The sequence below is a fragment of the Schistocerca americana genome, chromosome 2 (genome assembly GCF_021461395.2).
Source record: "Schistocerca americana isolate TAMUIC-IGC-003095 chromosome 2, iqSchAmer2.1, whole genome shotgun sequence".
Taxonomy (NCBI): domain Eukaryota; kingdom Metazoa; phylum Arthropoda; class Insecta; order Orthoptera; family Acrididae; genus Schistocerca; species Schistocerca americana.
Genome location: NC_060120.1, coordinates 763,163,960 through 763,308,138, shown reverse-complemented (window position 1 = coordinate 763,308,138; position 144,179 = coordinate 763,163,960). Strand labels below are relative to the sequence as shown.

The 144,179-nt window shown below is 37.9% G+C and overlaps 3 protein-coding genes across 9 annotated transcripts; 2 read left to right on the top strand and 1 right to left on the bottom strand.

Moving 5' to 3' along the window:
- Positions 1 to 60,678: 60,678 nt before the first annotated feature.
- LOC124595084 (transmembrane protein 231) lies at positions 60,679 to 88,220 on the top strand. 3 transcript variants are annotated; one of them, XM_047133668.1, is made up of 5 exons: positions 60,679 to 60,821; positions 60,907 to 61,073; positions 71,511 to 71,639; positions 78,329 to 78,551; positions 85,493 to 88,187. In XM_047133668.1, exons 1-5 carry the CDS (start codon positions 60,683 to 60,685, stop codon positions 85,756 to 85,758), a joined length of 924 nt encoding a protein of 307 aa, XP_046989624.1. In that variant the 5' UTR covers positions 60,679 to 60,682; the 3' UTR covers positions 85,759 to 88,187. The 3 variants fall into 3 exon arrangements, with proteins under 3 accessions (XP_046989624.1, XP_046989623.1, XP_046989625.1); XM_047133667.1 differs by having other exon boundaries at positions 78,326 to 78,551; positions 85,493 to 88,183; XM_047133669.1 differs by lacking the exon at positions 71,511 to 71,639 and having other exon boundaries at positions 78,326 to 78,551; positions 85,493 to 88,220.
- Positions 71,647 to 73,324, top strand: LOC124595082 (prolyl 3-hydroxylase OGFOD1). Its single transcript, XM_047133666.1, has one exon. The coding sequence runs from the start codon at positions 71,778 to 71,780 to the stop codon at positions 73,230 to 73,232; it is 1,455 nt and encodes a 484-aa protein (XP_046989622.1). The 5' UTR covers positions 71,647 to 71,777; the 3' UTR covers positions 73,233 to 73,324.
- Positions 87,818 to 136,342, bottom strand: LOC124595085 (mitochondrial import inner membrane translocase subunit Tim21). 5 transcript variants are annotated; one of them, XM_047133672.1, is made up of 6 exons: positions 136,181 to 136,306; positions 126,769 to 126,860; positions 107,318 to 107,553; positions 104,950 to 105,184; positions 104,452 to 104,551; positions 87,818 to 88,343 (listed from the first exon to the last, which is right to left on the bottom strand). In XM_047133672.1, exons 3-6 carry the CDS (start codon positions 107,538 to 107,540, stop codon positions 88,206 to 88,208), a joined length of 696 nt encoding a protein of 231 aa, XP_046989628.1. In that variant the 5' UTR covers positions 107,541 to 107,553; positions 126,769 to 126,860; positions 136,181 to 136,306; the 3' UTR covers positions 87,818 to 88,205. The 5 variants fall into 5 exon arrangements, with proteins under 5 accessions (XP_046989628.1, XP_046989629.1, XP_046989626.1 ...); XM_047133673.1 differs by lacking the exon at positions 126,769 to 126,860 and having other exon boundaries at positions 136,271 to 136,342; XM_047133670.1 differs by lacking the exon at positions 126,769 to 126,860 and having other exon boundaries at positions 136,181 to 136,317.
- Between the last annotated feature and the right edge of the window lie 7,837 nt (positions 136,343 to 144,179).

The following is a 144,179-nucleotide window of genomic DNA, read 5'->3' as shown; positions in this document are numbered from 1 at the left end:
TCTCCGTCGATCCAATCTGGTAAGGATCCCATCTGTACAGCAATACTCTACCAGAGAACGTACACACCCAATGTAGGCAGTCTCTCTAGTAGACCTGTTGCATCTTTTAAGTGTTCTGCCAATAAAACGCAGTCTTTGGTTTGCATTCCCCACAACAGCATCTACTACTCTACACTAACTAGTCCAAGACTGTACTGTGTTCTAAAAATACTAGAAAAGTATTTGAAAATAATTAATGGCTTCTTATATGATATATAAAACTAGGGATGTGCAATAAGCAGTTCAAGACTTTTTTTCTGGAAGCAGCTGGTTTTATTCGGAGTTGCAATACACTATAGTATTTCGTGTTCTTTTCGCTACAAAACCCTATTTTTCAACACAATCTCCGTTCAATCCGACGCCCTTACGCCACCTTACTGGGACGGCCCGTATAGCCGAATGGGAGAGTCCGCGCAGGATAGATACGTGATGCACAGTGACGAATTTTCGCCCTTCGGAAGGCGAGACCGACATTGTTTGTCCGCTTTCGGTGTGTGGGCTACATGTCGCGATGATAGAATCGAGGCACATACTCTGCATGTTTCTCAAACGATTTTACAGAAACAATTCGGAAAAAATTTCGTTTTCGCGTTAGTTATAGATTCATATATCAGCTTCATGATGACTTGCCCGTCATTTCGTTAATGGTCATAATTATTGTGATATTTGAAAAAAACCCTGCGCGAAATTCCGAAAACTTTGCAAAGAAAAATGGGGGTCACTATGATTTTGTGTTTGGTACATATTACACTCCTGGAAATGGAAAAAAGAACACATTGACACCGGTGTGTCAGACCCACCATACTTGCTCCGGACACTGCGAGAGTGCTGTACAAGCAATGATCACACGCACGGCACAGCGGACACCAGGAACCGCGGTGTTGGCCGTCGAATGGCGCTAGCTGCGCAGCATTTTTGCACCGCCGCCTTCAGTGTCAGCCAGTTTGCCGTGGCATACGGAGCTCCATCGCAGTCTTTAACACTGGTAGCATACCGCGACAGCGTGGACGTGAACCGTATGTGCAGTTGACGGACTTTGAGCGAGGGCGTATAGTGGGCATGCGGGAGGCCGGGTGGACGTACCGCCGAATTGCTCAACACGTGGGGCGTGAGGTCTCCACAGTACATCGATGTTGTCGCCAGTGGTCGGCGGAAGGTGCACGTGCCCGTCGACCTGGAACCGGACCGCAGCGACGCGCGGATGCACGCCAAGACCGTAGGATCCTACGCAGTGCCGTAGGGGACCGCACCGCCACTTCCCAGCAAATTAGGGACACTGTTGCTCCTGGGGTATCGGCGAGGACCATTCGCAACCGTCTCCATGAAGCTGGGCTACGGTCCCGCACACCGTTAGGCCGTCTTCCGCTCACGCCCCAACATCGTGCAGCCCGCCTCCAGTGGTGTCGCGACAGGCGTGAATGGAGGGACGAATGGAGACGTGTCGTCTTCAGCGATGAGAGTCGCTTCTGCCTTGGTGCCAATGATGGTCGTATGCGTGTTTGGCGCCGTGCAGGTGAGCGCCACAATCAGAACTGCATACGACCGAGGCACACAGGGCCACCACCCGGCATCATGGTGTGGGGAGCGATCTCCTACACTGGCCGTACACCACTGGTGATCGTCGAGGGGACACTGAATAGTGCACGGTACATCCAAACCATCATCGAACCCATCGTTCTACCATTCCTAGACCGGCAAGGGAACTTGCTGTTCCAACAGGACAATGCACGTCCGCATGTATCCCGTGACACCCAACGTGCTCTAGAAGGTGTAAGTCAACTACCCTGGCCAGCAAGATCTCCGGATCTGTCCCCCATTGAGCATGTTTGGGACTGGATGAAGCGTCGTCTCACGCGGTCTGCACGTCCAGCACGAACGCTGGTCCAACTGAGGCGCCAGGTGGAAATGGCATGGCAAGCCGTTCCACAGGACTACATCCAGCATCTCTACGATCGTCTCCATGGGAGAATAGCAGCCTGCATTGCTACGAAAGGTGGGTATACACTGTACTAGTGCCGACATTGTGCATGCTCTGTTGTCTATGTGCCTGTGGTTCTGTCAGTGTGATCATGTGATGTATCTGACCCCAGGAATGTGTCAATAAAGTTTCCCCTTCCTGGGACAATGAATTCACGGTGTTCTTATTTCAATTTCCAGGAGTGTATATTACACGCTGCTGCATATGATGTTTGGCTGACATATCGAATTCTTCTTTAGACCAGGGTGCAGGTCGCCATCTGTCATCAATCTCACGAAAATTGATCTGATGTAGCAAAATTATTTGCGATTGCGCGCGCCGCCGATTAAGCCAGAATGAAACATCCACAACATGGTTCATACGAGGGGCGTTTGAAAAGTCCGTGCAAAGTCCGGTACCACCAGCGAGTATCGAGGTCATGTTTAGTTAGTAGCATCTTTGGAAAAAGCGCATACCAATTTTCAGCTATATTGGTCTATTTCTTTGTGTTCGGCATTCGTGTGAATCAAGGAAGTCGAGTGATTGTCAAAAAATGGACGAAGGATAATTTTGTGTGGTGATTAAACATTACTTTATCAAAGGCACAACGCCTCAGGAGACTAAAGAGAAGCTTTATAAACACTACAGTGACTCTGCACCTTCGATTATAACAGTTTAGAAGTGGTTTCAAAATTTTCGTAGTGGCCATATAGGCACAAATGTTGCTGAACGTTCTGGACGCCCTGTGGAGGTTACGACTCCAGAAATCATTGATAAAATCCATGATATGGCGATGGATGACAGAAGAGTTAAGGTGCATGAGATTGCTAGTGCTCTGGGCATCTCGAATGAACGGGTACATAAGATTTTGCATTAACGTTTGGATATGAAAAGCTATCCGCAAGATGGGTTCCGCGATGCTCACGCTTGACCAAAAACGGAATCGTCTGAAGTGTTGCAAGGATGGTTTGCAGCTGTTCAGGAAGAATCCGCAAGATTTTAAGCGTCATTTCGTCACTGTGGATGAAACATGGATACATTACTATACTCCTGAGACCAAAGAACAATCTAAACAATAGGTTACCAATGGAGAATCTGCACCTAAAAAGGCGAAGACCATTCCTTCGGACGGAAAGGTTATGGCGACTGTCTTTTGGGATTCGCAAGGGATAGTCCTCATGAACTATCTGGAAAAGGGTAAAACTATTACAGCTGCATATTATTCATCGTTATTGGATCGTCTGTAAACAGATTTGTAAGAGAAATCCCGGCTATTGGACCGCAAAAATGTCCTTTTCTATCACGACAATGCACCAGCACACACCTCAGCAGTTGTGATCGCGGAAATAGGATTCCAACTCGTTTCACATCCCCCCTATTCTCCAAACCAGGCTCCCTCGGACTATTGTTTGTACCCCAATTTCATGTAATGGCTGGTGGGACAAAGATTTTATTCAAACCAGGAGGTGATTGCAGCAACTAATACCTATTTTGCAGACTTGGACAATTCCTATTATTCGGAAGGGATCAACAAATTAGAACAGCGTTGGACGAAATGTGTACGTCTAAAAGGAGACCATGTCGAAAAATAAAAAAGGTTAATCCCAAACACGTAAGTGGTTGTTATTTTGGCACGGACTTTTCAAACGCCCCTCGTATAACATAAACGTTCTGAGATGCAGAAATGAGATTTTGACAAATGATAGCAAGCAAAGACAAGAGTATTTTTCCATATGGTTATCATACAAAACCATATTATCTAGCGCATTATTCCACTAACTTCAGACTTTTGTATAAAAGAATGTAATTTTTAAGAGCTAACGATAGTTGATGAAACGAGAAATGCTATGAATTTTGGGACAACATAAGTGAAGACGGTACACGTATATCTTTTTACCGAGGATACGCTTTTTCATAAGCTAGTGACCATACTCTTTCTTGGTTCCTCGTTTAATAAAATTAATAAAGCACTGTTTCAGAATTCTCTGACAGTTGCGTTTGCATAACATGCTAGTGAAGTGACATTGTGTAAACTCCGCTGAATTATGACAAAATGACCAAATTTTAACATGACAACAAGAGGAATGTACGTTTTACTCAAAATTTGCCCTTATGAGTTTCTTTGAAAGTTACAAATTGCTAATGAGCCAGACGAAAATAAATCTATGTTTTTGTTGCATTTTCAGCTGAATTCTTTCCATGTATTAACTAAAGCAGAAGGAAAGTAGATTTTTTTTTTGAGTGGTCATCATGCAAGTGTGGGTTTAGAGGGTCTCCATTTAATACATATTTACAAAAAATGTCAGTGTAGCCTTCAGTTTAGAACAGCATTTCCCTAGCAGCACCTGCCCGCAACTGCCACCTCTACCGCTCTCCTCATGCGTGCCCTGCTGACTGCGCAGCTACCGACCGACATTTTCATCAGACGAATTGTTCATGTGGATTTGTCATGAGATCTCATAACTCCATGGTGGTGACCCCACTTTGAACATATAAAACAGTATCCACTTTGACGCCATCTCTCCATCAAACATAGCAGCTAGCAATAACTCACAAAATGTGAGAGTGTTCTCAAACTTGAGCAACATCAAGCTTCCTACATTCTTCTTCTAATAATTTCCGGGTATGCAGCCGGATCCCGTCGACATTCTGCCACGATATTTCGGCCCAGAGACGTCCGGCCATCATCAGGTGAGTACACAACTACTCAGAAGTCACTTCCTACATTCTGATCCTCCAAATCAGAGCTGTGGTTCGAAAAAGCAGGGCTGTTGTCATAAGTATAAACTGACAGGGAATTCAAAATTCCAAGACAGTACATTGTCATGCTGATGCAAGTACATCACTTATTCTTTGTATAGAATTCAACCTGTGTGACCTGGATTACTGGTGCAGCTCTGTGACACCACATTGCAAGATAGGTGACCTGGAATATGAGTGCAGCCTGAATAGTTGTCGGGTTTCCTGGGTTTCCCTTCTGAGACAAAAGTGTTTGTTTCCCCTGCAGGTCCAGGACTGTCTGTTACACAAAGGATGCTAGTCTGTTGACCTACTTCACATGTTTACCCAAGCTCTAATGGTTATTTTCATAGCAGTTTCTGCATACTGCTTCTCCTACATCCACTTCCTCTAAGTTCGAATCTTACCATTTGTGCGATGTTTATATCTTTAACAACACATCAGGATAATGACCTTCAACCCCCTCCCTGTACTTCCATGATCGCATACATTACTGACAGCCACACTGAGCCTTGCTAGAGTGATATGTAGTGCTCAGATGAGGTGGCCAGTCACAACTTCTTGTTGCTACTGCTACTGATATTGCATCACATTAGGCATATGAGTCCAACACAACACCAGCCAGGGAACTCTGAGTCAAGTTGATATAGCCCTGTGAGAACTAAGTGCATAGAGGCACTGTACACATGCAACCAGTTCGATAGCCTAACACAATATGCAGAATAGTATTCCCAGTTTTCCTCTCTAGAATACTGTCTGTGATACTGTTACAGCTACAGCTCATATTTACCTAGTTAAAATGGCAGGTGAAATATGAAATGTAAGCATTACACATATTTTTTAATTCATAGCATATGTTCTGCTGGGGAAATTTAAAAATCAGCTATGATGTCACTAGTCTTGTGAACAAAAGTTGTGCAATGTAAGGTTAGGTACTATGCTTGAAGAATTCACCAAGAAAATGATTCTGTGGTCTGGGCAGTAAAACGTTTCAGAATGAAACTAACTTACACTTATTTACAAGTCAAACTGTAGCCATCAAAACTGCGGCATATACATAGGACAGGGAAGTATGATATTTTCTATGAGAGTAAAGATCAGTACGCTATTTCTATACCAAATTTCAATACGAAAAGACGGAACGGCAAATTCCCTCGCCATCTACTGTACATAATATGTAGTCAAGAGCAACTGTCGACGCCAATGGGCGTGAGTGTCCCTGCCAGCAGCAGTGGGCCACTGCAGTGCTATCCACAACCACCGCTGCACGACCATTAACTGGGTTCGACTTTTTAAACATTTTTATGACTGTAGCGATTGGTAGTGGGCGATAATCCAAACTAGTGAAGTGTGACGTCAGTTTCATGCTGAAATCAACGAATGTTGTAACTAAATAAATGAAATTCGTCCATAAAGAAGTGTGAAGTCCATCTTCAAGTGTAGTCTTATGCTTACTACAACGAGTATTATACGGACAACACTGATTCTTGCATTCTAATAAGCGAATATGCTACAAAATAATCAATTCTCCATGTAAATAAGTGAATTTCTGTGTTAAATCTACCCCATACTGTCGGACATAAACATCTAAGAATCATATGTAGTTACCACTTCAGGAAATGACACATAAGAGCAAGCATTTAAGAGAGCTAGATATCTAAGGTCCCCACCCCACCATCTGTTTCACGTTGCACACATACCATCAGATATCTCCAAACGATTTCTAAGGGAAGCCAGCTGATGTACACACAGATGATAATTGAATGTACATGAAAATTGGCCACCTTTATGCTAAAGTCGATGAATATTGTACCTAAAGAAGTCAATTTCACATCAAACTACTACAACTCCGTCAGAGATGCACATAACTGTTATGAGCCCAGCAAGATTTCTCTGATTTCATTCGAAGTATGTTGCAGTCCACTCCAGAATTGTATGTACTAGTGTCTTTACAGAATGTGTCGTTTTCCTAGTAATATTACAGCAACTCGAAGTCTCATCAGCTTTGCATGTTCTCTATGAAGCCAAAGAACGACTCATCTCTAACTGTGAGAGAACTTCATGATCATAATCGTAACAGTTTGATATGTTTCGTACAGTTTCGCATGTTCAGCTGTACTACATTTCTCAAGTACATTGTGTTTACATATTTAGCTGATGATATGCCTTTCCATTTTCTCAACGTCTCGAGAATGATAATATAGACAGTGTTCACATATTTCAAACTTTGTACATTTTAAATTTCTACTATAGCTTCGAGCTCACAGAAAACGTGGAAATTAGTAGGTGTAGCTCTAACATATGGTAGTACCATCCACTGAATTGTCACATTAAGATGCCTACATTTCTACTATAGAATCCAAATCGATACAACTTGGAAGCTGACTGTTCCATATATGTTCCTGACGAGCTTGGGTGTACAGCAGTACATTAAACTTTAGTCATCCCTCGTATAAACAGAAACTGATCTAGTACTCAGGTGAATTTAAGCCATCACTTACATAAATTATAAGTGTGGATTTCCTGTAGTACATTCTTCTGTGGTTTAACATCATGTAAAGCAACCGAACTCAATGTTATCATAAGGAAGATGAACATAGGTACTTTATGGTCAGACCTCATTGGAATACATCTGTGATATTGTCTTGCTTATCACAATGGAAGCACTGAGATGGAAGTGCGATGTTTGTAATTTATGTCACTCAGTATTTCTAAGATCAAAGCTTGACTACAAATGTCACAGTTTAATGATCAAAGATAGGTGGTACTGCCATATATCCATTCAGAAGTATGACAGAAGTAGTGTAGTGAGTTAATTGTTGGACATATACATCACATATTTCTAAATCTTGTCCGATGAATGCAGGTGTAATCCTTTCAACAATAAGTATGCATTGGAATTCTTTTGCTGGTTAAGACTGTGAAGTATACCATACGTGATAGAGAACGTTTTTTTAGTTTGATACAATGTTTCACAGTAGGGCATTCCTTGCAATTCATCTAACATAACTCCATGACCCTACAGTCAATAGCACCCAGTTAACATAGCAGAAGTACTTTCACTGTATGTGTTAAACTACTATCAAAGTGAACTACATACACCCTCAAAGGAAAGCAGTACAATTCACCCCTCCTACCACACTCATTCTGCTGGAAGACAGAATACAGTTCATCATACTGTGTAAGTAGGCTGTTTAGGTTTTTATGTTGGTAATGTCACCTAGCGCTCTGTATGAAAATCACTGGCTGTGCTGTGTGCAGTCTGTGGCTGGTTGGCATTGTTGGAATATTCGCCATTGTAGTGTTGGGCAGTTGGATGTGAACAGTGCATAGTGTTGCGAAGTTGGAGGTGAGCTGCCAGCAGTGGTGGATGTGGGGAGGGAAATGGCAGAACTTTGAGAGCAGACGATCTGGACATGTGTCCATCAGAAAGAGTAAATTTGTAATATTGGAAATCATGAACTGATATATATATATATATATATATATATATATATATATATATATATATATATATGATTACCTTGGAACATTATTAAGGTGAATACATTGTTTGTTCTCTATCAAAATCTTTCATTTGCTGACTATGCCTATCAGTAGTTAGTGCCTTCAGTAGTTAGAATCTTTTATTTAGCTGGCAGTAGTGGCACACTCTGTATTGCAGTAGTTTGAGTAACAAAGATTTTTGTGAGATAAATCATTCATGAAAGGTATAGGTTATTGCTAGTCAGGGCCATTCTTTTGTAGGGATTTTGAAAGTCAGATTGTGTTGCGCTAAAAGTATTGTGTGTCAGTTTAGTGTTGATCAGAATAAGTAAAGATAGTAATATCTGAGTGTGTTCAGTTTTGCTCAGCTTTTTGAAAATCAAATAATGTAAGGGGTTTATCAGCACAATCATTCACAAATTTTCTAAGGGGACGTTTCAACTGGACTGTGAATGTCGATATTTCAATACACATTGTATGACAGTCAGTTGTTCCAAGGGGTTTCTAAACCATTTTTGATGAATGCTGGTGTTAGCTGCCTTGGTCTGCAGTAACACAACTGAATCTAATATCACAGTCATTTATACAGGTGGTTGTGCAGGAAAATTTTACTGCAGGTTTCTTATGCTACAGTCTTCTGAGGTTCAACATCAGGGGGAGCCATTGTGGTCAATGCCACGAAGACCCTACATTATGTACGGTACTTCAAAACTGTAACTCCAATAGTGAGTGCAACTTGATTTTTCATTTCAGAATGAAATCAAGGAATTTGACACTGAAAAAGATTATGCCATCTACAGTAATCACAGTCTATACAGTCGCTTTTTTAAGGTCACATTTTGTAGATTAGTAACACAAGTGTGAAAGTCTTATAATTATCTGTTGCAGATGGTTACAGATGTGACAAAGACCCTTTTTCTTGATGAAATTAACACCTTGCTGCATAACAGATGAACAGAGATTAGGGTCATAGTTTTGTGATCAGAGAAGACATGCCAACTGGAGGAGCATCCACAATGAGACGTATGTGACCCTTGGAGAAACTGGAGTGAGTGGTAACAGTAGTATGTTTATGAGAGTTCTGGTGCAAAGAGCATACTATCTTAAAAATTCTCAGGTTTAAAATCAAGGTTTAGTTTTGTTGTTTCCCCTATTTAAAAATTTATCTATATCTGTTAACGAAAATTCATTTATTTAAAAAATATTTATTTAATTAAAATTTAATATTCAAAAAACTGACTTTAAAATACAAGAATACAAAAATTTATTCAAATTCAATAATAAGAATCGAATGATCTTTTGTTTTTTTACAGCAGTAAATAAAATTTAATCCAAAAGGTTTCTGTAACTTGTCTTCATCTTCTGAAAAGACTTTAGTGTAATGATCTGGAGGAGTAATTTCGTATTTATCATCCAACAATAAGAAAACCTTTTCACCATACTTAGTTATTAAAATTTCAGCTTTTGAAACACTCTAAAATTTCTGCACAACCATTACTATAACTGTTAAGTTCACTTACTAGATTTTCTGTGCTACCATTCATGTTCATTTTCTTTCTCAAAAGTTTTAAGTTATTATAATCTGAATTTGAAAATTTTAATAATTTGAGTACTAAATACTTTAAATTTAAAATTTCAAAGATTTTAAACATTTATATTTCAAAGTATTAAAAGTTGATGAAAGTTTTAATTTTAAAATATCTAAATTACTTCAGTTCTCATTTTCCCTATCTACTTTGCAAATATTTCAAAAGCAAATATAAATATGAAGTTAAATTTAGTTAAAGGTATTAAGTTAAAATTCTATATTGTGATCATAAGTTAAATTATTTCTTCCATATATAATTATATATGTGACTGTATCATCAAGTATATTTTCATTAAAAATGTATGTAATTTCATCATTGGTTTTGAGTAGATAAAACATTATTTCTTCTAGATATAATTATTGCATAGACATGATATTTTTGGATAAACCAGAATCCATTTACACTTACATTGTTACTCAATTTTGTTATTCTTTTTAAATTACTACATACATTGGAAGCTTTTTAAAACTTATTTGATGGGTTAGGATTCCATAATTCTTGAGGAATAACTTCGTTTCTTCCATTTTTACATAGATATATTGCAATTTAACATGAATGAATTAGTTTCGAAAAACAAAAATATTCATTTCAATTATAATAATTGGTAATACCTAGCTGGAAATTTCTTCATCCATTTTTACCAGCAAATTCAACTGCTTGTAGCTCAAAGAAAGAGATTGAAATCTTTTGATTTTTCTGTCTTTCTTATTCTAGTTCAAGAGAATATTCTGGTTCATATTTAACAACAGGAGCACGAATTTCCTTACTTTTTACAAGAGAATTACCTACTTTTGGAAGAGTACTATTGTCATTCTTACTAGTCCATCAAAGAATAGAACCTTCTTGATCTTATCTCGAATTTGAAGACAAAATTATTCTTAAATCTCTTTCACAGGTCATTTGTTTAAAATCCATAAAAATCTGAAAAATAATTTAAAGGATTAAGTTCTTGATTTTCTTTGCTTTTCATTTTATCATTGTTAAGAATATGTCCTTCCATAGTTGATTCATATGATAAATATGAAGTTAATCAAGTAAGCTGATGAGGAAAGAAATGAATGTTCTACTCTAGATAAAATATTCTTTCCTTCTTTACTTATAATGACTTCAACCAATTGTAACACATAATGGTCATTTAGTTAAATATTTGATTTACCATTCTATGCTGAAAAACCTATTCCATCTGTGAAAATACTGTCAAATGTCAAATAAAGCTGTAAGCAATCAGGATGAATCCATCTATCAACAATATTAATATTAGTTTCTGTTTCCTTGCTAGGAAAATTTAAATTAGTTTTTGTTTTCCCCTTAAAAGGGAAATGTGTAAAATTAGCAAATCTTAATTTTGTTATTTATAAAGGAAAAAAATGGATTAACTCCTTTTTAAAATTACTGTTGCACAAGCATCATTGAAATCAACCAAATTATCGTTTTCATAAGTGACAGCAATTATTAAAAATTTAACAGTATCAAAAATTTGGATACTTAGAGAATAATTTGGTTCATAAATTAATGTTCCTTCAAATTGACAACAAATAATATTAGAGATTAAATCTTATATTATTAATTCAAATTGGATAGTTTTAACAAAGTTGACAGCAATTATATTTTAATTAGCTTCAATAACTAAGTTGTTAAATTCTAAAATTTGTCCAATACAATCTTCTTTATCCATAAATAACTTAATATCATGTGCAATAGCAACTATTTTAAAATTTTATTTTAATTAATGCATATATTGGTTCTTCCAAATGATTACATTTTTCTAAATTTTTCTATGTTGGCCCTCAGGATTTTGTGTGATATCTTCCTTATTGTATAATTTAATATTTTTCTGTAATATTGGGAGTTAACATAGCTGAATAAAAAACTAGTGAGACATTTTTATATGTATCTCTCATTGGAATAACAAATATTTTTTAAGAATAGATGAATTACCGATCTATTGAAATAATCCATGCTCTTACATTAAAAAATTATGTAATTAATCGACAGATTGAGAACCAAAAATAAGAATTCCTGAAAAATTTTAAAATAAAATTTTACAAATTCAATTTGGTATTCAGTAATAGAACCAAATAGTTGTTTAAAAACAGTACTAAAGATTGATAATCATATTTTAGCACCTGGATAGCTGAATTCAATAAATTCATGCATTTTCATGTTTATTCTAAAAGTTTAGCTCAACAAAATATCAAGAATTTATTAAAAAAGTGTAAAAACTAAAGATACAATTAATGAAAAAATTACTGTTTTTCTCAAAAATAATGGTGAAATTATTCTGTTAGATAAAGGAAAAACTAATTCAGTTGAAGTTTTGAAGATTTCAGTCCTGCAAATCAAGAGATAATTTTTAGAGATACACATAAGGAATTAGAATCTTTTTACTTACCTGATATCTCTTCAAAAATACTAAAATAATTAGTCAAAGGTAATCTAAATCTTTTAAAACTTCTTAGACAAGATGACACAAATTTAAATATATTTACTATGAATTAGTTGATAGTAATTTAAAGTGTGACGATTATATGGGATTTTGTAGTAAATATTGGAATAAATATGAATTTTGTTTTATTATAATGCATATGACAAAAAAATTAATAATCGTAAATACAAGGAAAATATTGAGAATTCTTAATGATAAAAATAAATGTATTAAATAAACATTGAACATCAAAATGGAAAACATAAAATGTTGAACATAAAACTGCTGAACATAAATGATGAACATAAATGTTGAATGCAAAATAAAAATGATTATTGTATTTTTACCCTTAAGAGATGTTTTCAAAATATGTCCCAAAGGTTGTTAAAGGAAGATAGATGAAATAGAAAGATAAAAGAAGTATTAAAAGTACAGTTTCAAACTAGTACAACAATGAAGAACAGAATACAAAAAATTAAAAAATCTAGCAGTTATCGATGCAGTTTAATAATTTAAACAAGGAATCCAAGGATTAGGCTTGAATCCAAGGGTTAGGCTATAATATGTTAAAAGCAATTGATAAAATAGAAAATTGAAAAGCAATTGGCTTCCTATAATCAACATTATTTAGAACAATTTAACCATATTCCAACAATTAAACATTATGACAATAAAAAGAGACTATCCATTAAGTGAATCAGAAATAAATAGTTGATTCAGTGAATATGAAGAGAAATGAAAGATGAAAAATTAAAACATTAAGATGTTAACAAAACAAATATAAGTGAAGGAATGTAGAATTTTCAATCATAGCGAGGATATAACTTTCAGATTAACGCCTGTCAGTTTAAATATGTTGGTAATATATCAATTAAATTTAATTATCATTAAATAACTAATGGCAATAATGAATATGAAACTACAGATGGAGTAATGAATCTTTTAAGCACAAAAATTACTATAGATGATTTAGCTCACAAACTTAAATCTGTGGATTTATAAATTAGTCTATAGTTTTACACAACTCAAATGCTGGATATTCAGATAATAATTGAAATAAAATGATTTGAAGTAAAGGATATAATAATTTGATAAAAACAAGTGTTGAAGATTGCTTTTATACTTTTTCAGAATGCACTCTTAATGAATCAATTGAAAATGTTGATGTAGATTTAGTAAAAAATATTAAGAAAAACGGATTGAATATATTTCAATGAATGAGAGTTGTCAATTAAGGTACTGATGGTGAAGAATTAGCCACAAATCAAAATTATTACTATAAAAACGTTGAAATGAAACAAATGTTAATGAGTAAATTTAGTGATTTTATTATTAATTATCAACATTATTAATTATGCAAGTTTTTATTCCAGATTTAAAACTAGAAGCTTTTCTATTCATTGGTTTAGGCGATTTTAAAAAGGATCGTCATCTACAAATTTGGACCTGATAAATTTTTCACATAGTTTTTTGTTTAATACCTTGATATTTCTCCACTAGAATATCTGATTATCCTTATTATTAATACCCAGAGATGTACTGATAAGATCTATTAATTTTTCTTTATTAAACTTAGAACAATTTTTTAAATTTCTTGATGTACAGATTTTTTGAAGATGTTTAAAAATTTTTTTGTCTGATTCCATTATCATTATTATTAATATGTCGTCAGATCTTTTGACAAGAGTGATTAATGTTGTTTATGAAGTATAGAATGATTCCTTAACTTTTCTGTTTTCCAGATGTGATGGAGTTCTTTTAAAGATTTTTATTCAATTTCTTATAATTATTATTAATATTGTTAGCAGCATTTAGTAATAACATCCATTTTTTCTTTACAACAATTTTCTAACTTTTGATATATTTCTACTTTGGAGTACATTTTGTTTTGCTTTTATTCATATAGAAAGAAATTTAGATATTTTAAAAATAAAACTTTTATTGTTGAAAAATGCTTCTGGTTTTTAAATGAAAATTTTAAACATTTGTATAGATAGACGATGTTTGAAAGAACTTATTTATAAAGAAACAAATTTATTAGAGATTATCTTTTTAAATAAAACGAAAATACTACAGATAGACATGGTTTGGTGGAACTCAGTTATAAAGAAAAACTGTTGGATTACTTATTTTTTAAATAAAATGAAAATATCGTTTGCTGTCATACATAAACAAGATCTCAAAGGACTTTTTAATAAAGAAAAAATTTATTAGATTTTTAATTTTCAAATAAACGGAAATTTGGTTCATGGATATAGATAAAGTCTTCGAGAACTTATTTATTAAAAAATTTATTTGATTTCTATTTTTTTAAATAAATGAAAATTTCGTTTGTAGACACAGACAGATTTTTAAATGGGAGAAACATCACAATTGAAATATTGGATTTCTTAAAAAAAATATGCCTTTGAGCTGTACTTTCATAGTGATGCATCATGTCAATAGGCAAAGTCATCTTATACATGTGAAAGTGATATGGATGACTTCTGTGTCTGAGAAGACATACCCACATTACAGAAGCGAGAACCATTGGCATACAGGTCAATGGAATTGAGTCTTAAACGGGTATATCTTACATAAACATGAAAGAAATCTTTGAGTGAGTGTGATCTGGAACATCTTAATGCATTGTGTACAACACACAGGAATAGTCTAAGACATTCTGAAGCATTCTATTCGAATCTTTCTACCTTTTTACCCAAGGAACATTTAACTTATAGAATACAGCGTGTTATAGTAGTGAGTACCAATTGACCTCTTCTCTAGAGTGTAATTTCAGATCACCAGTTAGGCACATACTTGATCCTGCACTGTTTACATGTCCTTTGCTTTTAATAATTCGTAATATCAGAACTAACAGACCTGAATGAGGGGAAAGTAGTAGCCAAATGTCATAAATCTACTAGGAGCATATAGACATACCATATCTGGTCTTAGGTCAACATATATAGTTTCTGAGGCTTGTAATACATGAAGAAATCTAAAAAGCTGAAATCAGTACATCAGATGTAGTGTCCAATATACTGGAGCAGCACACACAGTTGGTTGGAGATAAGCACCTTGATAATGATAGAGTGGAGCACAATGTACAGAATAGTTTCCAGATTTTGCTTTGCTGAAGAATACTGTTTCTATTCTTCATTCCCCTATAACATAACCCTAAAGGTAAAAGCCAACATGAACGTATCTAAACAAATCATTCCATCGGCTGTTTATAGCTGTCCTACTTCCACATCAATACTATTATAAGTCTAAAACCATGTTTTCCACTTCCCTGAAATGTAAGACAATAAATCACATTGCAGAGTTATTTCTGTGGCGTCACCCTATAGGTACTAACCTGCAACGACATGTTTCATTGAAATAGCTTACAGTTTTCACTATAATGACAGCAGAAATCAGTCACAGTGGTGTACACTTTATCATGTAACTTAGATCACTACTACTGCTATGTGTTACTTGTAATGTTACAGAACAAATCTTTAAGCAGTTTGATAAACAATACCTGAAATCTTCGCAGTATATGTATTGTCTCAGGTCTAAAAGTTAAATTTCTCAAGGAGCTTCTTGTACTTTCTTCCAACATATGACCATTACTGGACATACTCCTATCATGTTCCTGCAGTTGTGGGAAGAGTCTCATAATATTGTTCAAGGGTCCCTTTCCCTGCTCATCATCTCAAATACTGCTAAGCATCTTGTCATGCTTATGCACAAAAAACTTCTAACTCTCTGTTCTACACTTACAAATTAGAAATGACACTCTCTCTTTCTTAATAAATTATTATTAACTTGAAAAAAACATGGCCTAGTTTCACTAAATTCTTGTGTTTTTCATCTCTACTGTCCAAGCAATGGTTTTTTAACCCTTTCTTTCAGAACAACTTTTGGAACGTTGTCTGTGTGACAACTGTTCTCCTCCTGACTTATAAGAAAATATACGCCCAAAACTATTTTACTAGAAAGACATGTACACCACTACCATTCACAACACTTTGACAAGTTGTCCCACCTATTCCTCCCAATGTAGCACTCATTACAGACTGAACTCCTCTCAAAATTCTTGGTCTTCTGGTACTCATGCTCACCCAAAACAACTTCCTGGTGCCTGGTGACACAATATTATGCGAACTGCGCCTTAAGGTATTTGTACACGGTTTGATTGGTTTGTCTTATACAACATATGCTCCTCGCAACAACTCTACACTGGTAACAGTTTTCTCTCACAGAAGGTTAACTTGAGCATGATACTCAGTTAGAATGCACCCTTCACCCATTTCATACTCGTCGCGTACATCAGACTATGGCTGTGCCATAGACAGCTCGCTGCAAGTTTCAGCTGCTTGCCCTGCCACCCTGTAGCCCAGTACTTGCCCACATGCTACTTTCTGAACCCCTGCCTACAAACTCCAACAGATTCACCCCTACTGACTTTTTTATTATATTGTTTCCTCTTCCTTTTCCTCTCTTAACCCTGTTTCTGAGGAAAAATGTGTGTCTGTACCATTCCTACCACAAAAACTACAATATAACTATCAACAACTTCTTGTGCACTCCCTGTGTACCCAACACAATAACAGATCCACTCTGCACTACTCAAAAAACATTGTCAAGTCCATTTCCCTGGCCATCTGGCCCAGATTCTCTGGCCTCAACACAACGCCTAGTATTACTCAGTGGGGCAGATACTACTGCACTCAAATCACTCATGTTGCTATCCCCTGCACATGATCACTTTGATACAATCCACACTTATTCCTCCCATCTCAGACTCCACAATTCCACTGGAATCATATCTGGAATATCAGCGTTACTCCCCTTCCTGTCAGCAACGCCATTATTCTGTACCTTACATCAGTTCTCAGGAACTCATATCACGACACCGTCTACCATTACCCTAACCTTCCAACTCCAACTATTGTCCACCCATCTGTGATGTTCCTCCCTACTCATCACAGGATCGACAGTCTTAACTACATTATCAGTAGTTAGACATCCTGCAGCAACAGATAAAATATCCACATGCTTGCTAGTCTCCCTTTCAGTTTTTTTCCTTCTCCCTCCTCTCTGCTTCCTATCTTTCCCTTATTTTCTTTCTCCTCATAATCAACATACCCCTCACATCCGCTTTCGATCAACCAAACATCATGCTCTCTCCGCTACTTCACTCTATACTCCGCAGATTTGAGATAAGCTACTTCATTCTCCTCAAAATCAAGGATTTGTATTCTCTTAGACCATTTTCTATTGTCCACTCGCACCTTATCTACTATGTCTCTTAAAATTCTTGGTATGTCCTCTGTGCTCACCCCTTACTGTATTGAAAGCCCTGCTCCTGTGCTAACGACCACAACATAATTACATCTTTCCAAATGCACAACATAAATTTAAAAAAAATCTTACACATACCACTAAGATAATATTTCTCACTACATTACATGCCTAAATACTGAGCTATATTCCTTGCCCATATCAATCATGTGAAAACTGACACATATATTTACGCCTCCACAGAATACTGTCTGCATTCACATGTCACATACAGACAAATTCAACCACTGGCAAAACATACACACTTCCGTAACACTCGCTTTCGAAAAAAAAAACCAGCTGTATTTAACTCACAATGTCGACAAAAATGCACCCCTGTAATAGTCGAGTCATCCATTGACGACAGTTATAGACGTTGTCATTCCCTGTAGTGCCACGAAAAAGTAAATACATATCACACCATTACCATGTGAGGCAGACACACCTCACTCCAGCAACCCTGGCCTTCAGCTCACAGGCAGCTGGCTTCTGCACCAACAAATAGATGCTTGTGTAGACCCCCTGCATTGCTTATGTGGAGCTGAGAAATGGGCGATGGGCTGGCAGTAGCCCACAGCGATGACATGAGCAATGCTCTCCTACATCTGTTGCGAAGACATTCTCTTGCCAAGCGGCCGCACTTGGCGACTCAGGCTTAGTCGCATTCACAAGGGAGGCAGGTGAAGACCGCCATACACAGGACATGAGCCACTGCCAGTGCGGCAATGGCACACATCGGCGAGAGGCCAATGGAGCTCTACCACCAAGTCGACAAACAGACTCAGTGCAGAATGGCTGGCGTGAACTAGTCTCGAACCCATAGCTGCAGCTGGTGCTACCCAGTCAGCTTGTTGTATGTCATGGACCTGGTGGCTTGGTGGTGCTGCTGGTCTCTGAATGAATTTGCCTCAAAATTCACATCTGTTTATATGGTTGTGAGGCGCATTTTTGCAGTCATACCTAGCCCATGGTCAAGTAGCTCACAACATGTGTGTGGTGACACTGTCCAGCCTGCTTTGGCTATTAACAATGCATAATGCAGATTTTACCAAGCATGGCTGGCCCATCTCCAAATCCTTTTACGTGTCTGTTATTCTAAAGCATATGTCACCATACTAAGCATACCAGCCCACCATTCTTCTGTAACACTTTATGGTTGCTTTCTTAAAATTACAACAAGTTCCACTAAAAACTAGGTAGTGACACTACATATTAGTTACATGTTCCTCAAGTATAGAGTCTTTTGAACAGGACAGTTCAGAACACCTCAAACTCCCGTGTGATGCACGCAAAGCATCTGAGTGTTTCAGATCACACTCCAAGAGATCTTCCAGCCTTACGTAAGATTTATCTGCTTAAGATTCAATTCTATTGACGTGTATGAAAACCATTCTAAAATGGCTCTAAGAACTATGCGACTTAACATCTGAGGTCATCAGTACCCCACACTTAGAGCTACTTAAACCTAACTAACCAAACGACGTCACACACATCTATGCCTGAGGCGGAATTCGAACCTGCGACCGTAGCAGCAGCGTGGTTCCGGACTGAAGCGCCTAGAACCGCTCGGCCACAACGGCCAGCAAAACCATTCTTTCATCGATAATATTGCTACAGCCTTTCAGAGACGGAAGACTTCTCCATCAGCTGCTTTCACCTGTTGGAATGGCTTTGCCTTCTGACATTCACCCAGTGTTGCATTCGCATTTGCGACCATAGCGGTTCAAACCCTCGTTCAGCCATCCTGATTTAGGTTTTCTGTGATTTTCCTAAACTGCTTCAGGAAAATACTGGGGCGGTACCTTTGTAAGGTCACAGAAGACTTCCTTCCCCATCCTTCCCTAACCCGACAGGACCAATGACCTCTCTGTTTGGTCCACTTACCCAAATCAACCAACCAACCAACCTTCTGACATTATGCATCACCGCTCGCTATGGCATCTCCAAGAGATACATACATCACAATGGTTGTGTACCTCTGATCTGCATGTTTTCTCCGATGGCAAAGCTATGACCCTTATCTCTGCTCATCTAATATGCAGCAAGACATGGATTTCATCAACAAAAAGGCTGCTTTGTCACGTCTATAAGTATCTGCAAAACAAAAGTACGAGAGTATGGGCACACAAACATGGAGTGCTAGTTAGAGCTAGAGACATGGGATATTCCATTCCGGAAATTAGGAATTCAGTACTCCGAGATCCACAGTGGGCAACGTGTGCCAGGAATACTAGATTTCAGGCATTACCTCTCAGCATGGACAACTCAGTGCCCAACGTCATTCACTTAACGACCGAGGGCAGTGGCTAACAGACAAGAAACTTCTCGTGCAATAACCGCAGAAATTAATGTGGGACGTACGACAAACGCTTCTGTTAGGATAGTGCTCTAAAATTTGGCGTTAATGGGCCATGTCAGCAAACGAGCGACGCGAGTGCCTTTGCTAACAACACAGCATCGCCAGCAGCACCTTCCCTGAGCTCATGACTGTATCGGTTGGATCTTAGACAACAGTAAAACCCTAACCTGGTTAGGTGAGTTCCAATTACAGTTGGTAAGAGCTGACAGTTAAGTTAGAGTGTGGCGCAGACCCCACGAAGCCATGCACCCAAGTTGTCAACAAGGCATTGCGCCAGCTGTTTGTGGCTCCATAATGGTGTGGGCTGTGTTAACATAGAACGGATTTGGTCATCTGGTCCAATAGATACCATCATTAACTGTAAATGGCTATGTTCTGGATGCTTGGAGATCATTTACAGTCATTCATGGACTACATATTCCCAAACAACTATGAAGTTTTTATGGGTAACAATATGCCATGTCACCAGGCCACAATTGTTCGTTGTTTGTTTGACGAACTTTCTGGACAGTTCAGGTGAACGATTTGAATTATTTGACCACCCAGATCGCCCAACATGAATCGCATGGAACATTTATGGGACATAATAGAGAGATCAATTAGCATACAAACTCCTGCATGGGAACACTTCCGCAATTATGAGCGGCTACAGAGGCAGCATGGCTCAATATTTCTTCAGGGCAGTTCCAAGGACTTGTTAAGTTCATGCCGCGTCGGGTTGCTGCACCACACTGGCAAAAGGATATCCAACACGATTTTCGGAGGTATCCCATGACTTTTGTCGCCTCAATGTATTTCCACAACGTTGAGGAATGCCTCCAAGTCTACATGCGGGATCATTTCAGATCGCATCTCCTGAGGCTCACTACCGTGACCAGCAAAATTGGCGGCCTGCACAAGCGTCCTTGTTGAAGGAATCATATTGACATTCGTCAGAAAATGATCTAGAAATCCTATAGAACTGTGTAAAGTTGCTAACAGAAGTCCCTCTATCCCTCCAGTCGATTACAAACATGTTTCAAATACAAACCATGTCTTGAGATTCCTCAGCTGTCATTATTTAGAAATATGCTAGAAATGCTAGATGTCTTACGTATAACATAAAAGCGATTAAAATTTATGTGAGGAATCACAACAAAACATTTAAAATGCAGTGTTAGTGCTTAGCATGTAATGGCAAATAACGCTCCAGATCTCGACTATAACCATCTATTGGATGAAAGTATGGGAAGCTGTACCATAAAATATATCTCCTACACCTTTCGTTCCATGAGTGTGCCTATACATATCAATAAAAGTTTTGAGAGTCCTCTAATTAAATGTGACACTGTGATGACATTGACCTCCATGGCTCATAGGTCCACCTGATGTTAACCCCCATAAGACACTACCATAAGAAATCCGCTGGAGAATATAAGTGACTCTGCTATAAGACTCAATTGTCTATTGGAGACCAATGCAACTGACACAGATGTTCATCGCCTGTCTGCAGATCTAACCTAACAATTAAAATGTAAACTGCAATTACAGCCACATTAGGTTGAAATTTCATGACTGACTCCGCTGTTTCCTTTATTGTGGGGAAGTATCTCCATAAATGGTCAGCATCTTTCCTCAAATTTTACAGTCGATATGTATATAAAACTGCTTTGTATGAGTTGACTTTCACTTCCAACTAGCTTCAAACGGATCATGAATAGTTTATAGCACTGCTATGAGTAAATGATGTCAAAGAAACAAATAATAAGTTGTCATAATGCATAGTGGATCACTTTAGAGAATTAGTATATTGTGTTAAGTCTTCACTAGCTATTTCATTTACCCCCTTAATCTCAAGGACAGACATGAAAACTTTTTTTGTGGACAACTAAACTATTGTGTACTAAGTTTTTCCCTCTAGGTGCAAAGTTCCCTTCGGTTTATTTATTCCCCATTAAGAAAATGATTTACAGAGATGCAGTCAAATATTTATAAGAGTTTTATACACACCCATCCACCCACACACACACACACACACACACACACACACACACACACACACACACACATATATATATATATATATATATATATATATATATATATATATATATTGCAAACCTAGTCACAGAAAAGCTTCATATATCTAGGTTATTAACAAGCTTACACATAAATACATTCATTTTCCTGAGCTGTACATAAATAATATCCCATTTAAAATTTCAGATATATATTATAAATACTATGTGTCATTAAGAATTATTTCAATTCTGGGTTGAATTTATGAAATACTTTAATTTTCTTTATCGCTATAGTCAATGCACTAAAAGTATTTTGCGCAGATGAAGAACACTTTTTTATAAATGGCTTTTGTGCATGTCTCTACGAAAATTATTTCTGTTTCATGTTTCATAGATATGATTCAGGCTGTACAATGTTAAAAATTCTTGATGAGATTTCAAAAAACAACTTTATTAATGAATAAGCCAGGGCATGTCATTATTTCAAACTCTTTAACTCTTTCCCTGCACAATACTCTACTAGAAACTCCATTTTTGAAGTATGAAAGAAAATTTTGCTATACCTGTGTCTACTCAGATACTCACACCACATCCAAGCAAGCTGTTCATGTATGCATAAAAGACACACAATAACGATTCAGTGCTGCAACACTCCAGAAATATTTTTCTTCTTCTTCGTTTCACCCAACTTTGGGGTACGTTGAATCAATCACTTCTGTGTGTTCTGTGCCTTTCTTTTCGCCCAGTACTGCTTCATTCTTTCTGATCTTGCTTTTCTTTCCTCATCAGAGATGACAATCGTTCTTTTCTTTCTATTTTGGAGCTGGAATCCCTCTTTTCTGTCTTTGCTTATCATTTTTGCGGTCCTGTCTGTGAGCATTTTTTCTGTGATGTGTAGTTCTCTTAAGTCTTTCTCTGTTTGGATAAACCAATTTGGTTTGGATTTTTTATTCCTGAAGTAGTCAAACATTCTTTTTGTAAGTCTATTTGGGTTCATTCTGAGAATGTGCCCATAAAACTCAATTCTTCTTTTCCTCATTGTATCCGAAAGTTTTTCTGTGGTTTTGTAGAGTGTTTCATTTTTGGTATGAATTAGTTTGTCGTTATGAAATTTGGGGCCTAAAATTTTTCTCAATATTTTTCTTTCTTTGATCTCTAGCCTTTCAATTGGGCCATGGTTAGTGATAGATAATGTCTCAGCTGCATATAGTGCTTCTGGTTTAATGACACTGTTGTAATGTTTTATTTTTGAATTCCATGAGAGGGACTTTTTATTATAAGTATTTTTAGTAAGCTGAAAGGCTAGTTCAACTTTGTTTCTTCTTAATTCTATTGCTTTTTTCTCAAGGGCGTTCCAGCTAATCCATTCACCAAGATATTTGAATTCTTTAACAATTTCGATCTTTTGGTCTCTTACTTTAAGATATTTCATTGGCTTTTTTATATTTGTGATTATTTTGGTTTTTTCAAAAGAAATTTTAAGGCCTATTTTCTCTGCTTGTTTCTGTAATTCGAGGATCTGTTCTTTGGCTTCTTCCCATATTTCAGCTAGTAGGGCCATATCATCTGCAAATGCTAGGCAATTAACCTTGATGCCTTTGTTTTTTGTTCCTAGTCGGATTCCACTATTGATTTTCTTGTTCCATTCTCTTACTATTTTTTCTAGGGCACAGTTAAATAACAATGGAGAGAGTCCATCACCTTGTCCTACTCCAGTTTTTATCTCAAATAGGTCTGAGAGTTCTCCCATAAATTTAATTTTGGAGTATGTGTTGGTGATGGTTTCTCTAATTAGGTTTGTAGTTTTATTGTCTAGGTTCAATTCTTTTAATATGGAGATTAGAGATTCCCTGTCTATGGAGTTGTACGCCTTTTGAAAGTCAATGAATGTGATGACATACGCTTTTGCTCTCGATTTTTGGTAGGCCATAAGATTTTTGAGGTTTAGAATTTGTTCTGGGCAGGATCTTCCCTTTCTGAAGCCTGCCTGGTATTCTCCAAGTTGACAATCTAGCTGGGGTTCTGCTCTGTTCAAAAGGACTTTAGACAGTATTTTGTATGTTACGTCAAGGAGCGAAATCCCTCTGTAATTGTTGTGGTCTGTTCTGGATCCCCTCTTATGAATTGGGTGAATGAGGGCCATCTTCCATTCATCCGGAATTCTTTCTGTTTTCCATATTTCTTCAAATATGTTTTGGAGAGATTCTATGGCATTTCTATTGACATTTTTCCACAGTTCAGCTGTAATTTGGTTCTCTCCCGAAGCCTTATAGTTTTTGAGATTCAAAATGATTGATTGTAGTTCCTTGACGGTGGGTGGTTCTGAGTTAGGACTTGTTGAAGTTGAGTTGCTGAAATCCATTTTTTCAATTGGTTCTTTACAGTTGAGAAGGTTTCTGAAATATTCCCTCAAAATTTTGCAATTATCCCTGTTGTTGTGTGCAATATTACCATTTTTATCTTGTAATTGGAGTGTCGGTGGGCTGTACTTGGTTATTTTTTGTTTAAAAGTTCTGTAAAAGCTCCTAGTCTTGTTTTTGTTGAAGTCTTCGTTGATCTGCAAAAGGAGTTGATCTTCTTGTGCTTTTTTAATTCTTTTGAGGTTTTTACTCACTAGTTTTCTTACACTCAGGAAATTTTGCCTATTATATTCATTTTTCTGAGATTGCATCTGTTGCCATGCTTTCTTTCTTTGCTCAATAAGTTTGTCACATTCCTCTGTCCACCATGCATGTTTTTTGATTTTGGTTATAGGTGCTATTTGTTCAGCTTTGGTTAGTAGGCTTTCCTTCATTTGATCCCAATTTTGGTTCCTTATATCTTGAGTCGCGAGGGGAAACTCCTTCGAATTCATTATCTTTTCTGGATCGTATCTTCTGCTTTTGGGTTTACTGTTTCTATCTTTCCTTTTGGGGATAATTTTGAGTTTTATTTTAGAAAGATAGTGATCAGAATCCAAGTTTGCTCCTCTGAGTACTTTGACATTTTGTATTTCTGTATGGTGTTTCCATTTTATCGCCACATGATCAAGTTGAAATTCACCCAAGTGTGGGTTTGGTGAGGTCCATGTCTTCTGTTTTCTGGGTAGTCCCTTAAAGGCTGTGGATTTCAGGATCAAGCCATGTGCTTGGCAGAGTTCTACTAATCTGACTCCATTTTGGTTAGTTCTATTGTGCGCTGGGTAGTTTCCAACAATATTTTTGTATTTCTTCTCTTTTCCTACTTGAGCATTGAAGTCCCCCGTAAGTATGATGTTGTGTTAGTCTGGGATCTTTTGCACCGCGTCATCTAGTTGTTCCCAAAAACGTTCCACCTTTTCCTTATTTTTCCTATTGTCTTCATTTATGGGGGCATGTGCATTCACAATTGTGTATACTCTATTAGCAGATTTAAAAGTGAGTGTGGAGAGTCTTTCCGATTGTGATTGAAAGCTGATAATGGAGTCTAAAATACTTTTATCTATTATAAAGCCCGTTCCGAGGTGGGGTGTGTTTTTCATTATTCTTTTGCCTACCTTTCCTTTGTATATTCTGAAACCTCCGGAATCAAAATTGTTTTCATCTATGTATCGAGTTTCTTGTAGTGATGTTATGAGTATTCTATAATGTTTGAGGGTATCTGTAAGATGTTTTAATTTTCCTGTTTTTAAAAGAGAGTTTACATTGAAAGTAGCTATGTAACTTGTTTTTTTACATTTCAATTTGCTTGATGTCTTATGCCCCGATTCATCTCTGTGCAATGCTGCAGACTCCCCAGAATCCGATAGTCTGCTTGCGCACCTTGGTGCGGTGGATTGTCCACCTGGGGTAATTTGTTTCACATTACACTCTTCCATGATTGATAGTATTATGTAAGGGGTGACTCTTCGAGCCACAAATTTACAACCACGGTTGTTAGCCCTGGAGGTTTTTCCCAGCCGCCCCTAACCTGGGGAACAGACGCTGACCAAAGACCGCCCAATGTGGGACAGTCGCCTTTGGATTTCTGGTCCTGTGTTGGTCCACGGGTGGTATTTTATTTCCCACCTACCCTACATATCTGTAGAGCTTTCCCCTATCCGCCACCTGGGGATGCGCCCGGTAGGGGAACAGGTTCCCCCTCGGGGAACATTTTCTTAATTTTCTAATTCTATATGATTATCATATCTCAATAGTTCATTCATCCATGTGCCTAGGCTTTTCTGCAACAGTGCAGTCCACTAATTCAGCTGTCATACTGCTTCAAACTTTACTAATAGTATTACTGAAACCATTCATACCAGTTTTCTCCTTATTTATGACCAAAGTGTTAGCCTTAAACTATTTTCCTTACCTATTTATAACCACAGATAACTTCTGTTGTACATTATCGATACACGGGTCATTGCATCTGCCTTTATCAAGTGATTTGACAAATCATTTACATATACCAGAAATAACAGAAAACCTAACACAAAACCCTAAGACACTCCATACCTATTTTTTCAAAGTATTCCTAGCCTTCTCACATATTATCATTCTCTATTGCCTCTCAGAGAGATAGGGCTAGAACCTGAGATAGACCAGACATTGTTAAAAGTCAATTTTCATATCTAGTAAATTATGGCTGATTAGATAAAATGTTCTGGATCTTAATTCATTCTTATCTAAAGCATTTTAAGGTCATTTTAACAAATGAAAGACTGCTGTTCATGTAGATCCGTTACTCCTAAATCCATTCTGAGCGTTTTTAATGTTTTATTTTTATTCAGGTAATCAGCTATTCTTTCATATAGTACTCCTTTAGTTATTTTTAAAAAGAACCTGTCAGTAGTGACATCAGTCTATAATTATTTATGCCAAATGTACTGCTCCTTCTATAGTGGGGCATTATGAGGGACAGTTTTAGGTTTGACAAAAACGGCTCTGTTCTGAAAAAAGTATGATAAGATTTTAAACTGGCAGACCTTTGTTTGATTACCTTGCCATGGTACTGCCATGTCATAACAATGTCTATGATCAGTAAAAAAAATTTCATTTATCTTTCCTACATCACATTTTGGTCTCTGTCCCAGTGCAGGCGTTTCAGTGTACTATTGAAAATCCTTATTTCGTTATTATATATATTTCTCAATAACTTTAAATTTCTTATTGTTCCCCTTCTTTATTAACATTGTAATGCCATAATGTCAGAAAAACTAGTATTGGTTACTTCTATGTAACACTGACAGTCCTCTTGGTTGTTAAATATCTGCTCATGTCCATTTTGGCAGACCAGTCCTTTGCAATATAGTGTTGGTATCTATCAAAACTGTATTTATGTAACTTAAGCAGTCTCCAAAAAAGGATGAAAATAAAATTTCCAATCTACATGTTATCAATTATCTATTATCTATCAACGATCACTGTATTTTTGTTTCATGAGAATGAAAACTAAGGTCACATAGTATTCTTTCAGATACAAAGAACGCCCTATAGGTATTAATGCCTACTAGTTCCCATTATAGAGAAGCACTGGCTTCAGACCTGTTTTCAACAATTCAGTCTTCACTTCTTCACACCATACCGCAAATTCTCTATCAGAATGAATTTACAGTAACTAGGTAACATTCTGTAAAAACAAGGGAATGACTCTTTTTCTCTCCCTCTGTACTACATCAAAAGATACTAAAGCCAGTACTTTTTCGCACTTTATATGGAGATCAGGAGCGATTTTGGTCACCAAGTTTCATAAAAAAAAATTATATATAAAATATGTTATTCAAAAGCTCTGCATTGTTTCTTTGATATTTCTTGATTACGCAGTTCCCTCAGATGAATGAAGGTAACCTTTGAAGGTATATTTGGATGCACAAATAAATGGGTCACTTATAAACACATACTACAATGAAAGTAAAAATATTGAGTAAATCACAAGTTGAGAGTGCATAAAATTTATTCACCCATCAAACACAAATATCTAGCCTTAACTGATTCCAGATGCATCAATGGACAAATTTATGGTATGTAACTCTTATGAAAAATTGAAGTAATTACACTTTATAGTGTCATGAACAATGTACAACTTTCTATACATTCTACATAAAAAGTTATTTTGTGACATTGCTAGTTCACGAAGTTTTTCTTCAAAACACCCTATGATTCTTTTGACATGTATTGAAAACAATTGTTTAATTGAAATAGTGAAATGACAAAACAGCATCTTATTAGTGACAGTCCTTTCCTGCCGTATGAGTGGGAATTTTTTCAGGCAATGGTTTTTTGGTACCATGTAATCTGTTATGTGATACCATGACAGTGACATGTAGCCAGCATAAATCAAGAGGTACTTTTAACTGTAAGGCAGCATTTCCCTTAGACTGCACTGGTGTTCCATACTGAGTCGAGTTTTGTTAAGGCAAAATTTACGCTGGCGATGATTTTCAATAAAAAGAAATCTATTCAAGTAATTAATTCATGATTTTAGCAATAATTAACTCATGCATCATTCCAGCATATTAAATAAAAGTGTGTGTAAAGGAGGAAATACTGTACACAGAAAACTCATAAGATTTCGAATCAGTGTTTCATTACTGGAAATCTTAATAACATTGTTATAATTATGCAAGTACCTTTCCAACTAGTATACCCCCTTGTAGCAAGAAGGGTCTGGCTTCAACTATAGAGTCTCAAACCATATTTAAAATACAACAATCCATGAGAACATAAATTTTGTCCCTGGTCTAGCAATGTATGTCTGCTGCACCAGAGACACCAATAAGCTTAAATTTGATAGGGTGGCTATACATTTGCCATGTCTGAAGCAAACTGAATTTCCATCCACTATTTTATCTGTAGCCTAGGGCATCGTGTGCTATGTCACACCCACTTGACACTGCAATGACTAATATAAAATAGCTCATGCTAGATTTTTTTCAAAAAGTGAATGGGGGTGATTCCTGTGTACATTGGAAGTAACAAGGAAAGCTTTAGTCGAACTTTTCGATTTAGATAAAATTGCAAGACAACTGAAAACATGCTCGTACACTCACAATAACTTCTTGTTACTCACAAACTGAAAGCATATCAGTGCAATTTGAGCAGGTCCTACCTGAAGCTTATCGATTAGAATTTGAATTGGGTTGTGGTTACCTAATAGAAATGATGACTGGCACAGAAATTCTGTATTTTTGTTTGTATTTTAAGCATGGTCACAGCCTCAAACACTAGTCCTCTATAGGTAGGAATATTGTTTAAAAATTATGAATTACAACTAACTAACAAAAATAACCCAGTAATAATAATAACCTACATTCCTCAGTGAGATAATTTAACCTAAATTCTTCAGTGAGATAATTTCACAAAAATTCATAAGTAGTTATATGCCCTAACAGAATAAAAACTTAGGGTCACAGTCAGTTTCCTCTTTTGCTAAGAATATTGTAATACTTTTCCACTAGCTTGAAATCCAAAAGCTCCTTCAACAGATCCATCAAATTTTCATTATTTAACAAATCAGAAACTTAATACATAGCCCTTTTTTACTTTTTCAAATCAGCAACTGAAGTTTCTGATGTCACTATTGTTCTTTTCCATCATACACTAAGTTGCTTTATATGCTTCTTCAGTAGCCCTTTTTTCAGACTTGGAATACACTAAGTGTAAACATCATAAACAATTGTATAGGTATTAAAGAATGAAATGACACCAGAAGATGACAATAATAATTTTATTACATAAAAATAGAAATTATTAAGATTCGTCAGTGTATCCAGACTTCATCAAAATCAAGAACTGGCGAGACAAAATGTAGGCATCAGCTCCATTCAGTTACTGTTAAGAGCAAATCAATTTTCCTTTTCAGGTTTCTGGCCTCGCTTGTGGTAGAACACTCAGTGTAAAAAATATACAAGTTGTCATGGAACATTTGCAATGTACCATGAAAATAATACAATACAATACAATATCGAAGAAGCAACAGCACACACTATCATTGAGTGAACACTGCGAAAATATGTTAACTTAGCTGGTGATGACCCAGGTCCCTTCATGAGAAACCTTGGTTTTATGTCCTGTTCCATTCTGTTAACGGACTGTGTTTATGTAGACATTTGAAAATCAATGTGAAATTTTTGAAGTTTCCGTCTATCCCACCTAATAAATACCTTAAGGGATGTGCAAGTAAAAGAGACACACCTTTCTCATTAACAGACAGTAATTACAAATTGTAAATCATTAATATATTTATTTATTCATAGCAGGCTAAAATTCACAGAAACGAACTGGAATTCATTAATGTACAGTTATCCCAATGCACCCACTTATATCAAAGAGGAAGATGTAATTTTAGTCTCTTCTGCAGTACCAATAATGTATTACAGTTATGTCTCTCATCCTTTTTGTAGAAATGGTTCCAAGTAAATATAACAGTAACACTGAAACACTAATCTGTCACTGAATGAGGCGATTTTACTGTGTCATTATACATCCTCATTTCATTACAATGATTGCTAACCTTTGTGATAAGCTGTTCGGTAACCCACACCCACTTCATGACAGAATATTACGGCGAGTTTCCACGTGCAACAAAAATGACGCCACAGTAAGTGCCATGACAGCCCACATGGCAGTGGCACTATGGCTGTCGCTTCTACACTCTTCTGTCAAAATTCAGTGACACTGTTTTCAGTATGATGTCAGCTGGGATTTTTCTTACTGTCATTGGTGTGGTCATTCAGGTTATGGCATTAGAACTGAAGCAAGAATCCAACAAGAACAAGAGACAAATGTAGGATTTATTCATGGGGAAAGTGCACTCTGACTGAGCTGTAATATACATGTTTATGCAAGTTTTACTATTTGTAGCCTTTTCTGTTGTACTTTCAGTTCTCTTTGCATACGTTTTAATGTCGTATTTTTTACACTCTTGTCCACATATCACATCTCTAGACTCATCAGTCAATCCATGGAATTTCCTTTTGGTATATATTTTATGATGAAACCTATGTATTGCAAGTCTTGTTGTTGCATGTCTCTGGTTCTTACATTCTCTGGTTCGTTTGTCATCAAAAGTGGTTGATTCGTTGTAGAACTCTAAACCTATCGCCTTTTCCTTCCACTCCATGATGTTATGGTCCTGTTGCAGATTGCAAGTATTCTAATCTGATATCTTCTATGACATTCTGTCATGGGCCCAAATGTATGTCAGAATGGCCTTTTTTCCCACCCCTAGTATCTGTTACATGAACATCATCTTGGTTTTTTCCGATTTGTTTCATATCGCCAATCTTTAACCTGTCATGCTTGAATTATTAACAAGTGAGAAAATTTTTTTGAAATGGCGTTTATATAGTAAAGAACTAAGCATAGTATCACAAAATACAAAGTTTTATTCAAATCTGCTATATACTATGCACTTAAGAGCTGCCGAGTCTTCATCTCTTAATCATTTCTTTTTGTACAGAAACTCTGAAAGCAATGTGGATGGAGAGGTTCCTTACATTTGGTGCAAACGTACTTAGTTTTCCTTTTGCACAATTGATCATGGCATCTGTTTGCATTTTTTATATCCAAAAGTTTCGGCAGATGATTCCTTTAATGAAATCTCACCTCATCTATTGCTTTACAAACTGGTCTCTTTTTCTGGGATATTGGAGTAGAAACAGGTCCTCCTCTCCTTCCTGGTGACTGTTCGTGTTTTCCCATGTTTATGAGGGACCGTGCCACTGAACGCCTTGAAATCCAGGGGACAGATGTCATTTCCTGCCTGCTTACATAGCAACCACAAGTTCACAATAGCCACATCAATAAAATGCAGAAAGACAAACAGGTACCACCTCCTCTTTAGTCGACGATGTGGACATGTTAGACACTGATCCATAATGTTTACACCTCCCATACAACGATTGTAACATGTGACGCTGAATGGTTGAGGTACACTAATGGTCTTGATCTCTTTCTTGCTGCAGTGCTGAATTTGTGATATGGGCTGTGCAGCAACACAGGTACAAGAAATATGCACACACTTATTGTCAAACCATTTTGTAATGGTTATGCACTCTTTAGATATGACAGAGGCACAGTCCCCTAGTGCATCCATTCTCCTGCCTTTGTTTGAAGGACACACTGACTGAGCACCTCCAAGCTGGTTTACTCGGCACGTCCCAGCGCCCCAAATGCCATTTTTTGAGCTCCTGGAGTAGAGGGGTACTTGTAAATAAGTTGTCAAAAAATGCTTTGTGGTTCTTTTCAAACAATGGAAAATCCAGGAGGAAATGTAACAATATTATGAGAAGGAATGTTGCTACTCATCATGTAGTGGAGGTGCTGAGTCGCAGATAGGCACAACAAAAAGACTCTCACAATTAAAGCTTTTGACCACTGGCCTTCGTCAACAATAGACACACATGTGTACACAAACACACACCAACACTCAAGCAAACGCATCTCACACACAACTGCAGTCTTAGGCAACTGAAACCACACTCAGTTGCCTGGGACTGCAGTCGTGTGTGTGAGCTGCATTTGCATGAGTGTGTGTGTGCGTATGTGAGTTTATTGTTAAAGAAAGCCGATGGCCGAAAGCTTTAATTGTGAGAGTCTTTTTGTTGTGCCTATCTGCGACTCAGCATCTCTGCTTTGTGGTTCTTGTGCTTGATATCAGCACAAAGTCGTAGAACCACATCACTACAAGCTCCAAATTCACTAACTGGCTGCCTCCCACGAGATTCACATCGGTATACTTCAAAACGGTAGACATAACAAGAACAACCAGCTCTCACCCAGACTTTCAGTCCCCATTTCTTCGGTTTGTTAGCAACATACTGTATGATGTTGCTATGACCCTTGAAATGTATGATCTGCTCATCAGTACACTGATGCTCCTCAGTTTCTGCAACATGAAGAAAGTTTTTTTGCAGACACTCCAGAAATGGACAGATTTTGTACAGCCGATCTGTGTTGCTTTGATCCACTGCACTGTTATCCACAAAATGAAGAAAACGCAGTATGTTATAATACCGATTGATTGGTAAAGAGTTGGCTATTAAATCCTTCCTTAGTCCTTCATCTGGTGACCAGTATGATTGGGTACGAGAGTACTTGATGCATGTCATCACTATGTTCACACCTAGAAATGTTTTCAGTTCAGGAACTGTCAATCTAAGATTTAATTTACCATTCTGAAGAGCATACACATTAGTCTGCAACACTTATCATCAGAAATTATTCCTGTGAAGAAATTAATAGGCCTCTTTCCAGTTACTTTTATTTTTTCCACACCTGTAAATTTTGGTAGTGGTACAGATTTTCTGTCGATCTGGTGCCACTGATTTTTCATTGGTTGGGAACTTGTAGCATCACACAGAATTTCAGTCTAATTATCATCAGAATCAGAAGCATTGTCGTCAGAGCTGGAACTTGTTTCCACAATTACATTTCTCGATGACTGTGTTTCCTTGACTTCAGTGCCAGTGAGCACTCTGAATCAGATGGCAACTCTTCGATTACTTCCTGAAATTCGAAATTTCGGCACTAATTATAGGATTTCGTATACCATAAATGATAAGATCTTTCCTAAACTAAGAAACTATACTAAAAACTGTAAAATAAGAAACAAACTAAATATTTCAGTGTGCTGAGGTAGTATGTCTCGTTGTAAGACAGCTCATGACCAATGCCATTACTGCATGATGTTTACTGCAATGGACAGATACTTTTTGCTTCATTGTAATCTTAAAAATATGTTTTGGAGAGCTTTGATTATTTCGAAATGGAGCAGTATCTATTTAGATTCATTAAGAATTAGCTTACCCTACGACTTGAACGCCCATACAAGTCTTCCGCTGAAATAGTACAAGATGGTGCATGGCCACGCTTCGAAGACACCATCTTGATCACTTGTGACGTTTGTAGGCAAACAGAGACTCTAATAGTTCTGCTACCATCCTACAGATGACAGCACCATGTTTTGAGTGTCCACTGGAGTGGATTGAAGGCTTAAAAACGTGGTCACAGTGAAAGTAAAAGTGACCAATAAAAGCCATCCACTATTGTGAACACCATGTACTACAGGGTTAAGTTTTTCCATATGATCTCTATTCCATATGTCGTTACTGTCACCACTGCCACTTTGAATAGTGTCATTGCTGTGATTTTTGATAGACTGGTTATGTTTGGGATGTATGAGACCTAAATGGTTGCTGCTACTCTTTTCTGAACATACATAGGACTACAGGAGTATAATGGTGTTGTCTGTAATGTAATTTCCAGATATTTATAGTTCTCCTCCATTTGTAGTGATTAATTGTATAGAGTTATACTGTGTTTGGATGATATTTTTTCTCCTTTCCTTAATGTCATTTGAAATAGTTTTTGTATTTACAGTGCATTCTTTACTTCGATCTTTTTTATTTAATTAAATACATTTTCTATGGAAATCTTTAAGCATAATGCATTTATATGATGAGCATAATGCACTACTGACCTATAAAGATGCAATACTAAACTAACTTAAGAAGTAAAACTGAAAACAAAGAGGAAGAACTTCAACAGTCAAAATGACCAGTACCAGTCCTAGGTAGTTCACTAATGCCAGTCCTCCTAGTGTTAAAGTAGCATTCATAAATTAAGACCCATTCGGGAATCACTTTCTAATAAGAACATCCAATGTCGAGTGCTTACAGCACTGTGGCTCAACCTCTGTTAAGGAATTCGATACGAACATTAGATGTGCAGTTTTGGCTAAAATGAAACTAGAAGTGACAACTCAATATTTGACATCTGGTGATTATCTGTCATCCTTCCAATAACTATACCACATTCTCAAACATTTGATTTCAAAATTCTTGTGCATTATGATGCATACTATTAACAATACCCTGAAGACTTAATTAAATGTAATATTTTCACTCTTCAATACACATTAGATAAATAGAAAGCAATATTAAAGTTATTCATAACCGAATTTAGGAGATATGCTTTGTGCAGGTGCACTAAAAGGCACTGTAATATGGCTGGTAGTTTCAAACTAAAATTATACTGCCAGTGGATACCTTGTTACTTTCTTTTCCTCAAATCTAATGGGTAAGTGTTTAAGAACATTGAAGTTACCAGTACTAGAATCTGAACATACTGCCAATATTGCATTAACTTTTACCATTTTTCAATTAAGTGGGCTGTTCTGAAACTACAAATCGACTTTCACTAATTACTCAATAATACTAGCTTACACACACACAGATCTTATCTATGCATCATGTAATAAAACTATCGAATACTTTTGTCACATAAGATAATGATTATGTGGAGACAACTGCAATGGCAAAACCTTTAACTACCAGCAACTTTGAATGTAGAAAGTTAATATTATGCTCATGTTAAAAGAAACAATATTTTGTCATGATGCAGGCCACTTGCCATTTAGAATAAAAACATTCATATAGTGTTGTCAGAGTTGGTTGTGTACTCACCGTACATGATGGAATCATACTCCCCATCACGTTGTTGTAGTGATAGATGAGCACCTACCATGCACCATACAACACTGTGTTCTCGTATGTACAGAAATTATTTTATCCTACTTTCATAACTGTGTCATTTGTAGTTTAAAAATTCTGGAATTTTTTCTAAGTTTGCATGAAAAAGTAAACTGTAACTTATTTTATTAACAAATATAGTGTTGCTACATATTTTCAAAAATCAATATTTTTGGCTGCCAGATGCACCTGTAACTGTACCTCTCTTCTAAGATTTCAACACACTGTTGTTTTCATTGATGTAGGCATTGAAAATGCTTCTTTTTTTAGCTTTTCGAATATGTAAATCACGACTGAGATTTTTTCCCACATACCACGCACAGTTTCATGTAGTGCTTGATATCCTAAACTTCTGCCTCTGCAGCGCTCTTTTTTGTGTTTCAACAAACAATGTGTTAAGTTCTGTGTTCATGTGAACTGGGCTTTGGATAAGGGAGAAATTAAAGTGTATGTAAGAACTAATTCTGAAATTTAATGAAAGAATTGTTGCTAAGTGTATTTCCCAATATGTCTTCATAAAACCAAAAAGCGACTAGCTGTGTTGATTTGTAAGTAAGACATAAGTGGAAGCCAGCCAGCATTGAATCCTGTATCACAGGATATCAGCAGGGTTCATGAAGGTGTACCAAGCACCAAGTTTATTTTTAGAAACTCTGAAAATTGGTTTCAGGAGTGGATAGCCATTCTAGCAGACTAATTAAAGCAGCAGCTAATTTAACATATGTCCTGTGAATAAATGGTGTTTCTAAACACTAGCACACTGAGGTTCTCTTAAAATCGCATCTGTGTTGGGATTAGGTTACCTTTAAATTCTTTGATAAATGTGTCTGTCTGTTCTGTGCTTTTTATTCTGAGTGGTAGTTTGTTTTACCAGATGATCAATATGTTTTGAGTATTTACTGACATTTGTGTGCTTTTCACATCTAAGAGAGAGAGAAAGGGAGGAGGGAAAGAACTCTTATATGTACATAACATCAAATATTAACCTATTTTAAATTAAATACAAAGCTGAATAAAAAATTTGGAAATAGTAGGATGAGAACCAGCTATTTTATACTTTGTAGCTCCATATTTTTAACCACTACAACACTCTTGAAATGTTGATGTCATTATTTGATGTATAATTATAATAAACGTACTAAAAATGACGTGTTTTTGATAAATCTTCAATGTTTCATTGGTTTGAAACAGCATACTTTCATAACACATGAGTCATAATGCAGAAACAAGCAAATACAAAAATTCTTTAGACCCTGTATGACTTTGTGGCTGTGATATTTTACATGTCTGGTCCAAAGCGATATCAAAAGCGCGTGAGAGCTTTTTCTGGTCATGTGTTGCTTTTTTATCTTTGACATAAGACTATAGAGTCTCCTAGTTTTTGTTACTTCTCTGTTGTTTTTTTAGTTTCTTCTCATCGTGAGTTTTTGCGAATAAATATTTTTTCGTTAACACATTATACCGGATGGCTATGCAATTATTTGTTGTAGGCAAGTCGCCTACATAATTGGTGACCTCCGATTAAGGAACTTTAAACCTTTCGTTAGCTACGTCGAACATTAACTGCAAACGCAATTAACGACGGCGGCAAACGATACAGTTCGATAACGGAAGAAATTCATAGGCTTCAGAATGAGATAGAAACTTTACAGTTGCATATTTCGAAAGATATGAACTTCAAGCATATACCAGACCAAAGGAATGACGTTGGTTCAACAATCATGGCACACACCAGCAAGGCAACATCATCAGAAACTGGGACTACTGCAGCACAATCACAACAAGTAACAGCAATGGAACTACCCGCTGGTTTCAACGCTTCACCAACTCAACTGTTGCAATTACGAGCACCCCCATGCCTTCTCAGCCACACACATGATTTGCGGTAATGGAAAATATATTCTACAACAAAGAATAGTCAGTGATCACGAGAAGTTCACCTTGGTGATAAGTAATTTGGGCCATCAGACCTCGGCTTTGATATCTGACACTATAGTGAACCCACCTACAGAAGGAGCATACTGTAGACTGAAAGAAAAATTAATTTCTCGGTGAGTGAAGTCAGTCGACATCATAATCAAACAAGTACTGTACCAAAAGAAACGGGGAAATAGGACACTGTCAGAATACTGGCGTCATTTATGCAGCCTGGTAGATAGTTCGACAGTCTCCGATAGACTGTTACTCCATGTATGGCAACAACAGCTACCAACGCAAGTAAGAACTACACTAGCTATATACGACGAAAGATCAGTTGACAAACTGCTGCTCGCTGCAGACAGAATCTACGAGACGCACGAGCCTACTGCAACAGTCGCAATGACGTCGACAGATGCCACGTACGATAACTACCGTTACCAGCAAGACCAAATTGACGATATAACAGTAAACTGTGCTGCGGTCGCAACGCGACAAACAACAAAAAGTTCAAACGAAATTAGAGATTTAAAAACTGCAAATAGAGGCTAGACCAGTGACTGTGTTTACAGACCACAAATCCATAACATCGGCTTTTAAAAACACCGGTGATAAGTGCTCACCAAGACAGTTCCGTTATATTTTCATAAGTCAGTTCACGACAGAAATACGCCACTTAAGAGGCGCAGAAAACTTAGTGGCTGACTATTTTTCACGTATTTGCGGGATTTCAGAAATTATAGACTATGATGAACTTGCAGTGGAACAGACCAAGGATGCAGAGCTACGACAGCTGTTAAACGACCCGTCTACAGGTCTGAAGTTCGAGCAAGTTCTGGTGCCTAACTCCAAGCAGAAGCTGTGGTGCGACTTTTCTCAAGGCAGACCGAGACCATTCATTTCAGAAATATTGCGCAAGACGGCATTCGACAGTGTCCACACACTATCGTACCCAGGAGCCAACGCTACAATCAAGCTGCTGACAGACCGCTATGTGTGGCCTTCTATGAAAAGAGACGCGCACCTTTGAGTACGTTCCTGCATTCCTTGTCAACAAAGTAAAGTAGGACGACATGTGCAGGCTGATATTGGAGATTTTCAAAGTACCTCGGCCAGATTCGCACGCGTTCACGTGGACCTGGTTGGACCTTTCCCACAGTGGGAGGGTTACAGATACTTGTTTACATCCATAGATAGGTGCACAAGATGGGCAGAAGCAACTCCAATAGTCGATATTTCAGCCGAAACCACTGCAAAGACGTTTCTGTGTACGTGGGTTGCCCGTTTTGGATACCCCTTCATGTCACAACTGACCAAGGACGCCAGTTCGAATCTACATTGTTCCTCGAGCTATCCAAAATGTGCGGTTTCCAACGCCACCACACGACTACCTATCACCCTGACGGTAATGGTATAGTCGAACGGTGGCACAGAACACTCAAAGCAGCATTGATGGACGGAAGCATTACAATTAGTGTTCTTAGGCCTGCGGACAGCTCACAAACCCGATATTAGTGCATCAGTTGCCGAGATGGTTTACAGCGAGCCGCTACGGATTCCTGCAGATTATTTAGTACCAACCTCACTACCTGGATCAGAGGGCCTCACACACTGGGTGCAGCAGCTAAAATGTCACTGCACAAATATACGTTGCCCGCCACTTTCTCGCCATGGCAACCGTAAAGTGTTTGTACACAAAGACTTATAACATTGCTCTCACGTAATGTTGCGAACAGGCTCAGTCAAATCGCCTTTACAACCACCACATACGGGCCCATTTCAGGTGCTTAGTATAAATAAGCATACCGTGGACATAATGTACAATGGTGTTTCGACAAAGGTATCGATTGAAATGTCAAGCCAGCATGGGTTTTACCCTCTCCGACCTCTGACACCACGCCTGTGCATCAACACATGATGGACGCAGAGCATACCGAAACACCGCTCAATACATCGTCCGAGACAGTTGAATCACCACCACAAACAACAATATCACCGCCCCCGAGACACCCGACGCACACAAGAGCTGGACGTCGCATAAAATTCAAGTATCAAGATATCCCTGGGGCTCCGCACTTTAAGGGGGGCTGTGTAGCAGTGATATTTTTAATGACTGGTTCAAAGTGATATCAAAAGCGTGCGAGAGTTTTTTTCTGGTCATGTGTTGTTTTTTTTATCTTTGCCGTGAGACTGTAGTCTCCTAGTTTTTGTTACTTCTCTGTTGTTTCTTTAGTTTCTTCTCATTGTGAGTTTTTGCCAATAAATATTTTTTCGTTAACACATTATACTGGACGGCTATGCAATTATTTGTTGTAGGCAAGTTGCCTACAACTTTTTCATTATTTTATTACAGGAAATTCTAATAATACTGACACATTTTCCAGGGATTGTGAACGTGCTGCCGTTTTGGAATAGCATTTATCCATAGGTCAAAGTTAGATAAAACTCACCAAATACAAGCTTCAACTAAGTTGAATCCAATTTGGCTGTTCTCAAGCTCCAGACAATCATGAAAGTCGACAGACAGCACCTGCTGTCTTCGATACAGTATGCCATGTCATTTGATGTAAATGACATCACGTTTGCTTCAGGTGCATGGAAGTGTTTCTGTGTGTGTGTGTGTGTGTGTGTGTGTGTGTGTGTGTGTGTGTGTGTGTGTGTGTGTGTGTCTGTGTTAGTACATGGCAGTCAAGGAGATTAGACACTGTGGAAATGCCCTAATGCTGTAAATGTGAAGCATTCCAATATATATTGAGGCCAAACTATTGTGAGTCGTGTGTGTGTATTGTAGTGCTTGTCATGAAAATGTATACATGAATTTGTGTAAGAATGGTTACTCATGTTACCTGTGGATGCACAAACAGAAGTGGAAAATCTGCTGTTACTTTCTACATGTAAAAGCTTTAGCTAAAATAATACTTTTGGTTTAAATATGGAATATGCGTTTTGATATTTCCACTCACTGACTAGTATGTTTAAAGTATGTGGGTACAAGATGAACAATGCAAAGAAAAGATTGTGGATCAAGGTTTTGCAACAAAATATGGCCCACCACAAAAATATAGCACAATATGTTCTGAGCCATTCTCTAGTGCTCAGTTTGATCGAACTTCAACATCATGTGTTAGCATCAGAGCATTGCATTTTTTCCATTGTTTCTCTCATACGTGCAGAATATAAGTTGCATGCAATTTTTCATAAATGTTGCAATGTTTCAATATATCATACCTATTTATTTGACAGAATTTGATGTTAGACTTGATTTCCTTTGTTGCTGGTAGTTGGTGTCACAGCAGCCGTCTATGAACTGTATTTTTTTTTAAATGTTTTTGTTTGAGGTAATTCAGCAACTCAGTATTGTGACCTGGCCACAAATTATTAATTTAAAAATGTCAGCATAATAATTATTTTTGTGCACATATGATTATGTTTCTAACTGTCAAGCTGCAAGAGTTTTCTTTGTTTCGACAACTGCTGCTCCTGAAAGTAATAATAATTTATGTGTATCAAAAATTTTGATATACAGTTCTAGTTTTTCACATTTTTTGTTTTCTAGTGTTCCAAAAAGATTCCATTCACTCTAGATTCACAATCTCATGGAACTTCATTCATATTGAGAGAAAGTTGTAACCTGTGTGTGAATTAAACATGCAAAACAGGAAGGAAATCAAGCTTCTTCAGCAACCGGATTGTCATCTCAAGCAATGAAATAGTCATTTGGATCATGCAATAAAGCACTTACAGAAGAAGAACTACATAGATAAAAAGTATTTGAGTGCTTCACAGCATATCCAGTGTAAATGAAGAGTTGTCATATCAGTTTGCCAAAACAACATTTTCTGGCTGGCCGGTGTGGCTGTGCAGTTCTAGCCGCTTCAGTCTGGAACCGTGTGACCGCTACAATCGAATCCTGCCTCGGGCATGGATGTGTGTGATGTCCTTAGGTTAGCTAGGTTTAAGTTGTTCTAAGTTCTAGGGAACTGATGACCACAGATGTTAAGTCCCATAGTGCTCAGAGCCATTTGAACCATTTGAACATTTTCTGTTGTTCCAAAAAAATGTGGGTCTGTTTTGAGGTCCTTTGCATCAACACTTACCTTTTATTCTACAAGAGCACACGACTATGTCAGGGTTATATTAGGCACTGTCTTGCGAAGTCCTAGAACAATAAGTGGTAGCAAAGTGAGGCACTTGGTTTCAGAAGTGATGCAATATTTATGTCCTCAGAATTCCACTGATTTAATGGTTAGTGAAGTTATGAGTAAGTCTTTAGACCAGACTTTATTTCTGAAGTTTAGTGCTTACATGAGACATCAGCGATCACTTCATAATCACTTGGTATTACAGTCCAGTGTGGTTCAAACAGTGATCATGTTGGAACTCTTTGGCTTACAGAAGCAAAAGTGAATGCATGTACAGTAATCTAATTATCTTTGAAGGACGGTGAATTAGATTTATAATAAAGTACACTGGTTAATAAGCTGCAGATATGTTTTGTTTGTGAAAGTTAAACAACAATTGGGTTCAACAAAGCACTGAGCTGTTGTTTTGTTGTTTATAAAATGAGCCTTTATGTGTATAACCCATTTGATGTCCAAATTCCTTTTCACTAGCAGCATAATCAAAAATATGTGCAGTATTGTTTGTAATGTTAAATTAAAATCATGACTGATGTATTTATTACCGATTGTGAAAAGTTGTCATGCAAAGACAATAGAGTGTAGATTGGTCTAAATATTCTTAGAAGAGGAAAAATGCGTGAGAGAGATAAAAGTAAACTTTACTTGACATTAAATGTAAGCTTTAGATCTTAATGGTAATGTTTTATTGCACCTGAGCTCAATCAATAACTTTCGAGCAATATTGTAAATTTCCTCTAATGTCATTTCAGTGCTTACTGATTATTTTGTGACATTTTTACTACTAGCTATTGCAGCTAACAGTTTGACTTAGATTAAAACGATCAGCTGTTTAGCCATGATGTAGTCATTGCTTAATGAATGAAATTTTGTATCGACAAATACAGTTCTCAACTGTCTGATTGTAAGTATCCCTCCATTAAAGTATGTCATATGCATCTAATGTGGTGTTACAACTTGTGATTTTCTGTATTGGTACTGTGATCCACTGTTCACACAAGATGCCACAAATTCTATGTAGTTGCCCAGTTTCTAGCATGGCGTCAGCTGAAATCATATGGGTAGATCTTAATGTTATAGTGCAGGTTATGGCATTAGAGCTGTGATGAGAGTTAAATACAAGGAAGATGAAATGTTAGATTCGAAAACAGACTGTTTGCAGGAAAATTGGAAATTTTTGGTAAGATCTTATGAAGCCAAACTGCTGAGGTCGTCGGTCCCTAAGCTTACACATTACTTAATCTAACTTAAACTAAATTACGCTAAAGACAACACTCACACCCATGCCCAAGGAGAACTCGAACCTCCGACGGGAGGAGCCGCACAAACAGTGGCAGGATGTCTCAGACTACACAGCTACCCCACGTGGCCTGTTTGCAGGGATAAATTAGGTACCAAGAACTAGTTTACAAAATAAATACACTCAAAGACGAAAATGCTGTCTAATATGGCAAATTAACCAATAACTGACATGTAAATAATATCTGCAGACAAGTCTTCCTTCCGAGATCTTATAGAAACTTACTGTATTCGTTGATGTAGGCATTTTGAATGGCTAATATTTGGTTTAACAGCTGCCACGTCATACTTGGGGGTTACCTCATGCATATAATGCACAATTTACACAGTGCTCGGTCTCACAGGTCACAAAGCTTATGCGACTAGCTTTTTTGATTACATATTAAGTGTACTTATTTATTCGTACAAAAATTTTTCAAGACTGTGTCATAGGCCTGCATCATTGGGTTGCAGATATCGTGCACACACACACACACACACACACACACACACACACACACACACACACACACACACACACACACACTGCTTCAGAAAACTTACGTTATCGTTCTTATAGTTCCAGAAGCTGGAGAAGGGTACCTACCAACCACTGGTTTGACTTTCGGCAGTAGTAAAATGAGAACACACAGAAATTGAATGGAGTACAGCAGCAATTATTCCACAATAAGTGCAACAGTATGCTCGTGTCGCGAAATACAGCCACCAACGAGCAATGGTGGAAGGAAAGTGGCATAACAAACTACAACCAGGTTTAACTATTTATGACACCACTAAAATTACATCTCACAAGTTGCGTCACTGGAAACTGCGTGTTCACTCGTGCTACTACTTTGCAACTGCAGTATGCTACTACCTGTGGTGACACTTTTGTTGCATCAGTGAACCCAACTTAGTCATATATGCATGTGTGACTGTTAATTCAGTGGTTTCAAGCAGAGTGGATCATTTACACACAGGGTTTTAAGTTCAAAGCCCTTGTTTTGGAGTCAACAAAGTGGTAGACTGCCCTGCCCACTGGCTTCAGCCAGTAGGTATAGCTGAAAGAGGTATCACTCGAGTGGTGCCAGAGGAATTTGGGTGTTTCAGCACACAACTTCTGCAATATCACTCAACTGGCAGCCAAGCATTCTTTGCATGTGGAAATAAGACTTAACAATCATGTGCTATTATTCTAATCTCCTTGGTGGCATTTTGCTGTGCTCACTCTAGAGAAATTTCTCAAAGTCAGAATTTTATTGTGTTATGGTATACAGACATAAATCATTGTTTTAAAGTACTACAGACTTGTCAGTGCAGATAATGTACCAGAGGTACATACGATGTGCCAAACATAAAATTGAAAAGAATCTTAATTTACAAAGAATGTTAGAAATTTAAATTCCATGAGTGAGCAATAATTTTTTTCACTTAGATGGCATATAATTTTATCTTCAGTAACCTAAATCTGTACTGTGAAAGTTTTTCATTTTTAATTTATTATAAATGTTTGCTAAACATGAGTTACACAGCTGTATGTAATAAAATATGGGAACAGTTGGAAGAAGAAATGAAACAAATAATTCTTATGTTGCAATATGTGCTATTAAAATTAATTATAATTTGTTAATAAATAAACTGGCCAACAATGCCAGTTATTAGGAAAGTGTAATAATTGTTTGTTGGCAACACTACAAAAACACTGTTATGGACATTTTAATGCGTTTACTCAAAATATAGTATGTACATATACGCTAATGTTTGTTCTAAAGCTGCAGTTTTTGCATTATTTATTATGGGAACTACAGTAATAATACCTATAATGTTGAGGCTCCAATTTAATGATTATATCTGTGACTTATGTTAAGTAACTTCAAAGATTTAAAAACAGGTTTGTTGCCATTTTTCATTTCTCAACTGTTTCAGTCAATTTGTTAAATTTAATAAAATCAACTAATAGTTTTAACATTTTGGAAGTTCTATTTAAGTGTGAGAAACTGTGAATTTATCAGGCTATAGGCACAGGTTTGTTCACAAACACATGAACTGGATAGATATTTATAACACTTCTGACTAAAATGGAAAATGCAAAGCATTCATTAATAGAGTTACCTCCTCATTTGAAAATTGTTTTCCCCTAAAGGTAACTCAAATCACACAGAAGTCAAAAAGTAAACTGTGGATTACACAGAGAATAAAGATATCGTATGGGACAAAAGGAGACTGTATCTACTATCTAGGAACAGCTCTGATGTTAGAATTGTAATGCATTACAAAGAATACTGCAAAATATTGAAGCAAGAGATCCAGAAACCGATGCAGCTTTATTGTGACAAAAACATAATTACATCAGGCAACAAAATAAAGACTGTATGGGATATAGTGAAGACAGAGACAGATGGCTCCAAAAAGGAAGAGGGACAGATAGCTCTAAAAATAAATGAGACTTTGGTAACAAATACATGTAGTGTTACTGACAGTTTGGGGTTATCAGGTTTGTTGAACAGTGCAATGGAGCATCTGAAGCAAGTCTTTAAAAACAGCTTCAGTAAAATGGAAATGACACTCAAATCTCCCAAAGAAGTAGCATCCATCATAAAATCCTTAAAATCTATGTATATCAGTGGGTATGATAACATATCAAAGCAGTTAATCAAAGAGTGCCAATGGGAGTTGAGCTATATCTTAAGTCATTTGTGTAATCAATCTCTTATCAGCAGAACATTTCCAGACTGGTTTAGAGGAAAGGAGATAAAGAGATACCATCAAACTATCGACCAATTTCACTTTTGCCGGCTTTCTCAAAAATATTCGAAAAGGTTCTATTCAAGTGTCTCCTTAAGCATCTGACTGCATATAATATATTGTCCAAGTTACAGTTTGGATTTCTTAAGGGTTCTGATGTGGAGAAAGCTACTTACACTTACAGTGAGAATATACGTAATTCATTAGATAATAAATTAGAGACTACTGGCATTTTCTGTGACCTGTCAAGAGCCTCTGACTGTGTAAAACACAGCATTCTCTTAAGTAAATTAGAATATTATGGTGTCATCAGCAATTCTGCAAAATGGTTTGAGTCTTATCTATCTAACAGGAAACAAAGGATGACGTTGCAAAATACCTGTGCAGTAAGCAGTCAGTCTTCATCTAATTGGGAATTAATTACGTGTGGTGTTCCTCAAGGTTTCATCTTGGGTCCATTGCTTTTTCTTGTGTACATTAATGACCTCCCATCTGTTACATTGTCAGATGCGAAGTCTGTTTTGCTTGCAGATGATACAAACTTTCCAATAAGTAGCAAGTCAAGTACAGATTTAGAAATAGCTGCTAATCAAATTTTCACTGACATTAATAAATGGTTTAAAGCTAATTCACTGTCATTACGCTTTGAGAAGACCCACTATATGTAGTTCAGAACATGTAAGAGATTTCCTTCCAGCATGTGTATAGCATATGAAGACATGCAGATCGAAGAGGTTGACAGTGTTACATTTCAGGAATTACAACTTGACAATAAATTCAGTAGGGAAGGGCATACCACCGAATTGCTGCACCTAAACAAGTCTGTATTTGCAGTGTGAATGACGTCAGATGTAGGAGATATAAATATAAAAAACTTGCAGACTTTGCTTACTTTCATTCTATTATGTCATATGGAATCATATTCTATAGTAACTCATCAAACTGAGCAAAATTTTTTAGGGTGCAAAAGCGTGTGATAAGAATCATTTGTGGTGTAAATTCAAGAATATGTGGAAACCTGTTCAGGGAACTTGGTATTCTAACCACTGTTTCTCAGTACATTTGTTCTTTAATGAAATTTGTTGCGAATAATATATCGTTATTTCCATCCAATACCTCAATACATAGTGATACACCTGGTAAATCCGCAGGACGGAACAGGTAGTTGGAATTGTGGAAAGGGGCCAAAAATGAGCGGCTGTCAGTTACACTCGAACACATATAACTTTATTTAGCTGCCCAACCACTGCAGTGCAAATTTCCGTACTTAACTATCGACTGAATATGTCACACAATAGTATGGCTTGTTGGCACAACCTCTTTAATTTTTAAAACAGCTGAAGGCCCATCATTTTAAACACGACTACAATAAATTTTCGAAAGGCAGAAAGTGCAAGGTTTTATCCTTAAATAATAATTCAAATGAGGCTGAAGGCCCAAACAATCTAAGACTTGACAAGTAAGGAATTTTAATTTTAAAATGGTTGAAGGCCCATGATTTAAAAGCACAACTACAATAAATTTTCAAAAGGCAGAAAGCCCAAAGCTTTATCCTTAAATAATTCTTTTTAAATGAGGCTTAAGTCCAAACCATCTAAGATTCAACACGTAAGGAAGGCTGAAAGCCCATGATTGAAAAACACAATTACAATAAATTTTCAAACGGCAGAAAGCACAAAGTTTTATCCAGAAAAAAAATATTTTAAAGGGGGCTGAAGGCCCAAACAATGCAAGACTTGACAAGTAAGGAACTTTCAATTTTAAAATGGCTAAAGGCCCATTATTTAAAACCCAACTAAAAGCATACAAATTCAAACCATCGGCTGTTGTTGTTGTGGTCTTCAGTCCTGAGACTGGTTTGATGCAGCTCTCCGTGCTACTATATCCTGTGCAAGCTTCTTCATCTCCCAGTACCTACTGCAACCTACATCCTTTTGAATCTGCTTAGTGTATTCATCTCTTGGTCTCCCTCTACGATTTTTACCCTCCACGCTGCCCTCCAATACCAAATTGGTGATCCCTTGATGCCTCGGAACATGTCCTACCAACCGATCCCTTCTTCTAGTCAAGTTGTGCTACAAACTTCTCTTCTCCCCAATCCTATTCAATAGCTCCTCATTAGTTCGTGATCTACCCATTTAATCTTTAGCATTCTTCTGTAGCACCACATTTCGAAAGCTTCTATTCTCTTCTTGTCCAAACTATTTATCGTCCATGTTTCACTTCCATATATGGCTACACTCCATACAAATACTTTCACAAATGACTTCCTGACACTTAAATCTATATTCGATGGCTATGACCCATTAAAATACACAATCAAACACCAATAAGAAAAGGCAGTACAGCCAGTCGCGCTCAGAAGTTTCCGGAGGTTGGTCTGCACTTGAAATATTAACGTTCGCTTAGGGGAGACATGTAGTCGGCCCAACTATATCCGATCCGTCTGCATCCCAATCAAGAGACAGTCAACGGACCCAACGACAAAACGACTTACTTTCCACCCGACCAGTACACAAGGAACTCCAATGCCAAAAAGGAAAGGCGTAGCCGCTCAAAACCAAGTATGCATAGGCAGACAAAACTACACACACGTATTGGACGGCGACAACACGGTGAGGGAAGGACACTGCCTCAATTTACGTCAGCGGCCAGGGCGGGTAACTGAAACGCTAATAGCCACAAGGCAGAAAATTCCGCAGGTGGACTTGGACTTCAAATAAACAAAATATAGTTAAACTCCACCGGATGGTGGCCAAACTTTCACCAACTCGAACACTAGCTGTTGCTCACGAAAATACCGCCAACCATAAAAACCAACAGCACAATGTGAACAGACTGGCTTGAGTAATTAAATCACCACTCAACTTTGATGTCCTGGGTCAGTGAGTCACGAACCTCGTAGCAATCGGAACAGTTCCCACACACTCTGACACTGCTTGGAGACTGCCAGCAGGTCTGGCCCACTGCGCTGTGCGGAGATTTCCTGGCTGATCCACACCAACCGATGGTCTGCCGCACACTGTCTAGCTGGAAACTATAAGCACCTGACCAAAGATAGTACAAGGTGCGAATATCAATACACACTGCTGCTGCACATGTAGAAAGAGGAAGAACCATGGCATAACTGCAGAAATTAAATGCAGAGTAACATCAAAGTTTAAACCAATGCACAAGCTGGGGCCAGCATGGCTCACATAGTATCAATACTAGGAATAAGAACTACCTACATAAAAACCTTGGTCCAAAAAGGGGTCCAATATTAAGGAACACACATTTTCAATAAATTGCCAGCAACCATTAAAAGCTTGGTTTCAGATAAAGCACAGTTTAAACAGAGTGTGAAAGACTTTTTGATAGGCAACTCCTTCTCTTCGATAGATGAATATCTTAACAGAGACTTTTAAGCCAGCTTCAGTAAAAATGTCTGTTAGATTTCCGTTCTGACAGCACTTGGTCACAACAGTCAAGCTTAGATATTTTTTGTATGATAAATTTATTAATAGTGCAAAACAATGTTTCATTCTGACAGTGTGTTAATTCTGTAAATATTAGATGTTTCAGTTTACCACATTGTATTCACCTATTTCGACAATCTCCGGACAAATGTTCAGGGTAGTAAGTATTATCTAAAACAGAATTTGTAATAAAATACCTGGCCAAGAGTGGACTCCCACCTAAAAGATTTTCGAGAAGGGAACTGAAGCATTTCTTCATTCCATGGAACAAATTTCAACAAATGGAAATTCAGGATGAAAACTCTTCTCAAGGAAACAGAACTTTTACCTTTTTTGCATGTGAGTTATCTCACGAAAGTGGAATTTATCGACAGAGAGGGGGATACACAGCTTGTTGCAAAGAAAACACAACTGGCTCTAAACAATATCAGAAATGTAAGTCTGGTCTTATTCAATGCATTGCTGATAGTCACTTGCTATGTGTGAAAGAAAAGGTAACCTCTTTTGATTTATGGACATCTGTGCAATAAATTTGAGAGAAATGGAACTGCTAGTCAACTGTTGTAGAGAAAACAATTGTTCACTAACAAATTTAATGCAACAAATGATATGCTAGTTAGTCTGTTTGCGAAGTTTGATAAAGTTTGATTCGAGAATTATGTATGACTATAGTTACTGTCGAAGAAATCGTGTGCCATCTTCTTTTAATGATGCTGTGAAATACAACGTAGTGGTCACTGCAATCAAAACGCTTTCAATGAAATACTTGATGCTGAGCTTCGTGAAAAATAGGTTTCTGGATGAAGAGTCGAAGCAGAAAGAAGTTATCAGAAAAACACAAGAATTATGATGCACAGCTGTTCAGACACAGTAGTATAAAAAAAAGTTCGCCAGATGCCAGTAAAACAAGAAATCAGCAAGGAACTTAGAGGAACTCATTCAGTTTTACTCGTCATCATTGTGGAAAGACTGGTCACAAAAGGGCTAACTGTAGAGTTAAGTTACGAAACAAGAACTCATGAATCAGAAACTCGAGGATCATGACTAACATAAAAAAAAGTTTTTATTTGCAGCATCAAACGGAGATGAAACAACAAACAACATAAACAGATTCTTGGACTCTGGGGCAACGAATCACTTGACTAACACTAAGATACCTGTCACTAACTTCAAAAAACTGGAACAACCAATCAAAGTTAAAGTAGCTAAGTCAGGAAATTTTCTTTAGGCTAAAGTATAAGGAGAAATTAAGGTCACTAGCGTTGTAAGAGGAAAGGAAATTCGGGCAACGATTAAAGATGTTGTAACTTTGTCAGACCTTAACTATAATTTCCTGTCAGCTACAAAATTGGAAATGAATAATTTCAGAATCACATTCGAGGAAGCTCAAGGTTTAATTTAAAAAGAAAAAGAAACTATCGCCATTGCAAATAAGAATGAATCTCGGTTACATGTTCTGATTTTTTTACAACGTAAAGCCTTGTCAGCTTGTTCAACTGAAACTAATGTGAATCTGTGGCATAGCAGATTACGTCATTTGAGTTATGATAGCATTAAATGCCTCCAGTCACAAGATGATGGTTGAAACTGGACACTTCAACAATCCCCATGAAACGATGTTCAGATTGTATCGAAGGGAAACGATCACAGCTACCATACAATCACAGTAGGAGACCCCCCACCAGACCTCTTGAGTTGATCCACTGTAACCTTTATGGACCAGTCTCACTGGAACAGTGTGACGGAAAGAAGTATGTGATCACATTCATCGATGACTTTACACATTTCACAGTGGCCTATGCACTGGAATCAGATTTGGAGGAAACTTACTGCCTGAAGATATTACATGCCCTGGTTACAGTTCATTTCAATTTGTAAATCAGCAGATTGCGCTATGACAGAGTTCGTGAATATACGTTGAACGAGTTGAAGCAGTTTTTTGAAGAACAAGGAATACAGTTTGAGTTTGCAACGAGATATACACCTCAGTAAATTGGTGTCTCGGAGCAGATGAACAGAACTCTTATTGAGAAAGTTCGCCATTTGATACTTCAGTGTAAATTAAGTAAAATGTTCTGATCAAAAGCTGTTTGCTCAGCCATCTACCTGTTTAATAGAAGACCTTCTGTGCCTTTGGAAGGAAATGATCCTGCAGCTTTGTGGTACAACGAGAAAGCTAACTTGAGTAAGCTGAGAGTATTTGTATGTATTGCTTGTCTACTGGTACCAATGGAACTGAGAACAGGGAAGTCTGACAGCAAGTTCTTGAAGTGCTTCTTTACTGGCTACTATCCTAATGGCTACAGATTTTGGTGCTCAGAGGAATGAAAAACAGTCACAGAAATGAACATTGTTTCCTATGAAGGAAGATTTGATTTTAAGGTTTTGAGGACTGGATTCTGTAATCTGCATGGGAATCATCAGAGAAAGAATACAAAGACGATAATGAAGGAGAAATCATCGAAGAAAATATTAAATGATGGGTGTCGTGAAAGAATTCCCATACCAGAACTGGCCAGAGACGAAGAGGAAACTGAAAACCAAGTTGTTCAACTTTCTACCAGGAAGAGGAACTCTGCTAAATACCTGGATCACTACTGTTCTTGCACTGAATGTTGAACCATTTGTTGATGATGTACCAAAAAGTTACAAGATTACTTTATAAACCTAGACTGGATGAAACTGATTCTATAAAGGAAAATAAGACTTGGATCTTTGTTAAATTACCCACTGGAAGGAAGGCCATCAGCAGTAAGTGGGTGTTCAAATTGAAGGACAACAATGGAAATATCATAAGACACAAGGCTGGACTTGGGGTGTTTGCAGAAAAAGGTATTTGATTATAAGGAAACATATGCACCATTGGCTCGACTTGCAACTGTTGGAGTAAAGCTGGAACGATTTGACGTCGCCAATGCTGTTCTTCAAGGATTACTCAAGGAGGAAATACGCATCATTATTCCCAAAGGAGTGGCTATTCCTGAAGAACTGAAAGACACAACTGGTTTGGTTTACAGGTTACAGAGGTCTTTATACTACTTAAAACAAGCACCACTAGCATGGAATCATTCTGTTCACACATTTCTTATCTCTATAAGATTCACTCAGTCAGAAACAGATAAATGTCTTTACTAGACGATTTTAAAGGAATTTGTCATTTCCATATCCTCCATGTTGATGACATTCTGAGGGCAGGAAATAAGAGAGAGGAAATGGGCATAATGGAATTTAAGTTAAACCAGGAGTTTACAATAAAGGAACTGAGAGAAACACAATCATACTTGGGAATCGAGATTTCAAGGAACAAAGGAAGAATATATCTGAACCAAGCGCCATATTTGAAGAGTTTGCCACAAGGATTCAATGTGCAAGAAATAACCCCATCAAGACACTTATGGAAGTTAAATTGGAAATCAAGGTAGGAAAAGGATTGATAAGCCATGCAGAGAGTTGACTGGATATTTGACGTACACAGTGATAGCAACAAGACTTGAATCATATGCTGTGGTAACGTTTTTGAGCAGATACCAAAACTATCCATTGGACGCACTTTGCAGATGCTTCAAAAGAGTTTTAAGATAAACCAAAGAAACCTTCGATACGAAACTACATTACCCAAATCGGTATTCAAGATGTTATTCTAGTCTATGCTGATAAAAACTGGAACAAGAAGGAAGATGAAAGATCTACCTCTGGTTATCTGTTACAATTTTTTGGCAAAATATAAACAGACTAATTTTGCTTTGTCTTCTACAGAGGTGGAATATGTAGCTCTGGCAACAGCTGTTGCTGAGATACTCTTGCTTAAATACCAGCTCGACTATATTCGAATTCCACTCCAGCTTCCAGTTCGTATATTCCAGGATAATCAGTCCTTTATATGGCTACCAAGGAAGTTAACCTCCTTGACAGTTACTGAAGAAATGGAAACATCATCAGTTGAGGCACATAGACATTAAACATAACTTTGTGCATCAACTTCATGACTGCAGACTCTTCACCACTGAACATGTACATACAGAGGACCAGATTGCAGACATCTTTACCAAAGGCTTAGCGGCACCTATGTTCATCACTTTGAGAAGTTTGTTGGGTTTATCTTAATTTTTAGTAATGTTAAACGTAAAATTCATTAAATGGAGGAGGGCTCTTGAGGTTTCAATTCAATGATTATATCTGTGATTTACATGAAATACCTTCAAAGATTTAAAAGCAAGCTTGTTTCCATTTTTCGTAGCTCATTTGTTTCATTTATTTTTTCCTTTTAATTAAATCAAATCAGATTTTAATATTTTGTGAGTGTTATTTAAGTGTGAGAAACTGAAAATAGTGACATCACATTTTTATGTGGAAATGCAATATAACACCATCTCCCTTTAGGGCCAATTCACACTGTCCATCATGTCACATCACAACACATCACATCAAGTCAAAACATTCTGAAATGCATTTCAAATAGCGGCATCCACACTGACCATCCCATTCCCTCATGCCATATCATGGCACCATCCAAGTTCCATGGGAAGAAAGTTTTAACAGCTGACATCATCCATTCATTGTTGATCTTGTGACACCAAGGCTCATTTCCTCCCAATACACAGCTATGTGCACATCTCAATATTTCGTTTGGTCGTAGTTTTTGTGCTTGATTTGTATTTGTTATTTACTATAAATTGTTTTGTTTCGCTATTTCGTTTGTCAAAAGTTATAATTTTAGAATAAACGACGAAAGATAAATTAAAGCAATGAGGCAGCAGTCTGAACTGTATGAAATTAGCTACTAAATTACTTGCCCTCTACTAAATTAATAAGTTTCATTTTAATACATACCAGTACCGTATTTAATATGTTACAATGAGCTGGATTGCAATATGTGTGCAACTTGAAGTGAAAAAAACACTGTGGGTAAAACCAGATTGATTAGTAAGTGGAATATGTTTGTATGTTGTCAGGTATTTGTAATGTTTCATAAAGAAATGGACTCAAATCTTCAGTCACTGCGACAGTAGCATAGTGCTTTTTTGTGAAGTATACATCAAATAATGTATTGGAGTTGATTGTGTATACATGCTTATTTATTTTTAAGTACCTCTCTGGACTGTGTGTGAAACAGTTTTGAAAGTATCAGTGGTCAATATTTATGTGGTTTGACTAGCTAATCCCAGAACAAATAAGACACTTGAACTATTAAAAGCCAAATACAAGATGTAAAAAAACCCTGTAAATCTTGAAGGGAAAGCTATTGTAGGAGATATGACTATTGCACAAAAATTTTCACTGACTGGCCGCTGAACTGAACCTTAGACAAACCAATTTTTCGCAGGATGTGAAGGCTGCTCGTAACATTGTGTTGTTGGTAGAAACTCTGGGTGCTATTTGTCATAAAAAGAAACAACTGGTGCTTCGAGTTCCTAAATTCTTATAAAATACAGATTTTGCTTCAATCGAGTTCCTTGTAGAGTGTGTGTAATTCCACTTCTGTATCATGCAATGATAATTTTTGGGCCCACATTCTTTATGTGTTGTTTTGCACTTCTGTCTTCCTTTTCTAATACACAGGGTGTTACTTCAAGCAACACATTGCATGTAACAACAGTTAAAAATCATCTTGCGAAGATCGGAAGTCCCGCGAAAAAAAAAAAAACAGTTGAGGACAGACACCCTAGTTGAGATCATGTGACTCGAAAGAACATGTTCTGTAACGTGGCAGTCAGTGCGAATACACCTTGAAGTAATGGTGCCACGATGTGATGATGCTGTGACAGCCATTGTGTGTGTGAAATCTTATAGGACTTAAAGCCATTGCGAAATGGCCATTAGTCTAACCTCCTTGGTGGCAATATGCTATACTAACTCCAGAGACATCACTCAGAATCAGAATTTTATTGTCTTATGATGCACATACATAAACCATTGTTTCAAGGTACAGGAGCGTCCTCAATACAGATAATGTATCAGAGATAAGGACAATGTGCTAAACAAAAAACAAAAACAACCTTAGTCTACAAAGAGCATTACAGATGTGTTTCATTAAGGCCAATTCACACTGGCCATCATGCCATGTCACATCCGTCCCTTCAAAACATTCTGCAATGCATTTCAAATGGCGGCATCCACACTGGATGCCCTGTCACATCATGTCACTCATGGCTCCATCAAGGTTTCTCTGGAGGAAAGTTTTGACAGCTGATCATGTGACCCTCAAGCTCATTTCCTCCTGGTACACTGCTGTGGGCAGATCTCCATATTTCATTTCATTGTGGTGTTTGTGGTTGATCTCTGTTGTTTAATGTTCGTTATTTGCTATAAAGTGATTCGTTTCGTTATTAATTTTGTTAAACTTTATAATAAATGACGAAAGAATAGCTGAAGTAGTGAGACAGCTGTCGGAATTGTGCGGCATGAGCATACTAAATTATTTGACCTCTACGACATCTATAAAGTGGGTTTTCATAGATATTGATACCATATTCAATACTTTATAATGAAATGGATTACTACATGGCTGCAACTTGAAATGACAAAAAGTGCTGTGGGTAGAACCATATTGATTAGTAGATGGAATTTATTTGTATGTTGTGAGGCATCTTTAGTGTTATATAAGGAAATGCACTGAAACTTTCAGACACTGCCAGTTGTTTGTTTGGATGTGTATTTGTGGCAGGCCTATTTATTGTTAAAACAGCTCTCTGAAACGTGTCTGAAACAATTTTGCAAGCATCACTCATCAATATTTATATGGTTTTACTAGCTAGCCCAATACAAATAAGGGCACTTGAACTTCATAAAGTCAAATACAACTTATATATCTTTAAGGGAAAGACATTGAGGGAGATATGATGAGTTTACAAAAATTTGTACTGGACTAGCAACTAAAGTTAGCCTTAATCCAAATTTTCACAAGTTGTGATGCAGCTCATTACACTGTGTTCATTTTAGTAATTCTGGGTGTAGTTAGACGTAACAAACGAAGAAACTGATGCTTCCACCTTCCAAAATATAAAATGCAGGTTCCTCTTCCTCAAGCTCCTTGTATAATATGTGAAGCTTCCCTTCTAACCACATAATGACATTTTTTCGAACCCACGCATTTTCTTTCTTTTGCACTTTTATCTTTCTTCTCTAATATACAAGCCGTCCCTGCAATCTGCAAACCGTTTGTCCAATAAATGTCAATTTCGTACAAGTGTAGGATCTAGCATCTACCCATATAAGCTACCGCGTTGGGTATGAGCACATCGCGCATAAAAGCAGTTGAAAATCATCTTGCTAAGATCGCAATTCCCGCGGAAAGAACAGCTGTGGACAGCAATGCGAGTTGAGATTACGTGACTTGAATTGCATTGACGTGACGGACAGTGTGAATACATCTTGCCCTTGACGTGACGGACAGTGTGAATTGGCCTTTGCTCTACAAAGACATCTTCTTCATCATTTAAAAATGCCATGAGTGAATAATAAAAGTTTTGCACTAGGATAGCGCATAATTTTATCTTCAGCAAACCTAGTTCCATACAGTGAAACTTTTTCATTTTAAATTTATTATAAACATATCGTCGATGAAGAAACAAAATTGCCGATTTTTCGTTTTTCAGTCAGATGATGTCGTTCACCGTACACACATCTGCTCTTAACGCCATAATGACGATTTTTTAATTATTTACCATGAAAAAATTATGTAAAACAATACTGTGCATGTGATACAGCAGATAAACAGATGGCAATACCGCGGAACTGTAGAGAATTAAATACCGCGTATTTACAATCTATGGATACTGTAAGCAATACCGAGTAAATACAAAAGTGCGCGCAGCCACAGCACATTGTTACTGCCTTATTATGTCTCTGACAGTGCTCGAAAGTGGTTCCATGCTTGTAGCTTCATTCGTGATAATGGACAGCGATATAGATGATCTTTTTACTAAAGAAGAAATTGTTTCTCAGCTGAAATCAGCTTATGAAAGCGGAGAATCTTTCCTGATAGTGACTGATAGAGGTAAGAAAATTGTTTTATTATTCGCCCTTTGAATATTAGTAGCACCGCAAGTGTCTAATTGTGATATAAATCAGAACGCCCCCACTTCACTCGTTCTGTGCTTTATTTATTTCTGCCGAAGATTTCTAGACTGTCCACTTTCTTGTAGGATCTCCCGTAAATGCAGGTCAAACAACAGGCGAGGAAAGTCGTAATGCTGAAGTTACATTGACCGAAGAAGAATTAATTTCGTATATGGGGTTCTCGGTTACTGTTCCAGCAACATCTAATGACACAGGTATATTTTCTTGGGATTTTTGTTAATAGTATTACTGATGCCGTCGTTCTCATAAATATATGAATTTGAGCTTCATCTTTGTCTGCTTAAATTAATATATAAATATTTTTCCATCTAGAAACTTCAGTGGCTGTATCCAACAATGCTCAAAATGAAACCACAGCCACTGTTTCCACTAGAGACAACAGTACTTCACACTCATTGCTATGCGATGGTGCTCATTGTTTGCCAAACACTCTGGATAAATTATCGGAAGATTTCGGGAGCAATAATGATGCTGACAGTGAAGGCCAAGAATTTTATGATGGTGTGAGAAGTGACAGGAAATGGAAGTCTAAACCACATCCTGAAGACTGGAAGAAAAATGCCAATAAAATTCTGCGAATGCGTGGACAGGCGTATATTGGATATAAAAGAAGTTGAATTGGTAAAATTACTCATGATACTACAAGCGAGGCACGAAAATTAGGTCCAACATGTACTTCGAAGATGTGCCAGAAATACGTTCACAGAAGGTGTCATCAGTTTTCTGCTGCTGATATGCAGGCTGTATTTAACACATTTTGGGAAACGATGTCACGGGATGAGAGAAAGGTTTACGTTATCAACATTGTGGACATAATTCCAACCAAACGTCCAGGGAAGATCACTGGCGAATCCAGGAGAAAAGGGACGCTCATTTATCATTTTAAAATGAGCTGGGGAAACATAAAGCATGCAAAAAGATGTTTCTCGATACTCTTGGGAGTAAAGAATGGACAGTCCGATTTTGGCATGGAATGAGTTCTGATACAGAATCGTCACGACCTTGAATCAAACAGATGAAGAAGATGCATTACTGCAGGAAATCATCCGTGAAGTTGTACCTTGAGCCTATTCTACAATCCAAACAACAGCTGTATGGACTCTATGTGGAAAAATGTCATGCAGAGAAGGTTTCACCATTAAGTCGGGCTACCTTTAACTTGATTTTAGAAGATGGTAATATTAGCTTATTTTCCCCCAAGAAAGACCAGTGCGACTTGTGTTGTAGTTACAAGCTTGGTAACTTGAGTGAAGACGTGTAGAAGCGACACACAGAACGGAAAGAGCAGGCAAGGACGCAAAAATATGCTGACAAGAAAGAAGCCCAGCAGAAGCTCTGCTCAGTGTACATCATGGACTTACAGGCTGTGAAAGTAGCTCCATTTTTAAGTACAAGTGCAGTTTATTATAAAACAATGTTGGCTGTTCATAACTTTACAATGTATAATTTAGAAAGTCGTGATGCAGTATGTTACTGGTTCGATGAAACCAAAGGTGATTTGGTTGCATCATGTTTTGCCTCAATGCATCGTCGACATTCTATCCAGAACGATTAAGGAAAATCCCTTTCAAGTCATTCTGTATTCTGATTTCTGACGGCTGCACATATCAGAACAGAAATGTGATATTATCAAATGCTCTTTTAAGATTAGCAATTGATACTGGAGTACTGATTACACAAAAGTTTTGGAGAAAGGCCATACTCAGATGGAATGTGACTCAGTTCACAGTTCCATTGAGTGCAAGCTTAAAGGACGTGAAGTTACACTTCCTAGCCAATAACTATGATATCTAAAGAAGCACGATTTTAGCCACAGCCATACGAAGTCCGTTACCTAGATTATTCATTTTTCATCAACTACGCAGAGAAAAGTTTGTGGCTGTACGACTCAATTAGGCCTGGAAGAGCTGTAAAAAATTAGCCTACAGTTACCGATCTGAGGGCGCTACAGTACCGCCCAAATGGTATTATTTACTATAAGTGCTCTTTCAACGAGGTGTGGCAAGAATTACCGAGGCGTCCGAGGAAAATTCTTGGATATGTTTGCTTCCCGAAACTATACAAGGAAAGTCGGAAAATCAAGAAATCTGTTCTTCTTAAAGATTGTCATAGTTATTATGATAAGATTCCTTATGAATGAAAATTATCCCGGAGGTAACTGTGTGACGAGTATCAGTGCAGTTTAATTCTCTGTTGCCGCTTTGAGTGACATTTAGGATTTTTCTTTAAGAAATGTGCTGACATTATCGCAACTATGTAAACAGTATATTTATAAATGTTTCTATGAAATCTTTCAATAAAAATGATTAATGCTCCAAAACGTGTTCTTACTAGCTTTCTCAGCACTAAATACCAACGTAAATGTGTCAAGTCGTGCTGGGAGACTGACAAACAAATACCGCGTAAGTTGCAGATCATCGCATAAATACCGAGACAATTCATCGTATGTGCCGTAATTAAGCTTTCTAAAGCGTATTTTCTTTTGTTTCATATTTTTATTTGATTCATTATTTCCTTGTAGTGCTACTATGCAAATTTAGCGCGGCTGTGAAATGTATTAGACAGTTTAGACACTTTTTTGTCTCTCGTGTAAAATTCTTATTTTGCTACTTAAGCCGGGTTCACCCAGGCGACAAAAGTATCGACACTGCTAATGGCGAACTGCAGTTACTTTGTAGTTGCATGTGTGAACTCCTAGTTTTCGGTGGCGCCATTTAAGAAGCGCAACTTTTGTCACGCCACAAAAAGTTGAACTTGGTTCTACTTTGTTGCGCCATTTTGCCTTCTCCACAATCGAATAACGTCATTCGATTGCTACCTCGCGGCTGGATTCAAACCTTTCTAGTGCGTAATCGTTCGCAGATAGTGCTTTTGTTTGTGCGTTTGCTAATAATATGTCGAAAAAGTGGTCAACAGCAACAATTATGAGATTCTTGGAGGTGTATCTAGAACGAGAATGCCTTTGGAACCACAAAAACGAATCATACAAAGACAGAAATTTGAGAGATGCTGCATTAAATGAAATATTAAACAGTATGCGTGAATATGTACCTGGAATTAATGTAGCTACAACAAAATTAAAAATTCGAAGCATTCGAAATGCTTACATGGGTGAACAAAAAAAAGCACTGAAATCACTTAAGAGTGGTGCGACTACAGACGGTATTTATAAACCCAGCCTTGCTTGGTTTGAAGCTGCAGACCGGTTCTTAAAACATGTAGTCGAGACAAGAGAGACGAGAAACACTTTGGTAAGTAATATTTTACATTTATTATGTTTGCAAAACATCTTATTTAGTAATATGTACAGCCGTTTAATCAGCTGAGACAGGTGACGCCATTTTGCAAACTGCGCAATTACAAAGAATTTGTGGCGTCTGTGTGAACGGTAGCCCACAGCGCCACTCCAGAATGACTTCACTTGTGGCGAATGGCGATACTTTCGTTGCGTGCGTGAACCGGGGTTTACGCGGTATTGTTTCTTCACCAACGATATGCCATACCTGGGATGTACAACTGCACATAATAAAAATTGGAAACAGAGACAGCAAGAAATTACATAAGTAATTCCGTTATTGCAATATGTAATTTTAAAATTAATATTAATTTGTTAATAAATCAACTGGCCAACAATGTTTGTTACTAGGGAAGCGAAACAAATGTTTGTTGGCAACACTACAATAACACTGCTATGGCGGTTTACAATGTGTTTACTCAAAACGTAGTGTGTACGTATAGGGCTACTGTTTGTTCTAAAGCTACTGTTTTTGTGTTATTTATTACTGGAACTACAGTAATAATACCCTTAATTATAGCGTACCGAAGTTACGGTGATTGTCTAAATTTATAATGTGTAATAGGAGACCCTAGAAAAGGAATCTTGTGTATTAACATGCAACGTTTACATTTGTTCAGGATTCTGGATCAAGGCAGATACTTACAGGGAGCAACCAGATGTGCATTTTAAGCACAAGTTTATCGCAGTTGCAGAGTCAAATCAGTTGGACAAACCAATTATCTGCAGCAACTTCTGGAATCTGAATAGTCTTCTGAGTGACTACAGCCATTGTTCAGTCGTCAAGGTAAAAAAGTTTTTAGTAAGAAACCGTAGTATTATTAATGATATGTACATTTTTATCGATGAACATGGAACTGCTAGTTTCATGCATAGATATGTTGAATTCACCCTTTAGTTGCAAGATTCATTAATATTTCAGCAATGTAGCTTCTTCGGCACTGTTTGTCGACCTGTAGTAGCATTTCTTATCACTTTTTGAGATGTATAGGGATTATTGAGTGAACAGTCTTACATCTCCTTTAATATCAGATTAGTAAGTTTTTAGTCTGGACTGTGTACAACGTTGGAAGAAGCTGATTGCTGTGTCTTCTACAATATTGTTTGACATACAAATACAGCGTTTACTCACAATTTTGTGTGAAATGCTTTGAGTGCCACTCAGATTTGCAGAATCAGATTATGGACAGTATGGCTAACTACAGAATCAAACACAACATCATATTCTTGCGTAATTGATTGCACGTAGTAGCCTACATGTCATTGAGCTTTTATAATCGTGAAATAAATGTAGCATTTCTTCGTTTTTAGTTTGAAGGTTGAAAACTGTGTAGCCTAAAACTGTTTCTACTGTTCATGTTTTCTTGTGACTTCATCTGCAAATAACTACTGCTACATTTCTACAATTTCTACCCTCCTCAATTGCCTCTAATATGAATTTGATGATTCCTTGATGTATCGGCTGTCTTTTAGTCAAGCTATACCACAAATTTCTTTTCTCACGGATTCTGTTCAGCATCATCTCATTAGGTACATGATCTACCCATCTAATTTTCAGTATTTTTCTTTAGTACCTCATTTCAGAAGCTGCTCTTCTTGTTTCAACTGCTTATCATTCATGTTTAACGTCCATACAAGGCTGCACTCCTGACAGATGCTTTCAGGAAAGACTTCCTAAATTTCTCTTCTTGGAAATGATTTCCTTTCCATTGCCATTCTACATTTTATATCCTGGCTCTTCTTCAGCCATCATGATTATTTTCCTGATCTAATTCCCTCAGCATTGCATTATTTAATTTGACTATGTTCTGTTACTATTGTTTTACTTTGTTGTTGTTCTCTTACATCCTTTCAAGGCAATGCCCATTCTGTTGAACAGTGTCAACGGCAAACTGCAAAATTTTTATTTCTGCTCCTTGAACTTCAGTTCCCTTTCCAAATTTCTCCTTGTTTTCTACATCTACATTGATACTCAGCAATCCACTGTAAGGTTTGTGGCAGAGGGTACCCTGTACCACTACTTGTCATTTCCCCTCCTGTTCCACTCACAGATATAGCGGGGGGAAAATGACTGTCTGTATGCCTCCTATGAGCCCCAATTTCTCATAATCTCCCTTCCAGGCTGCTAAGTGTACAGATTATTAACTTTGAGGATAGGCTTCAAACCTGTCTCACTCTTGTTTCTACCACTGCTTCCCTTTCATACCCTTTGACACATGCATGTAATTTCCATCTGGCTTCTGTACAAGTTGTAAGTAACTTTTTGCTCCCTGTAGTTTACCCCTATCACCTTCAGAAATTTAAAAAGTGTACTCTAATCAACACTGCCAAAAGCTTTCTCCGAATCTGCACGTGCTGTAAATTTAGGTTTGCCATTTCTTAATCTAATTTATGAGGTAAGCAGGAGGATCAGTACTGCCTCACGTGTTCCACTATTTCTCCATAACCCAAACTGATCTTCCATGAGGTTGGCTTCTATCAGTTTTTCCATTCTTCTCTAAATAATTTGTGTCAGTATTTTGCAAACATGACTTATTAAAGTTATAGTTCAGTACTGTGCACACCTGTTAGCATTCTTCTTGAAGTCTAGTGGTATTTCCCCCATCTTATATATCTTGCACACCAGGTGGAGTAGTTAAGTTATGGCTGGCTCACCCAAGGATATCAGCCTTTTGGTCGGAGACCCCATCTGCTTCTGGAAATGCCTTAGAGTTTAAATTCTGGTTCTGAAATCTTAATCATATATATCTGTGTGTGTGTGTGTGTGTGTGTGTGTGTGTGTGTGTGTGTGTGTGTGCTTTAAGAGTCATCAGTCTTCTTACTGGTTTGATGTGGTCTACCACAAATTCCTCTCATGTGTCAACATCTTCATCTTAAAGTAACACTTGCACCCTATGTCCTCACTTATTTGTTTGACATATTCCAATCTCTGCCTTCCTCAACAGTTTTTACCCATCTACAGCTCCCTCTAATTCCATGAATGGCACACATTAGACTTTCCTCAATGGTATCGTGTTAGATTCTCCCTGATTTCTTAACGGCATAATCTGTATCACTCCAGGCAGGGCGTTTACCTTCATAGTCTCAGATGTTATTGAGTTTAGCAAAGGGCTATGTTAAAATTCAGGTGTAAGTAAGAAACATGTATTTTTTTGTTTTCTCCAAAAAATTTCTTGCCCCAAGATAACAGGCCTCCAAGGATGACACAGCGAACACCATTTTGAATATGTGAATTTCGGAAATTTTTTAAAAATATTGTATCGCTGTTACAGTTCTAGATATTTTGTTACAGTTTTTTAATTTTTATTATTATTATTATTATTTGAAAGGTAATTGCTTTATGATTACAGTGGTATCCTCTGTTTGCACATATTTGTCAAAGATCTGTCACCGTAGCCTTTCGATTTTTTTTTTTTTTTTTTTTTTTTTTTTATTTATAGAAAAAAAAATTTCCCAAAAATGCCAGTCCAGAAAAGTTTGATTTTTTTCTGTTGATTAGTACCATTTAGTACTATATTCTCTCTGAAGGAAAGCTTCCACTTTTAAGTTGGACAGGTTTTATTTTAAAAAATCATTTTTTTAACTTTAAAGGGTAATGTATGTATTCACTGTAGTTGTTTCTTACTAATTTCTTTGTACAACATTTATTTCTATTGTCTTTGTTGCAGTTATTTCGTATCACTTCCTTCGTTGCAGTTATTTCTTTTCACTTTAATTATTGCAGATATTTCTTACACTTTGTTGTAGTTTCTTGTCAGTTTCTTTGTCGTAGTTGTTCATTGCAGGTTTCTGTATTGTAGTTGTTCAGGGCGAATTTGTTTACTGAAGAGGCTTATAAGAAATCTGAGACCATCCAGAGAGTTTTGTGTTTTCGTGAGGAGTTTACCAGTTGACACAGCTGCTGTGTGTTTTGTGAAAAGAACTGTTTGAAATGACTTCTGACTGGGGCCACAGGAGAGTGAAGTGTGCTGACTATTTGCATATACATAAAAGAGTGATATATAAGACAAACCAAACAACAGACTTTGTTCAGGTTAGGAATAAGTGTTTTCATTTGAAGACTGTTTCAAAGTGAAGATGTTTCCATTGACGATTTTTTGTGTTATAAATGTTTTGACAGAGTAACAATGAAGGTATCTCAACAAGGTGAAGCCTCCCATAGTGCAGATGATTCAGATTTCGCATCAGTAGAGGAAGAATTAAATATCCTGAATCAGTCAGCTGCATAGGTAGGCATTAGTCCTGTTTAGAAACCATGGTCAGTAAGTCGAGTCATAAGCTCCATGCATCAAGAAAGTGTAAAGAAATTACTAAAGCTATAGATGAATACACTACAGTAAAACTGACCACACTCTTCAAAGTAGAAATTCCATCTTCAGCAGAAAATAAACCAAAGCACTCTTGCACCTCTTGCCAGGAATTTTTCACAAATATCAGTTCAGCTGTTGGATATTGTGCATCCTACAATGAAAAGGTGGAAGTTTTAACTATTATTCCAGAGACATTTTCACTGAAAACAATTTTTAACCAGGTTCCATCAGTTTCAGAGTATATGGTAGACAAATCAAGAAATGTGAGGTCTGTAAAAAGAGTCTTTGGTAGACCAGATCTCTATTAATAGGTCATCCTGTAGAAGCAGCTCAAGTTCAGATAGTGCAGTCATTTTATCTGGAAGATAAATGGGACTGTTGTCGCCAGAGTGCCACCAAAAAAGACACTATAACTGTAACAGTTGGAGGTCAAAAAGTTGTGAAAGTGAAGAGGTACAGGACTCACAGTATCAAAGAAACTTTTGCGGTTTATAAGAGCAACTATACAACTTCACATATTGGAAGATCGACATTTTATGTGCCACAACCTAAGTGGGTAGTTCCACACCCACCCAGAGATGTCTGTCTGTGTGTACTGTGTGAATTTTGAACTTTGTGTGGTAACTTTGAAGAAGTTACTGGAGCACGTGACATATGACACCTTGGTTGGGCGTGTGAAGTCATTAGTGGTCTGTGATGTAAAGCAAGAGACTTGTTTGTTTGAAGAATATGGTGACTGCCCTGGAATGGGAGGACTGTCTTTACAGACACTTGGCCTGGAAGACATAGTAGATAACTCTGCAGAAATTACATATGCGACATGGGAGGAAAATGAACTTACAAAGAAAACTGTTGCCTTTGACAGTTTCATTGATGAACTTGGTAAATGGCCAGTGAAAGCAGTAACACACCAGCATCTGAAGCAATTGCAGCAACAACACATTGCAGAAGTGAAAGGGTGCTTCACTGTGATTTTGCTGAGAACTGGTTTGTAATTCTCCCACAAGAAGATTAGATTAGATTAATAGAGTACAAGGGTATCATTGGAGTAATGACCTGGTTTCAGTTTGTACAGGAGTGACATATTTTTAAAACAAGACCACAAGTGTTGCAGTTATAAGTGATGACACGGGACATGACTCGGCACATGCTCTGCTAGCAATGCGCAAAATTCTTCAGCTGCAAACAGGGGCAGAGGAGATCATCATTATTTCTGATGGTGCTCTTGGTCATTTCATAAATCATTACCAGCTGTTTGAATTGATTAAGTCGCATGTGCCAACTGAGTGGGTATACAGTGCTACTGGTCACAGGAAGGGGCCTTATGATGGTGTAGGTGACTTGCTGAAGCACCATGCTACAAAACAATTTTTCCAGGCCAAATACAGCTGTGATTCAGAATTCTGGGGCTTTTACGAGAGTCGTGAAATCTTACACATCCACAGCCCTCATTCTTTTGCCCAAAGAGGAAATCGAAGAATTCCATGAGCAGAAAAAAGGAAGAATTGTCCTAACAAACTACTCCTGTGAAAGGAATTCAGAAGACATATTTTTGGACTCAAAGTGATGGGCGAACTCATATTGCATGCACTTTAAAAAGCAAGAAACAGTAAATTTCATTCGTTTGGCCAACATTTCAGCAACAACAGGATAATATTCACATTCACAACCTGAGAAGGGGGATGTTTATGGCATGTGTCTATGACTGTGATTGGTGGATTGCAGAGATTATAGACATCAGTTATGGGTTAAACGAAATTGTAATGAACTTTATGCTACCACATGGACCACCTGCCAGATATTGGTTTCCAGCCAAAGGACAGCAACAACGCCATCAGTGCTCACTTCCTGTTCACAATGTTTTGAAGATTGTAAGTGGTCCAGTTCCTATTGGTTCAACAGGAATGCATCACTCTATATCAAAGGAAGATACTGAAGCAGTGGAAAACATTTTTAGTTCATTGACTGGCTTATTTCAGTCAAATCAGAGTGCACAGAAGTTGTATAAATTGAAACCTTTAAGTTTTTGGACCTTTCACATAAATTTTGGAACCATTTAAAATGCTTGAAAAAATGAGTCTCTTACTCATCTTTCAAAACTAAAATTATGTTAAATAACCCTAGGCTTTGATTTTTATGAGTCTGTTATGTGATGATAAAACAGGTTTTATACATGGCAAAAACTTCAATTGTTTATAAAACCTGTCCAACCTAAAAGTGGAAGCTCTTCTTTTCAGGAAATGTAGAACTATATGATGCTAATCGGCAGAATTTTTCAAACATTTCCATCTTCAAAATAGTATGCACAGTGTCATCTTTGGAGGGCTGTATCTCGGAGCAGAATTTTTTTTTGGAGAAAACAAAACAAAAAATACATGTTCCCTACTTAGTCCTTCATTTTAACATATGTTAAATTCAATAACATCCGAGACCATGAAGGTAAGATTTTTTCCTAGCCTGCCTGAATTGATATGGACTATGCCTAACACATTTCCAATCTTGGGAGTACCTCTTCTTGTCATTGATTTCCATATGTTCCTTTTTCTGCTGATTCTTCGGAGAAACATATCATCAGTCCACCTAATTTTCAACATTCTTCTTAGAACCACAACCCAAAACACTTTAATTCTCTTCTGTTCAAGTCTTCCCACTGCCCATGATTCACTATTATACAATGTTGTGCTCCAAACATACATTCTCAGAAATTTCTGCCTCAAATTAAGGCCTCTGTTTTATACTAGTAGACTTTTCTTGGTCAGGAATGCCCTCTTTGCCTGTACTAGTGGTAGAGTTTGTGTCTATGTCCTGAACTCAGTATGCAGTGGACCTGTGCCCCTTCAAACCCCTCTTGGAGCAGTGGCTGTCAGGATAAGGACGACACAGGAAATGACTGTCTGCAACGTATATCTTCCTCCAGATGGTACAGTACCCCTGAACGCATTGGCTGCACTGATTGATCAGCTCCCTAAACCTTTCCTACTTTTGGGAGATTTTAACACTCATAACCCCTTGTGGGGTGGCACCATGCTTACTGGCCGAGGCAGAGATGTCGGAAATTTACTGTCACAACTCGACCTCTGCCTCTTAAATACACGTGCCCCCGCACATTTCAGTGTGACACATGGCACATATTCGGCCATAGATCTCTCGGTTTGCGGTCCTGGCCTTCTCCCATCTATCCACTGTAGAGCACATGATGACCTGTGTGGTAATGACCACTTCCCCATCTTTCTGTCACAGCCCTGGCATTAGGCCCATTGGCGCCTGCCCAGATGGGCTTTAAACGAGGCAGACTGGGACACTTTCACCTCTCCTGTCACCGTTGAATCTCCCCCACATGGTAACATCGATGTGGTAGTTGAGCGGGTAACTACAACAATCATTTCTGCGGCAGAAAACGCAATCCCTCGTTCTTTAGGGTGCCCCTAGTGAAAGACAGTCCCTTGGTGGTCACCGGAAGTTGCAGAGGCAATTAAGGAGCATCGGTGAGCTCTACAGTGGCATAAGCGGCACCCTTCCCTGGAGCATCTCAACGACTCTGTCCCCGTGTTCGCTAGCTTATCAAGAGATGGAAACAGGAGTGTTATGAGAGATACATTTTGACCATTGGGTACCATACGCCACCTTCCCAAGTCTGAGCAAAGACCAAACTAGTTTGTGAGTACCAGACCCCAATGGGTGTTCCCGGTATTAACGTAAATGGCGTGTTTTCTACCGACGCAAACGCAATTGCCCAGCACTTTGCTGAGCACTATGCTCGCACTTCTGTGTCAGAGAATTACACCACAGCCTTTGGCACACTGTCAAATGGCGGATGGAAGTTAAAGTCCTCTCGTTCACTACACATCACAGTAAACCCTATAACGCCCCATTTACAGAGTGGTAGCTCCTCAGTGCCATTGCATATTGCCCCGACACAGCTCCTGGGCCTGAGTGGATCCCCAGTCAGATGATTAATCATCTCTCGTCTGACTACAAGCAACATCTCCTCATGATCTGCAACCGGATCTGGTATGATGGCATCTTTCCACCACACTGGTGGGAGAGCACCATCATACTAGTGTTCAAACCCGGCAAAAACCCGCTTAATGTGGATAGCTACCATCATACTAGTGCTCAAACCCGGAAAAACCCAATTAATGTGTATAGATATTGGCCCATCAGCCTCACCAACATTCTTGGTAAGCTGCTGGAATGTATGGTGTGTCGGTGGTTGGGTCGGGTCCTGGAGTCACATGGCCTACTGGCTCCATGCCAGGAAGGTTTTCGCCTGGGTCGCTCTACCACTGATAATCTTGTGTCTATCGAGTCTGCCATTCAAACAGCCTTTTCCAGATGCCAACATCTTGTTGCCGTCTTTTTTTATTTACTAAAAGTGTATGACATCACCTGGCGACATCATATCCTCGCCACATTAAACAAGTGGTGTCTCCGAGGCCCGCTCCCGATTTTTATCCAGAATTTCCTTTCGCTCCATACTTTCAGTGTCCAAGTTGGTGCCTCCCATAGTTTCCCCCATATCCGGGAGAATGGGGTCCCGCAGGGCTCTGTATTGAGTGTATCTCTATTTTTAGTGGCCATTAGCGGTCTAGCAGCAGCTGTAGAGCAGTCCGTCTCACCCTCTCTGTATCCGGATGACTTCTGTATTTCGTACTGCTCCACCAATACTGGTGTTGCTGAGCGGCACCTACAGGGAGCCATCCATAAGGCACAGTCATGGTCTCTAGTCGCAGCTTCCAGTTTTTGGCTGCAAAGTCATATGTTACGCACTTCTGTTGGTGTCATACCGTTCATACGAAATGAAAACTTGACCTTACTGACGATCCCCTCACTGTAGTGGAGACATATCAGTTTTTAGGACTGGTTTTCGACACCCGATTGACTTGGCTTCCTCACCTTCGTCAGCTTAAGCGGAAGTGCTGGCAGCACCTCGTTGAATTAGGAACTGAATTATCATAGTGAACATTCTCACTTATTACCTTTAGGTGTGGCACATCAGTTTAAATATGAACTCATGGTTCATTCCTGTATGCATCTGCATGTCACATTTTCCTGGCATCCTTTTCTATAACTGCACATACTGCTCACCACTGGCATCTGTGCAGAATATTAGATCTGACAGGGCAGATGGTATGGCATAATCTTTGAGATATGGATTTAGAAATGCTGACAGTTTTAAATATTTTCTGGATCACTGGATATGTTCGTGAGTTATTGACAGTAGCACAAGGTTTTACTTTCAAAACGTGTGTAAATGCACATCTCCCATCACCAATCCATCCACTTACATCAAACTTGTATTTGCATGTGAAATGCTTAAGGTTGTAGAAACATACCAATTTCTAGGACTAGTTTCTGATGCTGAGCTATCATTCCTGAAATGGATGTGCCAGACAAAACTTAATGCTCTATGCCAATAGTTGTCAACATTTTTTGCAAGAGCCAATATTGATTTTGGGGAGTGGCATCTTGGACCCAAGTCAAAAGTCAGCACATTTAAGAATACTTTATGTCAACTGTTCTCTATTTCCGATTGCACCCATCCTCAGTAGTTGCTGTGTTTGTGTGAATGGCGGACCAATTGATTAATAACAGTAACCGTACTTACATTTAACTGCATTTTGCAATATCAGATGCGATCACAAATATTTACTATATGTTTTGAATGTCTTTTTTTCTTCTATTCATGTTGTATTACAGCACCCTTAATTTAAGTGACTGTTTCTTGCTACAAATACTTAACTATTTTTGAAGTGACCATCTCTCTAATATGTTCTGTATTTGGCTCATGGCCAAATTAAAATTAAACACACCTTAAAACATTGCTGTCTCTGTAACTATTTTTATTTGTTACTGAGCAGGAAAGGTGCACTCATAAGATCTTAATGTTAGTTGGCGGTTTGGATTTAGCTGTTAGTTGCTAGATGCATATTATTATAAAATATGGCTGAGAACCATGGTCCACATGAGTACTTGATTCACGCTGCATGTCACCCACAGGCCACAGTTTGGCAACCACTACTCTATGTTACCTCAGCAACACTTATTGAGGTGCCATTTGCTCCAATCTTTCGTGACTTTGCTTTCATGTTATCCCGCTTAGGTTAAGAAAGCCTGGCCTATGGATTAGCAGACCCATTGATGCTATGCCTTTTAGATCCAGTCCATCACCATAGGATCATACCTGTAACCATGCCTTTCAGATGAGAACCACGGATAGCCTCCTGACAGAGACAAAGATAATCCCGTGACGATTCAGTGATTCCAACTATTACTCAACTAAGCTGCCGATGTATTTTATTTGTTACTGAGCAGGAAAGATGCACTCTTATATTCAATTTCCAGTTAACAAGACTTAGCTTCCACAAAAATGTTTCCAGTCTGGTGCCCCAATATCACCCCCAGAAACGTTTGCCAGTTATGATCTCTCTGTGTGGTGACATTAATTGGTTTACTCAGTCCCGCATTTGACTTTTGTGGAGTTGAAACCACTGGTGGCTTCAATAAATTTACACCAGTAACAATTTATCCCAAATTTTTCATTGTTTGATGTAACTTCCAGCGTTTACTTTGATTAATCTTAATTGAGAATGATGCCACAAGTCAGAGATATGCATAGAGCACCATGTGACAAATGATTGTGCCCTGTATTACAGCTGTATAGTTTCCAGACAACCTTGACTTTTCGATGCAGTTTCAATTTATCTCTGGTGATGTCTCCAACAGATGGGGACAAAATGTCAGCGAATAGTTTTATCTATTGAACACTTCCTCTCAGTGCAGAAGTTTTAACTAAAGCATTATCTGTTGCTACACTTACATGTAAACCATCAAAATTGCCTTTGAGTAAGTTAATTATTTCATTATATTGTGCAAAGAAGGCATTTATTGAGACATAGCTTTGTGTTTTTCAGACAAGAGAAGAAGACAGAGATATTGATGGAAAAAATGAATTACTGTTTTTTGAAATGGAACTTCTCTTACACAGAACTGAAGCAGTTTTCTCACTGATACTCTTTCTAGTTTTTGATTATAAGCTCTATGTAAGTACAGAATATTACCCTGATGAAAAGTGAATATTTAAACTTGAGACACATCTAGTATCCTGTGTAATAGTGTCTAATAAGCTAAAAAAGGAAAGGATATATCAAGCATTAAGTCTACAATTACATCATCCCACCATGTCAGCGAAAGGCTGTGGAAATTCAGAATCAGATGTTTCAGCTGAAAATTGTGTTGAAGTTAGGTCTGATCTACTTCAAAATGAAGTAAAGGATTGGTTGTCAAGTCATTGGTCAGGCAAATCTGATTTAGGCCCTAGTGAAAAGTGGGGCATTTCTCTACTTAGTGAACCTTTTAAGATTTGCACTTTGACGAATCTTATATCTGATCATGCGTACTTGGAGAAACTGAAGGTTGAGCTACTTAGCTTAGAATTCCAAATGAAGAATAATGACTTATACCAATATCGTCAGTCTGAAGATCTTTTTGGTTTTGACTTGCCTGCTATTAATTCGTTCAGATGCCTTCTAAATAATACCATTCGACAATGGCTAGAAGATGTTACCAATATACAACTGAGGGAGAAAATATCTGCAAATTGTTCATGTTATGATGATACAGATTATCTTCTCTGTCATGATGACCAGTGTGAGGATAGATGCATAGCGTATATTTTTTATCTGAATCGTAACTGGACCGCACATGATGGTGGAGCATTGCAACTATTTAACACCATGGAAACAGAGCCAGGAAATATTGTTAAATCAATATTGCCACAATTTAATTCTTTTGTTTTCTTTGAGGTGTCAGAAATATCATTCCATCAGGTACAAGAAGTATTTACGATGGATAGAACGAGAATAACTGTGAATGGTTGGTTTTATGGTTCCAGAAAAATTAAAAGAAGGGAGCATAAGTTGGGAAATAATGACTCTGTTACAGTTCCTCTGTTGCAGGTTGAAGATTCGTTTTCCTCAAATGTGATAAACAGTGTATATTATAATGGTGATGAATTACTGAAAACACTTAATTTACATTTTGAGAAGACTAGCTCAATCATGCTGGAAGATTTTCTCTGTAAAGAATTTTATGACAGTTGTTGTAAAGCACTTTCTAGAAGTACAGTATCTTGGTTAAGAAAAAGACCTGTTAATTATTGGTTATATGATACAGCAGATGAGTCCACTCTGAGTTCTGAGGTACAAGGATTACTTACACTTATGAAATCAGAAAAGCTGTTCCAGTTACTTTCCGTGTTGACATGTCTAGATCTCACATGCATTGGTAAGATGAAGAAATCTTGTGAAAAAACTATCAAAGTTTCTGCTTGCTCATATGAAATTAGAAGGTGGAAGTCAGGATATTATTCATTGGTAAATGATACAAGCTTTTCTAAAGAAAGCTTGTTAGATGTCACACTTTACTTGAATTGTGAGAACTGTAGTGAATGTGGAGGATCAACAGTGTACATTTCTCCAGAAGAGGACGAAGAACTACTTTGTGCTTCTCCTAGACCTAATTCTCTGTCTGTTACATACAGAGAATCAAATACTGCTTGTTTTGTTAAGTACATTAATCATAACTTCAGAGGTGATTTCTACACAATTAATTTTTCTTGTGTGGAACAGGCTTGAAATTCACCAGTTTGTTACAGAATGTGTTTGAATGTAAAGACAATTAATTGCCAGCTTTGTACTTATAAGTAAATAAACTATGAAATACAAAACAGTGTTTCCATACAAACCATTCCTCAGAGGTATCTGCATGACTGGGAAGTAGTTGATGAATCCAGAATTGATAGTATTACCAGAAGTTTTAATTGTCAAATGTTGTTGTATTTTCTCTTTCAGCCATCAACAGTGGTGTTTTGTCTGTTGTGATTAGTCTAGGAAAGCTTATCAGGCTGAAATCACGATCTCTCTCTCTCTCTCTCTCTCTCTCTCTCTCTCTCTCTCTCTCTCTCTGTGTGTGTGTGTGTGTGTGTGTGTGTGTGTGTGTGTTCGCACATCTCAAGGTATTACAAAAAAATGAAAGCAGAGCTAAATAACACCAGAGGGTAGGGAAGGTGATTTGGGGATTTCATAGGGATGAACCAAGAGGTTACGAAGGTTAGGTGGACGGTGGAAAGACACTCTTGGTGGAGTGGGGAGGATTTCATGAAGGATGGATCTCATTTCAGGGCAGGATTTGAGGAAGTCATATCCCTGCTGGAGAGCCACATTCAGAGTCTGATTCAGTCCCGGAAAGTATCCTGTCACAAGTGGGGCACTTTTGTGGTTCTTAAACCACCTTCCCTACCCTCTGGCTCCTACCCTTGTAACTGCCCCCGGTGTAAAACCTGTCCCATGCACCCTCCCACCACCACCTACTCCAGTCCTGTAACCCGGAAGGTGTACACGATCAAAGGCAGAGCCACATGTGAAAGCACCCACGTGATTTACCAACTGACCTGCCTACACTGTGAAGCTTTCTATGTGGGAATGACCAGCAATAAACTGTCCATTCGCATGAAAGGACACAGGCAGACAGTGTTTGTTGGTAATGAGGATCACCCTGTGGCTAAACATGCCTTGGTGCACAGCCATCACATCTTGGCACAGTGTTACACCGTCCGGGTTATCTGAATACTTCCCACTAACACCAACCTATCAGAACTCCAGAGATGGGAACTTGCCCTTCAATATATCCTCTCTTCCCATTACCCACCAGGTTTCAACATTCGCTAATTTCAAGTTGCTGCTGCTCATACCTCACCTGTCATTCAACAACATCTTTGCCTCTGTACTTCCGCCTCGACTGACACCTCTGCCCAAACTCTTTGCCTTTACATATGTCTGCTTGTGTCTGTATATGTGCAGATGGATATATATATATATGTGTGTGTGTGTGTGTGTGTGTGTGCGCGCGCGTGTGCGTGTGTGTGCGCTTGCGCGCGCGCAAGTGTATACCTGTCCTTTTTTCCCCCTAAGGTAAGTCTTTCCGCTCCCAGGATTGGAATGACTCCTTACCCTCTCCCTTAAAACCCACATCCTTCTGTCTTTCCCTCTCCTTCCCTCTTTCCTGATGAAGCAACCGTGGGTTGCCAAAGCTTGAATTTTGTGTGTGTGTTTGTGTGTCTATCAACAAACCAATGCTTTCGTTTGGTAAGTTACATCATCTTTGTTTTTAGATATATTTTTCCCACGTGGAATGTTTCCCTCTATTATATACACAATATTGTTTGGTTGATATGTTAGTAATCAGTGCAAACACAGTGAGGAGTATTTTTGAGTGTAAAGTGTTAAAAAATTTTCAACATATTTCGCAACACTGAATTGTCTAGTGTAAAATATGCTTGTTGGCAACACCGTTTCCATCGCTCCTCTATTTATAACAAATGAGTGAGAGCTAGCACGTAAACCATTCTGCATCAAGTTTTGTGTTTGGTTTGAACTTTTTGCGAGACACAATGTCAGTGAGAAAATACAGTAGTGAAAGAATGAGGTGGGTGGACTATGAAAAAAAAAACACAAGAAGATGGTGTTTAAGAAAAGTGAAAAATGCTTCCCAGTTGTTGGAAACCTGTCAGAGGTATTGCAGAAATATCTTGGTCCTCAAGTAATTGTATTAGCATCATATCCATTGTGCAGGTGGTGGTACACTCACTACCGGAAGAAACTTGGTGACAACCTACCTGAACGATTACAGTCACTCAAATGTGAAACTGAAGAAGACAATGCAGATGTTTATATTCCTGGGTGTGAAATTGTTGATGTGTTGAATGTTAGCATTTCTGCTTACCAGGAAAGGTAAGAAGCACAAGAAGAAAACATTATGCAAAAAGAAAAGAATAAGAAATTGACATGAGTTTTACACAAGCAACATCTTCAAACCTTTGTGAAGTGTATAATGTAGATACACTTGGTGCAAAACCTGAAGATAGTGAATTGTGCATGAAATGTGATGTGTGATTTCAAAACCTAAATACTGTTCTCTCAGCAACCACTTATACTGAGAAGATACAGTTACTGACACTGATACCAGGTAGCTGCTCTAATCAGCAGATACAGAAATGCACACCCACTTCTTCACATTATTTGATTTCAAAAGCTCGTAAAATCAAGAATGAGAAAGGCAGTTGAGCATGCCCAGATTCTTACTGTGGGCATCCATTGCAAGATGATATGCTTACTGTTGCTCTGGAATATTACCTAAGTGATTACAAAGATTCCAACGGCAAAGTCCTAACCAGGCTAATGTCATCTCTGTTAGTGAAAATGGTGAAAAAGTTAAGATATATGACAAGAACAGTAAGAGAAACAAATCTCCTAATGAAAAAGAAGAACACAAATTTAAAAATTGGTGTCTCAAAATTCTACTCCTTACAACTAAAACACATAAAATGCCAGCCAGTGAAGGAAGTGTGCTTATGTATTTACTGCACTAATTTGAAACGTGTTTGTTTCACCATATGCAGTGTCACAGGAAAGATGTTCACAAAGATGGACCTGATGCTTTTGTGTATATTTCGAGAGCAGCAAGATAAATGTTGGTTGCAGGAGTATGCTATATGTCCTGGTGCTGAGGTAATGACTGTTGAAGCATTACACCTTCAGGGTTCTGACAATGACGTAACCTATGAGTTGAATTGTGGGAGGGAGAAAGTTTCGTGAAGAAGACAGTAGAGCCAGAGAAGTTTGTTAACAGACATTAGGCATTGGGTCATGAAAGAAATAACTCACCATTATATCCGGAGAATTCAGAGATAAGCCGTAGCAGAAGTAAAATCGGCCACATCTCAGAATACGGCCATATTAGTTCTTCATTACGACTTTGCTGAAAACTGATCTGTTGCCTTGCGGAACGAAATTCAAAGTTACCACCGGCACACATCACAGGTATCAATATTCACAAGTGGTGCACACTTCCTTGGAACATCGGTCTGTTTTGCTATTGTCAGTGATGATCTTTTTCATCACAGTGCACATGCATGCTACATAATTGATGACGTAGCATTTAGAGGCCATGCGTGTCCTAAACATGTGTATGATACTGATGGTGCAGCATCTCATTTTAAAAATTGCTTTCAGCTGTGTGAGCTTGGTCTACACTATAGTGCGGGCATTAAGACAAAAAAATGGGTATTTTCAGCAACAGGTCATGGAAAAAGTGCATAGGATGGGGTAGGAGGCCTCTTAAACATCTTGAAAAAAGATTTAATCTCCAGCATGAAACTGTTGATGCTATAAGAGATGTTACTGGATCTGTACACACCATATCAACATTAGTAACAAACCTGAAACTCTTAATTCTAAATGAAAGTACATTAAGGGAGTTCCGTTTAAAAAACGAGAAAAGTGGTCTGCTATTAAGCGTGTGGTAGTAATACAATCAATTCACTACTGGGTTGCATCCTGGAGTGGCACATACATTGCAAGAACAGTCCTTCACGAAATGCAGCCTGTTACTGTATGTGAAATGCAGAGATCATGGTATACATTAGAAGACTTTGTGTGAGGCACTTCATTTCTGATGTGTATGACAATCAGTGGTGGGCAGGACAGATAATAAGTGTGTCTAATGAGCTGAAAGGTATAAATGTCTCCTTTGACACCTCATGGTACTGCTAATGCTTTCCAATGGCTATCCTCATAAGACCAGTGTCCAGTTCCTATTTCCCAAGTACTGCTCTTGTTGAATCACCCTTTGTCTGTGTGCAAATTCAGCTCAGCTATACAACTTCAATGAGGAGCAGATGAAAAAAACAAATTAACTCTTTTCGACAGTGCAGTGTTGATTGTTACACTGTAGGCAATTTTAATTCGTGGAAAGTCACAAAGAAGTGAAATCATTACCGAAGACGATAACAATTTGTGAATAACATCACAAAAAGAAATTGGGTATAAATATTCTATATCTCATTTTTGTCATAAAATGCTTTCGAATAAAATTATGAATTGCTTTTCCATTTGCTCATAATGTTGTAAAGTAATTATTTTGATTCAGAAATACCAGTTTTGCATGACATTTACATAAAATTAGCGATCAATTTAAATATTTAAATGTCCATGGCTTTTGACCTTGAGGACAGAGGTAGGTCAAAGAACCAAAAAATTTCAGATTTTTTCATCTTTATGTTCAATTATTTTAACAATTTAAGAATTTCATGCATTAATGTCATAACTGACAGTTAGCAGTCCTTCTGCTATATCATTTCTCCATCCTGTGACTACACATATTTTCAGAACATATTTTTTAAATTCGCATTACAAATTTTCGTAACTTAAAAAAATAAAACCTCAGAAGTGTGTGTGTGTGTGTGTGTGTGTGTGTGTGTGTGTGTGTGTGTGTGTGTGTGTCATATCTCATAGTATTGGGAACAAAGTGTTTATTGAAAATAAATTCTGATCTCTATCAGTTTCGGTTTTTTAATCATAATTTTTCAACTTTCCCATTCGTTACAACATTTTTGCAAACACTCTCATTTAGAGAGGTCTGTAGCATTTTAACAAACCATCAGAAAATCAAAATTATTGTAGTTTTGGAGAGGTATCATGTGGAACTTCAACATTTTTATTTATTTATTTTTATTTTTTCCCAGGAAACATTGAAATAGTGATGTAACACAATCACTTTTGACCCATGTGATTTGAGATGAAATCGTCCACAGGACAGTTTTCGAAATTCATTACATTTTGTCATAAACGTGAGAAAATGTTTCAAAAGTAATTGTAAATTTTTATTGCAGAAGTACAGTGCATTTCAAATGGAGTCACTTGCCATCATTCAGCATTCATCTAGTCTGCCAGGTGCAAGATTTGACATAGTAGGTGACCTGAAACTAGTTCAAAAACAACCACTTTTTCATGATGGAAGAGATGTGAGCTTTAATTATTCTTGCATAGATGAAGAAAGCACTGATCCGCAAGTTTTTAATTTGCAGAAAATTATAAAAGAATATGTTGGCAGGAATGGTAAGTATTACAGCTTACAAAAAATTGGTGTGTTGGATTTTGTTTTTTTAAGCAGATATATTACAACATTACTACAAACTGATTTCTTCATATCAGTTTAGAGGTTATAAGTTCACAAGCTTTCATTCTTTCTTTCTTTTATCACTTAGAAACATTTGGTAGCATGGGGCTATCACTGTAGTTGCTTACTTCTTTGCTTCTTTGTGGACTCTCTAACAGTAGTTAAATTGTTTTTCAGCAAGCATAGGAATCACCACCTTCAGAGGCCAATTTGTGTGTTTGCAAAAGTCCTCTTTTTTTCCCCTCACACAGTTTTTTCTTGATGGCATCAAATGAAGTAATTGATACAAGTGTTATTGTGGTAGCACAGATTTTAGCTAAGGAGCTTGCAGAAGACTTTAATCAAGAGCAAATGGATACAAAAATAGATTTCTCATGTAAATCATTTGTGGTTGTCAAATGCACTGATAAAACAGTTGTTAGCAGGAGACACTGTATGTTTGTAAATAAGTTTTGAATAAGTAAAATTGAGCTATATTTCTTATTCTACGGAAAGGTCAGATACATGTGTGTGACATGTCATGCCAGTTCACATGAAGCTACAAGTAACAGTCACACACCAGACAACTGGAAACACTCTCACTGTTGTATGCTCACTGCATTCCCATTAGCTCAATTTCTAATTTGTGTGTCGAATGCTTGGTGCTATTTACAATACTCTTAAGATATATCTGAAAGTAAAGCTCTAATCTCACTAGTTCTGCCTTCCCCCCTCCCCTCTCTCTCGTAGTTAGTTTTCTAAAAAATCACAGGTGCTATAAATGTGCAATTGTGCATAACCATTCATCACTCAGTAATTGCACCAATAAGAACACTTGTGTTTTGTGATATTGCATCCTACATCAAGAGTAGCTTTAAATCTCTTGAGGCACTTCATTGTAAAAAATACACTTAATGACTAAAACAAATCTTTATTATTATTATTATTATGCTAAAATCAAAGTGCCCTTAACATACCTTTTTTTTTTTTTTTTTCAAATTATGTCCAAAAATGTTTCTTTTATTAGTGAAAAACATATAACGAATGGCATCACATATAGACATATAAGATAGCTTATAAAGCTCAAAATAATGAGTTACAAAATTTTGAAGGTCACCAGTAATAAAATCCCAAGTATAGTTATGTACTGGACTTTCACTAAAACGTCCTCACTATGAATTCTAACCGTGTATTTCACAAAGATTTCCTGCAAACATAAATGTTGTAGTAGCTCACTAGAGCAGAGTGAATATATGTTGTACCACTGATGAGCACTTGTCTATCAACTGACCAACTGTCATAACTTCCTCCTTCACTTTCTGAGCCGTTAGATTCAGTTTTGAACTCAGGATCACAGGACAAACCCATCCTTTTTTGAAAGCATAGGCTAAACAAAAAGACAGGAGAGACACTGAAAGTGCGCATTTTGTTGTGAAGCATCCAAAGCTGCCTACTGTAGAGATGATCTCTAGAGGCAACCACCTCAGCCAGGCTACAAATGTAGGACCATATGCTCTCTAGCAGTCGAACATTGAACTATCAGTGCTGAAATGGATATAACTGGGGTTTTACTATTTTGAAGGTCTGTTAAGTTGCCTAAGTGTACTTGGTATTTAGTTTCCGTGTCAGAATAATGAAAACATGGTAACTCGCGGTTTTATATTAAGTGGTTAACTAGTTCTGCAGTAATGTGAACCTCAGCAAGGTCACTCCCTAAGTCAAAGTACTTTAACAATGTGTTGCATTACTTCAAATGATGCTGTGTTACTGTAGTATTAATCAGTGATTAAAAGGGACTGCTGCAGGCTAGAAGGTTTAAGAACATTCTGACTTTTCAATATTGTTGTAAGCAAATAGTTAGCCCTCAACACAAGCAGACAGCTAAAGACTTGTGTTGTTGAGCAAACGAAAGAAGAATGAGAGTAGTTCCATGTAACTGTAGTTGCTGAAGCTCTTGTGCAGTGGTGGGGCAAGCTGCATTAGGACAGGAAGTCAAACCGCTTTTAGCTTTCATGGCTACTATGACAGTGGCCCAGTATTTTGAAGTTTCCACAAGCGAGGTAGTTGGCATAAGTGCTGGTAGTGGAGTAACATGCAAGTTTTCAGTGCTTCTAGAAACTTGACTTTATCCAACTATCACGCTACAGATGATGTTTCACTCGCATTCACCGCTTTTTTAATAAATTGCTTTTAAAAGGGTATAGTATACTTTAAATAATGCAGCTTACAGACCTAATTTATTTCCACAAGTAACAGAGATCATGAATTAGAACCAGGGATCACATTTTATACTCTGTAAATGACAAATTGTAATAACCCGATTGTAAGACAAGGTTTTTTCCCAAATTAGGGGGTCATCTTTCATTTGTAGATTAAACTAGTGCTGCTGCGGTCAACTTTTACACAGTGTATAATAGATTAAGATAGGGGTTGTCTTACATTTACAGAAGAAGCTTTGGCTATTGAGGTTTTGTACAGATTTATTTTCAACAATACTGAAGTGTAGGACATAGCAAACAATACTTATTTTTGAATGTGCTTGCAATAGTATTGACCTTGCTTGAACAATGACATGACATATGACTCACGGCTCTAGGGCTGTATGGCAAAGGGTATTCGACACACTATGAACTAGCTACAAAAATAATAAAATACTCTGCTTAAAAATTGACATATTTGTTAAACACAGGAGTAAATAACATTAAATACTATTAACTTACAAACTTTTGTTGTAGTTCAACAGATTTGCAATAAAAGATCTCATACATGTATTGATACCATATACATACATACATACATACATACATTCATTCATTCATTCGTTTATGCTGCTTTTTAAGTAAAGATAAATTTCATAGGCGAAAATCTTCTCCTTCAAAAACCATTACTTGATGCTGAACCAAAGTTAATATTTTATTTGGGTATGAGAAATTCAATCACTGTACAAACATTTCATATTAGAGAAAATTGTTATCAGCTATTAATCAGCTTCAGAACAAGATGATGACATTCAGATGAAATGAGAAGGAAAATTAATCCAGAATGAAATGTCTAAAGAATGAAACAAATTAAACTGACTATTATTGTCACGAGGATAAATTACAGTTGAAAGACCTGTTACGGAGATAGTACAAACAAATGTCATTATATTATGGGGCAAGTGATAGTTCAGTTATAGGACTGAATAGTGACTGTGATCTTTTATTTATGTATTAGTTGCTGCTGTTACATATGACCTGCTCCCTAGAAGATATTGCCGTACATGCTTCCCTGTTGCTTGAACACAGCACAACAGAAAGTTGGAGGGGGCACAGTGATAAAACTTGGCTTTGCTTGTATCAGTTTGCACTCAGAATCAAATTGACTTCAAAATTGGACAAATATTGAAGAATAGCATACGTGTCTACAGGAGGTGCTAAAAGTGATGGGGTCAGTACCATATTCACATATTTCATGCAGAAATGTTGTCAACATTCATTGTGAGGAGTGACTGTAATGATTGGGGGTGTGTCAGCTGCTGGTTCTACACAGTCAATGAGAGAGTGGCGGGCAGACAGTATGTTCGGAAGCAAGAGACACTGTAACAGTCTCACATCAGTATAGAAGCAATATCCACAGGGAGGTGGGAGCTGTGTTCTAAACAAACAAACAAAAAAATAAATGCAGCAGAGATAAAAATTAATGAAACAATTTTATTTATTTATTTTATTTTTCCACTTTTTAAACAGCTCCTTTACATCAATAAAAAGTTTGTAATTTTGATTAGTCAGAATGTGTTAAAAAATAAATCTTTCTGAAGGAGTCACTTGTGGTCATCTTATAATCAGGTAAATATGGTTTTAAATGAAATTATTTACAGTTACAATAAACTGTATTTTAAAAATAATTCAGTCTTGTGCTGACAAAATACTAATTTTTTTCATTATGCAGCAATATTTTAGCAGTTTGTAAGTTTGTATAAAAACAGGAATTTGAATCATCATCAGTCACTAACAAGAATTGGTTCCCAACAGTTCTTGTTTAGGGCTTTTGTAATTTCTGTGCATCACTTCTGGTAAATGCTGTGATTATTCCTTCTGTATGGAAATGGCATATTCCTTTTGCTGCATCATCGGAGCAAGCTATTGCTCATCACGAAGAGACCTTTATATCAACACAATATTAAGTTTGAACTTTCCTCTTTCTTCTTGCTGGAGACAAATAACCAGATAACTTGTCAGTGATAAGTGAGATATAGCCACTCACTGAAGACTGAATATTTGATGGAAGATTTTGTGGTGAGCGTTGAACAGTGGTTGCCCTGAATCCAGTTGCTAGTTCAGGAAATTATAGCCATTGTGGAGATTCATAATTACAAGTAATAGTAGCACTGAATTTGAAGAAATGCTCGGCATGTAAATAAGTTACATTAAGACAGACGGAGATTTGACAGATATGCCATTATATGGGCACTGGAGGTTTTACGTATTGCAAAATGTTTTGGTGCAGATATGCCTGCCAGAATTGCTGTTGTTAAATGTTTCACTGTGGAAGGTATTACAGCTCCACAACTGTTCTATCTATCAACATAATGTGAGAAGATGATGAGTCGCAGATAGGTAAAACACAAAAACTGTCACAAATATAGCTTTTGGTCAGTAACGCCTTTGTCAAAATTAAACAAAAAACACACACACGAGCGCGCGCGCAAATGCAAACCGAGGCCAGGTGGATGAACCGAGGCCAGGTGGATTAACGGATTTTCCTGATGACGATCATGAATGATGCCCTTGTACTATCGACTTGTAGGAACATTTATGTGCTTGCCAGGTATTTCTCCATCTTTTTCACATTCAAACATAACTCAACAAAGAAACATCATAAAATTATTAAGAACTTACGTGGCGACCTTGCCCAAATACTTAATATTTTAGCAGGCTTTTAATTGTGACAAACTCAACACCTGATTTATGTGGTGAGTAGCAACCTATCCATATTGTTATTATTCCGTACTGGACTTTCCAACACCTGTTTACTTGACCCTTGAAGTGATGACACTCATGTCAATCAGTAATCGGCAGTAAAAATCTAATTTTGTAAAGTGATGTTTAAGTGGTATTGCATGTAGCAGGAAAGTCAAGAACTGGACAAGTCAGTTCTAAACCACTCAAAAAAATTTTTGCACCATCCCCATTAAATTTATCTGGATACTCTTTTGAACACATGCATTTGTGTAATGGAGGTAAAATTAAACTAGCATTTTCAGTGTACTTCAGTAGAGTCTACTGTCTCTTCATTAGCAAGTGTGATACTGTAGCTTTTGTTCACTGCTTTTTGGTAGACATTGAGGGTCATTGTAGGGGTGGTTGGTTCATTCGGAGGAGGGGACTAAACAGTGAAGTCATTGGTCCCATCGGGTTAAGGAAGGATGGAGAAGGAAATCGGCATCCCTTTTAACAGGAACCATCCCAACATTTACATGAAGCAGTTTAGGGAAATCATGAAAAACCTAAATCAGGATGGCTGGACGTGGATTTGAACCGATGGAGGGTCATTATAAGCTTATGTTATGTGGTACATATATAATCATTTAACAGCAAGAGGAATCTTCCGCAGAGGAATATACTCATCAGACAGACATATGCCACAGTGACATCATTTGAACATTCAAATACCATCATTTACTAATGTCAGATGCCTCGTGTTGTTGTCAGGGTTTGCACCCACCCATCTTTGTCCAGGAGGCAGCAATTAACCAAGTGGAATGACCTGCTGTGTTTGGAACTAGTTGAAACCTCCAGTGGCTGATCTCAAGAGGGCTGCCAATGAAAAGTGGGACAGGTTTGATTGACAAGTCTCATCCTGGGGCAGCATGTCAAAGAGGATCTGATCATCTTACAGTACACAGGATGGAACAACACAGTATTAAATGTTAACCAGAAGCAGATTTTGGTCTCAGAATAGGACACTTTTAAACATAATGGTTTTATTTTGCTTATTTTTTAATTTAACAGTGAAAGTTGTTAAGTTTATTCTTTCATTCTTTGCTCCCCTTGAATTGAAGTGCATACACATTTGCAGAAGCAGATGATGAAAAATTGTTGAGCAGTTTGCATGAATTCACTGCATGGTAACATGAAGTGTGCTTTTTTACTGTCATTAAACAAAATTCAAATTTTCCTTGTAGTAGAAGCATGATGAAAAGTGCATGTTGTATTACGGTCATCACTGTTTCGCACAAGTTTTAGAACATATTCCAAAACTGATGTGTGATGTAGCTGGATGTTCTTTGCTATCAAGGATGTGAAGCTAAAAAATAATGTTCCACACAATGCATCAAAAAGTTTTAGTTCTGTACTAATTTAATTTTAGTGCTACACAACATTAGCCCCCACATTATGGAAACATGGTGGGTACCAGTGAAGTAGTTTAACACACATATAAGAAACTTCTTCAGTTTGTAATGCGAAATTTCTCTGCATATGGCATTAATGCACTAGAAAAGGCTTCAAGGCAAATGATACAACTAGTGTAGCCTAGTCTCATTAGATAATAATCTTACAACTGATGTTTTGTGTGCCCTTTATTATTTATGCTGTTAAAGAGTTTTGTCATTTCTTCAGTTAGTTGTCATTTGGCCTTCTGTCTGCAATTAGCTCACTAAACAGCACAAGTTTTAGTAGAAAATTTGTGAATATAATTATTTTACTCATTTAAAATGGAATTAATAAAAACAATTGGTTCAAGTCAGATCATGGTGCTAGGAGTGTGTCTATGTGGTGATTCATTGTAGTGCCTGCACTGTAGAACATGTGCGTTTCTTTGCTTATTCCATTTTTCTTGCTGTAAATGCATATACGTCGGTATAGTATTTCAGTTTTTTAATGTAATGAACTTAGTTTAAATGGTTCAATCATTTCAGTTTCTACTGCAGTAACAAATGCATATCCACTGTGGACTGTCGGAAGAGCCGCTGGTGCCCCATTTGTTATATCAGCCACAATTTACTATCCAGAAGATACTATTCTGTATAAGCCTGGTTTCTGGCAAGTTGTCAAGTGGGCATGGGTACAGTATTTATCAGTGCTGGTGGTAATAATGTATATTACCAACAAAATAAAAAGCTATGTATTTGGGAACTACCTCATTTCCAGCTTCAGAATTGTACCTTGGAAAAAAGATGTATGAGTGCTATTTCACATGTTGACTCAAAGTATATTTACATCTGTGATATTTCTGTGGTTAATAATGCCACTCGTAATTTTGTATGAACACTTTTTTACCTTTTTATGTAATAAAATAGATGTATAGAAACTTTGTACTATAACTTAAACCTTGGCCAGTACTGAGATGTTGCAATAAACAGCAAAACGAGTTGCCTCAAGCAAGTTAAGTAAGAGCTAAGTGTAACAGCTTTAGAAGTGTTTGAATAATCCTTTAATTAAGGAACTGAAAAAAATGGTGTTGCCATAAACCACACCAAACTTAGCACACACGTGTGTGTTGTAAGTATTAAGGGACTCAAAGATAAGGAGAAATTAATTATAAGGATAAAATATGGAACTCTAGCAGAACTGGTCACTAACTTCTGAAATTGAGACAAAGTATTGAGTACAAACAGCATTGTTTTACAAATTTGTTCCTGTAATATATAGTTGGCCTCCGGACTTCTACCCCTATTCAGATTCCAATATTTCTTGGAACACTTAGTTCATACTGTTGCCATCAATATGTAAGCCATTGAGAATGCGCACAGCACATTATCTCTCTAATGAAATCTGTTGCCAGTTATTGACAAAACTATGAAATTAATGACTATCACAAATACATCACTAAAAGAAAGTGGTCTTGACTGCCTGATACTGAATGTACTGCCAGATAATGTGTATTTGGTTTAGAAATTTCTTGACATGTAACACTGCAAAGCAATACTCCAGCAGAGGGCTGACAAGCGTGGTGTAAGCAGTCTCTTTAGTAAAACTGTTGCACTTGCCTATAAATCACTGTCTTTGCTTTGCTTTACCCACAAAATTGTGTATATAATTGTTCCAGTTTATTTGTAATTGTAATCCCCAAGTATTTAGTTGAATTTATAGCCTTTAGATTTGTGCGATAACAATGTGACCTCTTGCTGTATTCCTTCTGCCTCAGTACCAGTATATCCACATTTAAGAGACTTGAGAGTTTCTCCATCAAGGAAGGAGGTCAACATAGCATGCCTCAGAGAGTGTTGTATTAAAGACTCAGTTTATAACTGCTGCATGTATTTTAGATGATGCTGTGCTGTTGTTTGGGCTCTCAAGTTTGAACATTGTGCCTAATTATTACACATTGTGGGAAAAATGTGGCTTCATCAGTGAACATAGCTTGCAACAGACACTTGTGCGTCAGTTTCGTGAAGTATCTCTCAGGCATATTTCATACCATGCTTCGTGCCTCAGCAGAACGACTCTTCCATGTATATATGAGTTCAGCCATTGAAGTTCCCACTATGATATTGTGTACACACTGTACATATGTTTTTCGGAAGAGCAACCCATGGAGCTGGTCTCAATACAGTCATCTATTAATGACAGTGTGTGTTACCTACAGCAATTTTAAGTGAAATTTTTAAAGGATTTTAAATGCGTACTTGGCACTTATTCTGTCAGCTTATCAGAGGCAAGTTGTGGTGTAGACCTCCATGGTATATTTCCAAGACACTGCCTGTTACAAGAAATTTCTTTTGCTGTCCTCTGCTCCTTTTTTGATGAGTGCTGTTTCTTGATACATGACAGCAGTACCTTTCGGCCGTGTCACTAAACCTCTTTGCATTAACTCTATTCACAGCTGCTGCAATAAAATGGGAAGCTTCTGAAAAAAAATTCTACAAACATTCATCAATGAAAAATCAAACAGAAAAATAAAGACACATAACAATGATATGAAATCAGAAGAGATTTCATTATTTTAAAAGAGGCTATAATCTGTCATAACCAGTTATCTTAGTAACCACCATTCTCAACTAAGCTACCCTTCTGTCATCCTCCAGGGCAAACATTAATATCGCTCCAGGGATTTATGTAAACTAACATTTACTTTGAAGGTATGTGATAAGGACTGTCACCTCTCATAATGTGCAACCATTTGATCTTCACTGTGAAATCTATAATTTATAATCACTCCACTTCCAGCACCTATGGGATGGCTCAGTCTACATGACTGTTGTGAGTAAGAGTCTGAAGGCAATAAAAAAAAGACACCTAAATTGTTCTCAATTTTTATTATAAATTTTCTTTTTCAGTAAAAGGATTCTAAAGATATTAATTACTCATTGAAGCTTGACATCACAATATTGTAAAGGTACTGTGTTTGTTTTGTACATGACTTGTATATGTGCTATTTGCACAATTCAGTCTCCACAATCTTATATTGTATAGAAGAGTTAAAAATATCCAAAAAAGAAAAATATTAATTACAAAGTATTATACATGATCGACATAAGATGTTCTTTCAAAATATATCTGCTGCATCAATTGAGTTAAATTATTCCCGACAATGATTACCTTATTTGTATAAAGCATTCTACGCATTCTTGTATAAAATATACCCACACAAAAGAGATCCTGACAACACAAGGAAATCAATTAACTGCTTTACACAAGCAGATTGTCAAATGGCTTTTCAACTGGCGATGGCACATCATATCTATTGTCTTCAAGAATTATTGTTTCTCTTGGAAAATCATCCATCTGTACGAATAAATACCTGTATTCAAACTCCTTCTTATCATTCTGGAAAGAGACAAGAAGATTGGGTTGTAGTATATGACCAAGCTATATAAATCAACAAAATAATCAATTCTTGAAAATATAATGTAATTGGACAGATAAAAAAAACCTACTCCCCAAGCTGCGGCAAAAGGAGGAGCCACTGGTTCCGAAAGCTTGCACACTGTAATACCGTTTGTATGTGTGTTCTCTTACCACCATTTGGTGTGATTAGAGTTTTTACCTATCCAATTACATGAGCTATATAAATGTAGTGCAAAATATGTATCACTAAAACAACAATATTGCAGGTACAAACTATATATACTGTGTGTGTCTGAAAAGTAACATACTCCAAAGCTCTTTACTGGTACAACTGTTTGGGGAATGGTTAAGTCCTATGTCTACATCCATACTCTGAACAGCATGAGAATGGGTAATTTCCATTGTATTACTTGTTACAGTTTTTCCTATTACAATCACATGCAGAGCAAAGGATAAAAGACTGCTTAAATGCCTCTGTATGCACTGTAATTAATCTAATCATGTCTTCATGGGCCCTATCGAAGAAATATAAGTATGTACGGGTCTGTAATAGCTTATATTCCTCACTTCATACTGATACTTGGAACCTTGTAAGTACACTTTTATAGGATAATTGACATTTATCGTGAAGGAATTTGCCACTCTGCACCACTTAACAAGATTATCAACATCTGATTGAATATTGGTTAAGCTTTTTTTCAGGCAGTGCATTATAGTTAACTGTGTCATCTGTAGGTCACTATTAATTTTTATGGGTCATTTGTGGTGTCCTCCTTGTAGACAAAGTGTGATGTGGGCAAAATTTCTTACTAGAGGGATCTGTGGTATATGCTGTTAAGACAGAGGCTACTTCATTTACAAAATACTGTGCAGAACCCAACAGTAATCCCATCTGTTTCTCAATACCATTGCAACTAATATTTATAGCACACATTTTTGCATTGATGGGATAATTACACTGGGTCAGCATTCCTGGAGCTTCCTTTCTAAGGGACACTTGAAAATGATGTCCTGCTTTAGCTTTGCTACTCTCATTTTTCAATCATGTATAATGCTTAAGCATCTGGCCACTAGCTTCAGTGCCAGTAACAGATGTTACATAAACCACAAATTTCTTTTGGGTTTGTGAGAAATCTTTTGCAAGATTCTACTCCAGACCACAAATTTCTTTCAGGTTTGTGAGAAATCTTTTGCAAGATTCTACTCCAGAAGTCGCTGAATGCTGCACACATTGCTCTCAAAGCCAAATATGTTTTATTCAGCATCTGTCTATCTATAGACTCACACTTTGGTTTTGTTTGGTTTGGTTCTTTAGAAGTTTTTTTTACAGTGACTGTGTATCGCCCTCAACAGCTTGAAGGCATGTGAATGCCCAGTTGGAGATGCTCCCCAGAGTATTTACTGCAAATCTTCTACCTGATGATGAAAACACAGATCTACAGATACACACCAACCTAAAAACAGAACTAGTAATTGGCTACAAAAGTGAAACATCACGTGCCCTTTTATGCAACAGGAAGTGTCTGAGCAATTAAAGAGGAAAAAAGCCCCTGGCTCCAATGGCATAACAGATGGCAGTGCTCATTACCCCTTTCCCAATGGAGACACAAAAGAAGACCCTGCACTGGGGAGAATACCTGCTAATACTGTAATCCTCAAGAAAGCTGCGCATAAAAACCCAACCTATCCGCAATCCTACCTAGCAATCTGCTTACTGAACGCACAATCTTGAGGGTCAAAGAAAGCCTTCTGTGTGACAGACTACAGTCACACAGGCAGCTAGTGGGACTTAGCTTGAATTAATATGGATTTCAGAGAGGAGGGGGGGAGACCAAATGATGACACCATGAACCAAGCACTCTGTACATATTTCTGATCTGTTTTCTATTATGCAATCATAATGATAGACATTGCAGGCACACTTGCCAGCCTCTGATGGCCTGCAGAGTTTCACATCTTAGGGAGCTGCAGGTACCAGCCTCCAGGATTACTGTAGGGACAGGGTTGCTGAGTGCCTAGCAGGTAACCGGGGAATGGTCATAAGTCTCACTAAGGCATGCCCACAAGGATCCATGTGCGGGCCCATCTTCTGCAACCTAACAGTAGAACGTCTATTACATCTTGTGGAGAACCTTGACTGTGCTGACAGAATCACCATATATGTCAATGACCTGCTTATTTATTATTAGTTCCGTAGGACCAAATTGAGGAGCAAATCTCCAAGGTCACGGAACGTGTCAGTACGTGAAATTACAACATAAAAGTTATAACAGATAAAAATAAAATGTTTATGAACCCAAAAAAAGTCAAGCCATAAGTTTCAGTAAACGCAATCAACAATATAACACAAGAATCAGCTTAATTTTTCAAGGAACTCCGCAACAAAATAGGTGTGACCCATGAGGAACTTCTTCAGTTTCAATTTGAAAGCATGAGGATTAGTGCTTAGATTCTTTAATTCTAGTGGTAGCTTATTGAAAATGGATACAGCAGTATGCTGCACACCTTTCTGCACAAGAGTTAAGGAAGTCCGATCCAATTGCAGGTTGGATTTCTGCCGAGTATTAACTGAGTGAAAGCTGCTTATTCTTGGGAATAATCTGATATTGTTAACAAGAAATGACAGTAAAGAATATGTATATTGAGAGGCCAATGTCAAAATACCTAGACTAGTGAACAGGGGTCAACAAGAGGTTCACGAACTTACACCACTTACTGCCCGAACCACCCGTTTCTGAGCCAAACATATCCTTTTAGAAAGGGAAGAGTTACCCCAAAATATAATGCCATATGACACAAGCGAAGTAGACTAATTTTCGTGTTGAACAATGACTTACTTCAGATACCGTTCAAATAGTAAAAATGGCAGCATTAAGTCTTTGAACAAGATCCTGAACGTAGGCTTTCCATGACAGGTTACTATCTATCTGAACACTTAGAAATTTGAACTGTTCAGTTTCACTAATCATAAGCCCATTCTGCAAAATTGAAATATCGGGTTTTGTTGAACTGGGTGTTAGAAACTAAAACTTCAGTCTTACTGTGATTTATCAGTAGTTTATTTTCTGCAAGTCATGAACCTGTGTCATGAATTACACTGTTTGAAACCGAGCCAATGTTGCACACATCCTTTACTACCAATCTAGTGTCATCAGCAAACAGAAATATTACCCGTAATACTATAGGGCATATCACTTACATAAATAAGGAACAGGAGTGACCCCAACACTGATCATCGCCCCCCCCCCCCCCCCCCCCATTTGGCTCTGACCCCACACTACAGCCATTCTCAAAACTGAATAATGACCTTTTGCTGTCTGCTTTTAAAGTAAGAGGTGAACCAATGGTGAGCTACTCCCCATATTCCGTAATGTTCCAACTCCTGGAGCAATATTTTGTGATCAACACAATCAAACACCTTAGTTAAATCAAAAAATATGCATAGCATTTGAAACCTTTTGCTTAACCCATCCAGTTCCTCACAGAGAAAAGAGAATATAGTGTTTTCAGTTGTTAAATGACTTCTAAAGCTGAACTGTACATTTGACACTAAATTATGTGATATAAATTGATTTATTATCCTTACATACACAGCCTTTTCAGTAAATTTAGCAAACACTGCTGGCATAGAAACAGGTCTAAAATTGTCTACATTATCCTTTTCTCCCATTTTATAAGGGGACTTTACTACTGAGTACTTTAATTGTTCGGGAAACTGACCATTCCTAAAGGAAAAATTACAAATATGGCTAAGTACAGGGCTAACATGTACATCACAGTACTTTAATATTCTGCTAGGCACTCCATCATATCCGTGAGAGTCTTTAGTCTTCAGTGATTTAATTGTTGACTCAATCTCACCCTTATCAATATCACAGAGGAATTTTTCAGAAATATCTCAGAAAGGCATTTTCCAAGAGAGAGATATGATTCCCTGCAGAAACTAAATTTTTATTTAATTCACCAGCAATGCTCAGAAAATGATTGTTAAATACTGTACATATATCTGATTTATCAGTAATGGAAATATTTTTACTATGAACTGACTTTATACCATTGACCTTGTGCTGCTGACCAGATACTTCCTTCACAACTGACTGTATGGTTTTAATTTTATCCTGTGAATTAGCTATTCTATTTGCACACCACATACTCTGTCTTCCTAATAAAATTTTTAAGCACCTTACAATACTGTTTGTAATCGGCAACTGTAGCTTGACTGTGACTACTTCTAACATTTTGATATAATTCCCACTTTGTTCTACACGATATCCTTATCCCACTTGTCAGCCGCTCAGGCTGCCTTTTACTGCTAGTACCCTGTTTCGAAGGTTCGAATGGAAAACAACTCTCAAAGAGCATGAGAAATATGTTAAGGAAAAAATTATATTGGTCATCTATTGTATCGGCACTGTAAACATCCTGCCACTCTTGTTGCTTGACAGGTTTTTAAAAAAAACTCTCTATTGCCGTTGGATTAACTTTCCTACATAGTTTGTAATTATATGTGACATTTGTTTACCCTTTTACTAACAGAATGCGCATCTAGTAATGAAGAATGAATAAAAATATTGTCTATGAATGTGCAACTGTTCCCCTGCACCCTAGCTGGAAAAAAACACAGTCTGCATCAGATCATATGGATTTAGGAGATCTACCAACATCTTTTTTCTTGCACAATAACATACAAAAGTAATAATGAAGTCACCACATTTAACTAATGTCTGGTACTTTCTATAAAGTGAATCACAAACCCTCTGTAGCTGGAGCAGAAATGCTGTGAAGTCAAAGTTAGGGGACCTATAAACAACAAAAATTAGAAGTTTCATTAAATGCAACTGCCCCTGCACAACTTTCAAATATCTGTTCAGTGCAGTGCCATGGACTCAAATGGAATATTGTTTTTTGCGTCCATGGCCACGCTGCAAGGAACTCCTAAAAAACAGCCAGCTAATCTGTATCCTCGTAAAGAAAGCCTCTGAACTGTCATATTTTTTAAGTGGTGTCCCTATATATCAATATCTTCACAGTCAGCATCTATAAGCAGTTCACTAACTTCATCTCTTATGTTGTTGTTGTTGTCGTCTTCAGTCCTGAGACTGGCTTGATGCAGCTCTCCATGCTACTCTATCCTGCACAAGCGTCTTCATCTCCCAGTACCTACTGCAACCTATATCCTTCTGAATCTGCTTAGTGTATTCATCTCTTGGTCTCCCTCTACGATTTTTACCCTCCACGCTGCCCTCCAATACTAAATTGGTGATCCCTTGATGCCTCAGAACATGTCCTACCAAGCAATCCCTTCTTCTAGTCAAGTTGTTCCACAAACTTCTCTTCTCCCCAATCCTTTTCAACACCGCCTCATTCGTTATGTGATCTACCCATCTAATCTTCAGCATTCTTCTATAGCACCACATTTCGAAAGCTTCTATTCTCTTGTCTAAACTATTTATCATCCATGTTTCACTTCCATACATGGCTACACTCCATACAAATACTTTCAGAAACGACTTCCTCACACTTAAATCTATACTCAATGTTAAAAAATTTCTCTTCTTCAGAAACGCTTTCCTTGCCATTGCCAGTCTACATTTAATATCCTCTCTACTTCGACCGTCTTCAGTTAATTTGCTCCCCAAATAGCGAAACTCCTTTATTACTTTAAGTGTCTCATTTCCTAATCCAATTCCCTCAGCATCACCTGACTTAATTCGACTACATTCCATTATCCTCGTTTTGCTTTTGTTGATGTTCATCTTATACCCTCCTCTCAAGACACTGTCCATTCCGTTCAACTGCTCTTCCAAGTCCTTTGCTGTCTCAGACAGAATTACAATGTCATCGGCGAACCTCAAAGTTTTTATTTCTTCTTCATGGATTTTAATACCTACTCCTAATTTTTCTTTTGTTTCCTTCACTGCTTGCTCAATATACAGATTCAATAACATCGGGGAGAGGCTACAACCCTGTCTCACTCCCTTCCCAACCACTGCTTCCCTTTCATGCCCCTCAGCTCTTGTAACCGCCATTTGGTTTCTATACAAATTGTAAATAGCCTTTCGCGCCCTATATTTTACCCCTGCTACCTTCAGAATTTGAAAGAGAGTATTCCGGTCAACATTGTCAAAAGCTTTCTCTAAGTCTACAAATGCTAGAAACGTAGGTTTGCCTTTCCTTAATCTAGCTTCTAAGATAAGCCGTAGGGTCAGAATTGCCTCATGTGTTCCAATATTTCTACGGAATCCAAACTGATCTTTCCCAAGGTCGGCTTCTACTAGTTTTTCCATTCGTCTGTAAAGAATTCGCGTTAGTATTTTGCAGCCATGACTTATTAAACTGATAATTCGGTAATTTTCACATCTGTCAACACCTGCTTTCTTTGGGATTGGAATTATTATATTCTTCTTGAAGTCTGAGGGTATTTTGCCTGTCTCATACATCTTGCTCACCAGATGGTAGAGTTTTGTCAGGACTGGCTCTCCCAAGGCCGTCAGTAGTTCCAATGGAATATTGTCTACTCCCGGGGCCTTGTTTCGACTCAGGTCTTTCAGTGCTCTGTCAAACTCTTCACGCAGTATCATATCTCCCATTTCATCTTCATCTACATCCTCTTCCATTTCCATAATATTGCCCTCAAGTACATCGCCCTTGTAAAGACCCTCTATATACTCCTTCCACCTTTCTGCTTTCCCTTCTTTGCTTAGAACTCGGTTTCCATCTGAGCTCTTGATATTCATACAAGTGGTTCTCTTTTCTCCAAAGGTCTCTTTACTTTTCCTGTAGGCAGTATCTATCTTACCCCTAGTGAGATAAGCCTCTACATCCTTACATTTATCCTCTAGCCATTCCTGCTTAGCCATTTTGCTCTTCCTGTTGATCTCATTTTAAAGACGTTTGTATTCCTTTTTGCCTGCTTCATTGAGTGCATTTTTATATTTTATCCTTTCATCAATTAAATTCAATATTTCTTCTGTTACCTAAGGATTCCTACCAGCTCTCGTCTTTTTACCTACTTGATCCTCTGCTGCCTTCACTACTTCATTCCTCAAAGCTACCCATTCTTCTTCTACTGTATTTCTTTCCCCCATTCCTGCCATTTGTTCCCTTACGCTCTCTCTGAAACTCTGTACAACCTCTGGTTTAGTCAGTTTATCCAGGTCTCATCTCCTTAAATTCACATCTTTTTGCAGTTTCTTCAGTTTTAATCTACAGTTCATCTCTTATACCTCATATTTTTATGAAATATGCTAATTCCTTCTCTACTTTGAAACACAATGTCCTCTGAAGGTGATTTCTTAGTTAGAGGGACTTCCTTTAAGCAGATATACCTATCAGCTGACTTCAAGTTAAAAAAGGTGCAGCTCTAACACCAACTACGACAGGAATTTTTCCGTGAGTGATCCCCCCCGCCACTACTCCGTCACCTATAAGCTTTGTCAGCCTCCTCTTCCCATAGCTATTGAGGTGCAGGCCATGCCTAATGAAACTGATAGACACCACTGCAATGTGACCCATGCCTGCCTGCCCTCTGCCATCAGTGCCTTCTCCAGCACCATGTTAATGCGCCAAACAGCCACATTAAGATGAGGCTGACCATTATGCTGAAACAGTTGCACAAAATGCACATCAGTGCCATCAGTTTGAGTAGCTATCTTTACCAGGTCACAAACCTACATCATATTCCCCATCCCTGTCAAGACTATTCCCTACTCCACCCACTATCACTATCTGGTCGTCCTCTGTAAAATTTCTGCATAACTCCCGTATGTGCTGTCAGTCACCTGAGCCAACCCTGCACTAGTCTTCACAATGCTGGTGACCTGGTACTCACTCCCAAACACTTCCTGCACCTGCTGGCCCACACTTCTACCATGTGAACTACTTAACACAGAACTTTCTCTTTCTGTTAGACTTTGCAGCCAACTTAGGACTCCTAACTGCTGAGGACTGCAGCATGTTTCCTACAGCTACAAGAGGCTCCTCTCCACTCAACTCCGACAGTTGCATATACGCGAAGTAAAACTGCCTGAATACCTCCTCTTCCTAGCTGTCTTCTTGCTAACTACCAGTTCCCATTCTCCAACACCCTTCACCCTCCTCAACCTGTCTAGTTCCTCCTTTGCGTACTGTTACTGCACCTGAAGGGCACAAATGTGGTAGTAGTGTCAGCAAACTCCAAAGCACAAGGTGTGAGGAGAAAACCGGTGATATACTACAACACGAATAATTGGTGTATACAAAATAAACATAATTTCTCCAGAAATAGGAAGACTCATTAGAAATGAATCAGCAAAAATTCGAAACAGAAACAAAGTGCAAAAACAGAACAACAATATACCTGGGAATTAACAATTGATTAAGAACTCTCCTTCAAGATCCACACACGAGCTACAGCAGACAAAGCCGAAAATCTGCTGCAAAAACTGGCGAGAATAAATACTACGAATTACAGACTTCCACTTTCACAAATAAAAATCTACCACTCTGCAACATTTATCCATTATATGCTCTTCAGCAAGAACATGGGACACACAAACTCCGCCTGATGGCAAACAGAACTGCTGTGAGACAGGCAGAGCCGTGTGCTCGTATGGTTATCCCCACCTTTAGAACTACTTCTCCGGAAGCCCTATGTGTAGGCTTGGATGTCTTTCCAATTGACATCACCATTAGTTATAACGCTGCAACATATTAGATGAAGATGGGCTTCATGGACAAAATAATAGCAATCACAGATAAAGGCCATCTCAAAAGGTGACAGGTGAATACATGGCCAAGGGAGTTGGACACATGCGGAAAGGGACACAGAATGTCTGAGTTCTTCCCAAATAAGAGGGAAAGATTAAGAATAAAACATGCTACCCCAAGATATGAAATAATACATTTCCTAACTCTGCATGGTCCAGATCAAACACACCTTTATCAGATGAACACCCAAGAACACACATGGGAGAAAATTTGCTGCCCTAAACACGTAAAACTACAATGCACTGCACACAAAGACCAGACAACAAAGGATGACACAGAACTCCCTCAGGAATCCAGACAAATGGGCAGATCTACACAGAACAGCAGACACTAATCCAGACAAATGGGCAGATCTAGACAGAACAGCAGACACTATCTCAAGAATATGCAAGAGAGAGGCCTTGCAGACCCCATACCCAGACCAAATATAACCACAACACTGAATGACAGTAGTGATCATGTATAAAATGTAACATCATACAGTGATAAAGAGACAGATAGTGAAGAAGACACACATACTAAGTGACATTTAACAAATGTCTCTACAGAACTACATAAATAAGTAGAGTAATATTAGAAATAGAAATACGTACACTTACAACTCAAAAAAATGCTGGGTAGAAATGTATAACTCAACAACCCAGTTGTGAGATCCACCTTCATAACAAGCTCCATAAATTACTATCAGTAATGGTCTCTGAAGTGTAGTTCACAGAAGTTTATAAACAGCAAGCAACTGGATATTGTTGCCAAAGGGTCACTTAAAAACTGTAATTCTTTACAAAACTAACCCTTAACATACCACCAAATAACTCTACCATAAATGATTCATTCATTTTCAGATCTCTGCCTTTTACAAGGAATGAGTGATATATGAATAGAACCAAACTCACCAATTTTGAACTCTACGAATGTTCTATAAGAGCTGAAAATACAGTAATGGCAACATTGGTAAAATGCAGTATGTAATAAACTAAAACATACCATTGTATTACATTCCTTCAGTGCACTCCGCTGCAAATTCGAAGGACTCATGTCTATTGAGTATAGAGGGTTTTTCAAGACCTCGCAATGCCACTATTGCAATAATAGCTTCTTGATGTTTGTAACATGAACAACGTGCATTATCATGCAACATGAATTAACATGGACATTTGCGCCACACAGCTGCATGCAGATGATGTTCCACTGGTTGGCAGTAGTAATCAGTGTTGATGGTTTGTCCCTTTGGCCCAGTAGGCATAAGAACAACACCCTGGTAGTCATATGCAACAATCAGCATAAGCTTCACCCAAATGGCTTCCCATCAAAATTTCTGAGGATGTGGCGAACCTGAATGAAACCATTCATTTAATTGATGCTTTAATTCAGGCTCGTCGTTTGTGCCCACATCTCATCACTGGTGGCAATACACTACAGAAGTACATCTCTTTCGCTGTGGTATCTGTCCAGGTGGATGCCAGTCAAAGCATACCGATGCCATTTCTGTACATTGGTGAGTCGATGTGGAACCCAACAGGATGCAGTTTTCCTCATGATAAGACATTTTGCCAGCATGTGCCACACTGTATGATGACTGAAACCAACTTCTGTGGGTAATTCCCAGACAGTTCATGGATGGTCTATGTAAATGAGACTGCTCATGATGTCAATCTGATCTTGAGGAAAGTATAGCCGACCTGTCCAGTGCTATTCTGTACTCTCGTTCTAACAAACAAAATGTCTTGAACCACCCTATACAGCAATGCGTTCTCAGCATAGGCTTCACGTAAGACTATATAATGTTCTGATGCATATTTGCTACAGGCAACCTTGATTTTAAACCACAAATGTTTATCACCTTTTGAAAACAAGCTTTACATTGGTGAAATCAATACTTTTCACTTCAGCACCACACAGCAACAACACTTCCAAATCAATACTCCTCAAATGCACACTACACATCAGCTACAGTGCCACCTGACTTCTCCCATATACTATTTGTCCATGCCTGATCTCCTGCAAGTGTCTGGACTATGTTGCCACTGCATTTACAGTACGAGTGTATGTATGCAGCGCTTCATTAACTATTCTTCTGAACTTCATCCACAGTAACTCTACATCCTTCTGCCTAGAGCTGAATTTTTTGAATTCCTCATTAAGATGTGATACTAATGACTTTTATCTAGTTTCCTGAATATATAAATCTTTTTATTTTATTTTTTTACTTTTTATTAGCACATTGGTAACCATTTCTGCTACACTGCCTCTTCTCTTGTCTTGATGTCACATGTTAAATTATGTATACAAATCTTTTGTGATATAGCATTAATTGTAATAATACTATGATTGTGAGGTATTGTGAAAATTCTACATAAGGGCCAGTATTAGACAAAAGCAATTATGATATTATTTTAAAGCAGTTGTTGTGACCAGTATGCAAGTTCTTGTAAAATAGATGTTCAGTAGTGGGAATTCCAGAAGTGGAAATTGTTTATGAATGAGGAAATTACTAACTTGGATGTTGAAACTTATTTCAAAACTACAAAACATATTCCACATCATGTAAACATTTAACATATAGAAAATCAGTTGTTCCAAAAACCACTGATGCTGTGTGCAACATGATAGAAGAGTTTTCTGTACCATGTATGTAGAACACAGTTTATACTCATGCTGGCACTGACACAGGTGGTTACTGCGGTCAATGATGGCACGAAGCTAATGTTTGGACAGAAGCAAAGTCCAGAACATAGCAAAAGTCATCATAAGCATGCTCAAACAGTCCATCGAGAAATGTAAACACAAGCAAGGTCAATCACTCTACTAACATCAGAGCATTTCGAAGAATTCAGAGAATAGCGAGAACTGCCAGACAAAAGTGGACCACAGTTTTTATAGACACACTCATGTCATAGTTGGGTCTATATGACATTCCTGCTGCTGCTGCTGCTGCTGCTGCTGCAGCAGCAGTGCTCTGCATGTATGAGCAAGCTGTCACCCTGGCTGTAGTATGAAGCACAAATATCTAATCTTTTTTCCGTATAGATACTTCGGCTGGAAGGGGAATCTGAATACTAAAAAGAGGACTGGAATCTGACTTACTGGGAGATGGAGGTATCTTAAGGTGTAGAGGAGACGAATTTGGATTTGATTTAGCATGGAGACTTAGTTATGAAAGAGATTCCTTACCAATTGTGCCACACATGCTCAGAAACAGGCCCGTGTTAACTGGTGTAAGAAAATAATTAAAAAAAATTCATTTCTGGAAAATTGAAATCCACATACATCATTGTAACAGGAGGTGAAACTTACAGATTTTCATATGAGTCAGAAACTAAGCAGCAATCAGCTGTTTCAAGGTGAACCAAAACTAACTGAAGTGGTCCTTTATTGAAGCACTTCCAAGATTAAGATCAGCTGTTTCTTTGATTATACAGACATGTTGGAATCATCAAATAGCAGTTAATGCTGAATCATAACACAATTAGTATGCCACAATTTACATACGAACATCAAGAAAAATTACCAAAAATGTTAAATCCCTATTCATCATGACAACATCGGCCCATACTGTGCATAAAGCGATTGATTATTTGTCAAAGGAAAACATCAAATTAATGTCTCATCACATTACAACTTCTTTTTGTTACCTTATATCAAACCGAAAATATGTTGAGTTATTTTTATTATCGCAAGAAAAGTTGTTAAACCTTCCAAAATCTTGTTTTTGAGTTACCAACATTGGACAAGAAAAATGGTTAGAACACATGCAAAATGTTAGGGGCGAATATTCTGAGGAACAGTAGTATTATTTGTACCAAAAAATGGTTGTCCTCCACTGTTTTTGTAAAAAGGTAAAAATGGCACTTGTAAAATGGCCTGAGTTAGGAAATTGTGCTGTCAGCAAGATTAAGTATCTAGAAGTAAGAAATCACGCTGTTACCAAGGTTAAGTATCTATAAGTAATACTAAGGAGCAATACGAAACAAAATGAACGTGCAAAATGAGTGGCAGGGAAGATGAATTGAAAAGTTAGATAGGTTCACAGACAGTACAATGCATCAGCAAGAAAAACCACATACATGATGCTTGTGTGGCCACTTCTCAAGTATTGCTCCAGTGTTTGAAGTACTTATCAAGTAGACTTTACAACAGAAATAGAATAAATTCAGAAATCTGTTGCTACATCATAACAAATCAATACAACCAATTTGAAAGTGTAACAGAGGTGATGACGGAACTAAAATAGTCCTCCCTGATAGAGAAATGACTGTTCTTGTAGAATCCTGTTGAGTACATTTAGAGAACCAGTGTTCAAGGAAAATTTCAGTAACATCACTGCCTCGCTCACGTTTTGTTGGGGATAGTGACAGTAACATATGAGAGATTAAAGTATGTATCAAGATATATAGATAGTCATTTTTTTACCCTTACACCATACATTAATAGAATGTGAAAGAACATTACCAATAGTGGTACTAAGTACTGCACAGCAGTTTGCAGGTTATGTTACATACAGGTAACATTATAAAGGGTGAGGATGATTGGTTAGCATCTTCTATAAAATCCTTTAACACGTTGTAATTTATCCCAATATGACTAACAAGGGGAAGGCCTCAGACACAGACAACCAATTCGGCTCAAATTTGGCGGGTCGCTTGTGTACAAACCAAAAAGAAAGGACTCTAAGATATTTTGGGTCAACACCCTCACGATTTTGAGAAAAACACCCCTAAAGGTTATGAGGAGCAATCGACTCAAAATTAAAGTGATCGGTAGATAATTGTAAATAGAGCATTTTTCATAATCAGGTATGGGGTCCGCAAACGCAAACTTTTCCAGAAATCGAGGAAAGAAACTTTTACAACTGCCGCTTCTGTACCAACATGCTAAACGCTTTTCGCCGACCGCCGATAGCGTAACAGCCAAGGTAATTGGCTGGGAATGCGAAAAACCGTGTTCGAATCTCAAAGAAACCAAGTGGATGTTATTCTTTTCGTTTGTATGTTTCCATATCTCAATTGATAGGGATAGGAGGATTAATAAGGTAAGTAAATCAATAAGGAATGATAATAATAAGGTAGGCAAATAAATTTCTCAAACCTCTTGGGATAGTAAACAACTAAAATGTTACTCCAGGTCACTTTACAGTCGCTCTTCCAGTCACTGTTACGTGTCCTCACTTTTCTTCGAACAACTAGACGGATGGTAAATGTCATATAAACATTCGAAACAAATATACTCATGGCACCAAGAACATCTAATGAATGCAATCTTTCGACAGCTGTACTGTTCCTTCCGAAGAGGTGGCAGAAAAACTTGGTTTACATTTAAAAATATGTCTTTTTCGGGAATTAATTTTGATGCGTACCACGCATACGATATCATTGCCTGAAAAATCGGTGCTAAAAGTTGGTTATGAATTATGCTGTGAATAGTTATTGCATCCGTGCGATTGTACAATTCCCAGCCAGTTACCACGGCCTGTGTTTGGTCGTTGCGGTCGTCACATGACATCCGTTCAAGTTCCTTTGTTGATAGTTCCACTCAGTTTTTTTATTACAGAGGCCAACCGGCTCTCTGACCGAACACACTGTGCTACCGTACCGGCCCATTGCGCTATGGGTTCTGTCAGCGAAAAACGTTTACCATGTGGGTACAGAAGCTACAGCTGTAAAAGTTTCTTACCTCGATTTCTGGAAAAGTATGTGTTTTCGGACCCCATACCTACTGATGAAAAATGCTCTATTTACAATTATCTGTCGATCCCACCAATTTTGGGTCAACTGCTCGTCATAACCTTTAGGGATGATTTTCTCGAAAACGCGGGGGTGTTGACCCAAAATATCTTAGATTCCTTCGTTTTAGGTTGTACACAAGCGACCTGCCAAATTTGAGCCAAATCGGTTGGCCGTGTCTGAAGGCTTGTTAGTTGTTTATCACAGACTGCAGACAATGCAGAATCAAGATCCCACATGGAAGCAAGACACTTGGATACAGTTAAGGCCTTCTTCTACCGTGCAGGGTAATCCAGATCATAAAGTGGTCACTCATAGCTGACAACCCCAATACCTCTCTCACTGCAAAAAAAAAAAAAAACCCTTAGCACTTTCTCAAATATAGTGGCACTAATCACTGAAATGATTCCCACAAATCATTTTAGTACCACTGCAGACTGAAAACAATTAATAATTTGTTTTCAAATCCTCCATTCCTCACAACTAAAGAAAGTAAAGAGCACTCAAGAGATTACAATGCACATGTGGATTGGGAGGAGGGGGGGGGGGAGGGGGGGGACTGCCTCCATATACCCCAGAGTTGAGTTGTTGAGAGCATCACATTGTCAGAGGAATGCATCAACACTGGAATTGGGTCACCTTTTCACATCACACTACACTCTTTGGCTTTACAAACATTGCTCAGTGGAAAGTGACTGTTCACTTTTCTCAAGTAACCACTTTGTATGATCCTCCCACCAGGTAAAGCAGTACTGAAAAGGAAGTTGGCAAGATGAATGATCAACACATGCAAGCTTGCTGCTGTTACACAGGTTTGGTCTAGGGCACCTAGGTTGTACTTTACACTAGGTGGATCACATTACAAGGATACTAACAATGCTACTCAAACAGGTGCCCTAAAGCTCCAAACGAGCCTATGATGCAACACTGTCCCACAGTGGAACTACAAGTGTCATTCTTCAATTAAACTTGTCTCTAAGGCTCTGCAGATCTTCAAATGCTAACTTGCTGAGTGTGTTGCATCATTTCACATAGTGAAGGTGAAACCACAATCAGTCTGAGATAGAAATACTTAATAAATTGTTCCACTGCATCCTGGAAATTGGGGGAATCCATAAGAAGGCTTTCAGACAGACAAGAGCAGGTCACCAATCATTATCATATTCCTTCATCACTTAATTTTTTTCCCCGCATTGATTAAATAGTTTCTGGTTTGTGCCAGTATCATGTTGCAATTCCTTTCTATAAATATCTTCATTTAATTTAAACGCCTTGTGTGTGTGTGTGTGTGTGTGTGTGTGTGTGTGTGTGTTAGCTTTCTATCACTGCTATTTAGATGTACTCTTGCCGCTAATCAGTCCTGATTCAGATTCAAAGAACAGCTTCCTGTTTGTGCTAGTAAACTGACAGTCTGTGTTCAGGTTCTCTGAGATTAGATTCAGTGTTCCACTAGTAGGTAAGCAAAATTTGCCTTGCCTACTCAATAAACAGTAAAATATCTGTAAAGTTAAGGTGCTAACTAATTACTCTGGATAGTCAGACAATAAAAACTGTGCAGAGTTCCAAAGGGGGAAAAAAATCATTAGAACAGACATAAAAAAATAATACCATGCAATTACCTCTCTCATTTCTAAGTGCACTGTTCCACGTCTCATGCTGCCTTGAATATAAAATTTCATTCTTAGGTGGTTGATTCCATCTCGTTCGTAGAACAGGTGGCTGCAATTAAATAAGCAGACAATTGAGGAAAGTTTAAGTAAAGAGTGGATGTTCATTTTTAAAAATCAAACAAATCCATGTAAGGAAAGGGAAGCATTAAGTGCAAAACATATGAAAAACAGACACAAAAAAGGTAATGATTTGTAGTTGGTCAACAAAATTTTTTATGGTAACCTTTGAATGATTCATGTTGATGTACCAAGTTCAGTCATTTGTCTCCTGTTACCCATTCTGAATGTTTTTTCTCTGTTTGTTCCTCCAAACCATTGCCTCTTGTTTTTGCTTTTCATATTCTTAGACATGGCTGGTGAATGACAGAATCCTGCCTCTCACGTATCATTTTACGAATGTGGTAATGCTTATATGGACTAAACAGTTTTAAAAAACATTTATCCTACCTGACATGTCGTCTTCTGCCTCTTCTTGTTTGTTCGCCGAAACCCTTAATTGGTTCACCAAGAGCATTTATAATACGAGGATCTTCAATACATCTCTCTAAAGTTTTTGAGTAAACACTATTTGGGCTTTTACTAGAAAATAATTCCTTGAACACTGTATAAAACATGACACCTGTTAATCCCAAACCAGCAAGAATGATTCCCATATAGGAAACAGTTTTTGTTGCTTCTTTCACTGCAAGAAAGTAAATTATTAAAATTACAATAAATTAAAATGTGCATAATATGCAAATTCAAAAGTTAAATGAAAGGTGTAAGAAACAAGTAACATCAATGCAAATTCTGTTGGTATCTGTACAGCATAACAAAATAAATACAAAATCCTATCACATAAAAGTAGTGGCAAACTCATTTACACACACACACACACACACACACACACACACACACACACACACACACTATTGAATATAATGAGTAGACACCTCGGTCTAGGGATGAGCAATGATTATCAATATTTAAAAAATATCAATGTTAGGAGTTTAAAAATTAATGTTTCAATATCGATACCAAAGTCTTTGAAACAACGTAACATGGATGTTAAAGACAATATATCAACCTTCGACGTTGGCTTGTTCATACTGTCAATAATTTTTTTCATCATTTAAATTAATATATTTTTTAAACGTATCTTATGAAGACATCAGTGCTGTGGTTTGAGGAGTATAAATAGTATATGGAAGAAAAAGTCATACCATCATCTTTCGCACATATACTCAATTTGGTAGCAAAAATTTCTATTGCCAGAGCTGATTGATGCTGTGAAAAGGATTGAAATGTGGTTTAAACATAGTGCAGTAGAATGTAATGAGCCAAAAAAAAAAATAGAATCAGACATCAAATTAACTCAAGAAGTAAACACTAGATGGAATTCAACGTTGTATATTATTGAAAGATTTTTGCAGTCATACCTAGTGATTAAGAATGTTAAGAATTGCCATGCTAGTGGACCACCTGTGCTAATGGCTGCGGAAACTGTAAACTGTCAGATGGTTGTGGCATTTAAAACCTGTGGAAGTGTCGACTTGTGGAATTTGTGGAAAAAAAATTTGTTTCACGCAGTAATGTAAACCCAATAACAGGTAAGTGAAACATCTGGCATGCAAACAATACAGACACTGAAGAGAATCTGAAGAGTAACGTCATTACATAAATGAAAATTTGATTGCTACCAACTGAACATGTTAAAATATTAGTCATATCAACAGTGCTTGAGCCTAGATTCAAGAACATACACTTTCAAAATGCTTTAGGATGTTTGAAGGCAATCAAAACCAACAAGAATTTGCTTGCAGCTGTTGAGACAACTCTAAGTGAGGATGGTCAACACGTTGATACACAGCAGGGAAACAGGAAAACCATATTCGATTCATGGAGTAAACATTATAAGATGGCACAAAAAAGAATAATTTTCTAAGTGGAACAGGAACAGGCCTATCATCACAGTCCAGTTTTCAACTGACAGATCACCTTCTAGATCTTAAAATAGATCCAATAGAAGTATGGAATCACTTCATTGGTAACACTGTCTATCGAGAGCAACAAAAAATTGCACTTAAATATTTGAGCTGTTTAGTCACATTATCAGCTTCTGAATGACTGATCTCACAAGCAGGATACACTCTCAGTTAACAATGCAGTAGGCTGAGAGGAGAATTGCTCTCAAAAATGGTATGACAGTCCCTAAACAAAATGTGGTGTTTGTAGCTGTTGTATTTATTGATAAAGAAATGTATTTTATTTTGTTTTTACTCCATTCTCTAAATTTATTATTTGACTTTGATGCTACAAATTCTGTGTGTTGGTGTTATCCATTGATGATTTGCCAACACCATCCATCGTACTTCACTCAGATTACATTTACCATTTCTTTCTTTCTTTTTTTTTCTTTCTCTTTTTTTTTAAAGATCATTGTTTGGCCTTTATATTGAGAGAAAAAATATACACATAAATGACCATAAAATTGACAGTCCTGGAAAGCATCAGTAATAAGAACAGCATATGACCATGACTACTGAGGTAGGTTACAGAATACTCTCCAGCAGTATCCAAAATAATAATTATTAATGTGACTATACAGACAAAATTGTCGTTTAAGGAGAAAAAGTTATGAAACAATTCATTCATGAATCAAGCGTGTGATAATGTGTAACCTCATCTATTATCACTCGTGGTTAATATGAACTAAACCCAAGAGAGACGTCAACAATTAAAAAACAGGATGCACAATGACTTAATAATGAAACAGTCAACTTCCATCATTTTACCCTACAGTTGTTTTTCCTAAAATTAAATAATGTAGACAAACCATTTTCAAGTGTTTTTGGTGCTCCAACTTCATCTTTCCTCTTGACAGTAAGTGACGACTTCTTTTTCTCTTCATTACTATAAAATCTTCTGTTTACAAGTGAACTCTGCTTAACAATTCTGGTTACTGCTCTGTCTTGTGCTTGGCAGCCACAAAATGTTATAGCCAATCTTCCTGAATGCAGTGTGTAGTAACGTAATATTGTTTTTGCAAATGAAGTCATTTGTCAACTATTTCTGCGGAAAGGAAATTACACAAGTGATAAAGTCACATCAGGTATTTCATGCGACACACAATAAGAATTTAAGATCATATTATACAGTAGAAATGCACTATGACTTCACAGAACCAATTGATGAAATCTCATTTTTGGGATAGTTTATGATAACAACTGAATATATTACAAAAGCAATAAATATAAGAATAAAAAGTCCCGAGTTTTTTTGGTGAACAAAATAGTTTCCAATATTAACCTGCCATCGTGTGTAGGCGAATACAAATTTTACAATCAACTTGAACTTTTGCATTGTTAATGGCAAAAGTATTGAGAAGTTCTGTGGGCAACGGAGAAACACATGTTGAGAATTACTAAGAGCCAAGGGAAAAGAAACAAACACAAGGGGCAGTCATAAAATTTTGATTACCAACTTGAAAAAATAAAGTTACATAATTTATTTTGTTTGTTGTAGACACGTCTCCAGTTCTGATACACATCAAAATTGCCACACCACATTATTATAGCAACCACTAGTGCAGCTCTCTCTCTCTCTCTCTCTCTCTCTCTCTCTCTCTCTCTTTCAGTCCCTATGCCCTATGTAGGCACAGTGATGGGTTTGTGGCCCACATTACCAGCAAGTCTGTGCACCCTTGACCTAGAGTACACAAAGTAAAATGGTGCAGCCTATTGACAAAATGGAGTTTTGTGCAGTGTTTCATTTTCTGCAACAGCGGAAATGTTGCAGCTGTGTTAGGCCAGTCCAGATGGCTTCTTTAGCTGTGTGGATTGGCCTGACAAAGCCCAACATATCCTCTACTTCCACTCTTCCAGTTTTTTCTCCTTCATCATCACAATAATTTTTGGGGGCATTGTTCAGCCACACAAGCTACATATAGCTTGTTTTTGGTCCCTTTCTTTTTAAAAAGACTGCAATGCATCAAATTTCAGTAGTTTTGATGTATATAAAAATATTGTTTTTTCAATGACAAATGTAAGAATATCCTCAAGTAAATAACTTTCTCTTGAAGAATCCTTGAATCTATATTAACTTTAATGCACCTGCCTCCCTGTTTGACACAAAGTGTATTAGAGCACACAATGTCAATGAGTCTCCGCTGCCTTCCATCAAAGACCAGATAAGCAGAGAGAGTGAACAATGCAGCAGCTACAAATTAATCATCAGTTAACCAGCTCCACTATAAAAACAGTTGACCCCTCCATTTGTTCTGCCTGGACTGCATTTCAGATTCTATGGTAGTATCAGTGGCAACTGGAGGGAGGGCCCTATTCAGAAGACTCCCCCTGATCCAAGCTGTCGGAGCTGGCGGTCATGGGTGCACACGAGGTGTGCTTGCTTGTGTGAATGAACGTTGTGTCCTTCTTTTTCTGACGAAGGCTGTGGTTGAAAACTTGCGTGTAAAAGTCTTTTAATTGTGCCTGTCTGCAACTTAAGGTGTCATCTTTACGAAAAGTAGCAATCTATCTTTTCCTACATTGTTGACTTCAGTGTTTATCCGGATACACCGAACAGATTTATGATTTACCTCACAGCTGCAGCAGTATGACATCATGTCTAATGTATTTCAAATTTATTCCCAAGATGAAAGCCTACCCAGCAGAGGTACTTTTTATTGTATCATTTATCAAGCTGTCTTTTGTTTCATTCATGGATGAAGCATGTAAAAAATGACTGCTTGCATACCTGTCTTGAGCTGTTTATTTGCCTATTTCATCTGTATGATCTCTATGCATAGATACATATGTGGATGAAAAATCTTCATAGTTTCTGCTGTGAAAGATTGTTCTTGAAGTTTGCTATACTTTTTTGCAAGGTGTATAGCATATTTCTTCGAGTGCCTGCAAATTAAGATTTTTCAATATTCTGTTACTCTCTATCACCAGTCAGATATGCCTGTGAGCACTTACACCACCCTTCGTTGTATACACTCAGTGTCCCCTGTCAGTCTAATCAGATATACACTTCACTTCATACACTAGAGCAGTATTGAAGTATGGGTAATACAAGTGTTTTGTATCCAGTCTCTTTGTAGACAAGCTGCAGTTTTTCAATATCTTGCTGACAAATTGTAGCCTGCCAGTTGCTTTACCCACAATTGAACTATGTGGTCATCGCATTTCAAATCTCTATACACTATTACTACAAAATATTTGTATGAATGTAGTTGTGACCAATTAACCCTCACACTATAATACCTCATGAAATGTACAACATGAATTTCTCAGTTAAGTGAACCTGCATCTACTATCTATTCAGTATCAACTGTCCGCTGTATCATCCTTGTCAGTGGCATCATTCGGATGTGCTATAGAGAGCCACAAGGTCAACACACTATTATAGTGGCCATCATCAGCTGCCTAAACCTTGCAGCCACTTCTTCTCACTCAAGTGGCTCCTCAGTTGGCTTCACAAGTGTTTGTGCACCCCATCCAGTCCTCCCACAAAGGAAGAAGTCCTTGGCAGTACTGCGAATCAAACCAAGTTCCTCTGCACAGCACTCAGACATACGGATCTATGAAGGTGGACTTCTCAATTAACCCTTGATCAGGCATGCCATTTTTCATAAAACTGGCAGGTGTGCGGCGCTCTTCATACATATACAAAGAATACCTTTATGTTACCAAGGTAAACGTGTATGAACAAGATTACAGTTTACTCTTAGTTTAATTAATCAGCAATAAAGTAAACTAACATTGTGTGTGCTAAATCACTGTTTAATTAAGATAGTAATAAAATAAACCTTTCATTGAATCCCTCTATTGCCATACACAAGTGTTACCCCATAGAAATGACCCACCCGAGGCATCAAATAGCACAGTTGCATCAGATTTCTGCCATTTGTTTATTTGATTACTAACTATCTCATAAATAACTGTGCTGCTAGCTCATAATCTGGGTCATTTTCTTGCACCAATTGTAAATTTTTTCTCATCTATTTTGTGGCTTTTTTATATTGTGGCTGCTCACTTGGATGTACGACAACACAGTGTTAGCTGAAGCAATAATAAAGAAATAGATACGGGCTCAAAATTGTGAAACAACAGGAAACGGTACAAAACAAAGTTATTTTTGAGTGGCACACTTTGTAGAAAGGCACACTGCTCGAGAGTTAAGTACCAGTTGCCAGTAGTTCCACAAGACTAATGTTTTGTTGAGAGTTATTGGCACATTACTGCTACTCTTATCAGACAGAATTTCTTCACAGACTGAATTATCTGTAAGAAGCCTAAGTCATTAATGTGTAACAGGAATAGCAGTTCCTCTGGGACATATCCAACTGTAGATGACTTTCCATCCAGGGTAATGTTAGGGGGTTTTCAATCATGTCAAAAACCTGATTAGATATAATGCAGAAACATAATTTCTTTAGAAAGCACCTATGTAATACCGGATCAAAAGTCCACAGTCATATCAGCCTGGTTTCTGCTATTCTCGGAACTGTGGATATAATCTGTGAAAACAGTGCATTGAGTTTCATATGAGCAATGTTTTGAGAACCTATGCTGATTTACGTGGGAAACGTCCAGGTACTCATAATGTTTAAAATCTGAGTATGTTCTAGGATTATGCTACCACCAAATGTAAGTGATATAGGAATTTACTTCTCTGGATCAGTTCTACTTTGACCTGTATTTTTTTCCAGTCATGGGGACCACCTCTCTGCTCAAGGGATCTGCAGTAATAAGGTCGAGAGTGTAGTCAGTTATCTAACAATCCCTACAAAGCTTGGTAGAATTCAATTGGGCTGAGATACATTATTAAGTTTTGTGCATTTAAGCTGCTTTTCAAACACAACTAGTAGTGATTTCTTTGAAACTCATCTCAGCAGCTATACAACTATTGAATATGGAAACATTGTTTGTTTTTTCTTCGTAAGGGAAGATTTGAAGCCAGAATTCAAAATTTCATGCTTCATTTTCAAATTTTATATGAAGTGCTTTCTCATAAGTGTATGGGCAGTGTTTCTCACAACAGTAACACGGTTAATGTAGCGCCAAAATTTCTTGGGGTTCCTGGCAGGTCCTATGACAATATTTGTCGAGGGTAGTTACTGAAGATTTCACATGTTGCCTTTCTGATAACCAAACACATTTAAATTAATGTCTTTTGTTACTCATGTGATAAAGAAGACATGTTCCCCAAACAAGGAAACAGTATGTCACACACACCAATTTTTGATGGCAGGTTGAAATATTGTTGTACTGGAAAACAAATACTTGATGTAACCCCAAAATTAAAGCCGAAGTAAAGACCCGTCATTTGGTTGTCTATTTAGCCACAGTAAGATTCCTCTTTAGTCACTAGCAGAACAGATCCTAGGCATACTTATTGGAAAAAAGAATTACTAAAATATCTATAAAAATTGAGCGCTGGGCAATTAAAACATTGGCACAGTTAATGAAGTACATGAAGATCAGAAACTTCCTGGCAGATTAAAACTGTGTGCCCGACCGAGACTCGAACTCGGGACCTTTGCCTTTCGCGGGCAAGTGCTCTACCAACTGAGCTACCGAAGCACGACTCACGTCCGGTACCCACAGCTTTACTTCTGCCAGTATCTCGTCTCCTACCTTCCAAACTTTACAGAAGCTCTTCTGCGAACCATGCAGAACTAGCACTCCTGAAAGAAAGGATATAGCGGAGACGTGGCTTAGCCACAGCCTGGGGGATGTTTCCAGAATGAGATTTTTACTCTGCAGCGGAGTGTGCGCTGATATGAAACTTCCTGGCAGATTAAAACTGTGTGCCCGAGCGAGACTCGAACTCGGGACCTTTGCCTTTCGCGGGCAAGTGCTCTACCAACTGAGCTACCAAAGCACGACTCACGTCCGGTACCCACAGCTTTACTTCTGCCAGTATCTCGTCTCCTACCTTCCAAACTTTACAGAAGCTCTTCTGCGAACCATGCAGGCTGTGGCTAAGCCATGTCTCCGCTATATCCTTTCTTTCAGGAGTGCTAGTTCTGCATGGTTCGCAGAAGAGCTTCTGTAAAGTTTGGAAGGTAGGAGACGAGATACTGCCAGAAGTAAAGCTGTGGGTACCGGACGTGAGTCGTGCTTCGGTAGCTCAGTTGGTAGAGCACTTGCCCGCGAAAGGCAAAGGTCCCGAGTTCGAGTCTCGGTCGGGCACACAGTTTTAATCTGCCAGGAAGTTTCATATCAGCGCACACTCCGCTGCAGAGTGAAAATCTCATACATGAAGATCAGTTTAAAATAATATCTCCAACATGATCAGCACAGCTCCAATGACTGAATTAATCTCTTTGCTGGTACTGTAACCTATTTCACTACATCTTTTGTTCTGGTTGTCAATCCTAAGGGTGGTTAGGTGCAGTTCTTCAGTCATCTTCATTTCAGCGTGACAGCAGCATGTTGTATCATTTCTGATCTACACTGTATAGTCATGTAATTGTTCCCTTCTGCCATCCCTCCAATCACACTTTCCAGCTGCAACTCATGCCACATTATGTGCCATACTATTTTGTCTCTCTAATTCATTATATTATTCAATAGGTAATTTTCTTCATTGAGTCTTTGCTGGAAATCTTCCTTGCCTATTCAGTCAACTCATCTGATCTTCAACAGTCTCCAGTAATATCATATTTAGAAAGCTTATTTCCATTTGCACCATTGCTCAGGATTTCAATCGATACAGAGCCATGCTCCAGACATGGCTTTTCATTTCTTGTGTGTTTCAAGATTTATATTTTTGGATATTTATTTATTACTGCTTACAATCTCAGTACCCTTCACCTAGATTCTAACGTGGGTCTCATTTCCCTATAGCTACAGAAAATTGTATTCACCTTTGATTAAAAATTAACTCCCTGTTAGGTAGTGTAGTTAAAGCATTTACAATAACTGATTAAATTAAATATAAAAGAAACAATGAAAACCTACCCAAAATACACCATGGTAACACATTTGTCAGTAATCTACACAGATGGCATACTGGCAGTTCATGATCTTAACCACTGCGACACCCAGGGCTAAGAAAGTTATATTCTTCAAGAAACCACTCTTGCAGAATTCTACATCTATGACCTACGCTTTTGTCTACGCAAGTGAGCCCCTGATCGCAAGAGACAACGAGCAAAATATCTAGAATCGAAGTTGCAGGAAACCCAAACAATCAAATCCATCATGCATCAGCCCTGAGATGTAGCCAAAGGTGATGTAACACTGTTGTCCACCGTCCCAGTGGAGTCAACCAGTAGGACCTACTGGATCCAACACACCACCATCCAGCAGCCAGCTCTAGCTAGGAAACCACGTAAGTCACCAATAAGTTCTCATTCAGTCTGCTGAATCTGCCATAGCTGCCACGTTGTTGACCACATATCCACTGCATCTGATCATCCTCTACGTAGCAATGAATTCTGACATCGGTGAATGCTCTATAATATTCACTACGGTCACAGTATTTACTTCAGCACCACCACATAACATGTGGTTCTCTCTAACAGTGCATTTATTTTGTAAATATTTTCTAAATTGCGCCCCAGATACCCGATTTGCCACTTTGTTCACAAGTGTCATTTCTCTCCAACATCGTCACTTAGTCTTCCAATGCCTGTTATTTGAGTCCGCAAAATTTCACAATCAAGGTGCCCTAGTAGTATATAGTCTGTTGTACCTATGGCGCAACATGCCGGCATATGTAAATATTCTGGGTATGGTGTATGGTCTGTCACACAGTGAATCGTACATGTAGATGGACCTATATGGCTCATAAGCATATTCTCTTCATGTTTGGAAATCTGTCATCTACACTGTGACCTGTTGTGCTACTGTCCCAATCTCTTTGCCACTCATGCACTTACTGTAATTTTAGTTGTAGTAAAATGTGAACACCACTCAGGCATTAGGTATGTTCTGACTGCTGCCTTCAAAGAAGGGGCAGCAAATAATCTCCACTGAGGTGACAAAAGTCATGGAACAACAAAATGCACATATACAGATAGTGGTAGTAGTGTGCACTGCATGAAATAGCTGCAGAAATCAGTGTGAAATGTACGACAAACATATCTGTTAGGACAATGCGCCGAAATGTGGCATTAATGAGCTATGGCAGCAGACAACTGACAAGTGCCTGTGCTAACTGCACATTGCCTGCAGCACCTCTCCTGGGCTCGTGACCATATCAGTTGGATCCTAGATGACTGGAAAACCATGGCCTGTCAGTTGAATCACAATGACAGTTGGTAACAGGTGATGGTAGGTTTCCAGTGTGGTTCAGGCCCCACAAAGCATGGACCTAGGTTGACTCCAAAACAGTGTGGCTTGTGTTTACATGGAATGGACTGCGTCCTCTGGTACAACTGACCATGGACTAGAATAGACCATTTGCAGCCATTCATGGACTCCGTGTTCCCAAATAATGATGGAATTTTTATGGACGACATTGCACCATTTCACTGGATCATAATTGTTCACTATTGGTTTGAAGAAGATTCTGGACAATTTGAGTGAATGATTTGGCCACCCAGATAACCCACATGAATCCCACTGAACATTTATGGGGCAATCAAGAAGTCAGTTTGTGCATAAAATCCTGCACCAGCATCACTATCACAATTATGGATGGCTATAGGGGTAAGTATGGCTCAGTATTTCTGTAGGGGACTTCCAACAACTTGTTAAGTCCCTGCCATGTCAAATTGCTGTACTTAGCTGGGCAAAAGGTGGTCTGACACAATATTAGGAGGTATTCCAAAACTTTTTTCACCTCAGTGTATGATCGTGACACATGATCAGCACATCACCAATCCCGCAGGCCCTTATTGCCAGTAGATTAATCCTAATGATGCTGCTGCTTCTTTATTCAAGCAGCTGCTAATTTTGAGTCAAGAGACTTAGTAAACCCCCACCTTACAATTGACTTTTATCAATTATATCACAATTCGTGTGCCCAAGCACTGACTGCAAACCCTATAATTCCAGTGGGGATTGCTTTTGATAGTGTGTAAGCAGTTACAATGGGATCTTAAAGTCAATTGTGTCCAGTCTTGCCAAATGTTTGTAACATTGGCAGATTTCTGACATATTTGAGAGATGCATGTGTGAAAGTTATGCCTCTCATTCAGTTGTGTGTCTTTAACTTACATACCTCTGTTCAGCAGACTAGAGCTCCCCCAATTCTCAGAGTGGGAGAGGTTGCCACTGAACAGCTGGTAGGTAGTCTTACTTGCTGTGCTTTACAATTTATTACATGAGCAACACTTTTGCATCATACCAAGCACATCACATGGTTTTCTTTCCTGCCTGGTTCTTGAGTCCTCTGCAACCACATCTAGTATATCATCATAGGCTGTGACTGAGCATTTTTATTCAGAGTTGTTAGTAATGGCTCCAACCTAGAATTTTTGGATTTCAGACTAACCTTATGAACGCATTGTTGATTCCTCCAAATTTGTGCTTTTCAATATCAATAATTATTTTCATAGTCGACAAACATTGCCAATTATCTGCCACTTTGAAATAAACGCTTATCAACAATACAGTTTCTTTGTGAGATTTGAGTCTTTTTTTTTCGTATCATATCAACTAATTATAACCCATCCAGCTAGTCAACTCATTAAATAAGCACATTTCACAAAACCTAAAATGTTTGAAGGAACATTTGTAAAATATAAACTTATGTAATTTATAATTTAACAGGTAGAGTTTACACACAGAGTGTTCTTGTTGTAAATAATAATTCTCTTACTCTTCTTGGGTCACCTAATAACATAGGCAAAATATGTGTATCACCATAAACAAGTTTTATATAAAGGGGTAGAATTCAGAAAAGTCACACAGATCCCCACGTCAGGGGATACTTATCAGACAGGATGAGAAAGGAAGCCTCCCTTCACCAGGGTTCTGGGTGACTTTTCTGGAACTCTTACGCTTTACCCAAATCTCTCCAGTCCTTTTCCTTCACCCCTCTTCCTTCCCCTTCAACTGTTCTGCCAGAGGAAGGAACCACTGGCTCTGTAAGCTTGCATAGCTAAAAATAATAGAGGGAAACGTTCCACGTGGGAAAAATATATCTAAAAACAAAGATGATGTGACTTACCAAACGAAAGCACTGGCAGGTTGGTAGGCACACAAACACACACACAAAATTCAAGCTTTCGCAACCAATGATTGCTTCGTCAGGAAAGAGGGAAGGAGAGGGAAAGACGAAAGGATGTGTGTTTTAAGGGAGAGGGTAAGGAGTCATTCCAATCCCAGGAGCAGAAAGACTTACCTTAGGGGGGAAAAAGGACAGGTATACACTTGTGCGCACCCCCCCCCCCCCACACACACACACACACAAGCAGCCCCCCCCCTAAGGTAAGTCTTTCCACTCCCGGGATTGGAATGACTCCTTACCCTCTCCCTTAAAACCCATATCCTTTCGTCTTTCCCTCTCCTTCCCTCTTTCCTGACGAAGCAACCGTTGGTTGCGAAAGCTTGAATTTTGTGTGTATGTTTGTGCTTGTTTGTGTGTCTATCAACCTGCCAATTGCGACTGATTTGTGAGCAGATTTTTTTACCTATCCAATTACATCATATTGTCAGAAATTTATTATTTTCATTACTATAAAAGTGTTGACACATTTCAAGACTCCAAGTACATCGGAATGTGAGATGACAACAACACTATCATCTTTTTGATTACCTACCCTCAATGAAAAAGAGCATGAAAGCTCAGCAACAGATCATTGTCTGAAGTGCCATTACTTATTTCCTACATGAATGTAGTGTTCCCCGCCCCCTCATTTACAGTTTGAGAGTTCGTCAAATTATGTTCCTTTTTCTTATCCTTTTATGTCGTGTCTTTGTAACAATATGCTGTGATAATTGAATTACTATTATGAGCACTTGATGTGATTCAATGAACTTTTGCAACTAATGTTACAACAGTGCTGTGAGTTACTCTATCTTAAGACATGTTGCACAGTTTCTAACAGTAATACTTGTCTTACTGTATGAAACCTTTAACATATATTGAGCATTTTAAATTAGGTGCACAATTATATGAAATATTGAAAATCAGTCAGATTTGTGAGAGGAGTGATGTGGTGCTAAGTGTCTCACAGACCACAAACAGCACTACATACAAAGTTAATCAAGTATTTTGTGACAGTTAAACAGTCATTCATTCTAATTTTGTGTGAAAATAATATAATGCATGTCCAATTTACCAAACAGAAAAAATTTTAGTCTATCTTACTTTGAAATTTTGTAAGACAAATGACAATTGTAAAATGTTGCAAGACCATGGCACCAAAGCTGATACATATATGCATGCAATCTAGGAAATCTGACCCATCTGTCACCTACTGATGTAATTTTCATAATCTATCACTTTTTGCACATCATCTAGCATATAACCATTTGCAAAAATATGGCTGTATCATTAACTGTTTACACCAAAGAAGCACAAGGACCGCTCGTGCTGAACCTCAACTGATATATATAGAAAACAGTCTAGTGCACTAAAAATTATTAAATGCAGGCAGAAACGAACAAGATGACACGCAGATACCCACACTAAATTTGATCAATGCTGGCAGTATATGCCTTATCTCAGTAGTAAAAACGTGTTAACAATTATACCTGGAGTTTCCTGCTGAAAGTCTTGAAGGGCAGATTTTTTTCTCATTTGCATGTAAGGGAGTTAAAATTATATTCAGCAATCACAGTACAATCAGCAATCTCACAAGAAAGCTGTCTCAAGAGAATGACAGTATCAGTGTTTGTCAAAACGACATTTAGCACCCCGTCACAAAGTAACAAGAAGGATATTCTGGATGTCTTGAATAGTCTTCCTTCTGGGATCACAGAGTGAGTACATGACTTTTTAGTGAAGTAGATAATCAGAACAAAGTGGGGAATCTTTCTCAGTATGATAAGGGCCACAAAAATTCACTTACATAAGGGACTTCAAAACGAGAAGAGCAGATTGTTATGGCCCAGTGCCTGAGAACAGATATCCACAAATGGTGAAGCTGGTCAGGTTTCCACATGCTGCTGTCATCGGCATCTGTGGAAAGTGATTAAAGATCAATAGATCCATGAATAGGCAACAAAGTGCTTTGTACCCACACCTTCTTACAGAATGTAGAGGTCATAGGCGTGTCCTGTCTTTGTAGCACGATAATTGACAATCTGCGGCAGATGTGATGCTTAAGTGCAATACTAGTGCAGCCTCATATGTTTTGGAGCACACTGTTGAGTGCACATTGCTGAAGTTGGGGATTCTCAGTGGATGACCCCTATGTGTTCCCAGCTTCCAGCAACATCTTCAGTTATGATTGCAATGGGTATGGGATCATCAAGATTGGACTGTGGTTCACAGGTACTGTGTTTTTGATCAGATGAATCACGTTTCTTGTTACACCTGTCAATGGCCGTGTGTCGAAACGCCATCATCCAGGCGAACAGTTGTTCGAAACACGCATTGTGCCTGGATGGAGGACAGTGGAGATAACATGGAGTACCCTCACATGGGCTTCCAAGGAGCCTCTGATAGTAATCAAAAGCACCATGATGGCTGTGGACTAAGTTAGTATTATTGCAGACCATCTGTATCACTGTATGCTTGATGTCTTCTCTGACAGTGATGGCATCACCTAGCAGGATAACTGTCCATTTCGCAAGGCAAGACCCTTGCTACTGTGATTTCGAGGAGCTTGTTAGTGAATTCATGTTGACGGCTTGGCCATAAATTTGGCTGAACTGAACCTGATAGAACACATCTGACATGCAATTACGCACCAGCTCTGTGCCCACAAACCACCAGCCTCTGTTATGGGAACTGCATAACCCATGTGTAGACATTCGGTGCCACACACCTAAGGAAACCTACTGAAGACTTGTCAAATCCATGCTATATTGCATTCCAAATGCAGAACAATATGTTATTAAGTAAGTAGTTACAATGTTTTGGCTCTTCAGTGTAGTTCTGCCAGTTATGCACAAGAGGCAACAGAATTATGAGGACAGCTTAGTAGCCAAAGAACCTGGTAGCCCTCTCTCTCTCTCTCTCTCTCTCTCTCTCTCTCTCTCTCTCTCATATGGCATTACAGTAAAAAGGCTCCTTTAAAGTTAAGTGGTTATCCAGGTTTAAACCTCCCTTGTTTTCAGTAAAGTACTCCATGTAAATACTTGGCTTGGGCAATACAATACAATACAAGAGTCCTGGATGAAATTGCGAACAGAAGAAATCCTCCTCCGAGTCTTTCCTTCTCATCCCATCCAGTAAGTCTCCCCAGACCCACAGTTCTGGGTGACTTTCCAAAATTTTCCCCCTTTTCCTAGACCTCTCCAGTCATTTTCCTTCACCCATCTTCCTTCCCCTTCAACCCTTCTTCCTGAAGGAGCCACTGGCTCTGAAAGCTTGCCTAATTACAGCCTCCTTTTACGTGTGTGTTCTGCCGCCACTTTGTGAGTAGATTTTTTTGTCTATCTAATTAATTTATTTTGAGAAGAAATCCTTCAATTGATAAGTGAAAGAAGGAAATACAAAAATGTCTGGGAGAGGAAAGGAATACAACAATATAACTTCAAACTTCCAACACATCGTTTAAAACTTTATGCCCAAACACCAGCGTATATGGTGTTAAAAATTTTAAATAAAATAAAATATATTTAAAATGGAGTTTGGTTCACTGAAAAGATTGCTCTTTACTCTTCTGGTGGAAAAGTGTTATTATTCTGTCGATGAATTCATTGAGGACAGCTTCATGGTCTGAACACAGGGATTGTATTACATGTATTATTTTATGTACATGTGTAGCTGTAACTTAGAAATGTAAAATATAATGTAAACTTTTGTATTTCTCTTAAAAAAGTGAAAAAAGTTTCTTTTGTAAACCTTGACATGTCTCCTGTACATCAAATCAAATGATTTGAAAATTGTACGTAATGATATGAATAAATCACATATCACAAAGAAAGTGTCACTTGAGGAAACTGTAAATTTCAAAAACTGTAAGGAGATGGAATGGCTGGTCATTATTTATCTTCTGTGGGAAAAATTCAAAGTACTGGCAATAGACAAACATAGAGGTAGAGAAAATTACTTGCGTTGACTTTTATGTGAGTTTATTGGCTGCACTTAGAATTTCGCTTCCTGAAAATGTATATTGGCCAGTCATTGTGTTGCCTTGTAATAATAACACATGCAATTTAAGTCATGTATAAACTAACTTAATAAAAATTGCAAGGAAGCTAAAACAAAATGGCTGCAGAAAAATTGTGAAGAAATTTAAAAATAAATGGCAGTTGGGAAGAGGGATTAGCAGCAGAAAATTAAAAAAAAAAAAAAAAAAAAAAAAACTGTTAGATAATTTAAAAGAAAAGCTCTCAGCAACTCAGAGCAGGTAGACAGGAACAGTGCCCTGAGAGCCTCTACAAGGGGGATCAATTCTCCATTAACATGGAAGAAGAAAGAATGGGTGTTGATTCGGAGGACAGAGAGTATTTTATATTAGAGTCAGTTTTTGACAAACTAGACTTGTAAGGAAACACGGCAGAACATGAGGAAGTGACAGCCTAACAAATACTCAATTTGTGTGAACAATCTATTAGATTAGAGATGTGAAATGTGTTTTATTCATCTCACAATGTACGCAGTTTCAGAACATACGTCTGATGCACAGGAGACATGTCAAGGTTACAATTTGCTTATTTAAAATTTTGTCACACTTACAATAATACTTTGTGGAGAATTTACTTAATTAAAATAAGTCAAGCTTACGGTATTTACATCTACTATAACTATCATAAATTTTTATTCCATTTTAGGGATCCGGCTCAAAGTATCATGCAACTTGCTTTTTAAAATATTTATCTTCATATTCATTATGTCGCACCCTTTTATTGTGTTGTGATTTTCATGGCTATATACTGAGGAGTCTGTGCACATAGTTTTAAGTGATGAGAGGTGAGCATAAAGTTTTCTTTATGTCTTGTATCATATGAGTGTTCAGAATCAGACTTTCAGAAGAATATATTCCACACAATCTCAAGATTAGCAAGGGCAGTCAACTTGGCAGCTGATGCATCCGAGATGCTGATTAGACACACATACAGAAGAATGGAAAAGAAAATTAAGTTTATGTTAATGACACCAGTTTGGATTTAGGAAAGGTTCTACAGAGGCAGTGCCGATGTTACACTTTATAATGGAAACAAGTCTATGAAAAATCAACACACTGCTATATGATTTGTCAAATGAGCAGAAGGATTCAACGTAAAATGGTGCAAGATTTTTGAAATCCTCAGAAAAGTAGGTATATTCTATAGGGAAAGATTGATATTATAGAATATGCACAAGACCAAGAGGATACTAATAAGAACTGAATATCAAGTGAAGAGTGCTCAGATTAAATAGAGCATACAGCAAAGCTGCAGTATTTCTCCTGTATTGTTTCTTCTATGTACAGAAGAAGCAATTAAGGAAATAAAAGAAAGATACAGTTGTGGAACTAATATTCAGAGTGAAAGGAAATCTATAATAAGATTCACTGAGGACACTTCTGTCTTCTTTGTAAGTCAGGAAGAATTACAGGATATGTTGAATGGAATAATAGTTTACCGAGTACACAATATGGATGGAACGGAAACAAAAAAAAAAATGAACGTAATGAGGAGTAGCAGAAACTTGGCATCGAAATTGGGGACAACATAGCCGAAGTAAAAAAATACCGATATCTTGGTAGAACAATATGGTGTAACAATTGAAGCAAAGAGGGAAGCACAGGTATAGAGCATTTCCCCAAAAAGAAGCTTACTAGTATGAGGCTTGTTCAGATAGTAAGTGTACTGTGACCTAACAGGCTGTGGTCTTTTTGTTTTTTGAGATTTGGCTTCACTGAGTGGTAAAGGGGGATACCATGATCAGAGCAAGCATCACTGAAACATCATAGTATGTAAACTCACATTGTAGTGTCCAGTTGTGTGTTTTCAATAAGAAAACCCACCAAGTGCAAGCCATAAGCTGCGATCCATTTCCTACTTATGGAAAGAATAACACCGACCAATTTTTTTTTGTGAATCAAAAGTTTTACGGCTAAGGTGTTATGAACAGAAAGTGTGTGTAATTGGTGCAAGGAGTTTAGTGGAGGCAGAACAAATGTTCATGCTGAACATAGAAGTCAAAGACTGATGAATTGGTGAACAAAAATCGAGGGAACTGTTCGTGAAGACTGCAGATTGACATTGGATATTTCTGCGATATTTCCATAACTCTCCAGCACTCTCTTATATGAGACACAGAAATGCTGGGATACTGGAAATCATGCTCAAGATGGGTCTCAAAATAGCTGACAGAACAGCACAAGAAAAATCGGGTTAACAGCAGCTGTGAGTTTGTCGAATGACTTGAATTGGAAGGTGAGGATTTTCTGAGCTCTATTGTGTCTGGAGAAGAAACATGGTAGCTTATTATATGCCTAAGACAAAAAGACAGTAGTCACACCAATTCCCTATCAACCAAAAAATTCAAAAACAATTTCAGGCAAAAACATCAGGGCCTCAATGTTTTGCTACTGAAAAGCCATCATTTTGGTCGAATTTCTGGCTTAGGGGAGGACCATTAATCTCAATAATTTTGTGAGACCCTAAAATCTCAAAAGGAGTGTTCGAAACAAAAGGAGGGGAGGGGAATGCTGACAAGAGGGATGTGCTTGTTGCACGAGGACGTCCAGCCGTACACAGAATTAGCCACCAAGATGCTCTGGGTCTCATTCAGTTGGGATGTTTTCAACCCCCACCCCCTTTTTCCCGTGATTTGACGCCTTCAGATTATCGTCTTTTCCCTCTCTGAAGGCACACGTGAGTGGAACTAATTTTCAACCGACAAGCAGGTGCAGAAAGAAGTTCTGAAGTGGGAGGAAGGAACTGGCAAGAGAGTTCTTTGAGGAGGGTATAAATAAGCTTGTGCCATGGCTCACCATACGCACAGAACAGGATGGCAGTTATGTGGAAAAATAGTCAACAAGTGTATCAACAATATCTTTTTCTTTTTCACCAAATACACTTACTTTCTTAACATACCTCAAATGAAACATAGGCCTTAATCTGAAAAAACAAATTTTTGGAAATGAACCTCTGGAGGATAGCATGGGTTGGTAGGGTAGGGTACCACTGAATGAGCAAAAACTGGAACAGAAGGGAATCAACATGTGTGTGTGAGATGTGTTTAGCATCATGCTGAAAATCAAGCAGACTAATGAGAAACAAAATTTTCTGCAGATATGGTGTGAAAGGTTACAGCAGTTTTACTAGAGATCCATAGAGGGCAAAATTCGTATGATGACAGAAATTACACTGTGAAGTGTGATAAAAAAGTAACAGGAATTTTTTTAATTTTGCTCACCTTATACATCCAATTTTCATACGTTTCTTAATCGTGTTAGTACACATGTTTGCATTTCCAGCTGTTTGAGTGTTTAGTTTATTGTTGACAGACAAAAAGGTTATGCATGTTTTCAAGTGCTTGACAAATTTTTATTTTTGAAAAAGATAAATCAAAGAATGTGCATTAAATTTTGCTTAAAAATGGAATAAAGTTCAGCACCACATTCAAAATGTTGACTTGGCTTTTGGTGAATGTACTGTAAGTAAGACAATGTTTTATGAGTTGTATAAATATTTTGGAGAGAGTCAAGAAGACACCAAAGACAGTAACTGCCCTGGATACCCTAGCACATCAATTACCAACAACAATGTGGAAGTAGTAAAGAAAATGGTTCTAGAAATTGCTGAATCACCATCAGAGGAGTTGCTGATGTTGTCGGCATACCCTTTGGTTGATGCCAAGCAATTTTCAAAGGTTCTAAGCACGAAATGTGTAGCAGCAAAGTTTGTTCTGGAATTGTTAAAGTTTGACCGAAAACTGTGTTACATAAACATGGCTCAGAAATTGCCAAACGAATTTGACAGCAAGGTTACAACAGGTGACAAAAATGAGGATACAGGTATGACATTGAAATAAGGCCAGATCACCCCAAGAGAAACTGCCTGAAGAGCTAAGACCAAAAAATTTCAAGTTCAATCACATGTGAAGGTTCTTCTCACTGTTTTTTGATTACAGTGAGATAGTGCATCCTGAGTTCCTGCCTTATAGTCATATGGTCAATAAGGCATACTACCTGGAAGTTATATGCTATTTATCTGACGTAATCCAAAGAAAATAACCAGAATTGTGTCAAAATCACTTGTGGAAATTGCATCATGATAATGCTCCTGCTCACAACTCAATTTCTGTCTGATTTTTTAGTGAAAATCAAACGTGTTATGTTGCCTGGGCCACTGTATTCACCAAGCCACTGTATTCACCAAGCCACCGCCCCCCCCCCCCCCCCCCCCGCCCTCCCGTGTCTTCTTGCTATTCTTGAGGCTGAAGAGAACCATAAAAAGATATTGTTTTGCCATCATTGTCAAGATGAAAACAGAATCACTGAAGGAGCTGAACACCATAATGAAAAGTGAGTTCAAGAAGTGCTTCCAAGATTGTAAAAAGCCCTGGCATAAATATATGAGGCTCATTCAACAATTACAGAGACAAATTGGTCTGGAGAAAAAAGCATTTATATTTACAAAAAAATACTTTTTCTACTTTTCAACATAATCCCTTTCAAAATTTATGCACTTGTTCCAATGGGCTACAAGCTTTTTTATTCCAGCTGCAAAGAACTCTTTTTATCTTGATGTTTGAATCAATTTCCTCGCAAACTTTTTCACGTCCTCGTCCTCATTGTCCTGGAACCTCTTCCCATGTAATGCCTCCTTCAGTGCACCAAACAAATGGAAATCACTATGTGCTAAATCAGGAATGTACGGGGGATGAGACAGTACTTCCCAGCCCATTTTGTCAATGGTTTCATCGGTTGGTTGAGCAATATGAGGTCGTGCGTTGTCTTGCTGGAGAACCATACCTCTCCTCTTGAGATCCACGTCGTCTCTCTCTCATGACTGGCTTCACCTTGTTTAAAAGCAAATTCATGTAGTAGTGGCTGTTCATTGTACGCAGCTCTTCAAGATAATCAGAAAAAACTGGACCTTCAGCATTCCCAAAACACCGTCAACACGACTTTTCCTGCTGATGCTTGAGTTTTGAATTTTTTCTTGACAGGTGAGATGGTGTGCTTCCACTCCATGCTTTGTCTTTTTGATTCTGGCTCATAATAGTGAACCCGAGTTTCATCACAAGTCAAAATTTTGTTGAGATGCCCACCTTCTCTTTCATAACATTCCTTTAGCTCAACCTTATTTCCTTGTGTAGCCGCGTCAACTCCTTTGGGACCCATCTTGTACATGTTTTGTGGTACTTCAGATTCTTACAGGTAATGTTATTAACTGCACCAATACTAACTTGAACTTTATCAACTACCATATCCACAGCCACATGGCGGTCAGCACAAATAATGTCATCAGTTCGACTTTCAAGTGATGGAGTTGAAGCAGCAACTGGTTGGCCACAATGTCATTTGTCATGACCATTTTTGAACTGCTCGACTCAACTGTAAAAATTTGCGCAATTCATACAACCTTCACCATGAACTTCAGACATTCTACAGTATATATTCACTTGGTTTCTCACCTTCAGCAAGTAAAAAACAAACAACAGAACGTTATTCAACTGATGTGGTCATTTCAAGCAGACATGCCATCTTAAAATGTATTTTTGAGGTTATAAACAAAATAATGTTGATATATCAGCTGATCAGGGCTCAGTGATGCCAACTTAAAGCCATGTAAGTACCAAACTTGTCCTACTAACAGTTTTCCCCCAGAGCAGTTTCTCTCTTTAATACTTGCTGAATACCTTTCTACCAGATTACAGAAGCCAACTATAAACCCTAATAGAGATGAGGTCTACATACAAATTATTTTAGTGCCTTATATTCTGATTTTGTAAATTAATCAGAAACAATTTTTATTATAAGCAACAAATACCCTTACAAAGAGTATACAAACTGGGAAATGAGTAGCATCCTACTCTTCCAAGTCAACACAATAAGCGAGCGTACTGGGTGTGAAACATGTTAAACTGAGCTTCTTGGTTAGTTTACTGTGTTCTTTCTTCAGTCACGTTTTTTAAGTGGAACACAAAAATTTTACACACAGTGTTGCATTAGTACACGACAATAATGTGTATTTTTGGTGGCAGTGAGTTATTTGTGCTTTTTTGGAATTGAATAATATGAGATTAGCACAAAATGTCGCACTTTACCTTTTGAGCACAAGCAACCATCATGGTTTTTGAACAGACATTTAGTCATTGACGGATCTTTTATGTAGGTCAATCACAGGTTTATATATGCACTGAAGGAAAGAAACAGCACAGGTCAGTCACAGATGTCGATGTGGGTTGGAAAAATGTAATAGGAAATAAGTGAAAACAATTACAAATCAAACAATGGAAAATCCAAGATGGACCGTACAATATAATGAGAATGAAAGTTGCTATTCACCATATAGCGGAGATGCTGAGTCAAAGATAGGCACAACGAAAAGATTTTCACACTTAAACCTTTTGGCCAATGGCCTTTGTCAACAATAGACACACACATATGCACACAAACACTCCCGCAAATGCAACATACACACGACTGCAGTCTCAGGCAACTGAAATCACACTGGTCTGGCCGAAAGCTTTAAGTGTGAAAATCTTTTTGTTGTGCCTATCTGCGACTCAGCATCTCTGCTACATGGTGCGTAGCAACTTTCCTTCTCATAATATTGAAAACAATTACATGTACATAATCACATTTATTAGCTAACTTAACATAACAAACAAAATAAATAATGGATGAGGCGCATTTAAGTGTTTGAGATCCTGTTTACATTATGATATAAAATATATACAAGGTGTACAACTTTGCTTCTGCCTTTTGCCGAAAGGTGGCGACAACGGTCGAAAAAAAAAACAGATTGCAGATGTCAGGCAGTAAGCTTGGACCTCGGTCAACATAACCTCATTCAAACATTAGTTGATTTGTGTCTATCATAAAGTTGTTCTTGATTGAAAATGTCAGTTTATGAGCCTAATTCTCTTCATTTGCGGGAGGTGTTACTGTTTTGTTTTAATATGAAGAAACAGTGGCTGAGTCTCATCGAATGCTCTCAAGTACGTATGGTAAGGATGCTATTAGTGTAAGAACATGTTGTGAGTGGTGTCAATGCTTCAAGAAAGGTGATTTTAATGTCATAGACTGGCTTAGTGGTGGAAGAGAGAATGTTTTCGAAGATGCAAAATTGGGGACATTGCTGAGTGAAGACTCACGTCAAACTCAAGAATAATTGGTACAATTAATGGGAGTGACACAGCAAGCCATTTCCAAACATCTCAAGGCTATGGGCACGATTCAGAATGAAGGTACTTTGGTCCCGTGTGAGCTGAAACCAAGAGATGTTGAACGGCATTTGTATGTTTGTGAACAGTTGCTTCAGAGGCAAAAACGGTAGGGACTTCTGCATTGCATTGTGACCGGAGACGAAAAATGGGTTCATTACCATAACCCTAAAAACAAAAAATCACAGGGATATCCTGGTCATGCTTCCAAGTTGACAGCCAAACCGAATATTCACGGCTCCAAGATCATGCTCTGCATTTGGTGGGACCAGCTCGGAATCGTGTACTATGAAGTGTTAAAACAAAGTGAAACAATCACAGGTGCTCATTATCAAACACAGTTAATGCATTTGAGCAGAGCATTAAAAGACAAATGGCCGCAATACAGTGAGAGGCACGATAAAGTGATTTTGCAGCACAACAACGCTCGACCCCAAGTTGCCAAAGAGGTCAAAACGTACTTGGAAACGTTAAAATGGGATTTCCTACCCCACCCGCGTGTTCTCCAGACATTGCTCCCTCTGACTATCACCTGTTTAGATCAATGGCGCATGCCCTGGCTGACCAACACTTCCGATCTCATGAAGAAGTCACAAATTTGTTCGGTTCGTGGATCGCTTCAAAAGATGAACAATTTTTTCGACGCGGGAGTCATACACTGCCTGAAAGATGGGAGAAAGCAGTGACCAGCGATGGAAAATACTTTGAATGATTCGTGTTTAACCAATTTGTTTCATTAAAGCCTCAAATGTTGTGTAAAAATGGCAGAAACAAAGTTGTACACCTTGTAGTATGTTGTATTGACATTTGTGGAAGTAGTTTCTAAAGACAGATGCAAAATGTAATAAAATATTGAAGTGCAAAATGTAGCTTTCCACAATGCTAAATTTGTACCTGTGGAGCATGTGTCATTTGAAGTTCAATGTGTATATGATTTCATAAACACAAGAATTAAGGTAATGAAGTACCCTCTTTCTTTGTATGTCTTAAGTTTCATTTCAATGTAAAATATATATATTTATGATTGTTAGTAATAAACCATCACACCAGGATATCAATGAGGTGTGGCACTGTGTGGATAATTTCTTGAAATGCTAAACCAAACCTGTAAGCTTTGCAGACAACTCTATGTCTTCTTGTTTTTTAATTACTTTAATGTCATCTATTTACTAATTACACAGATTTTTATATATTACTTACGCACTTGTACATAAACTTGCTTCAGTACTGACTTTTACAGGTATATATTAATGGTTCACTATTCACAGCTCTGACATAAAATACTCACAGTGATGGCCATGAGCTACAAGACACATAAGAAATTGGTGCGCAATAATATGCTACACTCTTTACAATGTCCCTGTTGTGTTACACATATCACAACGATTGCTGGCAAGTTATCCCATGTCCATATACTTCTCAAGTTTGCAGCTGAATGAAGTCATGTTGATACAATATGTAACAGACCACCTGTCTGTCATCTTCAGGTGAGACGCTGCTGTTGTCAAGTCTTGCCAAATTGTGGTAAATTGGAACCGACACCCTTTCATATGCCAGCACAGATTACTTATCACATACAACAAGTGCCATGAATGTTGCTAACATCGGAAAAGACTGTAGTGCTGCTGCTGGTGGGGAAGGCAAACAAAAACAATGTGTTGTCATAACTAACCATTGATATTTTCTATCAATTGAGAACATCTTGATGTAATGCAAATCAGTGCATTGTTTCATCTTTTATTGGCCCCCCTCAGATACGCAATGCTACACCACGACCAGATATTTTGGTATATTGTAATCTCGTGTGGCAGCAGTGCTCCACATGTCTGTTCTCAACCAACTGAATAATTTGACCAGTGTATGCTGTAACACAGTAGCATGGAATCTTATTTATATATAAAAAAATTTAAAAAAAAAAAACAGCTTCCTTAGCCCCAGGTTATCTTAAACAGATCCAAAGAGGACATTAATCTTGGCTGACATACAAAATGCAGTCTCAATGTTAAAATTTCCTAAAATTATCCCTTTTTTAGCTCGTACACTCCCAGCATATGGCAGGACAGCAACATGTGCTATCCAAGATTAATACGCTTTTAGGTTCTGTTAAAGACTATCTGGCACAAAGGAAGCTCAGTTTTTACAAGATTCCATGCAACTGTGGTAAAGTGTATAATACTGAAATTATTCATACTGCTGAGGAAACGTGTGGATCACCTCCATACAATCACAACAAAATGGAAAAATCCTCATTGGTGGAGCATTGCTTAGCTAAGGCACACAATGAAACATGAGACAGATGGTTGCTGCCCCTTCTCATTACTGGGGCTGCATTCTGAATGAAATTATGTTGGCTGATATTCTTATTAACAGGAACAAGGGCTATCATCTGAGCAAGTCGTGGAACCTTGCACTGACTGTATTTAAAAAAATACTTAGTTGCAGAAGATTTTGATGATCAGTTAAGCAATGAGACACAGCAACAACTGTGTCTCACCTGAATATGACAGCTAGTTGGTTGGTTGATTTTGGGGAGGGTATCAAACAGCAAGGTCATCAGTCCCAGTGGGTTAGAAAAGGGTGGGTAAGGCAGTCAGCCATGCCCTTTCAAAGGAAGCATCCTGGCATTTGCCTGAAGCGATTTAGGAAAATCATGGAAAACCTAAATCAGGATGACTAGACACGGTTTCTGAACTGTTGTCCTCCTGAATGTGAGTCCAGTGTACTGATCACTGTGCCACCTTTCTCAGTGCAGATGGCAGCCAGATGGATTGTCGAAATATTGTGGCAACTTTATTTGAAGATCCAGTTGCAAACTAGAGAAGAGTATCATAAGTTATTCCATTGGGAAAGCTTATAAACTAACAACTTCATGTCCCTGCTCACAAAAGTTTCATGGACAACCATATTTTAGCTATCTCTTCAGGAATTTTTTCAAGAGATCTAAAAAGAGGTGGGCTGGGAGGAGGGTAGTTCTTCTTTTACTCTAGAATCCAGGAAATGCAGCTACAAGATGGTTGTTGACACGTAGATTTGGAATGGTGCTATGTCATGCTGGAAAAGCATCTCATATACAGAAAGGGCATGTTTCCAGCAACTCAGCAGTACACAAGTGTGTGGTCATTGTAATAGCAGAGAAGTGAACCAACAACAAACTCTGCTTAGGGGTAAACCTGAACCTTGACTGAGTTGTTGGCATTGTCTATCACTGAACAGTTCAGTATAGGACATATGAGCCACAATGTGCAGGTGTGCATCAATTTGCTGTATCTACTTGAGCAATATATGCACAAAAATAAGTCTTATTCATAGGCCAAGCATGTTCTACCACAAAATAGTTAACTTTCAGCTGATAAGTCATGATTGAAATTGAAGGGACTGCAGTGTTAATAAATAAGTTTAGGGCCACAGTTCCATATGATAGCTTCAGAGACCCACAAACCTGCCTCCAAATGTTCAGTAGCGTTTTGTGTTCCTTGGTTAACTATTGTACCCTGTTAAAATATTAACTGGTAAGCCCACTGCTGAAATGAATTAACACATAAAAGACAAGCCTTATGTCTCACTGTAAAAAATAAAAAAAGAGCAAGGAAAATATCGGTTAACATCCTATCAACAGTGAATTCATTAGAGAGGGAATTTCTTACTTTCATTCTGGTGGACTACTAAGTTTCAAGGATTTTTCAACAAAGAACATAAAACATTGATCAACTATTGACACACCAGTTGTTTACAGATGGTAAGGAGAACATGACAATTAAGTCAGATATGAATACTACTACACAAATACTTTTCGAGTCAAAGAATACGGTTACATAAATCTTGAAGAGCTACTGCACAGTTAACTGGGCCTTATAAATAGCAGTTGCAGCTATTAATTTATAAATACTGCAACACTATACCAGAAATATTTCACAGTCTAAAAGTAGCTCAATATGAATTATTTAATTTTTGTGGTAGAGACATTTGGATGACAGTGGCAACAGCAAAAGTAGTTCCAGTATCCCAGTAAATTTTATGTACCAAGAAAATAAATGGAAGGAAGTAATTATTCCTTTGCCAGGAGAGAGGGATAGATTGGGAAGCTTAAAAAGGGAGGACAGATTACCCAGGCCATAGGAGGAGTTCTGAAAGTTAGGATAGTGTGTGTAATTTAAGTGTTTGTATTGGCAGAACAGATATTTCTCAATGTGAGAACTGGTCATCAATTCCCTCTCATTTTAGGTTTCTCAAGAGAATTTTCTTTTTGCATAAAGTAAATAGTTTGTTGCAAGATTCATGACCTATATTCACAAAAACTTGTGATGATACATAATTTACCTACACGGTCGCAATACTTTTATTCAGTGGACCAATATTTCCCTGTGGTGCACCATTTTCACTGCAGTGGACTGGACTTCTGCTATTTCAGTCATGAGGCTGTAAATGCATGCAGGGTACAACACCAGTAGGGAGTGCCCACTGCAGTGGACTCTGTGCATTTCCAGCCTCAGGACTGATTGAAAAACCCACAGAAGCGACCACTGACAGCTGTCCACTGTAGTGGACACTACTATATGCCAGAAGGATATGAAAGTTGGCGTTTACTCAGCTGTTTATTTTGTATACATACTCTAGGTTTAGTTATTGATCGATTAACTACTCATCAAGTTGATGATTACACATAGCCTGTTTAAAAATTTGTCTGAATGATAATATGTTGTCCATCATATAATTTTGAATTAGGTTTATATACGTAGGCCACCGACACACCCCGTTCATCAGGACAGTGAACAGAAACTGAGGCCTACACAATTCAATTCATTCTTTTCTTTCTTCAAACCATTGCTGTAAGACTTGCTGTGCCTCCCCTCTTTCCACTCCTTGTATTTTTCATAGTTGATGTATGATATATGTAAACAATAAGCACTAAAAACTCATCCAAGATTTGTCTATTACACAATATACATTTTCTGAACCTACAGTACAGTTTTAGCTATTTATTGCATGCATTAAATATGGGTGAACATAGGTCTTGGGCTGAGCTATAGATCTGTCTGTTACCACAACATTTATTTCACTTCATGCTGTAACCTTCTAATCCATCTTACACCTTGGGTTATGCTACAGATCACTGTTACCACAAACAAGAGTTTGATGGGGGACATTGCCACAGTTGAATATATCATGACTGGCTGAGATGTTTTAATTCTTACAAGGGAAACTCCCATCATACCGCCTCAGATTTAGTGGTAATACAGCCCAGTGGATAGCCTGTCAAAAACTGAACACCGACAAGGCATGAAAATAGCAAGAAGCTGTACTGAAGTGTAAAAAAAATTAATAAATAAAAATAAAAACAGTGAACAGTCCAAGAACAAGAAGAGCAATTATAAGGAGCATGAAACAGCAAAGGCATAATGGATAAGTGGTAATAGTGTTTGACTGCCAAGTGGGCGAACCATCTTCAAAACTCCCTCGCCTTATTTATTTATTTTCACAACATTGCGAACTGTCCGTTCGGCCACTGAAATGTGTTCTCTTTCTGTAGTCTAGCCAGTTGTTATACTATACATTGGTTATGGAATACGAGTCATATGGAAAGAACAAGTTACGGTCACAAGTAAATGTGATAAATAGTGAGAGCAAGCGAGATACCACATCGACATCTAACAAAAATGAAGGCAACAAACAGGTGTGAACTATGTTACAACAAAGGAATTCAAGACTCAAGACTTACAAAACACAATGCAACTTCAAAAACATATGTTTTGAAATGAGCACTGAGAAGCTGTGTTACTGTGAAACTGTTGCATTCATTTGTTGCAGCTTATGTGACAAACTACTATGTTTTCACCATTTCCTTGGGAGTGATCACATTCACATTCATACAAACACCTATAGCGGGCAAGGAGGCATATCTCACTCACCAGGCATACAAATTACGTCCGTCGATAAGAGATTCATATCATATAACACATATACTGTCACTAATGCCATGTATGACACACCAGACATGTTTTCCAGTGAAGGATTTGGTTGATTTGTTGCCTTGTCATAAAAGCCACTTGCTGTCAGCAGCTAATAGAGTAGCTTTGCAGAATCAACTTTCATTACAGGTCCCCTACCTTACACCACGCTGTTGCTAACGGATGTCACCCTACGACCCAGATACAAATTTGAATTATGTGAATAGTGGAAAAAGAAAAAAAGATGCGAGGGAGGTTTGAACATGAGCTCACCCACTTAGCAGTCCAACACTGTACCCACTTAACTACAATGCCATTTGCTTACCCAGCAGCTCTATATTGCACTTCTTGTTCTTGGACCACTCACTGTTTCTAGTTTGCTTTTCTTCTTCTTCTTCTTCTTCTTCACAGTCCAGTACACTTGTCCCCTGTTTCCATGCTTGATCTGTTTTTAGTTTTTGTTGCGCTGTCCAATGAGCCCTTGTACCACTAAACCTGAGAGACGTGTGATGATGAGTTTTCCTTGTTAGTACCATCTTTAGGGATGTTACTTTTGTTTGAGACTAGTTTCAGTCTGCACAGTTGTTGGAAAAGCCATTTGCTAGACCTTCTATCGTTCAGCACTTTCTGTACTTATTGTACATTTTTGAGCAATGATTGCTGCTAAGAGTGAATTACCGACTTTGATAGTACAGTTTGAGAGATCTGATACTGGACACAAGGTGTGTAACTATGTACTTTTGAGAGAAGTCATTTAGTTACACATTGTTCTATTTCAAGCCCATCATGGAAGTGAACTTCCACTGATGTGTAACAAGTAAAGATTAATGAAAGACAAGCAGCTCACAGAAACATAATCTGTATACTGTACTAGCAATAAACCATCATTATACTCCTGAGTCTTAATCTCCCTGCTCTATACAACTTTCAGCCAATATTAGCTCTCCTATGAAATGTTATACAATTAGTAGTTCCTTTACAGTAGAGTTAAAATGAGATTGGCATATCAGTAATTGATACATTTCTTCTCTTCATTATTTTAATTTGCTCTATCTTAAACTTGTGTTGGTTGAAGCAGAAACTACAAAGTGAATTCCTTTTAGAACAAGTTTTAAGTGGCCAGCCACCCCATCTCCTTCCCTACAACACATTTTACTCCAGAAAAATTTGACACTAATCTCTGAAGTAGGAACCTTTTGTTCTGGACGCTGTTATTGTCATGTGAATCCATTAGTAGTAGTGAGAGTTGTGCCTTATCAGGTAAACAATTTGTGAATTTAAGTACAAAATGTTTACAGTTCTTCATGTATGTGCAGTTTTACTCACTGAATGTACTCTCACTGTATGTCCCCTAAAATTAAATTTTACAATTGATTCTATTAACTGGACTTTATCTTAATCTTCTACAAAGAAAATAATTTCCAATAAACTAAATTTTATGGAGAAAGAAGCTGTCTGCCACAACGAATAAGAGCACATAAGAAAATACTACACACATGGCAATAAAGTCTTTAGTGCTGAGCTAAAGCTTTGTGGAAGAAGTAGACGAGAAAGATATCCAAAGGAGTAAAGGCTGCCACTAATATAGAGAATGTTAGGGACGCATACAACCTGAAATATAAGAGTCACTGAAAATATTCGTGTCTGATACCAACATTTGTCATTTATAACAATTACCAGTATCACTCACAGTAACATATGCGTGTTTCCGCCGACTTCTGATCTCCTATTCGCATAAAAGTAATCTCCCTCACTCACTCACATATATGAAAACTAAACCTACTTCAAAAGGATAGCAAATAAGTTCTAAACAGGTCGTTTGCAAGGTCAGTGCTAAACATAGAAAGTAATTACAACACAGTATAGGGTTGCTCCACTGCAGCATTATGAAAAACACAAACAGGTACAGATATACATGTCCCAAGAAATGTGACTCTCACCAAGAAATATCTCACAGATTGGAACAGTCAGTATCTTAACTACATAAAAGGGATTATATCGTAATAACAATAAAAATGCTGACATAATTCAACCTTATAAGTAACAGTATTTTTTACAGTATCCTTTAATATAAAGCTGTACGCGCAATGGCGGGAACAAATTCTGACCCAAGAGACCAGAGCCGGGGGCTGTGGAGATGCAAAACAGAAGTAAAACTGTTCAAAATATGTTTTCCTTTACAATAACAGAAAGTTTAGGGCACATTACAAGTTTTGCCATGCATACGTCTCGTCAGCTAGTGAACCACTTCAGAATAAACTGAACAGCAGCAATAAGGATTATAGATATTAATATCACAAGACGTTCGATAACTTCAAGCCAGTTTAAAATTTTCCCAAACTTACACTTCGCGTACTACGTAATTACAATCAACATATTCCTGACAGTTTCTCCAGCCACCCCCTTGGTTTTATCTATTTTATTTTTCTACGCACCGGCAGCAGACAACTCTACCAATTACTTTGAGACGGCAAAGGTACACAATCGCATCATAGATTATCCACTTGCTGCAGTAGCGATGCGCCTGATTGCTGGTCAGAGTAATGAGAACATTTTAAGATGTATCGTGAGAATTACTGCTCTAAACCCAGTGTTCTGATCTTTAGCAGTAGTTCTAACTAACTATAGCTCCAAGAATAAAGTTTGAGGCAAGTCAGCTTGGTTAATACCGTCTTGTGTGACTGTAATAAAAGTCTTATTAAGACCAAACGCGTGTCGTTTTATAATAAAGAATCTCCAGTAGTCAAATTTTTTGCGTCTTATGCCATTCCTCACGTTCTTCTACATAAATGTAGACTATTTTAGCACACAGCACTTCCTGTAACACTGAATATTCACGTTTTCTTGTTGTGAAGGTCTACTGCTGCTCGCCATTTCGTGTACTGTGTTTTGGTGCTGTGTGATGGGCATACAGATCGAATGTTTGTTTCTCATTGGTACTAGAAATGCTGCTGAAGGATATAAGAATATTAGCAAAATTACTGTTTCACCTAGCATGAAATAAATCCGTGCTATAACAAGTTGCGGATTTAAAATCCTTCTTGGCATCGCTGTGAAGAATACTATAGAAGGAATATTTCTACAAAATCCTCTCCTGGCTGCATTGCCTTCAACCACCACTGTGCTAGCCGATGAAGATTTTCTGGGTTCCTACTAAACTAAGGGCTACACCATGAGTACCGAGGATACTGGAAGGAGAGGCAAAATCCAGACAGGAGGCAATTATTAGTACCGCACTACATGGGCATCCGCCAGATTTATCCAGTGGAGGAGGGGGAAAGAAATGCAAGACTCGAAAATCGCCATTTTTCATGGAGGTTGGAAGCTTGCCTTCGCTGTAAAGGAGGATAGACAGTTATCTGTAGCAGATCTGACGACAAAGTACAATGGAAGCGCAAGCACAAGTGTTTCGGAACACATCGTTCAGTGTACAAGTCTGCCATAAACTAAATTGATACAAAAAACTAATTACATTCCAGAGAATTCTCATTCGTAGAAGTGTGTGAGAATTCTGAAATGAATGGAAACACTGTACTCCATATTCCGGAAGGGGGTGGTACGTCTATGCCGTACAACTATTTATTGGCGAAGCTCTGTGGCATTCAAATGTCTATTTACCATTTATTAACAGTGCTGTATCACTGATCAGTTAGTATGGGATGGAGTGTACTAGGATTACATTAACATACAATAGTAGTACAACAATAAAATTGACATTATAATAACGTTTAAAGTATAATAATGTTTTTGCTAGCATTGAGTTGCATCCACATAGTTAATGTTCTATCGTTAAAGAAGGATTCATCAACAGATGCCCTTTTACGACGTTGTAGTGCCTACGTTGGTTGATTTGGGGGAGGGGACCAAACAGCGAGGTCATTGGTCGTAGTGCCTGTGTTATTACGAATTACGTCGCAAAGTTCTTTCAGACATGCATGCATGTTCAAAGGAATAGGAAATGCTGCGATTACAGCCGTTATGAAATACAAGAAATGTATAGGCAACCATCTTCTGTTTAAGTAAATGACAACAACCAAAATTTGTGCCACACCAGGACTCGAACCCGGATTTCCCACTTATCGAGAGCGGTCGCCTTACTGTTTGGCTATCTGAGCACGAAATAACAGCCAGAAAGGACCATAAACTTTCTTCCATAATACGTCAGAAAAAATATTCAATTCAGAGGAGTTCAGCTGCTACCATACCATCTTGAAGGGATTTTTTGACCCCCAGGTGTGCACATTATGTGTGTTCACATTTCTGCTAAGGTGAAATGTCGAGTCATCACTGAAGACAACATTATACAGAAAATCTTCATTGTCAGGAAGCAACATTTCATTTGCAAAGTTGGCATGAAACCACAGTTTGTTGGCTTTGGAGCTTGTAACATCTGGAAATGATCAGGACATATTTTTAAGCATCTCCTTCAAAGTCTCTACACAGATGTCACTGAAATTCCTAATTCACAACTAGCCTTACGAACTGATTTTTTGTTGCTATATGTGAAAAATTCTCTCTCTTGTTCAACACAGTCTTCAGTCACCCTTGGTTGTCTCATTCTCTTCCCTTTTCAAAGACAACCAGTGTCTTCAAATAGATGGTACCATATACGGAACACATGTTGCGCTGTGTCAACAGATTAGTCTTTTCGACATGTAAAACACGAAACACTTTCAGTTTGCTAGTCGCCATCTTTGCTACTAGCACTTTCTAATGGAAGACATATGAAACAGTGCATTCACATGCGCACAAGCATGCAAATAAAACTGTTTGAGTTGCTCTTTCATTTGAAGTATTATTTATAAGGTGAATGTAATAAATGCTACGCACAAAGTCTTAAAACCCTGATATTCTTTTGTAACACCTGATACACATGAGTATGGGGATTTGTGGGGTGTAATTTGGTTCAACTGCTGGTGAATTCCCTAACTTCTTCAGACTAGCAGGCATTGTACCAGTTTGCAAAGAAAAGTGACAACAGTTACATATCAAGCTACAGGCCTCTCTATATGATCCCTGTGATGGAATCAATAATGAAATGCCAACTTTTAACTTATGTGGAAGGCAATAACCTCTTTCATGACAAAAAGGGCAGTTTTTGGAAGGAAAAGCAAGGCTTACTGGTGTTTCTTACTAGATGTGCTAGAGCTATGGCTCTTTCCTCAACTGGAAGAGGCCGAACCACAGAACTTTATTTGCCAGCAAGATGCTGTGCCAGCTCAGTGGCATAACCAGTATATGATTGGTTAAACCACATTGTACCCAGTCGCTGTATTGGCTACAAGTGGCTGGATGACAGGGCGTGTTTTACATGCCACCCACAGTTACTCGATCTGATGCTGTGTTACTTTTGCCTTTGGGGCTTCATGAAGTATCACTTGTATGTCCTCCGCTACCAGCTGATATACCTGACTTTAGAGACAGCGTTGTTGCAACAATTACTCCAGGCATTCTGATCAAGGATTGGGAAGAACACACGTATCGACTTGATGTGTGAAGAATCTCGCATTGAACACTTGTAAAAAAAGCTGTTTGTGGTGCTCTTCCATTTATGGTTTATTTATAATTGTAAGTTGAATTAAGCCTTAAAACACCGATATTTGATTAGAAACGCTCGGTATTTCACACATTAACCTTCCATATTAGAGGTTTTAAGACTGATGAGCAAAAACATTAACACCGCTGCATACTGCAATATTGAAGTCGCCGTGCCATTTCAGGCATTTGACACGATAAGGAAAGAGCGCAGACTAATTAGGAATCGTTCTAGTGACGATACAGGCACCAAATCGGGAAACCCACTAGCATAAGGGACTTGTGACAAAGGACGGATTGTTATGGACCGGAACCTTGATATGAGTGTCTCAGAAATGGCGAAGCTGGTCCTCCAAATGTTACTGTCACGAGCATCTATGGAAAGTGGTTGAAGGATGGTAAAACCATGAGTAATCGACAACGTGTTGTACATCCACACTTCATCACAAAATGTGGAGATCGGAATCTTACCTGCACTGTAACGCAGGATAGACAGTCATCTGTGGCAGATCTGATGACAGAGCACAATGCTAATGCAGGCACACGTGTTTAAGAGCACATCGCTCAGTGTACACTGTTAAACACGGTGCACCACAGAAGATGACCTTTACGTATTCCCATGTTGAGCCAACATCTTAAATTACGATTAGTGTGGGCATGGAATCATCGAGATTGGACGGTGGATGAATGGAAACGTTTTATTTGGACGGATAAATCACGTTTATTGCTACAGTAGGCCCATGGTTGGGTCATCAACCCGAAAAACTGTTCGAAACATGGGTTACACCAGAGACACAGGCTAGTGGGACGCTATAGGCTGTAGGGCGACATTCGCCTGGGCTTCCCTGGGAGCTGTGGTAATAACTGAACACATCATGAACATTACTGCGGACCACCTACATCTCTTGATTTGATGTCTTGCGGGATAACAGTCTATGTCACAAGAGTAGAATCGTGCTACAATGGTTTCAGCAGCATGATAGTGAACTCATGTTGATGTCTTGGCCACTAAATTTGCCTAATTTGAACCTAGCGGGGAAACATCTGGGCCAGTACTGGATGCCAACTCCGCGCCCAAACAACTTACCCCTTATTTACTGTAACCGCGTGACCTGTACATATACATCTGGCTTTGCATGCTCCTGGCAACCTATGAAGGACTTGTCGAATCCATGCCAAGCAGAATTCTTGCTGTATTGTATTGCAAAAGTGGACCAACACGATATTAATTAGGTGGAAAAATGTTATAGCTTACCAGAGTATTATTTTAGTACTGTACCAATGAGAGCTCTGGCAAACAACATGCATTATACAGAGTGTAGAAAGTAAGCAGCATTTCACGTGCAGCAATTGTGACGCCACCACTTGTGAAGGGACTTCAAGGACTGTTGTTGCTCCTTTTTACCATTCCTACATGCGACATCTAATGGCACGGTTTTAGTTATAGTGTCAGCTGAGATTATCCAGATAGAGGTAGTTCTCATACTTGTTATTGCATTAGAACTACGCCAACAATAAGAACGTAAAATGTAAATGCTGGCGGCAAAAGAGAATTCCAAGTACAATTAACAAGGAGGCATTAAACAAATAAATAGCACTCAAAGACGAAAATTTATCTGAGAACTGTTTCCAAGTTACTAAAATTTTTAGAACTTGTGGAGACATTTATTGAGCTCCATTCACAAATTAGTTATTCACATGAGGAATCTGGTACTGGTTCTGAGTGAAACTGCAAGCTCTCTGAATCTGTTTACATACAGTGTAGTCGTATACAGAAAGATGACATCACCAGGAAATGTTACGAAATGCTGAAAGACTTAAAGATGACCAGCATCTGTTGAAAATATTGTAGCAGCTAACATACAATGTACTGCGAGAAAGCATAGGCGTTCGCAGGGTGGGACAAGAGAGGACACTTGCCCCCTCTAGGATCCTAGTGCAGGTTTTTTATTCATTACAGAATTCCCTAGAAATTTTAGCAATAACTGTCCGCAACATTATTGAACCACAGACTAAACTTGCCAGTGACTTTAGCAATGACTGTCTGTCTTCATAATTTTTTGTTTCCATTCCATTTACGAGAAATTATGCTGACTCCTTGGTGCCAGCCAGTTTTAGTGCTAGTGTACATCAACCTTTACGGAACAGTGCTGAAGTAGTGTAACCAGTCTCTTCTTCGTACAGCCCTTTTTGAGGTGGAAGAAGACTGATCCAGTACCCTGAACGACATATGCACAGGAGCAGTATACGTGCCTTTCATCAGACCAACTTCGTCAAGAACATCCCTTTCCTTTGCTTCACAACGCGAGGACGTAACCAAAGGAGCGTCCAGGGATCTGGGCGCCCCCTATCACCTAAATGAAATTACACACAACTTAGCTGGCATGTGGTTGAAATTGAAAGATATTTTGAGTTTCAGTCACATGACGAAAAAGGGATACGCACTGTCAGTAGTCAAAAAAACACCCAATAGATTTAAATTATCAATATCTCGAAAGCACTATCAGCTGTCGCCCATGCATACTTTAGCCAAGACCAACTACTGTACGTTGTTGGCCTAACTTGAGCTCAGTTGTTTTGTGAATCAGTTCAGTTCTCACTTGCAGTTGAATTTAATGTACATGCTGCCATTTGCTGCGTTTTTCTGTGCGCTGTTGTGATAGTTTCTAGTTGCAGGTAAGTTTATAACAAGTAAGGAGAGAGAAACCAATTTTGTTCATCCACTGACGTTAAGATGAATTAAAAATATTTATGCACTACTATAATAGTCCAATTACCTATTTGTAGCAATTTAATGTTCGCACTGGAGTCTTTATTTGGGTACTGATAGAACTTTGGGCTTTAGTATTTCACAAGATAGCGGAGCAGTAAAAATAACTATAAATAACATTTAATTAAAATAATTGGTTAGAAACACATATATGTGCCTGTGTCGCGCAAAAATCGCACTTATTAACAGAAATATCGCACAAGCTGCGATGGCTGCGTTTCCTTGAAAAAAATTTCGAAATTATGTCACTAGTAGCCCAATGTCAAAATATCGCCCAATATGGTCACCTTGGCAGTACTCAGTTACGAAAACTAGTTGCGATTTAACGATAGGGACTGATCTGTGGAGAGTGGTAGAGGTATATGACAGTAACACATTCTATAGTTAATTCGTTCATAAAGATTTTTTTCAGTGGGCCACTTGAATTCGTCCAAGTCAACTGCGCCTTCATTCCCCCCCCCCCCTTGCCCCTCCCCCTCCACTCTCCTCCATACTCTATATATAATAGCTCAACCTTTTTGAGACATATGATTATCTTCAAAGTTTAATCTTTTTAAATTGTAGAAACAATAATATAAAGAATAACTTTTTCGTTACTTTCCTAACAATACTTACCTTGATTTGGTGAATAGTTATTTATTTCTCTGGTAGGCAGTATTTATTTTAATGTTTAATGTTTGCATAATATTTCGACAATGTGCACAGATCAGCGATACTTACATTGGAATGCAGCTAGCGATAATCATTTTGTGCTATGTATCTGTGCATAAAGATGGCTCACTTTTGAAACAGCGATACATCATGTTTTCAAGTTTCACTGCAAGAAAGATGGTGAAATGTCTTATTCGTAATATCCTTGGAACAGTGAGTCCAATCGTCACAATTCTAACATATATGTGAATAAACGTCAAATAGGCGATAACGTATGTCGGAAATCACAGAGGAGTTTTGTAGTGTCAAACACTGTAGCCGGTGTGCTTGACCCACATGCAAGTAGAGGCATGTGTGCAGGTGCATGCCTCTTCCTAAGCATGTGCGTGCAAGTGGATTCTGTTCACACCTGTTTTCATAGGGGCAAGCTACAGGCGCACGGCGACTAGCCGCAAGGCTCACAGATGTATACGCACCTTAACATATACAGCTGCAACACTCACTGCTGTGGAAATTGTTTCCGTCTGACAGTTGGTGCGACATTAGCACCCAAAGCGCGGAGAAATAAGTCGTAAAGTTAAAATTTGTTTTGAATTATTGTTCTAGTTAATTAGCGAAATAGTGGTTACATTTTCCAAGCACTAGTAAATTATCAAGGCACATGACTGATCATGATATACATCTAAAAACAGCCAAATCTCCCTCATTGAATGACATAAGCTGCAACTTACCGCTGAAATGCTAGAAGATGTGCAGCAGTCTTTCCATGCCAGACTGAAAGCGTGTATTGCCACTGTTGGTGGTCATTTTGAACACAATCTGTGATGGTCAGTTGTCTCGTTACTGACCATAATCCACACAGCTAGTGTATGGACTTGTGCTGTTCTTTAGTGTGTACTACCACAGGTAATGTACAGAGTGTCGGTGGGAGAACGTCTCAAAATACGGTGTCTCGTAAACGACTCGCACTAGAATCCTGCAACAGCCACAACTGGCATTCTAAGTTACCCTAATATTAGTTTGTTAATGTCAATAGGCATTGTTCCATTTAAAAATTGTATGGTAGCACAAAAATACACTTTATAAGTATTACTAAAGTTTGTTGTTTGGCTAATAATACGAACTCCTGACTACCAATCCATTCAGTGAAAACTGCACATCAATAGCAGTTTCCATTTCCGCAACATTTGCCGTGCAAATTTTAAGTGATTCACTCTATATCGACCTCATAACTCCGTTTTGTTAAATTTTGCAGGTGAGGCATAAAAGGTTAAAAAATAATATACAGTGATAAAGAAAGTTGACACACTTAACTGTATAGTAGAAACTTAGTTTTGACAGATTAGAGAAATCCATGCACTTTTAAATCTCTCTTTGATTATGGAGTT

Excerpts from the sequence above, each read along its gene's own strand:
- LOC124595085 (XM_047133673.1), bottom strand. The coding sequence starts at position 107,540 with ATGACTTCATTTGCAAAAACAATATTACGTTACTACACACTGCATTCA. Across the intron at positions 105,185-107,317 it reads ACCAAAAACACTTGAAAATG|TGAAAGAAGCAACAAAAACT; the intron begins GTTTGTCTACAT and ends ACTTTCTTGCAG. Across the intron at positions 88,344-104,451 it reads TGCACTTAGAAATGAGAGAG|AATGATAAGAAGGAGTTTGA; the intron begins GTAATTGCATGG and ends GTCTCTTTCCAG.
- LOC124595082 (XM_047133666.1), top strand. The coding sequence starts at position 71,778 with ATGTCAGCGAAAGGCTGTGGAAATTCAGAATCAGATGTTTCAGCTGAA.
- LOC124595084 (XM_047133667.1), top strand. The coding sequence starts at position 60,683 with ATGGCGGTTTACAATGTGTTTACTCAAAACGTAGTGTGTACGTATAGG. Across the intron at positions 60,822-60,906 it reads TATAGCGTACCGAAGTTACG|GATTCTGGATCAAGGCAGAT; the intron begins GTGATTGTCTAA and ends ACATTTGTTCAG. Across the intron at positions 71,640-78,325 it reads TTTTTGATTATAAGCTCTAT|AAGTACAGTGCATTTCAAAT; the intron begins GTAAGTACAGAA and ends TTTTTATTGCAG.